This window comes from Panicum hallii, chromosome 2 (genome assembly GCF_002211085.1).
Source record: "Panicum hallii strain FIL2 chromosome 2, PHallii_v3.1, whole genome shotgun sequence".
In the NCBI taxonomy this organism is placed as follows: domain Eukaryota; kingdom Viridiplantae; phylum Streptophyta; class Magnoliopsida; order Poales; family Poaceae; genus Panicum; species Panicum hallii.
The window spans coordinates 7,599,324-7,701,582 of NC_038043.1; the positions used below are offsets into that span (position 1 = coordinate 7,599,324).

The 102,259-nt window shown below is 44.5% G+C and overlaps 8 protein-coding genes and 2 pseudogenes across 16 annotated transcripts; 6 read left to right on the top strand and 4 right to left on the bottom strand.

The window, feature by feature from the left end:
- The first annotated feature begins 1,973 nt into the window (after window positions 1-1,973).
- On the top strand, window positions 1,974-4,025 carry LOC112879372 (putative F-box/LRR-repeat protein At3g28410). 2 transcript variants are annotated; one of them, XM_025943609.1, is made up of 3 exons: window positions 1,974-3,078; window positions 3,198-3,332; window positions 3,469-3,619. In XM_025943609.1, the coding sequence occupies exons 1-3, from the start codon at window positions 2,089-2,091 to the stop codon at window positions 3,478-3,480; spliced, it is 1,137 nt and encodes a 378-aa protein (XP_025799394.1). In that variant the 5' UTR covers window positions 1,974-2,088; the 3' UTR covers window positions 3,481-3,619. The 2 variants fall into 2 exon arrangements, with proteins under 2 accessions (XP_025799394.1, XP_025799393.1); XM_025943608.1 differs by having other exon boundaries at window positions 1,975-3,078; window positions 3,456-4,025.
- A 300-nt stretch (window positions 4,026-4,325) lies between these two features.
- LOC112880837 lies at window positions 4,326-6,248 on the bottom strand (annotated as a pseudogene).
- Window positions 6,249-16,180: 9,932 nt separating this feature from the next.
- LOC112881939 (putative F-box/FBD/LRR-repeat protein At5g44950) lies at window positions 16,181-18,145 on the bottom strand. The gene is made up of 3 exons (XM_025946872.1): window positions 17,071-18,145; window positions 16,799-16,923; window positions 16,181-16,683 (listed from the first exon to the last, which is right to left on the bottom strand). The coding sequence occupies exons 1-3, from the start codon at window positions 18,044-18,046 to the stop codon at window positions 16,321-16,323; spliced, it is 1,464 nt and encodes a 487-aa protein (XP_025802657.1). The 5' UTR covers window positions 18,047-18,145; the 3' UTR covers window positions 16,181-16,320.
- A 3,773-nt stretch (window positions 18,146-21,918) lies between these two features.
- On the top strand, window positions 21,919-22,281 carry LOC112880838. Its single transcript, XM_025945582.1, has one exon. The coding sequence runs from the start codon at window positions 21,919-21,921 to the stop codon at window positions 22,279-22,281; it is 363 nt and encodes a 120-aa protein (XP_025801367.1).
- Window positions 22,282-34,721: 12,440 nt separating this feature from the next.
- LOC112880610 (putative aldehyde oxidase-like protein) lies at window positions 34,722-47,281 on the top strand. Of its 5 annotated transcripts, none has more exons than XR_003226369.1 (11): window positions 34,722-35,102; window positions 39,910-41,697; window positions 41,834-42,093; window positions 42,218-42,427; window positions 43,696-43,914; window positions 44,587-45,552; window positions 45,670-45,765; window positions 45,881-45,979; window positions 46,345-46,534; window positions 46,617-46,908; window positions 46,989-47,281. XR_003226369.1 is itself a non-coding variant. In XM_025945326.1 (10 exons), the coding sequence occupies exons 1-10, from the start codon at window positions 34,940-34,942 to the stop codon at window positions 46,844-46,846; spliced, it is 4,221 nt and encodes a 1,406-aa protein (XP_025801111.1). In that variant the 5' UTR covers window positions 34,722-34,939; the 3' UTR covers window positions 46,847-47,278. The 5 variants fall into 5 exon arrangements, 1 of the variants encoding a protein (XP_025801111.1); XR_003226370.1 differs by having other exon boundaries at window positions 46,994-47,281; XR_003226371.1 differs by having other exon boundaries at window positions 42,260-42,427.
- An 848-nt stretch (window positions 47,282-48,129) lies between these two features.
- Window positions 48,130-50,643, top strand: LOC112880839 (annotated as a pseudogene).
- A 1,642-nt stretch (window positions 50,644-52,285) lies between these two features.
- LOC112880840 lies at window positions 52,286-56,881 on the bottom strand. Its single transcript, XM_025945583.1, has 2 exons — window positions 56,299-56,881; window positions 52,286-53,120 (listed from the first exon to the last, which is right to left on the bottom strand). The coding sequence occupies exons 1-2, from the start codon at window positions 56,879-56,881 to the stop codon at window positions 52,426-52,428; spliced, it is 1,278 nt and encodes a 425-aa protein (XP_025801368.1). The 3' UTR covers window positions 52,286-52,425.
- An 11,295-nt stretch (window positions 56,882-68,176) lies between these two features.
- Window positions 68,177-80,723, top strand: LOC112883562 (putative aldehyde oxidase-like protein). The gene is made up of 10 exons (XM_025948875.1): window positions 68,177-68,496; window positions 73,874-75,535; window positions 75,634-75,893; window positions 75,994-76,203; window positions 77,145-77,363; window positions 78,001-78,966; window positions 79,043-79,138; window positions 79,245-79,343; window positions 79,932-80,121; window positions 80,202-80,723. Exons 1-10 carry the CDS (start codon window positions 68,349-68,351, stop codon window positions 80,432-80,434), a joined length of 4,083 nt encoding a protein of 1,360 aa, XP_025804660.1. The 5' UTR covers window positions 68,177-68,348; the 3' UTR covers window positions 80,435-80,723.
- Window positions 80,724-83,406: 2,683 nt separating this feature from the next.
- Window positions 83,407-98,009, top strand: LOC112883561 (putative aldehyde oxidase-like protein). 3 transcript variants are annotated; one of them, XM_025948872.1, is made up of 11 exons: window positions 83,407-83,608; window positions 91,557-93,218; window positions 93,317-93,576; window positions 93,683-93,892; window positions 94,980-95,198; window positions 95,958-96,714; window positions 96,820-96,923; window positions 97,008-97,103; window positions 97,207-97,305; window positions 97,402-97,591; window positions 97,684-98,009. In XM_025948872.1, exons 1-11 carry the CDS (start codon window positions 83,449-83,451, stop codon window positions 97,914-97,916), a joined length of 3,990 nt encoding a protein of 1,329 aa, XP_025804657.1. In that variant the 5' UTR covers window positions 83,407-83,448; the 3' UTR covers window positions 97,917-98,009. The 3 variants fall into 3 exon arrangements, with proteins under 3 accessions (XP_025804657.1, XP_025804656.1, XP_025804659.1); XM_025948871.1 differs by having other exon boundaries at window positions 83,408-83,608; window positions 95,958-96,923; XM_025948874.1 differs by lacking the exon at window positions 83,407-83,608 and adding an exon at window positions 90,633-90,906 and having other exon boundaries at window positions 95,958-96,923.
- Window positions 98,010-98,558: 549 nt separating this feature from the next.
- On the bottom strand, window positions 98,559-100,801 carry LOC112882014 (L-type lectin-domain containing receptor kinase IV.1-like). 2 transcript variants are annotated; one of them, XM_025946963.1, is made up of 2 exons: window positions 100,275-100,801; window positions 98,559-100,160 (listed from the first exon to the last, which is right to left on the bottom strand). In XM_025946963.1, the coding sequence occupies exons 1-2, from the start codon at window positions 100,746-100,748 to the stop codon at window positions 98,739-98,741; spliced, it is 1,896 nt and encodes a 631-aa protein (XP_025802748.1). In that variant the 5' UTR covers window positions 100,749-100,801; the 3' UTR covers window positions 98,559-98,738. The 2 variants fall into 2 exon arrangements, with proteins under 2 accessions (XP_025802748.1, XP_025802749.1); XM_025946964.1 differs by having other exon boundaries at window positions 98,559-100,409; window positions 100,511-100,641.
- Between the last annotated feature and the right edge of the window lie 1,458 nt (window positions 100,802-102,259).

A 102,259-nucleotide genomic window follows, 5' to 3' on the forward strand; every position in this document is an offset into this window, starting at 1 on the left:
AACAGTGAGGTGCTGCTTCCCTTCTTGGCCATCGCGCGCACCTTGCGCTTGCAAGCGTGGTACTCGCGGCAACGCTTGCACAGCCAACCCGCCTCGTAGATGAACTGCGAAAAGAGGATGAGAATAGGTTGTGGGGAGGTCACTTCCACAGACCTGGAGGGAGCGGGGGGCTACGCCGTGCTATGCTTCACGGCACCGCTCTTGGAGCAAGAGCCGCCACTAGCCATGGCACGCCGCTGGCCTAGGCGATGGGGAGGGGAGGAGAGCTTGAGGCGGGGGAATAGAAGAGGCGACAAGAGGTGAGTGGTGAGAATGAACAATAGGGTTTGAGGGAGAGGAGGAGCGCCACCTGTAATATAGGCAAAGGGGTAAGCATACCCAAAACAAAGCCACGGTGCTCACAACAACCCCCGTACAAGCAACCAATCAGGTCCAACTGCATTACACAGTGCAAGCAAGCCTATTGTGCACCCAACCAAACACAAACTAGCCAGGGCAAAAAGTGACAATGCAACCAACTAAACACGGGCCTAAAGACTTCCAATAGCCTGGCTTGGGCTGGCCATGCATAACTCCTAACCCGGCTAGGAATAGCCCATGTAACCAATCGCACCTTAATTAGCCCCTTTGAATGTGTTGAAACAAGGGTTGGTGTGTACGCATCCATAGAGTAGTTATTACTTATCTTGTACACTCGTTTTGTACTAAAAAGTTGATGTGATCTCTTCTGTTCTTGCAGTGTTTCTGGGTATGTGTTTTCTTGGAAATTTGTCACATCCAAATGAGCTACGTGTATTGTTGGATTGCGCTAATTGTGACAGACTGAGGTAGCCACTGCTTGGCATTGTCTAATGGGTTAATTCTTTATGTGGAAGTTGTCGAAAGTGTTAGTGAGGTGGCTGGTGATATCGTTACCAAATCTTGGTCCGTACTGTGAGCTATTGTTGAAATCTCACTTATGTTGAGTGTTGTTTCATTTGAACTTGTTCATGTCTTTGATTTCAAACAGTGTATGTGTCAGCCTCTAAAATTTAGGTCCCACTAGATATTTTTGTTTTCATGTTTGAACTGTAGCAGCTAGTTTTTTGCAATTTCATTGCGTAATGTGTTTTGCTCTTAATTTAATTGTCGACGCAATGGATTGGCCATTTTGTTTATTTTTATGTTCTAGTGTCGATAATTTGTTTAAATATCACTGTTATTCAACTGCACCTAACTCTATCCATTTATTTGCAAAATGTTACATTCTGTTGCAAATTCTAGACCAAGCCATCTCTTGATTGCAGATGCAGAAGGTCATAGCCCTTCCGTTTTCTGCCGGTGAAGCCTCGGAACAGTCTGCTGAAGATGTGTACGTCTCCTTGGAAATTGCAGTTACGATTGCACCAGAATCATTTCAAGGCAACTGTAAATTATTTTGTCAGGTGTAACAGCTTAAAGGAAATCTGAACCCTGCTGTACTGTTAGTGAATAATGCATTCTGCAATTGGTGGTGGTGGTTGGGGTTGGGGGGGGGGGGGGGGGGCGGGTGGGCGGCGCTCAGTCTCATTGACACTGTATTACTGGATCAGAAATTCAGAATGTGTATGCCAGTAAAATGCTGCAGGAGCGTTTTTAGCAAACGTAACCCATCCAATCCGCTAGGACCGCTACAACTCTGGTTCCTTTCATCTTGGGTCAAACTTAAGTATGAAATTTGAAACCATCTCTGGAAGTTCAAGTGATCGAAAATCTAAACTTTTTTATTACACGGAACCCGAAATAAACTTATTTTTTATTTATGGAGTAGTAGTACTAAAGTAGTACTTTTTATACTAATAAATAAATATATGGGGCTAAAAAATTACGAAAGGGTCTTAAAAACGGATGCTCGAACAGTTCAACTCACGGTTGCTGCTAATTGGACTTGAGCTGATCTGGGCCGGCATTCCGTTGGGTCGTAAAACAGGGCATAAAACAAAGGCAGCCCGACCCACTCTGACGCAGAACCTCCTACCCAGGCCAGGGTTCGGCGGCGCAGCCACCACCCGCCGCCGCCCACTCCAACCCTACCACAAGGCCACAAGCCGCCGGGCGCCGGCAGCGGAGATGGAGCCGCCGGGTCGCAGTTCTAAGCGGAGGAGGTCGGATTCGGGGGAGCTAGAGGCCGGCGAGTCCTCGCCAGTGGCGGCGGAAGCCACGGAGGTGCCGAATCCCCATCCTGCGACGCCGCCATCTCCCTCCTCTCCACCAAGCGATGAAGGCGGCGGCGGCGGCGGAGGCGTCGACTACATCAGCGGCCTCCCCGACGCCATCCTCGGCGAAATCATCGCGCTCGTCTCCACCAGGGACGCCGCCCGCGTCCAGACCCTCGCCTCCCGGTGGCGCCACATCTGGCGCGCCGCCCCTCTCAACCTCGACAGCAGAGAGCTCCTCGACGCCGACGAGGCCCTCTCCGGGGCCGTCTCCCGCATCCTCGCCGACCACCCCGGCCCCGGCCTCCGCTTCTGCATCCCGTCGCACATCGTCCGCGACCGCCCCGCCGCTGTGGACGCCTGGCTGCGCTCCCCGGCGCTCGACAGCCTCCAGGAGCTTGACTTCTGGTTAGGCCAATCTTGCTGGTCGCGCCGAGAGCTGCCGGCATCTACTTTCCGCTTCGCGGCCACCCTCCGTGTGGCTACCTTCAGCGAGCTCGACCTCCTGGATGCCAAGGTTGAAGCGCTTCACTTCCCCCAGCTCACGCACCTCGCACTTCAGGATGTCAGCATGGCCAAGGGCTCCCTGCACACCATGATTTCCAGTTCCAGCTGCCCTGTCCTGGAATGCTTGCTGCTGGACAACTGCTATGGGTGCCGCCGTCTCCGGATAAGCTCAAATAGCCTCAGAAGCATCGCCGTTGGTGTTGATATGCATATTGGCAAGCCCCGTTTAAAGGAAGTCACCATTGTCAATGCCCCTTGCCTTGAAAGGTTCCTCCATATTAAAATAGACGAGCCGGTCAATGTGTCTGTAATTGTGGCGCCGAAACTGGAGACCTTAGGCTGTCTTAATGATGAGATCGATTCCTCCAGACTCGTGTTTGGCACCACGGTCCTTCAGGTAGCCACTGCACTCTTGTTTCTTCGCATCTAAGGGCTGCTATGTATGTTTTGGTTACAGAGAAATTTCATATCATCTGCATATGGCCTGATGGTATGTTCTTTTTATGCTTGATTTAGGGGTTCCTTGTTGTAAGCTTGACTACGGTGGTGCGCAGTGTCAAGATTCTGGCTCTCAAATCGCTTTATATTAAACTTGATACGGTTATTGGCTTGATGAAATGCTTTCCATGTTTAGAGAAGTTGTACATAAAGGTAAAGTTCTCTTCATTGACAGTTCTCGAGTTGTTGACCTGTTCTTTTCATTGGCTTGTCGCTATGCCAATCCTTGTACCAATGTGGTTTGAGTTTCCCCATTTTAATCTGTTTGCTCTGTAGTCTTGTATTTCAGGCAGAGCAATGAATCGGTGGCGTCGTAAACATAGGGATTTCATTAAATGCTCTGATATCCATCTCAAGACAATAGTGTTGGAGCAGTATCGAGGCATCAGATCACAAGTCAACTTTGCCTCATTCTTTCTACTGAATGCGAGGGAGTTAGAGTTAATGACACTTGAGCTTGAAAGCCAAGATTACAGTGAGGAGTTTGTTGCAGAACAACATGGGATGCTTCAGATGGAGAAAAGGGCTTCAAGAGGTGCTCGGTTACATTTTACAGGAAAAGGATGTCAGCGTTTTCTTATGCACGTCAAGCATATCCGTGATTTGTCTATAACCGATCCCTTTGAATGTAGATGTTATAATTAGCCTTGGCAGTGACACTTTATGAGTTTTCCTTTGCACTCTCATTTGGTACTTCGTCTAAACAATTGTCTCATGACTGTAGTGTTTTAAATATTCCTTCACGCTTAAAACTTGCTATAATAGCAGGCTAGCAATTAGATCCTATCTTTTGAATGTATTGTAGCAACTAAGGTTACCAAGTGCACAATTGTTCTCAATTTCTCATTTTGAGCTTGTCTAGCACTGTAGTTTTGTGGAGTCGTTGTACGCTTCAACCAGGCCCATGGGCTCCGCGGGCTCCGGCGCGTTTGCGCCGCGACTGCCTAGCACGCCGTCGTGGGCTTAGCCCCACGCCCAGCGTCACACTCCGCTGCGGCTAACAGAAGTTACTTGATACTACTACTGAATGAGGTGTACAAACTGAATGCATTATTAGTTACTTGATACTAGGCTGTGCATTCGTACATGCATAAAAGCAGCAATTTGAACTCATTCTAGAACCACCATAACTCAATGCAACACGACATGCAGTACCAGCTGCTAGATCCTCGAAAGAAGATCGACCATGGAATCACAAGGTTGGCAGAAGGCCTCCAGAGGAACCTTCTTTGGCAAGGTTAGGCCAGAGCCCTCAGCAATGTCCACAAGCTCGGTGCCCACCCGTTCTCAGTCGAAGCACTGGACCATAGTTCCCAGAGCAAGGCCTACCATCTGCATGCCCAGCTTCTCTGCCGGGCACCGTCGTCTCCCCAGGCCAAATGATATCGCCATCTTACCTTCACTCCTGCCATCCTCAAACCTATCCCCAAAAATGTAAACAGTAAGCTCACAATAAAGTGTCTGTGCTTGTACCACAATAGTATAGCCAAGTTCTCTGGATGATCATTCTACTACCTTTCCGGGAGGAAGGTTTCTGGCTCATCCCATGTCCCAGGATCCCTGTTGATCACAAATGTGTTCACAAGGAGCATGGTTCCTCTGGGAACATGGAACCCGCTGACCGTGCAGTCGGCAGAGGATTCACGAGGAACCAGAAGTGGCACCACCGGGTACAGGCGGAGCGTCTCCAGGATGATGCATCGAAGGTAAGGCAAGTTTGGGAGATCGGCCGCCTCGATCAGGCGTTCCGGTTTCCCCGCGCATGCATCGAGTTCGTCGCGAGCTTTCTTCATGACCTCAGGGTGGTTCAGCAAGAGCGACATCGCCCACTCGATCGTGTACGCCGAACTAAGCGTCCCAGCTTCGAGAGCGCTCTTGAAAATGATGAGATGCATGTAGAACATCAAAAAGTATACCCATCAAAGGTATGGAGACAGAAAAGGTCATCAGATCAGGCCCAAGATCGACATGGAAATGATGGATTGTACTAACTCACAATACACAACGAGTGGATGAGCTGATCCGTGCAGGCCTCGGAGTCCTCCTTCTGCAGCTCCAGCAGCACCCCGACCACCCTCCTCCGTGTTACTTCCTCGCCCTTCTCCGTCTCCCTGTGCCCCTCTACCAACCTCTGCAAAAACCTTTTCCTGTTTGCTTGCAGGTGCTGCAACTGCCGGCCCACCCTGCCAACATCCAGCCACCGTGCTGGTGCTGGCAGGAAGTCCCACACCGTCGACGTGAGCTCGATCGTCTCTTCCGCCGTCGCCATGAACCATCGGGCCTCCTCGCTCACCTCCATCCTGGTCCCATCCTGTTCGTCGCTGCACAATAATTGTATACTCTATTCATATGTATATCTACATGCATAGTAAAAGTTATATATATATAAAAGCCAAAACGACTATAATATAGGACGGAGGGAATACTTAACAGCGTCACAACCAATTGTCCTTACCTAGGAGGGCACGTCCTGGTACAAATCATGTTCAGCATGATGTTCATGATCATCTCAAATAGCCGCGGCTTGAGGTCTACCAGAGCGCGGCCACCGGGGCCGAGCGGGACACGAGAAATGCGGCGGGCCATGGCCCTCGCCTCCTGCATCTGGACGTCGGCGAAGTGCCGCACTCGATCTGCGGAGGAGATCTCGGTGGTGGTGATGCGGCGGAGGTGGCGCCAGTACGGCCCGTAGTTGGCGTGGCCCATGGTCGACCAGTCGTAGGAGAGGACCCTCCCGGACGGCAGCCGCGGCCGGTTGGCGAACGTGACGTCCAGTGCGCCGAGGCACACATGGGCGACTGGGGCGGAGGACACGACCGCGACTCGGCTGGAGCCGAAGCGCAGGCTGAAGACGTCGCCATGGCGGGCGGCGAGGTCGGCGAGGGTGCGGTGGAGTGGTTTCTTTAGTAGGAGGTGGAGGTGGCCGACGAGGGGGATAGGTGTGGGCTCTGGCGGGGTTGGCTTATTATGGACGATCTGCTGTCGTAACATTTGCACTACTAGTGCCAGCAATGGCGAGAGGAGAAGGGTGGTGATGACGACGACGGCACTGAAGGCATCCATGGCCATGTTACGCTCTGCAAGGGAATACGGTACCCGGGTATGGGCATTTATAACAGCTCGTCGTCCAGCTTATTCTTGTCCTTTTACGCCATGATGTCTCAATAAACATATCTTTGCAGGATTTAAATTTTATCACACAAATTTGCAGGCTCTGTCCTAGTACTAAGACCACACAGACTCACTATCAGCCAGACTGGCAAGTCTCTGGAGTCTGGAGCCAGACCACACAAATTTTATCACAGTTTTGGGGCAGTGCTTCCTCTCAACTTAGAACACTTCTTTTGAATGCAATGCAAGTTTTAGAATAGTAGCAACTATAGAATCACTTTTAGGAAATAATAAATGATCAAGAGTCCCTTTTAGTGACACATGCACCATTATAACTAAGGATGGGCAAAACATCCAAAAACCGAACAATGAAGTCAAAATCGAACCAATTTAACAGAATTTCTATGCCTGTTCAGTTAATAGATATTATTTCGATGAGGAAACTTTGTCTATGAGGTCCACTGGTATTGTTTCCAACCTTTGAAAACTGAATTAGATGGGTGTGGTAAAAGTGCTTGATAATCTCAAAACCCTGCCTATTAATGTTTCACTACCAAACTACTATCCAGTGTTTTTTTCCGTCATACTCCTTATATACTAAAGTAAGTGCACTTCTTGTTTTATACCAAGTTGAATCAACGTAAGTTTGATCAAATTTATACAAAAATGTACTAGTATACCAAATAAGTATTACTAGATTTATCATGAAATATAATATATTTTATTGTGTACCTATTCGGTGTCATAAATGTTGCTCTTCTCTATAGACCTCATCAAACTTAAGGTAGTTTAGCTTAGGACAAAATTAGAAGTATCTTATTTTGGGATGAATAGAGTAACTAGTTGTAAGATTTAGGTGTTTACTGTTCAGTTAGCTAGCTAGTAGTCCAAATTAAATTAACACATATTCATGTTATATTATATGTTTCATAAATACTGTTGTAGTCAGTACCCGCAAAAAAAACAACAACTGTTGTAGTCACGCCTAAATATTTCCAATTAATTAACGCCTTATATACTAAAGATGTGTGTAGGCCACTCATCAAGAGTTCATTGCTCCCTATCTGCATACCGTTCCAATGTGCCAACATCTGTTCAAATGCTTGACACGACCGGATTCAGGCCCTTTGCCGAGTGTCACACTCGGCAAAAGATTTGCCGAGCGTAACACTCGGCAAAGGGCACTCGCCAGCGATTCTATCGGCAAACAGGTCTTTGCCGAGTGCCTTTTTTCGGGCACTCGGCAAAGCCTTTACCGAGCGTCAGGGGCGGCACTCAGCAAACGAAATTAACCGTGACGGCGTTTGGGGCCGTGACGGCGTCTTTGCCGAGTGTCTGCGACGCCGCGCTCGGCAAAGGCTAGGCTCTTTGCCGAGGGCCGGATCCGTGGCGCTCGGCAAAGAAGCAATCTTTGCCGAGAGTCGGAGCGCCGCGCTCGGCAAAGACTAGGCTCTTTGCCGAGAGCCGGATCCGTGGCGCTCGGCAAAGAAGTAATCTTTGCCGAGAGCCGGAACCGAGGCACTTGGCAAAGGTTCTTCATACCAGATTTTGCCGAGTGCCAACACTAGGCAAAGTAACCAATATTACCCATTTTAATCTGTTTTTTCTATTTCATCCACACATATATATCACAAAAACATATATCATCACAAAGACCACTACAAGTTTTACAAGACTTTAATGATGAAATTAATAAGCACTGAAAAGCAGTTTTACAAGAGTTCAACGAATAAATTCACAAAGTTCACGAACAGTTATCAAATCCAATGATTACAAGTTCTCAACAAGTTCACAATAATAGATAATTTGACTAATTTCAAAAACCATCACCAAGTTGGCTAATTACTTTGATTTTGAGATACATGAGGATCATTTGAGGCCGCCGATTGATTCTGCATAAAATAGAAGAGATTACATGTGAGACAAGAAAAATAACGTTCATACATAACTAAAACTTATCCATACTCACAGGACTAGAAAACAGATCAGAAGGTGGAGGTGGTGGTCAAGGTGGAGAAAACAACGAAGCTGGCAGAGTAACACCCGTTGCGGCGCCAAGGCTCTGCATGTAAGCAAGAATCTCGCTCATCCTCAGGCGCTCGGCCTCACGCTCGGCGCTCATCCTCGCCTGCTCGGCGCTCATCCTCGCCTCCAAGGCCTCACGTAGGTCCTGCAAAATTTTCTCCCCAATGTTACAGTAATGCAAAGAAAAGATATATAATAATCAATAAACGACATATAGAGAAATTTTAACCTGGAGTTCCTGTATCCGGTACTGTGAAGTGTCCTGCCGAGGTCGTATGGCTGGGCTTGCGCTAGTGCTCCTTGCTCTAATCTGAGATAGAGTAGGAGTAGAGGACGCGTCGATTGCGGCGTCGGCAATCCAGTACCGCCCATGCTTCTTACCTCCTCCGACCTTCATGATGACTTCACCGTCAAGGTCCTCGGTGGTCGGATCAAAATCTGGACCATGGACCTCCCTTGCCATCGATGTGTACTCACTGAGGCGGCTGTGGGCGGTCGTGTTGCTGTATGCCTCTGGCCCATCCTCCGGGTTGTAGTTGACATCGGACGTCACCTTTCTCTTGTGGTTCATAGCAAATGCCTTGAAGAGGGTGCAAGGCTGGCCACCATGTGACGACGACTACGAGAAAACCAGCAAGTCAGTTAGAAATCATGCATAATTGAGTGTTGGATTAAATAAATGAATTCGCGTACCCATACTTCTGCGTATCCACTGAGGCTGCAGCTGCCTTGATGGTGTGGTTTACCAGGCATCATCATACGCCGCTCCCGGCACGCGTTGTGCGACACCTCCCACTCGTTGGAGCACCACTTTTGCACCATCTGTTGCTAGCACTCGGGATGTGCAGCGCACCAATAAGTTGTGCGACACCTCCCACTCGTTGGAGCACCACTTTTGCACCATCTGTTGCCAGCACTCGGGATGCGCAGCGCACCAATAAGGAATCATCTACAAGACAATAAGTAGATGACATATTAGAAGATTACATTAATTGTACGTAATGTAATGTCAAAAGGAATGAATACTTAATGTAAAAAGAATAAACATTAATATTCTATATTTACCTGCAAGTACCGCTCCTCAGTCAACGACATGGTTCTTGCATCCGTTTTGGTGACCTTCTCTCCAAGGATGGTGGCGTGGAAACTTATAATGGCCTGGAGACGCGCCTCATAGTGCATGTCCACGACTAGTTTCTTACAGCATCTGGTAGCCACCACATCAGCCTTGGCCTCAAACCCATCCTGGCATTTGAAGAAATCCTGCATGCAAACACGATTACCATTCATTATTTCAAGAATTTGCAATGATTGCGATGTATGTAGCACTTACCCATAGCTCCTGCTTCACCCGCTCTGCCTTATTGTTGAATACTCTGCCATCCCGATCTTCAGTATCGGGTGCGGCGGCGTATTGCTCGAACGTATAGGCTGGCCCCACACAACTCCAGCGTACTCAACCAGGCTAGGAAAGTGATTCCTGCACAGAAGACCGAGGATGCCATTAACGGAGCGTCTGTGAGCAGCACCTGCACTCTTCACAATCTTCCAGGACCTGCACAAATAATTAGCCATCACTTTTAGTTTATAATTTGAATTTGAACATAGGCAATGAAAACATAAAATTTTACTTACTTTTGCCCGTCGGGTCGAATTAACGGTCTTCTCTCACTAGGTATCGGTCGATTAGGCAGACTCGCGGGACCTGCACAAGTGATTAAGAAAAATTATTAGTTTATACTTCGAATTTGAACATATAACATCAAGAGGCTATAAAAATATAAAGTTACTTACCTCGCGAGTAGACGCGAGACGAACCAGAGGCCGTCTGCTCCACCTCGTGCTCCTCCTGCGCCTCCTCGTCCTCTCAGTTTCCCAGATAACGTATCCTTTAGTAAGGAATATGATTACCTACTCTTACCTGCTTACTTAAGAGCTGATACCACCATGTTTTTTTTGTTGAGACTCTAATGGAAAGTAAGGGTCAGCTCTCTGCTCTATTTACTTGCAACTAGTATAATGTTGTGCTAACGCTACGGCAATATTTGATAATATAAATAAAACAACCAGAAAAACATGTGTATTTCTTGAAGTTTACAAAATGCGAAATATCATATTTCATGCCAAGCTAAAATTCAAACAATTTACATTTAACATTCTTTAAGTTTACACGCCTTGACACCTCCCACATGAGGAAAATACATTTAGGTGGTGTTTGGTTCGACATTATTGCCCCCGTAATCGTTCACGCTGCTACTAGATCACGTTTCATCTTGTTTGGTTGGGTTAGGGCGGAATGGGTAAAGGAGGGATCTGATACAGGCGTGTGCAATGTTGATACCGCCCACCTCCTAGCGAAACCCGATCTCGACGTGCGCTGCTCTCTCCGCCTCGTAACCAAACAAATGACGACATTGATTACACTGCATCAGGTAGCGCTGGCAATCGATTCCATTACCGTTGCCACTCCTTTGACAGAACCAAACACCACCTTAAGTTATTGGCTGGTCCATCTAAGCAGAGAGCAGGCTCTCGCCGTCACAGGCTCCTCCCTGTGCTCTTCTCTTAGGCATTTCGACAAACATGTGCGCAGTGGCCATATCACAGCAAAGATTCTTGGCATGGAACTCTAATGCTTGCGGAGGAATCCTTCATTCTTCTACTTCTTACTTACTTAGCCTCTCGCAACAGCCACTGCTGCACATACTCGATCACAAATGTCCAAGATCTCAACACACACACATCCAAAGTGGTAATAGATACCGAAAGAGGCAGAATATTTGAGATAGAGAATTGGGAGGAAGAGCTCACCACGGACGTCAAGGATGTGGAAGCCATACCTTCACTGTTCCATGAGCTACATCTCCAATCGTTACTTGAACAGATGGCAGATGCAGCCATGTACGACACAAAGCAACGGCACCCTTGCAAAGCCACCTCAGGAAAAGGCCATTACATCGGCAGGAGAAAACGTCTGCACAACTCTATGACAGCATTTGGTGTCTCATAGCTAGCCCTGGAAGGGGTTTCAGTAGTTCCTGAACTTGTTGTAGAGAGTCATGAGTCTATGTCAACTGATCAATCAAGTTGATCATTTAAAAAAAGGGCTAAAGTTTGGGAACACATAGTGTCAGAAGTAGTAGATGGAATAGAAAAGGCAATCTGCAAATACTGTAGGGTCCAATTATCTTCTGTCGCCGGGAAAGGGACATCTCACCTAAATAGGCATATTGGATACCATTGCCCTCAAATTACACAAGAAGACAGGGACAGATTCTTAGCAACCTTGAAAAGATATGTGTGATGTTTGGGTAAGAACATGAGCGGCGCACCTCACGTGCATGTGTTCACACCTCTAAAGAACATTTGATCACCCAAACATCACACAAGCTGGCCTTAAGGTGATTCCTTATGCAATCGGGAGTGTCCGTGACATCATCAAAGTCGTGACTTCGTCACCATCCCGTATGCAGATTTTTAACTCCATTGTTCAATCACTGGGTCTTAGAAGCAAATCAGGACTGGTTCTTGATGTTCCACATCGTTGGAATGCAACATACGAAATGCTGCATGAAGCGATAAAGTATAAGGTAGCTTTGAACAGATTCGCTAACATGTTAGTTGTTAACTGTGTCTCATGTTAGTTTTGCTGGTTTCAGACTTGAAAACTTGATGAGCCTCTAGAACTGTAGGTTAGTTAGCTAAACTAGGACTGTAGGCTAGCTAAACCATGGAATCAGATGAGCCAGTTGTTCCTTCCTGGCTTCCTGCCCATTTCTTGACGTATACATGGATCAGCAACTGTCTTGCCTAAAGCATCTGATAATTGTTATCTTATCAACTAATGTCGTACTAACTTTTTTTAATTACATATATATGCCTCTATATGATTATGTTGGCTTTCAGTAACTTTCCACTAACTTTTTTCTTGCAACTTCCTGTAGTTTCTTTGTACACTGCCGTTTGTTAAGATCTCTACAGGCCATGCAGCTAATCAAGATGATGTCGCATTTGTACATTTGTGGACATTTGATTGCCACGTTATCTTGTGGATTCTGTATCCGATACTTTCATCAGCTTTGTTAATGTTCCATACTTGAAATTTGCAAACAGATGGCAGATATGAAGTTGCTTGTTTTGTTGCACCACTGTCCACAGGTGGTTAATGGTTGCTAGCTTGTACTGTTGGCGCTCACGGATCGTCCTCTGCTTGCTAGCTTGTAATAATGACAGCCCGCGGGCTGTGCTCTTTTAGTGAAAGTGAAAACGGATTGGCCCGTGGGCATATATAGGATCAAGGCTGGGTTAGGATACTTTAGCTAAAATATAGGATCGGATAAAATACAACTAAGGCCTCGTTCGTTTGTTACGGATTGAAATATGTCCAGAAATTATTCCGGGACAGGAATGAGTGAACCCAAGGTGTTCACTTGATCCGGTTGTTTCCGTTCCTGACCTTAAGAGGTGGGGAACAAATTCGGGTCTCGGAGCATAAGAAATGAGCCGGATTCAAACCAGACCAGATCAATCCGTCCGGAACCAAGCCTCAACCGAACGGCCATTTTGCTATGGGCCGGATTCAAAACCGGGTGAGATCAATCCGTCCGGAACGGACCTCGTTCCGGGCCATTCCGGAGGAAACGAACGGGGCCTAATTATTTGAAGAGTTGGATAAAGATCGGACTAACTGTTTAATTAGTCAGGGCTGGATCAGGGTTGGGCCAGGATCACAACCCATTCCCAGGCATACTCATAGCTGCAGGAAGCAAATTGAAGAAACAGAACACTCCATAGCTAGAAAAAGGAACAAGACACTAACATTTAAGACCACACTGCTAGCCGGACCCAAAGTAGCAATGACATTCTCCTTCACAACCAATTTGTAAGAACAATTTTAAACTGAAGGGAGACAGAAAACTTGTCTATGCAGCATGTCATAAACGCAAGAAATTCAGAGTAACCAGTTAAGCTCTAAAAGAACGACTAATATTTGAAGATTAGTTAAACTGCCCAATCTATAACATGCCAATAATGTCCAACACAATCACAAGCAGTGTAAGAGCTGTCAGCTGAGTGCCCATACCATCAAGGGCAGAGAGAAACACAAGTCTATGGGGAGGCAAAAAGAGAAAACAACAAATGCTGTTAGCAGAGAAATATTTAGGAAAAATGATTTTGCTTCAATTGACTCCTCTGTTAGAAGCACATGAAGAAACTGCTACAAGAAAGTAATCACAGAACTATAACATGTACCTACTAACTTATTGGAAAATTTCTTATCCCCATGCTCTTCCTCTTCATTATATTCACCATGACTGACCGATCAAGCAGAGAATCTCACTCCCTCATCCACGTTCACATTCTCAGCTTTCTCATGAACCTATCCTGTTGGTTGTCCAAATACTGGTTAGGCTGCACAGATAAGGCAGATAGGTCAGATGCCAATAATAGCTAAAAGTTCAAAGGCAAACACTGATGGTAAGCTGTACTGCTCTCCAAATATAAGAATTTTTTTATTCATCAAATAAAGTCATACTGACCGTACACAAAAGGTTCAGAATTCAGAGAATATTTACGTACAGCATAACACCAAGGAATCAAGATTGGTGAGAAGGATTACATATGAGACCCAGTGCGTAATCAGGCACTGTAATGAAATCAAGCAACCAAATAATTTGATCCGCATACATCTGAATCAAAAGAACGGTGAAACAGATCGTGTAATGGGGATCCAAACAAGGATACATTCTGAATAAAAAAGACATTCAGTTTGTAATTGAGAACCGAGTAAGGGTTGATTCTGAGTAAAAAAGACATTCGGTTTGTAATGGGGAGCCTGACAAGGATAGATTCCGAATAAAAAAGACATTCAGTTAGATCTGCATGCATGTGAATCAAAAGAACAGTGTTAAAAAAGAACTGCTTCTCAAAAACCAATGAACAACCAAATCATTTGGTGCTGAGCAGCGCTAACAATTGCATCTCTCCATGGGGGTTTAACTATGATTTTCATTAGTAAATCACGCATTATAGATTCAGAAATTTCAATACCAAAGCCAGGTAAATAAGTTGCGAGCGTTTCGCTTAGAACAAGCCATGCGTCACCCAGGTCTGAATACAACAAAAATTTTGTTGGATAAATTGTTAGGCAAAATTTAAACTGTTCCTCATAAATCGGTTGCATAGCTAGTTCATGCTGGGAAGTTAAATCCCCACTAAGCTTAGGTTCCTATAGCAGGATGAATCATATTCTCAGGAAAATGTTGATACGCTAAGAAACTGTGCAATAACAAACTGAATCCTCCTAGCAATCTTATCTGAGCCACCCCAAGAATCATCCTAGCAATCCCCCGAGCTGCTCAAAGGATATGTGGAAAAGAACAGTGAGGGAAGTGAAAAATACAATTAAACAGATTCACAAAAGGATGACCCTGCCGCCGCCTGAGCACACCCTGCCGCCGCTGAGCACGGCGCCTGTCCTTGGACCTGACAGCGCCGTCCACCAGAGCCACCCCGCCGCCCGCCCAGAGCCCCAGATGTAGGGTTCAGTAAGAGAGGGACATCGGACGGGGACGAGAGCGAGATGGGGAACATGGGAGCCGGGGAAAGGAGATGAAACCTGAGCGAGCCGAGGACGTGAGAAAGATCGCGGGCAGAGACGGCGGCTTCTTCCTGGTCGACGAAGGCGGCTCCACACGCACGCCTGGTCCACAATGTCGGCTGCACGATCGTCCTCATCCACGACAATGGATGCGCCGTCGGTGACGGCGGTTAGGACGCGGCGGCGATCGGGATGCGAGAGGAAGAGGAGCTGATCAGGAGTCGCGGAGCCGGTTTCGTTTGAGGACCGAGGACTAGCAGGCGAGGCGGAGGCGTGCGGAGGACCGCGCGGGTGGCAGCAGAGCCTATAGTTGGGCAAAAGGCCGGTGGCCCGTGGGCTGGCACGAGGCCCGGGAATTTGGCCTGACCCAAGCACGTCACGGCCCGGTCGGCGTCGTGCCTGGGCCGGCACGGCCGGCCCATGCCCCGTGCCGTGGTAGGCCGCTCCATTAGCCCGTGGGCTGGTACGACAGGACAGGCCGGATATGTCCGCTAGGCCATGTAAACTCTAGCATAATGTAGCACTCAGTTTGATTGTGACATGGACCTAATTGAGATTTGTGTTCGTCAGACTAAAACACCTCAAAACAGTAATCGCAAAACACCTCAAAACGCACAGTATGAGGCTTTCCACCTGGAAGTGATTGCTGACATGTTAACAGAAACAGACAATGTTTACCCTCCAGTGACAACAAATGATGCAGACCACTACAATTTTACGTCATTTACGTGCAGCTTCCAAAAACCAAATGAAGGCTCCAACTCCACAGATCAATCCCCTTAGTATCATCACATTCAGTCAAAAAATTTCATGCTGAAACTGCTATTCAAGAAGAGGCGCTAGCTACATTTTTGGATTTGGATAATGCTTACTTTTTGCAGGTCCAAGGATACATCTTCAGATCTGAGATGAAGCAAAGTGACTGGAGGGTAAGACCTATGATTCACCGATCAAGCAACAAAATAGTCCTGCAAGGCTCTTTTCAGCAGTACACCAGAGAACTGAACATTGCCTTTATTTTTCTCAAATAGCTTAAGAATATTAAGAGTAATGAGACTGACACTGCCTCCTCAGATCAGAATAGCTATATGATGATTACAAAAAAAAAATGTACAATACCATCCAGGGCAAAACTTTATATAGTTTCTTGCATTATAATATCTTAATCCCTAAGAGAAATGTAAGTTTAGGAATCTTAGCTGGTAAAAACTTTCAACGAATTTCAGCATAAAAAACATTACATGATTTCGAACACGAACAAATGTGACCATTAACTTAAACACCATTTACTGTGTAATATATAATTACTGCTGAAAATTTCACAATCTGCTGTGGCTTCTGCATTTTAGACATTCAAATAAAAAGCCCACTGCAGACTATATTTTTATTGGCCAAACGCCAAATTCAATGCCAACATCTGCATTCGAAGGGATTGGCTACAGCTAAATCACGAACATGGATGACATGTACAGCACGGTTACATCTTTCTGTTCTAAAATGCAACCGAGCACTCCTCGAAGCCCTTTTCTCCATCTGAAGCACCCTATACTGTTCTGCAAAAAATGCGTCATTGTCAGCTCTGTTCTCAACCGCGAATGTCATCAACTCCAACTTGCTCGCATTCAGTAGAAAGAACGACGCGAAGTTGACTTGTGATCTGATGCCTCGATACAACTCTAGCACTATTGTCTTGAGGCGGATGTCAAAGCACTTGATGAATTGCCTGTGTTTGCGATGCCACCGATTCATTTCACCTGAAATAAAACTCTAAAGAGCAAAACAGACAGAACACAATCAATCACACTGGTACAAAGATTGGAATAACGGCATGTCAATCAAAAGAAAAGCTGAAAATTATGAGCTACCGTGAAAAAAATGTCACCTTTATGTACAACTTCTCCAGACATGGAAAGCATTTCAACAAGTCAATAGCCATATCAAGATTTATAGGCCATGGTGCCACAGCTAGAATCTTCACATTACGCACCGCCGTCGTCAAGTTAATGACTGGTGATCATGAAACAAAGCATATATCAGGCCACCCGCAAATGCAGATAGCACATTTTTGGTGGCAAAGAAACAGGAATTCCGCAGCTACATGAATAGTGGTGGTGCCAAACATGAGTCTGAAAGGATCAATCCCAACAAGCTTACCAGTAAGACAGCCCAAGGTCTCGAGTTTTGGTGCCCTGATTACAGACACATTGACTGCTACGGATTGTCGAAGAAAGAGCAATCTTTCAAGACATGGGGCATCGATGATGATGAATTCACGTAACTGGATCTGGTTGCCGCAACGACTGGCACCCAGGCCGATGCTTCTAAGGCTGCTGGAGCTTATCCGGACGCAGCTGAACCCAAAGCTGTGGTTAAGCAGCAAACATTCCAGGGCAGGGCAGCTTGAAATCATAGCGTGCAGTGAGCCCTCCGAGATGCTGACATCTTCAAGGGCGAGCTGCTTGAGGTGGGGAAACTGAAGCCCCTCAACCGACCTATCCATGAGCTTGCACTTGCTGAAGGTAGCCACTCGGAGGGTGTCAGAGAACCGGAAAGCAGACGCGGGTGGCGGCGCCGGGGGGAAAGACCGAAGCTGCCAGTAGTCGCAGAAATCGAGCTCCTCGAGGTTGTCGAGCGCCTGGGAGCGAAGCCACGCGTCGACGGCGGCGGGCCGGTCGTGGAGGTGGCGCGGCGGGATGCAGAAGCGGCGGGCGGGGCCCGGGTGCGCGGCGAGGATGAGGGAGACCACGCCGGCGAGGGCCTCGTCGGCGGCCCTGAGGATCTCCACGCCCGCGGGGAGGTCCTTGGCGGCGAGGTCGATGCCGTCGAGGACGAGCGGGGCGGCGCGCCAGACGTGGCGCCACCGGGTGGCGAGCGTCTGCGTGCGCGCGGCCTCCTTGGTGGAGAGGAGTGAGACTATCTCGCCGAGGATGGCATCGGGGAGGCCGCTGATGCGGTCGACGCCGCCGTCTGCTCCAGCTTCTTGGCCGCGGGATTCGCCGCCAAGAACCGCCGGTGTCGATTCGAAACGGGGCGCCTCCACGGCAGCCGAAGCTGGAACCGGCGCCGGGTGCCCGGGATCTCGCGTCCGCTGCGCTCCCCGCCTGCTCTTCTTGGCACGGGGAGGCTCCATGGCTGGTGGATTGGGGGCAGTGGAACTGTGCAAGGTGGACGCCTCCCCCGGAGCGAGAGAGCAGCAGCTCCAAGTGGAGGGGCCATTTTGGAGAAAAAAAATCAAATCATTGCTTTTCCTACATACTGTTGTGACCGTGTCCACAGTACACTCCACAGTTTAAAAATGTGAATCTATTTCAGAAAAAAAAAACAAGAGATCAATCAAAAGCTATAGATTCATCTATTCAGAAGCAGGGCTCCATCACAAAATAATGACACTATGTTAATGTCCAAATTTGATGAGGCATCTTATCCAAATTTAAACTAGCTATGCACTACATTGTTAGAAATGAGGGACCGTTCTTAGCTGCACTGAAAAACTGAGGGCTTTGGGCTGTCCCGTATTGACCATAATTTGTACCCGCTTATTATGTCTAACCTCTATCTATTGTTGTGTGGACAATACTAGCTACCAGGTGATGTTGGCAAGTACGAATGTACCATGTCAAAATCTCACATCCTTCCATTATTGTTCCGTAGCTTCAGCTTATTCGAAATAAAATGCAGGCAATTTGAGCATGTATATTTTTCTTGAATCCAGTGCAATGTATGATGTAGCACTCTTAACTTTATTGAAATTGAAAAATGTATGATGTAGCTGATTATGTCAAGGATGAAATAACAGCTGTAAATCAATCCTAGACATATGATCATGATGATTGAATAATATGAGAAAAATATTCAAACAATAATAAGGTGGTGAATCAAAATGAACATGCCAAGAAGTTGTATTCTACAGTTAATCTGGCAATTCAAAGGCAAGTAATATAGCTCAAAAACGTTGTCGTTTCATCGACTCCAGCACCCTCGCATTCAATATAAAGAACGAGGCAATGTCAACATGTGATTTCTTGCCTATATAAAAGCCCATCACTATCCTCAGGTCAAGGCATTCTATACGATCTAGGGGTTTATCGGCCTGCATGTTTTCCATGCCCCACGCATTTGTCTGAAAAAAAGAAAGGTTATAAAAAGTTGATCTATTAACATTTCTTCGTATGAAGGACGATGCAACAGTAATGCAGTTAAGAAATTGCTGTTACCTTGATGTATAGCTTCTCCAAGCATGGAAAGCATCTCATGAAGTCAATAATCAAATCCAGACTAAGATTACCATTTAAGATGACTAAGTCCTTCACGGACCTCATCACAGTTGCCATTCTAATGAGGTGCAATCCCTGAATTACGTACGGGTCAATAAGGATGACGACTCCGAACCTTTTTCAGGTTGTCACTTAGAATTGACCATAACTTCAACGCCACAGGACCGGTTCGTGTACTGGAAGAGCACATGGAGCCCTCTGAGCTACTCGAATACGACTCCCACCTTGTGGCCTTCACACAAGAGCTGCCTTTTCAAGAAGGAAAACCCCTCTCTCCCATTGCGGAGGAGGGAGACGGCAGAATAGTACTCGTTGATTACAGCTCTAGCGGTGAGTTTTCGCCGCAATGTCACGTCTACATGGCCTCCCTCCACGAGCATGGCGACGATGACGAACCAGGGAGAGAGTACGACGACGAGCTACTCGCGGACGTGTCCGCCAATGAGCGCACGGCGGACGCTCCTCAAGGTGAAGACGAGGAGCACAAAAGAATCCGAAGGCTCAGGAACGCTAAGCAAGCCAAGCGCAGACGGAACGCGGAAGCCCGCGCACGGAACCCACCTCACCGCAGAAACCTTAATGGTGCTTTTCGCTGCAGCTGATGATCGCCAGTGCAACACTCCGATCAGGAACATCGCTAAAGCGGCTTTGTTAATTCAGCGGCTACCCCAAAACCCGGAGACCAAAAGGTTGCTGCATTTGACGCAGTGCACTATTGTCCAACTGGACCAGCAAGACCCTATGCTGTCGCTGCAGCACAACCGTTCCAAGATCAGAGCGTCACAGGAGCTCCATTCCCCAGGCTAGTTGCACCCCAGGAGGAAGAACCAACCCTTGAGGGAATGACAACCGCCAGCACAACCAAGACAATCGGGCTGGCCACGGTCACCAGCACGCCCAGCACTCCGCACGCGGCCACTCATATCAAGAAGTCCAATAGCCTCCACGTCAGCCGGGCAACCACCAGGTCACAAGGCCCCAGGCTGAAGATCAACGAAGGCCATGACGCTCGAGACATTATTGACTTGAGGCGCCACGAGTGCGGCAGCGACCCTCGCGACATTGACGATAGTGATCGCTTCCCAGCTTTTACCCGCAACATCACCTCCCACGACTGCCCAAGGAAGTTAAAGCCAGTCGGCATCACCAAATATGATGGAAAACAAGACCCACGACAGTGGATTCGCTGCTACTCCACTGCCATTGAAGTATCGGGCGGCTCCAAAACGACCAAGGTTATCTACTTCCCGATGGTGCTGGAATCCGCACCGCTCACCTGGCTCGAAAGGCTCAAGCCAGACTCCATCGACTACTGGGAGGACCTGAAGAAAACCTTCATCGACAACTTCCAGGGTTCCATGCTCCATACAGGTACTCGTCATTAATTATCACATGTCAAGCAGGAGGAGAACGAGAGAACGAGACTCTCAGGTCCTACACCAGGCGCTTCTTCAAGATGCGCGCACCATTGCCAACATAACCGATGAGGACGTTATCCACTGCTTCCAGAACGACCTCACCGTGAAGCACGTCTACCATGACTTCGAACGCAACCGCCTTAGGACTGTCGTAGAGCTTCGCGACATGATGCAGCGATGGGCCGACCAGGAGGACAAGGAGAACGAACGCTTCCCCAAGCACAACAACAACAACAACCACTCCGATAAAGGCCAGCGGAACTACTCGGGATCCTCCCGAAAGCGCAAGCCAGATGACCTAGTCGCGGCTATCGAGCGCAACTTGCGTGGCAAGAAGTCTGGGAATCAGCAGGACCAGTTTGAGAAAATCCTGCACAAGCAATGCCTAATGCACCCGAAGTCCAGGCACACCCTTTTCCAATGCATTAGCCTCCGTAACTCCCTCAACGCTCCACTTCCTGACCAAGATGAAAAGGGCCTCAACGCTCCACTTCCTGACCAAGATGAAAAGGGGAAGGACAAAGAAGACATCGAGGGAGACAAGTCGGGGGTGCAAGGTTACCAACACTCGGTCAATGTCATCGACATCATCTTCGGCGGCGACGGCGGCTTCTCCACCAAACGTGGCTCCACCACCATAGTGAAAGCCATTTTGGGCTTCACTGACAGCTTCATACATGAAGCCGCTTCAAAAACAACCCTTTGGCAGGGCTTGGGCCGGAGCCAGCTTTGGAGCCCTTTCTGCTAGTTACATTCTGTTCACAAGAAGTCACCAGCGCACTGATGACCCCAGTTTGGAACCCATTTGCATCCAACAGTTTTAATTGTTTCTATAGTGGTGATGACTCCATGTAAAGCTACATCCAATCCTACATCATTATTGTAGCAAGTGAGGACTTGACTCTTGCCAGCCAAGAACTCGCATTGTTTGCGTGTGCCTTACCGATTTATAGACAGAGGAGGCTTATTACTGCAGCAGCCAAAGACACATCCAGTGACAGTTCACAGCAATGTACGCTTGCTAGCCGCTCGCGAAGAAGCCGCGCCACCGCGGTCTCCCATCGCCGGTCAGCCGGCCTTCCTCCTCTCCACCACCCATCCTCATCTTTCTCTAGCCCACCAGTTTCTCCTCACGCACGAATTCTGCAAACGCCCATGCATGCATTCATGCAGCCTAGAAATACACACACCTTGATGCCTCTCTTCGTCGACCTGTAAATTCTTCGTTCGTCTCTGACGAAACAAGAGAAGATCATCATCAACCTCTATCTGATCGACGATCGGCACAAGTTCGATTGCGCCGCCCACAAATGGCAGGGTTGTCGTCGTCGTCCCGCTCCGTCCTGCTCCTCGTCGTCCTCGCGGCGGCCGCGGTGGCCGCCTTGTCCGCCGCCCCCGCCCCGGATGAGTCCGGCTCCGACCCGAGCGTGATGGCGCCCGTCGAGCACACCCCGATTGGCTCCTTCGAGGGCGCCGACGGGCCCGTCGCCGACGACGCCACGGAGGACAAGGACGCCGCGCCCGTGGGGTCCCCCATCGGCACCACCATGACGGAGCCCAAGCCGGAGCTCGCGCCCCCTGGGCCTCCCGACAGCGGAGCCACCGCTGCTTCAGCGCTCGTGGCCGCAATTGCCGCCGGCGTGGCGGCCGCCGGCGCCGTCTTTGTTTTCTGAGAGGAGGGCGTGGGTGCATGCACACACGCACGTACCTTGTTTCCTTCCTCTTTTCATTGTCTTTTTCATCTCTCTTTCGTTCAATCACTTGAAGCCTCTGTGAGGGACAGCGTGAAAGCCTATTGTTACTGACTAATTGACAGGAAATTCCTAGTATCTGCAAGGTTAGTTTCTTTCGTGTAGAAGTAGTGCTCCCAAATTAATGTAACTAGTCCATTTTGTTGTGTCTGATTTGCTCTCTCAATCCATCAATGAAACCGTATGTAGCCTAATTTATGTCCATTTTCATTTTGTATTATTACATCCATTGTTGTCCAGTTGGCATTGGTGCTTATTAGTCGTTTTAGAATTTCTAAATTTATTACTTTTGCTATGCATATATAGACTATGGCTAGCTAGATGCATAGTAAAAATTATGTACCTAGATTTATCAAAACGATCTATAATTTGGAACCGAGAAACTAGTTGTTTGTGCATCATCCATTGGAATGTTGGGCTTCCATATAGCTTTCCAACAATTACTCATTTTCCTCTCTCGGACTTGTATATTCTGGTCTGATATCATCATTCTCCACTACTAGTCCATCAAACACCGTGAGAAATTCTACTACTCTTCATAGGAGTAATCTTGAGAGATAAAACTGTGAGAAATTCTTTGATAAATATGGAGCCCAATACAACCACAATACGCATATAGATTATTTTTATCTTTATCCAGTTGTGATAGACTTTAGTTACCAATTACTCTAAATGTTTTTCCGTCCTCATTCATAGTTTTCTTCCCTTTTCATCAAACACCTTTATTGTGCTTCACACATTATGTTTAGTTGAAAACTTAGCTTGAGCTATATATAGTTCGGCATGGAAGTCGATATGCTCATTCCTTCTAGCATATATGTATACATGGTCTGAATGGTGACATACACCATACATGTACAACTTGAGTTGGTCTGTTCTATATTGGCAATGGCAGAAATAAATAATTTATAAGCACATATAGGAGTACTTTGGAATAATTTGTTATAAGATAGAGATAACTAATTTAGTCAAGATTATTTTTTATAATAAAGGAGTTAAACAATTTATATGAAAATTTAGAGGGTTAATTAGGTTAATTTTCATAACGCCACATGTGGGTAACTTTAGATGAAGATCGGGCATATTAGTTTAGGTTACTGTTTATAATATGTATGTATGTATGTATGTTTACATCAGACTTTTTCATAATGGTAGAGGTGGGTGATTTTTAGAAAACACAAACGATCTAATAGCTATTATTTTCAATGATTATTTGAGTTCACCAAATTGATGACTAGATGTTTCTAATTTATCTAAACTAGAACCTATGATTTTCAATGATAATTTGAGTTCACCGAATTGGAGAACTATAGAAGTCCACCTATGATTTATACCAATAGAAAAATGATGAGTGTATGCAAAACAAAAGAATCAAACAATTTAAATGAAGTATTTATGTACCGCAATTTGTGGCTCTATTATCACCCTGTAACCAATGCTCTCTGATCTATGAAGTTCTACTCGTGCACGAGTACTTTACAATGGATTCTTAAGTATGCTACAGGAAATGTCCTATCTATATCCCGAAGTAATCCGTGTCAAGTAAGTGGGCCTGTGGATGCTAGTCCGACACTTACCAAGAGTGGGATGATTGGATGGAAGTATGCTAGATGTAGGATGAATGTTTAGATGAATAGATGCTAGATACCTTAGTTGATTTAGGTTTGAAGTAATGTTGTATGATGGGAGCATGCATCCGCCATGGTGAACATCCACAATTTCAATGATCTTGTTGAGACACTCCTACGAGTTGAGAGCACCTTTAAAGAAACACTAACAAGGAGAGATAGAAAGGAACATGGCAGAATTTGCAAGAAGTGTGCCTCTCAGCTTATGTCATTTTCAAGAAATACAATTGGAACTCGTTTGGTAAATGATGAATCAGGAGACCAAATTATATTTTCATGGTATGTTATGTTTATTTTGTTGAAATTTTCTCTTGAATATGATGATTTAGAAAAAGGAACATTATCGATCTCCAACTACACCTTTTGAAGTAGATGGTGTGGCCTTGAGCATCAAGGCATGTTTGGCGGCACACGCAGCAGTCCAAGGAGTTTGGCTTGTAAAGGAAACCAACTCGAAGCTCCACTGTTGTAGGAGCGCATGCATATATAGTTGGTTCTTGTCTTGAGGAAACTGGCCTTTGTATGCGCAATACGACTCCAGAAGCAAATGTGAAAGTACACAACCTGGGGGTAGGCCGAGCCTGGATCACCTACACTGTAGTGAGACATCAGGAGTCTTGACTAAATAGTGGAGCATGTGGTGGCAGCGGTTCGCTACCAGGCTGTGGTTCGCGTGGCCACGGTCATGAGGCTCCCAACTACTCATATAGATTTCTACGTGGCTAAGGCCATTGCCAATGGAAAGTTTTATGAGATGGTTTCCACGGCTAGCACATCATCCAAACTAATTTTTATTGATGAATGAAACCATAGCTCTAATACACAGTTTCATATCACAGTTCCATAGGAGATATAGACTTTAATTGCAATGGTTAGGATTGGAAGAAATCAGATGAAATGAAACTCTACATACCTCAACAGAAGTTTCAATACGTTTTATAGTCTTGGAAACACTATACACCCAATTTCATCATGATGAAACCTATCTCCTCTCCCTCCTTATAAATATCATACCATGTCATCATATTTGCTGATGTGGCACATCATTTATTAGGAATTAAACTCTTGTTGATAATTGTCTAATAATTTCAGCGAGGGGACCATTGTAGATATACCCTTGTGTTTAGTTTTCCATTTTCATCTCCAACTTTGATGAATTGACTTGTGTTTCATTTTTTTGTCCATCATACCCTAAGCCCCTAGATAGCGGTAGTCTTGCTACTTCGTCACGCCGTAGAAAATTCGCCACTAGAGCTTAGTTAATATCTCGTTGTCATCATAGACTTGCATGACCATCTATATACAGCTTCTGCTATGTGCATAATGTCGGTGTTTTACCACCACGCCCACCGAGGAATACCCCCGAGGTGGTGAGTTTGTAGTTAGGGTGTCACCGAGATCAGAAACTCGAAGGTGTAAGGAACACAAAGTTTAGACAGTTTCAGGCCGCCAAGAGCGTAATACCCTACATCCTATGTGGTTTGTATTGGCTTAGGTGGTGATCAGGTGATCTCCTAGGTGACGTGTTGCACGAGGCACGAGTTGTCCCTTTGCTCCCTTCTTGAGAAGGGTCCTTGTCCGCTCTTATATAGTCTCGGGGGACAGATTTATATGGAAGTCCTAATCGGGTACAAACTCAGGAGTCCTACCCGAGTACTTTTCGGATAGTTTCCTACTGTTTGTCCGACTAGTTTTACTACTGTATGAGTAGTCCTACTACGCTACGAGTAGTTACAACAGATGTAGAGCGTGGGCCATATCCCATCCCTTATCCTAGGAAAAGTACGCTACGTGCACAGTCCCGTAGGTCCGGGTCTGACAAGCCCTCAAGCTCTTTGTAGTTGAGTACTATAGGCGTCCGAGTATTTCTGAAGGCATCTTCAAGTCCTCCCGAACTCCATCTTGAAGGTGTCTTCCGAATACTTCCTTAGCTACATCGAGGCTGTGAGGTGCTCATGCCACGAGTAGTTGTCAAGTCTTATTTTATATGGGGTGCGATTAAACTCACACTTCATATGGAGTAGCCCCCGAGACTTAGGCTGACTCGTAGAACCAGGCTGAGGGTCAATTTAATCTTGAGTCTTCTATCCTTATCTTTCAAAAGCTTTAAATAATAAGTCACTGATGACACATGTCCCGCAGCCCCCGAGCCTTGAATCCAAATACCCAAAGTTTGGAATAAGGATCCAAAGAATTGTGGCATGCAATATATGACAGTAAAGATCTGATGGTGAAGATGGGAAAATCAGTTCAGTAAATTTGAGAACCTCTTTTTCCGGGAAGCATTCCCTAAAAAAATGGTTAAACAAATAACTTCACCAAAAAAAGCCCTAAATTACTACTCAAATCAAACATTCGTTGCTGAGAGCCGTGTTGTATCCAGCCTTCGAGTCCGAGAGCTAAATGAATCGCATAGGAAATGCCTAGTAGTCGGTGGTGCCAGCCCCCGAGCCTAGGTATTGGCCAAGTTGCCGCTAAATCTTGAACTGTCGATGAAGCCGACTAGTTGGAGTCGATTCCGACTAGTTTTGTAGGCGAGATGAGTAGTCGAAGTAGCCGCCAGCGTGTCCCCATTCATTCTTCACGAAGTCCAGTAGTCACCGATGTTTGTTGATGAACCCAACTAGTCGAAGTCGAATCTGACGAGTAGTCGTTGTAGTTAGCGACGTGTAGTCAAGCGTTCTCGCGAAGTCAGAGTAGTCGTTGGCAATTGTTGATGAAGCCAACTAATCGAAGTGGAATCCGACTCGCCCAGCAGCACGATCCAGATCAGATCCCCTGCAATGTAAACTTAAAAATATGTTGTAACTATGCCCTTGCAGTAAACTCCATGTATAACTAGTCGAAAACTAATAAACGGAGTAATACTGAAAGTATGGGAGCGAGACCCCTTCAGTAACATAGAGTACTAGTCTTCGTCTGAATGTTACTGGTAGTATAAGAACAAAACCTCTACATTAACATAAAATACTAGTCGAAAACTAGTAATCAGAGCGTTACTGGAAGTATGAGAGCGAGGCTCCTTCAGCAAACTTGCACATAATACCGGTCGTAAACCAGTAGAACGGAGTTATACTGGAAGTATGGGAGCGAGGCCCCCTTAGTAAATTTGCACGGATACCAGTCGTAAACCAGTAAACGGAGTTGTACTGGAAGTATGGGAGCGAGGCCTCTTCGGCAACATAGCATACTAGTCGGAAACTAATAATCTGTTATTAGAAGTATGGGAGCGAGGCCCTTCAGCAAACTTGCACATAATACCGGTCATAAACCAGTAGAACGGAGTTATACTGGAAGTATGGGATCGAGGCCCCTTCAGTAACATAGCATACTAGTCAGAAACCAGTAATCTATTACTGAAAGTATAGGAGCAAAACCCCTTCAGTAACGTAGAATACTAAGCAGAAACTAGTAATCTAAGCGTTACTGGAATTATGGGAGCGAGGCCCCTTCAATAAACTTGCATATAATACCGGTCGTAAACCAGTAAAACGGAGTTATAATGGAAGTATGGGAGCGAGGCTCCTTCTACAACGTAGAATACTAGTCGAAAACTAGTAATCTGAGTGTTACTGGAACTATGGGAGTGAGGCTCCTTCCGTAAACTTGCACGGATACCGGTCGTAAACCAGTAAATAGAGTTGTACTAGGAATATGGGAGGGAGTTCCCTTCAGTAACATAGAATACTAGTCAAAAACTAGTAATCTGAGCGTTACTAGAACCATAGGAGCAAGGCTTCAGCGAACTTGCACGTAATACCGGTAGTAAACCAGTAAACAGAGTCATACTGGGAGTATGTGAAGGTGATTGGAATTCAATTAACTAGGGAGAAATAAATTTTGCTGGTAGCTTCAGTCGATTCCTTGGGCGGACCATGAGAATTCACGTATTGGCCCGAAGGAATTGATGACGGGGTCCTTCACGTGGGGTGATTAGTTCCTTGGGCGGGCTAAGACAAGTCGTATTGTGCCATGCAAAGAAATCTCGGTTGGCCCAAAGGAGGTGACGACAAGGTCCTGCACTTGATCTTGATTAGTTCCTTGGGTGGGCAAAGACAAGCCTTATGTGCCATGCAAAGATGTCTCGGCTGGCCCAAAGTAAGTGACAACGCAATGTGGCACATGTGTTGTTACGAAAGTAGTCGTTGTGCAAAGATGACTCGGCTAGCCTGAAGGAACTCCTTGGGCGGGCCAAAACAAGTCGTATGTTGCCATGCAAGGATGTCTCAGCATTGATTACAACTAGTCACCGGTGTAATGAGTCTCGCTTCCGACTAGTTGTGTAGTCGAAGTAGTCATCGGCGAGTCGCTGAGTGCCCTCGCGAGGGCAAAGTAGACGTCGAGGAATCGAGGTTCCTGCCTGGTTGGAATGGTTCTAGGCCCGATAGGTTGTCGGGGTTGGTGGCGCGGAAAAGTGGGCTGGGGTCGGGTAGCTTAGAGGACTCCATGCCCATCCGATGCCCGAGCCCGCCCAACCTAGTTGAAAACGCAGAGAGATGGGCTGAGCCGGGTAGCGTGGAGGACTCGTGCCTTTCCAATGCTCGGGCCCGCCCGACCTAGTTAAAAACACAGAGAGGTTGGCTACGCCGGGTAGCTTGGAGGACTCGTGCCCTTCCAATGCCTGGGCCCGCCCGACCAAGTTGGAGGTGCAGAAAGGTGGGCTAAGCTGGTTAGCTTGGAGGATTCGTGCCCTTCCAATGCCCGGGCCCATCCGATCAAGTTGAAGGCGCAGAAAGGTGGGCTGAGCTGGGTAGCTTGGAGGACTTGTGCGCTTCCAATGCCCGGGCCCACCTGACCAAGATGGAGACGCCATCAAGCCCCGGTGGCCGTTTGATAAGGATAGTGTGTTGTTGGTGAAGTTCGAGTAGTCGGGGGAGGGGGGGGGACGAGAGCCCTTCGATGGATGCTGGCTAGTCCCCCTCCAACTTGTAGTAGATAATTCAAATCCTCTTCCGACTTGTGGTAGACGATCCAAATCCTCCTCTAACTTGTGGTAGACGATCCAAATCCTCCTCCAACTAAGAGAAGAACTTGTGGTACGGGACCGCGGGATGAGGCGGATTCGGTTTGAGGGGTTCCAGGTTATCAATCAAGTCGTCGATTGCACAGTTGACATCCATGCGGGTGGTATGGGTGCTTCACGTCGGGAAAAATTGAATTCCGTCGAGACCGTTGGCGAGGTTGTATGGGAGAAAGGCCCCTTCAGTAAACTACATGTAGTACTAGTTGGAAACTAATAAACAGAGCGTTACTGGAAGTTTGGGAGCAAGGCCCATTTAGTAACATAGAAAACTAGTTGGGAACTAGTAATCTGGGGGTTACTGGTAGTTTGGGGGCAAGGCCCTTTCAGTAATATAGAAAACTAGTCGGGGACTAGTAATCTGAGCGTTACTCGAACTATTTGATAGACAATCACATAGGTGCTTTATTTGACTATTTAACGGGTTCCACTAGTCATTGCCAAATGAGGCAACCACTTTTGGCAGTCGCATGGTTCGGCTGTGACAGGGTTCCCTAAGTTTAGCGAGGGAGTCATGATTAATCCGAATAATAAACATAAATGGTGACCCTGATTAAGTGGTAAAAAGGGGTGCTTTTAGGTGTAAAAAACCCCTTGTTTCAAGATACAATCCCAAAACAATGGTTTAAAAAATGAAACACCTAAAAGAACCTCAAAAAACCTCCTTCAATCGGGTATTTAATTTATATATAAATCATTATTCGGATAGTCCCGTCGCTGTTCTTCGGAGTTTTGATGGAGCTCCTAGTGCCCTCCGAAGGGTTTGACATTCAAACGTGGAATGCTTGCTCTTCGGGTGCCACAGGCATTGCCCGTGGAGGGCTTCCTTGAATCGTTTCTTTGAACTGAGAGTCTTCCTTCTATGGGTGGATTGTTCCCCAGCTTCTGGCTAGCGCTTTCGAGTAGTCTCCAGGTAGTCGGGAGGGAGTTGATAGCGGGTGGGGCTGTAGGCTTCCACTTCTTCACGCTCCTGCTGCCTGGCAATGATGACATTGCGGGCATCCCTGCCAGCGTTGATGATGGCGTGAAGGTCGCCCGTGGAGGAGTCGTGAAGGTCCCCTGCTGGTTCGTCTGGACCGCGCGGTGCCTGCGATGGGCGCGCTTTGCATTTATGAGCCTACGGCGTTCCTTCTAGATGTCATCTGCGTCTTCTGCCTTGATACTGGCTGGGGATACACTATCCATTGTTGCATCCACATCTTTTTCGAGTGGATCAAGGAGGTAGTTGTCATAGTCATCTAGCTGGACCCATTCTAGGCCTTCACAGTCCTCGTCGGCGTGAATCATGAGTACTTCTTGATTAGGGGCGAAGCGTTTGGCACTCCGCACCACCTGGCCCTCATCTTCATCATCGGAAGGAGGGAGGGTCTGCCTTCTTGAAAAGGTAGTTCGCCAGGTGTGGCAATGAATAGTGGTGCACTTGATTTTAGATACCTGGAGGGTGTCATGCCCTTCCGATGCCCAAACCTGCCCAACCAATATGATCCCCTTACCAGAACCCGGGTCACATGAGTAGCTGAATCCGAGTAGTTGTCGGAAACAACAGCCCCCCGATGCGGAGTGGCTTCTCCTTCTCCGAGTGGTGGTAGATGATCAAAATCCTCTTCCAATGCAGAGAGGATCCTCGGTTGAACCGCCTCGAACTGATTTTGATCCGTGAGCGATTTGTCGATGGAGTCAACTAGTCAGAGCTGATTCCCACTAGTTGTTGACCATGCGGAGCTAATAACCGAGTAGTTTAAAGCTCGTTCCTGACTAGTTTCTAGTCGAGATAAATTTTTGAAGTTGTCATTGGTGCTGCAGATTGGTCGAAGCAGTCGTAACTGCAGCGCGAGTCGAGTAGTCGAGGTCGTCGCTGCAGTGCATCGATGTTGTGCTGTGAGGTGAAGTTGAGCGGGGTAGTCGAAATCTTCCAGCTCCCTGGGGTCGATACGCCGAAGGGTGGATTCTGCCACAAGATGGGAATCGTATTCGAGTAACTCAGAGGGCTCTAGACCCTTCCAGTACACAAAACGGCCTTGTGACGTAGATGCTATGGTTAAACGTAGATGATTACTCAAAAATGAATTGGGGTAGTCATCGGGTTGCGAGTGGTTGTTGAGAACCGGGGCCTTCCGACGAGCGGTGGCTCCCTCATCCTCGAGTCCTCCTCGGCTCGAACTTGTAGTTAATGGGTACTCTTCGTTTGAGTCTGAGTCGTAGTCGAGAACGGGGGGCCCCTGACGCGCAGTGGCTCCCTCATCTCGAATCTTGAGAAGACGATCTAAGTTGGAGAGTGACTTGGATTTCGTAGTGAAAGGATCTTGGTGATGCCTAGAAGGGGGGCGAATAGACGTACCAGAAAAACCTAAAAAATTCTTCGCAGGAATTAATTGTGTCGGAACTTCCGACACTGGAATGGAACTTTTGACAAAACTAAAGTTCTTATACGAAATTCAAAATTAAACTTAAAACTGCAGAACCTGGCTGAATCAAAAGTTGCACAATGATACTAGGTGACTTCTGTAGGTGATCTTTGCAAGCACAACAACTCAAGTATGTAGATCGGCACAAAACAAACTCTATGTCAATAAGAACTAAATAAATTCAATAACCACAGGACACAAAAGATTTGTTCCTGAAGTTCACTCCCACTAAGGAAGTTATGTCTCCGTTGAGGAGCTCACAAAGAGCCGGGTCTTCCACTAACCCTTTACCTCACTCAATCAACCATAAAGGAGAATTGAGTCACTTACTATGAAATCCACAAAGGATAGGGTGATACAAAATTTCCGGAGCGCACACACATGAGAGGATGCTCCACGGGCGACACCAAACCGTTTAGAAGCAAGCTTCAAAAGTAACAAACGTGAATCGAAGGATGAAGATGACTCAAGTGCTCTTGAGATGAACTTGGCTGCCCTTTCACTTAAAAGGTTGAGTCTCACACCTCAATCTTACTCTCACTCAAGCCCTAGCTCAAATCAACTAAAGGATTAGCTCAATAAGGGATTGGGGAGGAGTAGTGAATGCTCTTGGAGGTGTTTGTCTCGGATTAGGTCAGCAGCAAGTGAAGGGGGGCTGAGGGGGTATAAATATCCAAGCCTCAAAAACTAGCCGTTAGTGCACTGGTTAAGTGATTGTCGGAACTTCCGACACAGGGTCGGAACTTCCGATAATTTTAAAACAGCTGGCCGAGGACCCTTTGTCGGAAGAATCCAGCTTCTTGCGACAAGTATCGGAACTTCCGACCTAGGGTCGGAACTTCCGACACACACTGAAACAGACAGAAAACTAGATGCATAAGTGTGTGAATTTGTCTCTCCCTGATGGTTAGCATCTCAAATGAGCACTTTGACACCTTCATGCTGTCTATTCACATCCCTCTTAATAGTACGGTATTTTCTAAACTTAAATTCAAAATATAAAATAAGTAAGGATTTTTTAAGTCCAACACATCCTTTAAGCAAATTTGCCGTCTTTTATTGCTCCTTTTCATTTCATTGAATTTTAACCTGTCCAAAACTCAATAAACTCATTAGCTCCTTAATTTTGTATGTCATCAACACCAAAACTCACTTAGGGGGCCTAATGCACTTTCACGTAGCCTCTTCAGATCGGTTTGAATAGTCCTGGTGCAACACGAATTGAAGTCGCGTCGAAAACGGACATCCTCTCGATCTGCCTGGCTAGATCGGGGAGCAACAACTCGTCGAGATCATCGATGGACTCGTCGAGGTCGCTGCTTCGAGTTGGTGCAGAGGCCTCCGGCTTCCTAGAGTTGACTAGGTGGCTGTTGAAGCCACCCAGGCCGTTGGCGAGCCAGATCCAGGAGCCAAAGATAAAAGTTGTGCCCTCTCGAGCACGGTGTTGGTGAAGCTAAGAGATGCCATCGAGTTCTCCGGTAATGCTCGATGAACACCCCTGCCTAGCGCGCCAGCTATCGGTGTTTAACCGCCACGCCCACCGAGGGATATCTCCAGGTGGTGAGTTTGTAGGTAGGGTGTCGCCGAGATCGGGAACTCGAAGGTGCAAGGAACAAAAAGTTTAGACAGGTTCGGGCCGCCGAGAGCGTAATACCCTACGTCCTTTGTGGTTTGTATTGCATTAAGTGGTGATCGGGTGATCTTCTATGTGATCTGTTGCATGAGGCATGAGTTGTCCCTCATGCTCCCTCCTTGAGGAGGGTCTCTATCCGCCCTTATATAGTCTGGAGGGACAATTTTACATGGAAGTTCTAGTCGGGTACAGATCCAGGAGTCCTACCTAAGTACTTTTTGGGTAGTTTCCTACTGTGTCCGACTAGTTTTACTACTGTACGAGTAGTCCTACTGCACTACGAGTAGTTACAATAGATATAGGGTGTGGGCCATGTCCCATCTCTTATCTTAGGAACAGTACGCTACGTGCACAGTCCCGTGGACCCGGATCTGACACATAGTACGCCAGAGTATCAGAATGCATCAATCACTTGTCCACAAGATCAAATAGCAAATCATGTATCATCTTGAGGTCTCAAGTCACAATCTAGAGAGTGTCAGGATCTATTCAGATTTCCTTGTTTATTTTTTCCTCTACTCCTTTTCATTCCCATGTAGGCCTTTTTCCTTGCGGCAAACCAATGGATTTTTTGGGGGCTTATTTGGTTTGCACTATAGCCATTTTATTCTAAATGCTTAAGAAGTTCCAAACTCAGACGGATCAAATCTAAACCCTACACTTGAACCTCCAAAATGGTAGTTTGATTATAATTAAAAAAACAAACATGTTAAAGGCAAACTGAATTTTGTTTTGAATTCAACCTTGAGGATCTTTTATGACACAAGGAATAGATATAAATGATTGCTATAATGAAGTCTAAGGTGCTTAAAAAGTGTATCTGGATTTTACTATGCTTGAGAACCCTGAAAAAGCATGAAATATCTTCATCCAAACAAAGCCTGAAAAAGTTGCGAGGAATGGTCTTTGATCATTGTTTCCTATTATATCTTATTTATGAAAATATTGCAATATTGCTGAAGTACTTTTGGAGAGTAATTTACGAATGAATTTAACATGTCAAATCCTAATCTTCTAAAAAAAATCCTAATCTTCTTTAACAAGTTTATCATTAAAGTTTAAAACAGTTCAGACAAAAGGCTTGATGAGAAGGCCCAGTTTCAGTGCATCGGCAGGCCTAGGCAGTAACGATCGGGCCGGAGATTAGCTGGGCATAGCTTTAGCTCGGCCCAAAATATTAACTTTGTTTGCAATTTTTTTATTCAAAAAACGATTGCATTATTGCATATGACTCGCCATGATATTTTTAATTATTGCACTGCCCGATCTTGCTTCCGTCTGCTACACACACATCAAAACTTACCTGTTTCGTACTTAACAAATACTGTTATTTGTTTTTGGTACTTTGTAGGTATTACTTACCGTCAAGTAGGAGTAACTTATCATTATCTGAATGTTTACGTTTTCGAAAAATGTATGTTAATCCTCTGTTCAAGAATGCAAGTCACATTATTTCGACTCAACTTAATTACCTTCAAGGTTTAACTTGATGTTTATCTTCACAGAAATACCAGTCGAAACAAATTTGACTTTTCCACTAACATGTATATATAAGTTTGACCTCTTCAAAGCAAAAAATAAAAACTTTATATTTTGCTCTCTTGCTCGTGCTGTACCAACGAATGAAAGATATTTTTGGAGAGATAAGACAGAACGAAAGGAGGTGCAGGCCTTTCCCGTACCCCTTTGCATTTTCCACCAGCTACTCACGTACGTTATCACTAGTAAAAGTGTAGCTGGTGGCGAGAGGAGAGCACAGAGCTTAGCAGCCATGCACGGACGAGCCCTTTTCTTCTCAGCCAGCGAGCAGGGGTAGCACAGCCAGCAGCCATAGCTGCTTAGAGCTCACAATCACAGAACCATCGAGCCAGCAGCTAGCAGTGAGAGCGGAGCCATGGCGGCGGCGAGCGACGCGTTGCGGGTGGAGAGGCTGGTGCTCGCGCTGAACGGCCGGCGGTACGAGGCCGCCGCCGACGAGCTGGACCCGTCGACGACGCTGCTGGAGTTCATCCGCACCCGGACGCCGTTCAGGGGGCCCAAGCTCGGCTGCGGCGAAGGTACCTACATAGTCTACATACGTTCCTCTGAGCTTATAGCTAGCTTTGCTTATTTTGTTTCTCGAGCTCTTCTGCTTGTATGTGCCCTGCCTGCATGCTAATAGGTTATTAGCTAGCTCTCTAAAAGTTGTTACTGTGTATTTCGTTCTTCATTTACATTTTTTTTCACTGATGAGGGCATTTTGCAAACACCATCAAAATGAAATATCTTGAATTTAGATACTTGTTCTTGGCCTTTCGATATGAACGAACACAGTTGGCTTGTCTTTTCTCTCCTTTATACTGTACCTTTCAACGTCGCACTCGCACAGCCAAACTACTCTTTCAGTCCCGGCCTGTACAAAAATCTAAGTGTGCTTGTACTGTTTTGAGGGTCCTAGATTCCTTTTGCCTGTCACAACTTCTATGTTTTCGGCCATGGTGAAGGAGAACAAGATGAAAATAGGGAGGGATTGGATCGGAGGAGAAGTAAATAAGACAGAACAGCTGGTGGATGACGTCTGCGTCCGCGCAAAGAATAACTATCTTCGTATGGTTATTTGTGTTGCAGAGGCCGGAAACGATTTCCCTTTTCCAAAAAATATGGTTATTTGCGTTAGAGCAACTCCAGCAAAAGTTCTAAATCAGACCTCCAAATGCTAAACGGGGTTTGCTTCTATTTTTTGAGGCTTTCAAATTTGATTCAACTTCAGCAATAGCCTTCAATTCTGACTTATAATAGAGAGCTCCCTAGAGACCCCCCATGAATAGAGGGTGGAGGAGAGAATTTGAAGGCCTCCCCAAAATAGAGGGTCTAATACATGGTCTGTTGGAGTGCATCTTTTTTGTTTAACCCTCTAAATTTAGAATAAAAATCTGTTTAGACGGTCTACTGGAGTTGCTCTTAGTCTGCACAGGCTGAGATAGCGCGCGAAAACGTATTAACATCCTGAATTTGATTGGCGTAATCAAATGGAAAAAATTGTGCAACTCACACCGTTGCAATTGGTGCCTCCAATTTCATTGTCACCCCTGGGCACACATCAACTTACCATCAATATCTAAAAGAGAAACCAAACAATGATGGTTTGGAAGACAAAGGCTAGCTTTGCGATGTCATCCAATCCAATCAGAGATTGGCAGTTAGGTCAAGAAATTGAAGAGGAGGCCGGCGAGAAAACAAGCGAAAGTTGAGGGGGATGTTTTGTTCTTATCTTTTGATTAGACTCAATTTTCTTTGTAGGCGATGAGGAAAGATTTATTAATTAAATTCTAGCTTCTTTGAAAGCCGGTATAGTACACATCAGCCAACAGCCATGCAACACAGGCAATTCTTTCTAGACGATGAAGAAAGCACTGCTAACGTAACAGACTAACAGCCAGTACGGCAAAATCGCTATTGAAGGGTTAATATATTGCTCAAGCTCCAATAGCAAAGGACGCAACTTGAACACATGCAACAATTAAAATGTAAATTAGACCGGATTAGTTGAATACCTATGCGTTGCAACGGGTGACAAAAGCTACTAAAAATTATTTGTTATAGGTGATTGCCTCCTACGGGTGGCAAACAACTTTTCATATAAGAATCCAGAGTAATTCTAGTCAATTAAAACATAAAACAAATAATATTATTCCAAAGGATTATAATCCACTGATTATTGAATAGGTTTATCATATAGAAATCTCTGCTTGAAACCCGTAATTTTAAAAAATATACAAAGAAACATCATGATATTGATCAAAATCCACCATAAGAATCACTTTATGTTGTGCCTAGAATGATTAAACACACCAAGGCACAATATACCCTACAAATTAAAAGCCCTTTCATGCACGTGAAAGATGGATTAACTGATCAGAACCTGAACCTTGTTTGTTTGTATCACTCACTGAGTCAAAAATGAATTATCTGACCAGAACCTTGTCTGTTTCACAACAAAATGAAATACATCATTTGCATCGTCCATCTTTCAGCTCAACAAAATGAATTGTGGCCTCGCGTCGGGCGCCTCGGCCGTCACGGCTCGAGAGACGGGGAATCGGCAACAGCTGCCGTCAGCATCAGGACTCGGTTTCATTAACTGGAAAGTACGTAGTTAATGGAAGTGGATGGCGATGGCCGGCGGCCATGTGGCGAGACGGACCGCCGGAGCACGGCAGAGCTAGGCGAGCGCGGGGTCAGAGTGCGGGGGTGGAGCGCAGCGGCGGACCTCGAGCGCGTGAGCGAAGCGAGGGGGCGACGGCATGGAGATCAGGATCGTAGTGGCCGCGGCAGCGGTGCAGTGCGGCGGCACGGCCGGACTGTATTGCAGGGCTGCAGCGGCAAAGGTAGGCGTGACGCCACGAGGTGGATGCAGCGGCGGCGGCGTGGCTGCTCGCGAGCGAGAGGTGGAGCGAGGTGGAGAGGTGGGGTGAGGGTGTCCGTAGATTCGGATCGGACGACTGAGGTGTGTAGGTTGTAGGCGCATGAGAATCCGATCAAGCACGCACCAAATATTTGTTCCGCTTTATTACTTTTTATAGTAAAGTAATATGTTCATACGTTACTACAGTCGAAAGTTGTGCATAGGTGGTGGCTGATTTCTTTTTATTTGGGATGGATTTTCGCTGACACGGATTTTATTATAATTTCACCTTTTCATGGTATTCAAATCATTATATTCGAACCCGTTTAGATTATAATATAGTGTTATTGTCTAATTCTTATCGTACAAGTTTTGGGTCCATTTGTCGGTGATGATATTGGACTAAACTAAAATTTTAGAAAAAATTCGATTTATACTCTCAAACTATTGCAAAAGTTCGAACTACAGAACTAGGTAACATAAACCATCAACTATCGAAACCGTATAAATTTGACCCTTTGGGTGATTTTTAAGGTGGTATATTTTTTTAAAAAAATTAAAAATTCTAATTAGTCTAAAAAATCAAAACTAATCCATTTTAAACCAGAAAAATTATGAAACTAGTACTAAAATTTTTCTAAAAATGTAACCTACAATTAGTGCTCTATTTGAATCTTATATATTTAAAAATAATAGGCATAACTACAAGCAACCAAATAGAATGGATATAAAGAAATGGATCTGAATAACTGATAAGTAGAGTGTCAATAGATAGGTTACATTTTTAGAAAATTTTTTATACCTATTTCGTATTTTTTAATTTGAAATAAATTACTTATGAATTTTTTAGTTTAAATTTGAATATTTTAAATTTTTATAAAATAAAAAACTACTTTTAAAACCACCCAAAGGGTCAAATTTATTCAGTTTCGATAGTTGGATTGCCTATGTTATTCTATTTTATAGTTGAAGGTTGAAAATCGGACTTTTATGATAGTTCGAGGGTATAAATTAAATTTTTTTCTAAAATTTTTAGTGAAAATATTACTGCTTTAGAAATAGGTAAAGGTAGAAATAGTTATAGAAAATTTTTAGTGAAAATATTATGTATTTTAGAAATAGTTATAGAAATAGAGAAGAGATGGAGATTTTACTATGAGGGGGTAAATTGACACGTTTTGAGAAACTTGAAGGAACAAGTTGAGTACTCGTATTTGCAAAAGGAGAAAAAGGATAAAAAAAAACCGCTGGGCTCCACTCTCCCATCTCCGCCGCCCCCTTTGTGCGGCGTGTCGGCGCCGTCCGCTCCAGCAGCGCAATGCGCCCGTCGGGACTGGCCGCAGCCACGCGGCCGCCGCGCGCACTGGGCTCCTTGGGTGCCGTCCTCTTCTGGCGGCTCCCTCAGTTCCTGCTTCCGGGACTTCCTCCCCTGCCAAATTCTTCAATCCTCGAGGTAAGTACCGAGACCAAGTTTCTGCAATCTGTGTCCTCATTGCGAGACCTAGATTGTAGATAAGTAGCCCTCGCCTTTCTTTAATCTGGATTAAACATATTGCCCCCTCCGTTTGTTGGGGATCCGTCGTCGTAATATTCATCGATATTTTAGCCTGCACACTGACATGCAACTGCTTGCATTTGCATGATCCCGAGTTTGGATTTTGGGGTCATATAAACTCTAACCTATTGCGGCATTGCGGGAGTAGGATATCTTGAGTGTGCGCCCCCAACCCCCACCACCAACTAGCATCTCACTGTGATGTTACTCTAAAGCTGTTGACACAGATTCACCTCAGGTCCCACCTTGCCACCAGACCGGCGGATCTATGACCCAGGGGCAGGATGGCATTGCTATACTAGGCTAGCTACTCGAAATAAGGATAATTCATTAATTTGCCAAGGACATTGCGAGTGTGACTGCTGCTACTATGTGCTGATTGAATGGCCTTCTGTTGAGGATCTGTCATTCCAATTGCAATGTTCAGTACTATTGTATTCTACGCACTGGCATGCGACTGCCTGCATTCGCAACATCCTATAGTTTATGTTTAAACTTTAAATAATTACACTATTTGGTTCTTTTTGCCATATCAGATTTCAGTACGAAATTCCTAACCAAAATGGAACAAGAAAATAGCAATAAATGCTGTAATTTTGGACCAGTTGAGGTTTGGTTTCCCAGTTAAGCTTATTGATGAGAAGCAAATATACAACCTTCAGTAATAAAAAAAATATTGACATTTAGAATGCATGCAGCCGGACCATTTTAATTCTGATCTGCCATGTCTTTTTATGCATTTCAATTGGCCATATGGAATTTGTACGTTCAATTTTTTATATTGTTGTGGGTATATATTTCATTGGTTCTAGGCATATATTTCTATGGAAATCATTGTGGACCATGCCTATGCACATAATGTAGCACCAATCAGACTTAGAGAGTTACGTTGTGTTACTTAGTCAATTACTGTGTTTCCTTGCAGGTGGATGTGGGGCTTGTGTAGTCCTTATAGCAAAGTATAACCCCAAGACAGACGAGGTGACTGAATTTTCAGCCAGTTCATGCCTCACGCTCATTTACAGTCTAAACTTTTGTTCTGTTATCACCACTGAAGGTCTTGGGAACACCCGAGATGGATTCCATGCTATTCAGAAAAGAATGTCGGGGTTCCATGCATCTCAGTGTGGTTTCTGCACTCCAGGCATGTGCATGTCCATTTTCTCTTCCCTTGTCGGTGCTGACAATTCGAAGAGGCCTCAACCGCCAAATGGGTTTTCAAAACTAAAAGTATCAGAAGCAGAGAAGGCTTTCTCAGGCAACTTGTGTCGATGCACAGGTTACCGACCGATTGTTGATGCCTGCAAAAGTTTTGCATCAGATGTTGACTTGGAGGATTTGGGCCTTAATATATTTTGGAAAAAAGGTGATAAGAAACCAGATGTTGGCAAGTTACCAAGCTACACTTTCGGTGGTGGAATCTGCACTTTCCCAGGCTTCCTAAGGTCTGAGATCAAAACTCTACAGCAACATCTGGATGATGTTAACATTACAACCTCCAAGGGGAGTCTGTATCATCCTACATTGCAAAATTACACTCTTTGCGGTGGAATCTTCACTTTCCTGGATTTTCTAAAGTCTAGCCTTAAATACCAGCGATATCATCTGAATGATGCTAATAATACAGCCTCCAAGGATGGCTGGTATCACCCTACAAGTATTAAACAGTACTATGAATTAATAAATTCTACTCTATTCAGTGAATGTTCTGTCAAAGTGATTGTTGGGAACACTAGTGCTGGTGTTTACAAGGATTATGACCTTTATAATAAGTATATTGACATAGGAGGAATTCCAGAACTTTCGTCTATTGTGAGGAAAGCTGAGGGCATTGAAATTGGAGCAGCAATAACAATTTCTAGGTGCATTGAAATACTTGAGAAAGAAAGTAAGCACATGTCATCTCCAAATGGAAGTGTGGTTTTCAGAAAACTTGCTGACCACATGAGCAAGGTGGCCTCACCATTTGTCCGTAACACAGCAAGCCTTGGAGGAAACATAATTTTAGCACAAAAAAAACCATTTCCTTCTGATATTGCAACCATACTTCTTGGTGCTGGTTCAACTGTTTGCATTCAGGTTGTTGAAGAACAGAGACATATTACTTTGGAGGAGTTCTTGGAGCAGCCTCCTCTTGATTGTACCAGTTTACTCCTGAGCATATTTATTCCACACTGGATTTTAGATTCTCAGACAGAAACAAGTTTGGTCTTTCAAACTTACCGAGCAGCATCTCGTCCTCTTGGAAATGCAATTTCATATGTTAACTCTGCCTTCCTAGGACATGTTAGTTTTGATGAATCATCAGGTGATCATGTTTTAAGTAATCTGCACTTGGCTTTTGGTGCATATGGAACAGAACATGCTATTAGAGCAAGGAAAGTGGAGAAATTCCTAACTGGCAAATTACTCACTGCATCCAATATACATGGAGCAATTCAGTTACTTAAAGAAACAATTGTACCAATGAAGGGAACATCACATCCTGAATATAGAATCAGTGTGGCTGTTGGATTTCTCTTCAGTTTTCTTTGTGTACATGTTAAAGGCATTGCTGATCCTGGAAAAGCTTTTAGCACTAGCCCTGATGATTCTGTGGATATAATTGAACATGACAGCCCATTGACTTCACGTCAGGAAACAATTTCTGGTGATGAATATAAACCCATTGGCGAGCCAATGAAGAAGTATGGAGTTGAGCTTCAAGCTTCCGGTTGGTGGTTTCAATAAATCACCACAATTACAAATACAACCATGATTTTCGAAAAACAAACTAATACAATCATCAATATTTTGCCCATGCATCCTTCTTAAAGGACATCACACAAACTTTCTTTTGTATGATATAGGTGAGGCTGTATATGTGGATGACATTCCAGCTCCAAAGAATTGCCTCCATGGAGAATTTATTTACAGCACACAACCTCTTGCTTTTGTCAAGAATATTACATTCAAGTCTTCTTTATCATCACAGAAGATCATTGCAGTTGTTTCTGCCAAGGATATTCCAAAGGAAGGACAAAATATTGGATCAATGTCCATGTTTGGTGATGAACCACTATTTGGTGATCCAATTACTGAATTTGCCGGACAGGCTCTTGGTGTTGTGGTAGTTATCTATTTCATCTTTTTATTACTCTCTTAAGGGATTTCTATTCCTGAACATCTAGCATTTTTAGAAATAGAGTTTAGGAGACATTAGCTAAAAGCCTAAAACATGATGTTTACATCAGATTGCAGAAACACAGAGATATGCTGACATGGCAGCAAAACAGGTTGTTGTTGAGTATGATATTGTGGATTTGAAGCCACCAATCTTAACCGTGGAACAAGCAGTGCAAAACAATAGCTACTTCAATGTTCCTGCTGTTTTTTATCCCAAGCAAGTTGGTGATTTTTCTATGGGCATGGCTGAAGCTGATCACAAGATACTATCAACTGAAGTATGTTTACTCAATACACTCCTAGACCTATTCTAATGCCATCACAATTACGTTACTAAAAAATAGAATGAATGAAATTATGGACTCTTACTTTAACAATTGATACCTAGCTATCCTCACTTTTGAATGTTAGTTCTCGTTTTGGATTCGGTATTGCACTGAACTATACTTGTATTTGAATTTTGTCAATATAAACAGCAAATACCATGTTGTCTATAAAATGGAAAAAGAACATAACATCAACACAAGCTCATTACCTGCTTGAGATAATGCTACTGATAAACACTCAGGTAGCAGGTGTCCTAATATATTTACATAGATCCTCCTTGAGAAAATGAAACTGACAAAGGTCCAAGCAGCGTGGATATGTTTTGACTGGAACTCCAGCAGTCAATGCCGGTTAGAGGGGCAGAAGAAGGCTTGCAAGTAGTACAATCATTCTGAAGGGATAATTTATGCTGGCTGGGAAATATGTCCAGATAGTTAAGAAAACTTGAGTCCATGTTGTTATGGAATAGAATTCAAGTCATGACAGGTGTCTGAGAAGTTTAGTAATATACTAAAAAGAGATCCTATGCAGTGGATCATGAAAGAATTATATTTCCCTTGTCTCCTTTTTCTATATCTAGCTCCCTCTAGCTCTCTTATCGAAGAGTATGCCTATCTAAATTTCAAATCCCTTTCAAGTCATGCTGTGCAGCCATCTTCTGCACATTATTTATACAAATGTAAACCAAGGATCATATTGAATGGTTTTCTCCCACACCATACTCCACTTGCCTTCTCTCACAATATAGTTCATAAACCTAAAAACTAATGTTATGATATAGCCGTGTATGTAGTATGAACTGCTTTGTTGTTAAACAGACTGTCAAAAAGTTAAAAGTATTTTGTTTGTGTGCTAATACATTTAGGAACTATGTGTGGAACTTTTAAAAGGAATCATGCAACTTTCTATAAAATATAGATAATTTTTTCTCATTATACAAATGCTAGCACCTCCATGCCAAACAGATGTTTTTGGCAATCAATGTGACTTCCAAATCAAATCTTTAACCTTTACTTCTTATCACCATGAGTTAGAAAAATTTAAAAATATATCAGTGTGAACAAATATTTGATGAGAATATGCTAATATCATTTCCATATTATAAGAATACACACTTTTTTGCATCTATTTTAACACAAAGGTAGTAATTTCCTTTTTCATGAATGCCAGCAGAGAATACCTTGTCCCATATTAATTTGTGTAGCTTTGATCTTTGCAGGTAAAACTTGCTTCTCAGTACTACTTTTACATGGAAACACAAACAGCATTGGCAATTCCAGATGAAGATAACACCATTGTTGTCTACAGTTCCTCACAATACCCTGAGCTTGCTCAGACTGTCATTGCTAAGTGCCTTGGTATTCCGCTTGGTAATGTGCGTGTCATTACAAGAAGGGTTGGAGGAGGCTTCGGTGGAAAGGCATATCGATCGTTCCCTGTGAGAATCTGATGAATCAAACCAGTGTCTTAGTGATTATGTTATATTTGTGACTGCAATTTTTATCTTCTCTTGTCTACTAAATATTATTCTGCATTTCACAACTCTTATTGTTTCGTATTTGAAGGCCTGCTTCTTAAGATATTCAAAATGACAAAAAACAACCAGATATCATGTGCTGACTGAACATATTATTATACCTTTATGTTTAGTATTACCAATCTTATTTATATTTACACTTGACCACGTCACAAATTGCATACTTATTTTTAGCTTATGTCTTAATAATGAACATGAGTAGAAAACATGCTATGCTTATAAAATTACATACACCAGTGTTTTTTTTCTTTTTTAAGAAGAGCGGCAGGATAATTTCCTAGTGGCATAAAATATATCAGTACATAAATAGTACAAGGTCCTAACCAAAGAGCAAACTTTAGGAAGGCAAGAAGATAGTAGATTGCTCGAGAAGTAAAATCATGAGCACCCATTCCAAGAACATGTTCTTTTATTTCTCAATGCATTTATTCTGCAGTGGGCAGGGTACAAATAATATGATTGTTGAAAGAATTTCAAAATGTGATTATTCATCTGGTAAGAAAGAATTCCAGGATAGTGAAACACATAGAGCACATTTCTTGCCGCTGACTAATGCAAAATATCCTTTTGTAGGTTGCAACAGCAGCGGCACTTTGTGCATACAAGTTACGATGTCCTGTACGGATGTATCTCAATCGTAATACTGATATGATCATGGTTGGCAGCAGGCACCCCATGAAGGCTCATTACTCTGTTGGTTTCAAGTCTGATGGAAAAATTACAGCCTTACACCTAGATCTACTAATTGATGCTGGGATATCTGAGGATTTAAGCCCTATAATACCTAGTGGTGTTATATCAGCTCTGAAGAAGTACAACTGGGGTGCTCTCTCGTTTGACATCAAGCTTTGCAAAACAAACAACACATCCAAATCATCAATGCGAGCTCCAGGAGATACACAAGGTTCTTTAATTGCTGAAGCTATCATTGAGCATGTTGCTTCAGTGTTATCACTTGATGCTAACTGTGTCAGGGAAATGAATTTTCACACCTATGATAGTCTCTTATTGTTCTACCCAGCTAGTGCAGGCGAAGAATCAACATACACATTACATTCTATTTTCAATAGACTAGCACTGACTTCAAGCTACCGGCATCGAGCTGATACTGTCAAGCAGTTTAACATTTGCAATAAGTGGCGGAAGAGGGGTATCTCTTGTGTGCCCCTAATTTTCAACGTATCACCAAGGTCAGCACCTGGCCGAGTGTCGGTACTCAAGGATGGTTCTATTGTGGTTCAGGTTGGAGGAATTGAAATTGGACAAGGACTTTGGACGAAAGTACAGCAGATGACAGCTTTCGCTTTGGGGCAGCTGTGGCCTGAAGGTTGTGAAGGCCTCCTGGAGAGAGTGCGCATACTTCAGGCTGATACATTGAATTTAATACAGAGTGGAGTTACCGGCGGTAGCAGTACTTCTGAATCTAGTTGTGCAGCAACCCTTCAGGCCTGCAAGCTGCTGATTAGCAGATTAAATCCTATCATGAATAAGCTGCGACTGCAATCAGCCACTGTCTCGTGGGATAATTTGATTTCTCAAGTAATATTATTTATCTGATGTTTCTGGTTAGGCTGAATAATAGAATGTCTTTTTGGTCTATGGAAAAGTTTATGTTTCTAGTACTTCACATTGATCTAACCTCTCGTTCACATGCAGGCCTCTCAGGAAAATGTGAATTTGTCAGCAAGTGTGTACTGGGTACCTGAACAAGGGTCCAATAGCTATTTGAATTATGGAGCTGGAATTAGTGAGGTGCGTCAAATTTCCAGCCAAATGTTGATCACATATTCAAATTGAGTTTGGTTCATCGTGTATGAATACTCTCTTTATTTAACTTGTTTTATTCAAATTCTTCTGAAAAAAGCAGGTTGAGATTGATCTTATTACAGGAGCGATTACAATACTAAGGAGTGATCTTGTATATGATTGTGGCATGAGTTTGAACCCTGCAGTCGACTTGGGCCAGGTTTTCTTGTGTTTTCTCTTTGTTTTTTTTCTCGAACATGCAGGAGAGCTGCAGATCATTATATTATGAAGAAAGTTTCCTCTTTGTTGTTCCTTCTATACTACAAAAGTTTTATATTTCGTTCATTTAACATATGTTTTTTTAAAAAAATTCATTAGTGCAAAGATACACAGCTCTCCTTGATGTTCGAGAAAAATATATTTATCTTGGAAGTAGATCACACTAAGAAAGGCCAATGAAATCCATCTTTTCCTTCCTTTTTTGATAAAATTATGATGTGAAATTTGGCCTTTTGGTTTTACAAATCCACTCAAGAGTTGCCCTAATTTTGATGGCTAATATCTGATCTGTGTAATCTGTTACAGATTGAGGGTTCCTTTATACAAGGAGTTGGTTTCTTCATATATGAAGAACACCAGACTAACAGTGACGGCCTAGTGGTCAGCAACAGCACATGGGACTACAAAATCCCAAGTGTCGACACTATCCCAAAGCAGTTCAATGTTGAGGTCCTCAACACTGGATATCACAAGAACCGTGTGCTTTCCTCAAAAGGTATTATGTGATCACAGTGCAATATGAATTTTACAAATTTTAAAGAACAATGTTTAAAAGCAACTAACTATTACTTCTGCAGCTTCTGGTGAGCCTGCCGTGGTTCTTGCATCATCCGTTCACTGTGCACTCAGGGAAGCGATCCGAGCAGCGAGGAAGGATTTCTCATACAGCACTGAATCTGCTGGAACCTCCCCGCTGATATTCCAGCTCAATGTCCCAGCACCAATGACAGTAGTGAAGGAATTATGTGGTTTCGATATTGTGGAGAAGTACCTAGAGAATCTATCAGCCCATGAATTAGCAAGTTGAGCAAAATGTTAGGCTATCAGCACCAATATTGAGAGAAGTAGCACCTTGATATTGCCTAACAGGTAAATGTGATCAGAAACATTTGAAATCATTATACTGCTTACTGATGTGCCTTTTACGGTGCCCTGTATTGATTATCTAGTGCAGAGGAGAAAGACCTGCTGCTGCTGCTGCTGCAACTGAACAAACAAGCTCTTCCACATTTGGAAATGATGAAGAGCTGATTGATTGAAAATTTATATATAGATGCACTTGTATTGGAGTTTGCTACGAATTATGTGGAAACATGAGAAGTCTTTTTATATATATGCACGCAATATGGGCATCTTCTTGGCAAACAAAACTGTAATCGACAATCGAGATTCATAGCAACTACTATTTGTGATGAATGATGTGACCCACCAGTGTGTAACTTCTATCATTCACCCTTTCTAAGCTGGTCTGATTAAAAGAATACTTTAATACTGCCAAAATTCAATAATGTCAATGCAATTGCTCCCTGCAATATTTAATGATAATTTTGCACAAAGCTCATTATTCACTCTTTAGCTCATGATCCTCTTGTACTTCATCGTGCAACCATGCTTTCTTTTTTTTCTTGAACATGCAGGAGAGCTGCGCATCATTACATTAAGAAGATGATAAGAAGGGCCATCAAGCCCATTAGGGCAAGGTTTAATGTAAAATCACCATGAATAAAGAATTCAACCAGCGACCTAAGCATCTCATCCATGGTCAAATGTTCCCAAGACCTTTAGCTCCTGCCATACACCATATAATGAATTGGATAAAATTGGGCATCATCATCAGCTCTGTTTTTCAGCTGCGATTTCACACGCTTTCGAGTCATCAATTCTGCATCACAGCTGTGACAACAGGTTGCAAATTTCATTGTTTTTAGCACACCTGTATTCAAAAGAACCCAAACCAATTGTAACAGCAGATCCGAGGAGCAGTTGGAAGTACCGGAAGTGGGAAGTCTTTATGTGCGCTTTGTTGGTAATACAGCATGCTTGCTTTGTGAAATCATGGCATCTTTATTATACGAGATAAACTAAAATTCATTCTACGACCTCTAGCATAGAAATAGGTATATGTTCAACCCGTGTGAATATATGGATTGACGGTTGCTACACGTAAAAGATGCGGATTTTTCTGAAGCTATTAATAGGGCCTAGGAAAAAGGTTTTCCCAGCTCAGACGTTCAAGCAACAGAGACCTGTTGAAATGGAGGTCTCATTAGTCACAAAGAGACCTGTTCCTCTGGTTGCTGCCCACAACAGATGTTGGACGGCGGATCGGATAAGTGCCCTCTCTGCTCTGCGACCAGGAGGAGGAGACCATTCAGCCACCTCCTCACCTCTTGCGTCTTCTCGCGACAAGTCTGGACGGAGTCGCTGGCCAGGGCGGGCCTCCAGCACCTTGCCCATTCGCTACAAGATGAGGACCTCCAGCGCCTTGCCGCACGGTCTTTCTTCCTCGAGAAGCTCTCTAAGGAAGCAGCAACACTGCCTGTCGATGAGAACCTGCGCCGCAAGCTGCTGCGGGTCCGCATCATCGTCGAGGAAGCAGAGGGCCGGCAAATCAGAAATCAGGCCATGCTAGAGCAGCTCAAGGTTATTAGAGAGAGCATGTACAGAGGCTACTTCATGCTGGACACCTTCAAGTGTCGAGCTTACCAAGAGAATAGCAGCAAGGCTGATCATAGTGTGAGTTACTCTTTTGCTCTGTCTAAGTTTAACCCTGCGAAACGGGTCCAATTGTGTAGAGGAAGTGTTCAAGGTGAAAAGGAGCTGCATCAAGTGCTTGGCTCTCTGGAAATACTCATAACTGATGCGAGTGAGTTTGTCTTGTTTTTAACTGCCTGTCCTCCATTGCACCGCCAGCCATGTAGCACATACTTGGTTTTCCAGAAGTGTATGTTTGGCCGTCATGCTGAAGTGGAACATATCATTAACTTTTTGATGCCAACAAAGGGGTCACCAGTTGCTTCAAAGTTGGATGTCCTACCAATTGTTGATCCAGCAAAAGGCTGGTAAGAGCACCCTTATCGAGCATGTGTGCGACGATGAAAGGGTGTGCAATGCCTTTTCTCGAATTATATTATTTACAGAGACAACATCGATGAAATGCTTACTTCTGTTAGAGATGGTGGCACAATAAAGCATCAAAATCATGCCCCTGACAGAGAAAGGTTTTTGGTTATTATTGAGATAGATGGGGATATGGAAGAGGGTACATGGAGTAGATTATACTCAGCATCCAAAAGGTGTGCAGAAGATGGTACCAAGATAATAATTTCTAGCCAGTCAGATAGGATTGCAAGATTTGGAACAACTCGAGCTGTCAAGGTAGAGTATCTAAGACAAGAACAATACTGGTACTTCTTTAAATCTCTTGCATTTGGCAGCACAGATCCCGAGGAGGAACCGACGCTTGCTGCAGTGGCTATGCAGATGGCCCAGCGCTTGAATGGTTCTTTCATAGCTGGGAGTATTGTTGCGAGCATGCTCAGAGCTAATTTCAGTATGAAGTTCTGGCGCATGGCTTTGTCATGCGTCAAAGAAGTCAGTCAGAGATATAGCTTGATATTTGGTGCACACCCTGTAAGTCCTTGGCAAAACACAAAACAAGCATATATTCCAAGAATAAATGGTTCTAATAGCTACTGCTCGGTTTACAATGACTATCAAATAGTTTCTGCTCAGGGTGAAGCTCAGATGGTAACGTTTCAGGAAATTTCGTCCGGGGGTGTTCTACCCTATGGGAAACTTGATGTCCTGGCATGGAGATCTTCCATACCACCTTACTACAGCTACATTTTTAGCTGTGAGATACATAAAGCACCAGAATTGGATGTTCAGAAAAGGCGCACTCGAAAGAGCAGCCATTGATTCTGTTCCTTTTTCTGTTGGAGGGAGGCAATGATAGTGCTACATATATCCCTATATGTAAATACGAGTAACAATTTACCTGTATGTTTAGCAAACTTTTTAGTGAAATCTGCTACAATCTCCTCTACCACCACCTCATCAGGTTACATCAGCTGGCAGCACTCCCCCATACTGCGTCACTGCAGATGTTAGAAATTCTTTTAGGATCCGAATCCAAGCAAGATCTCTGTTCACATCAAAGAAGGGAGACAATTTAGTGTTGACAGGTCATGAAGTGTTGAATAAATTGTACTGTGCACTATAAAAAGTTGAAGCTTGCTCCGTGCGTATATGCAGATGTCATGTATGTCAGCCTTGTGATGGGTTGTCTGCATAGTTTATTTGGTTGCTGGGAACTTGAGATGGGGTGTAATGCTTAGTTATCGCATGTTCTTGTGTCTTTTATGTAAATTGTTTGTCCAGGGCGTCCAAAATGTAAGGAGACTTTGTGGAAATTTTCAAGAAACCAGGCATTGCATTCAGTTTGAGCCGCTGAACACCAGAGGCTGAGGGCCTCAGCAGCAGCAATGCAGTGGCAGGCAGCAGCTCAGCAAAGTCAGCAACAACCTGCCACGGTGTGTGAAGCCAGGTGAGTACTCCGCCCAGCGCCCCCGACGGAGACACCACCTGTGTTTGCTTCTGCAGGAGATCAGTTTTCTGATATTTAGATCAGTTTATGCCCATAAGTATGAGCATCTTTGTACGAGTCATTGTATTGACTCTTTAATCGTAGCTTCGGAGCTACATCCTTATACGTCCTGGTACCATGTTTCCATAGACTTAATATATTTGGGTTTTTTGTATCAAAAAAACAAATTGATGCATCCTTGTTCATATATGGACCCCATGTAAAGTGCTAGCTGAGTGATCTGAGTTCCAAGCTTATGAAGATTTTGAGGCAGGGGAGTGAAGTGCAAGTTGAAAGAGTTTTTTGGGACATGACTTGGATTGCCATACATCGTTCAGATCATCATGTGTATCTTGAAACTGTGTGCTGTGAAAGGAATTAGTATCTCATTGTCAACTTGAAATCCTCTACTAAGAAATTTTGTAGTGTTAAAGTTTGGCTCATCCGAACAGAAGAATAAATAATTACTAGTTCTTTGATTTCCAAAGTTATCAACATTTCATGAATTAGCTGTACAATTATGATGAAAACAAATTAGACTTTATGATTTTTGTTACCCGGAAGCAACACACAGGCATTTAACTATATATATATTTCAGAAACATTGGTAACGGAGTAACTTACATGCAAGGAAAGGAGTCCCAAACTGGCAAACATGATCTCAGAGATTGCTACAACCATAAAACTGCAGTTCCAACTTCCAAAAGTTGAATTTGGTACAGAAACAGAACACAAAATCCTCCAGTTTGGAGGGTAAATAATCCATCTAGATACTACCTTATGGATAGCATATAGAGTACGGACAGCAGTGCACGGCAACAATACGGTAGTCCTCTTGATCAAATGAAAATGGAAAAGGCACGTATTGCTTGATGAAAATTGAGTAAGCATGACCAGCAACAAATATAACGTCTATGCAGTAGCTGAACAGATGGACAGCAAATTATAGCTCCTTAGTGAAAGCTAAGGTTTTCTGAAAGTAAGTGTAAACCATTACAAATGCCATCTATAGTTTGCAGAAAGCATGACACAACAAAACAGGCCCCAGACACCAACTCAGAGGTACTCAATAGTTTTGCATCCACATGATGAATTGTCAAAGGGATCATCGAAGGTCAGATCATGGATATGCCTAATATGTATATGATCACTGACGTAAGAAGCATGTGCCATGACAAATCGAACATCTTGAGAAGCTCTTCTCTCCAGCTGCACTTTACTACGCTGTTGAGAAATCCATTCTGCATCACACTTCCTACAGCGGGTCGTGCATTCCAAAACTTCTAGCACCCTCGCATTCAAAAGAAAGAACTTTGCAAATTCCACATCTCTCGTGAACCCTCGGTAATTTATCAACACTAATTTCTTCAGATGGAGATCAAGGCATTCGATATAATCATGAAAATGACGATGCAGCACTCGTCTCGATTTATTATTCAGAAATATCTGAATAGGAAAAAGGAAAGTCATAAAAATAGTTTATATACTGGTTCAGCATGGTGACTGATAGAACAAGAAAACAATAAGTGGCATGAAAAACATATAGTCTTGATAGAAAGGTGTCCTCACCAAGATGTATAACTTCTCCACGCAAGGAAAGCATTTCATGAGGCCGATAGCATCGTCGACACTAGGAGGGGACATGCGAAGAACCAGAATTTTCACAGTACGCACAACAGTCGTCACATTGACAGCTACCATTTCCTGAATTAGCCATTGAACATATAAAAAGTATAAGTGCACGAACTAGCAATTGTATAAGCATAAGGTACCCCATTACATGTATGAGAAATCCAAATGGCACCTTGAAAACAGTAGTTCCCAGCTCAAGTTTGGTAATGCCAGATGTCAGAGCGCCCAAGAACTCCAGCTTGGGCGCCCCAGATACCCGGACTGATAGGCCATCTTCTGCATGCCGGAGGAATAGCCTCTGTAGGAGAGGGGCATCCTCGATGATCACCTGTTCCAGCCTTTGACCAACAATCGGCTCATTGCCCACGACAGATACACCAAAGCTTTTAAGGGTTCGGGACCTGATTCGGACGCATCGGGAGCCCCCATTTTGGACAGCAGAGTGTGTGGAGCGAGCTCTCGTCGATCTCGACGCACCGGATCGTGAGATGCTTGAGGTGGGGGAAATGGAACCTATCGACATCTTCGGCGGGGAAATTGACGACTACCTCGCGGCCGGCGCTGACGCTGAGGGCGCGGAGGGAGGACGAGAACCGGAACGCGGCCGGCGGCAGCGCGGTCGGCGCGAAGCCGTCCCATAGCTCGAGCTCCTCGAGGTTGTCGACCGCGGGGGACCGGAGCCAGCCGTCCAGATCGGGGTACCTGTGGGAGACGAGGGAGAGGCGGCGGACGGGGCCCCGGTGAGCGAAGAGGACGCGGGAGACGAGATCGGCGATCCAGCCGTGCTCCTCGAGGCCACAGAGGTCGTCATAGCCGACGAGGTCGTCGTCGCAGAGGTTGAGGGGGGCGGAGCGCCAGAGGTGGCGCCACCGGGTGGCGAGGGCTTGCGTGCGGGCGCCGTCGTCGGTGGGGAGGAGGGAGATGATGGTGGCGAGGATGGCGTCCGGGAGGTTACTGATGAGGTCGGGACCGCGGTTCCGGTGCTTCGCTGGTGGATGTTGGCTGCCGCGCGCCGCCGGCCGGCTGCACCCTCGCTTTCTTGGCTCCAGGAACCGCCGCCATGGCGGCGAGCCGGCGAATGCTGACGAGAGGGAAATGGGGGAACGTTTGGTCGGGTCCCGGTCAGAGGCCTCAGTATTTCTGGTCTGAGCCGGGCCGGACGTTGTTCTGGACTGAGCTTGGGCCAGGCCGGTGCAAGTAGCCTGATTTTTCTGGGCCTTCAATGGCTGCTAGGCTCAGCCGCTTGGGCCAGACCGGCAAGTAGCCTGATTACTGTTTGGGCCTTAAATGGCCGCCAGGCTCAGGCAAAATTTAACATGCTGCCTCAAACTTCTTGCGTGGAGATTTTTTTTTTAGAAAAACCGGGTTTGTATTTCGTATAGAGTTGTAATAGTTTACATCCCACATCTTACAAAGACGTTTTTGAAAGAAATAAAAATTACACATAAATTCTTGCAAGACAATCTTGTCATGGTCGCCAACGATCGGAGCAAACTCGTTGACGTCTACCACCCCACCATCCCGACGAACCAACATTCGAAATTTTCATGGGCACACATCAGGAACTTCAATATGCTTTGTAGCCGCCGAACGCTTAGGTTAGAGAAGATGGTCGGAGCCTATCGCTTCGTCAGACAGCAAGCTATCTGACGCTGCAACCATCAGCATCCACCGCACGATTCACCTCGAAGGGGAGGCAAAGCACCAGAACAGAAAACAGGTCGTAGCTAAGATCCTGACTGACCCAACAACGCACCAATAAGCGGGCCCCGCCGTACACCATATTTTTGTCGCTAATCCTATATATCTTCAGGGAGGTAGGATGCTATATAACTTCCACTTTGAGATTCGTGCGCGTGAGCGGGGATTGCTGGTTGGTCATCCGAGCGGACAGCAAGCAGTAGGAGGAGGACACGTGCATGCTCCTGACGCATCCAGGGACCAGGGTGCCATGAGAAGTCGGATGGATTCCTTTTGAATTTAAAACTTTGGTTTCAATTTTCTTTCAAACTGTAAGTGTGTTTTAGATTCCGTATGAGTCACGGTGTTATTTGGAATCTATGCAAAAGAACAAGATCCAATATGAATATATTTTGACTTCTTGATCTTTTTTAAGTCAACATTCAAATTATAACGCTTCAACATTTTAAATATGTATGTTCAACATTATAGGTATACTACATCAATATTTTCATGTGAAATGTTGAAATAGTTTATTAGAATTGTTGAAGCAGATTTTGATTGATGTTGGCTCTAGTGGCTTAAAATGTTGACTATATCAGTTAAATATTTTAAACATGCTAGGTTATTCATATTTATAGCAAAAATAATGAATCATGGTCGCATACTAGCTAGGGTGGAAAAGGCAAGAAAGCTTACCCCGCCGGCCTGTCCACCTGCCACCCCGCGCGTTGCTTTGCTGCATGCATGTGTGCGCTGGTCAACTGCGCGCTGCACGGCTGTGCGTGCGTGGCTGCCTTCTTGTAATGGGCCGTGGTGGGCTGTGCGATTCAAACGTTTTCCATCAAATGGAACTATGGAAGATACATAGGAGCCACCCATTTTTATTACTTTCTTCAGATTATGTTTATACTACCTGCGTTCTTAAACAGGTAATACTATTGACCTTCTCCTTTCGTTTGACTATTCATCTTTTTTTATTAAAGATTTATGCAAACAAATAAATCTACAAGTTAAATCTAAAAGACTTTTGACCGATAGACATAATGATACTCATTTTACTCCATTTAATAAATATTGTTGGTCAAAATTTGAGGAAAAGTTTCACAATATCATATATTTAAGAACAGAGGTAGTATAATGTAAACGGATCTTCGTTCATAGTACTCATTGATCTAAGATCCAATCACAATCAATAAGCCCATATGACAAATTCACTAGAGAATATATAGATACAATTACTATATTTTCTAGGTGAGAAAGTCAACATCCTCACTATAAATTATTTGAACATAAGACATGATCTTTGTTTCAAAGTAAGTATGTGCAACAGAAGCACAATGGGCCAGTGAAAATAAGCATCAAACAGTCTTCTTATTGTAATTAGGGCCTTACGTCATAGTAAGAGAACGGGTGATCACCTAGGATGAAAAGTACCGAAAGGTACTAACAAATATGTAAATATGCTCCATTTTTATAAAGCTCATAACCCCGATATTTGCGCCAAGCTCGAGTTTTAGTTTAAGCTTTCAAGCTCGAGTTGATATGCAATTACTTAGTAAACTGCGATTTGATTCTCAATTCATCTATATCTGTATAGCTTGATAAAGATGTAGCAAAACAAAGTAAGGTTGACACCAGATAGTATATCTGTGCAGTGGCTGGATAGATGAACAGAACACATCTTGCCAGAGGTAGTGAAGGTTTCCTGGATGTAAGCAGAAACCATTAATATTCCATCTATGGTTTGCAGGATACCAGCTCAAAGAAACTGGAAACTTTTACAGCTACACAACGACTGATCAAAGGGATCACCAATGCTCAGATCGTGCATATGCCTGATGTGCATGGAATCATTTGAATAGTTATGGCATGAAAAGAGAACTTGAGCATCTTTACAGGCTCTGATCTTCAGCTGCAGTTTGCTACCCTGTTTAGTCAAATATTTCGAATCACAGCTCTGACGGCGGGTTGCCAATTCCATCATTTCTAGCGACTCTTGCTTTCAAAAGAAAGAACTTGGCAAATTCCACCTCCCTCTTTATCCCTCGATAGTTTATCAGTACTAATTTCTTCAGATGGAGATCAAGGCATTCCAGATAATCACGTGGATCATGAAGTCGCACTCTTTTTGACTCCTTGTCCAGAAATACCTTACCACAAATCAGAAAATTAAAGTCTACCATGGTTTAAAATGGCAACAGATTTAACAGGATGATTAGGAACAAAGCAGTTGGAAATAAGAATATGAAAGATTGGTGGGAGGCATTGTTCTTTACCAAGACATATAGCTTCTGCAAGAAGGGAAAGCATTTGCACAACCAAAACCTTCACAGTCCGTACGTACCACAGTCGTTGAGTTGACAGGCAAAGTTTCCTAAGTTAAAACATTAAGTACAAAAAATGTATGAGCAAGAACTAGCAGTTCTGTAAACATAAGAGGGATAACACATTATTAAGTGATGGGAAACTAAAGACAACCTTCAGAACAGTACTTCCTAGCTCAGGTGTTGTAATGCCACACGTGAGAGACCCCAAGAACTCAAGATTGGGCGCCCCGGATATGCGAATCGACAGACCATCTCCATCTCCCTCTTCCGAATGCCTGATGAAGAACCTTTCCAGGAGAGGGGCATCCTCGATGACGACTTCTTTCAGCCTCTCAAGATCCCAGAGCTCTTCGCGGTCATCCGAAACCCCAAGGCTACTAAGGGTAGGGGAGCTGATCCGGAGGCGATGGAAACCCTCATTTTGGCTGAGCACCAAGCTCTCAAGCACGGGGCATTTGGACAGCAGGGCGTGGAGCACGGTCTCGGCAATGTCGACGCACTTCATCGTGAGCTGCTCGAGGTGGGGGAAGTGGAGCCTGTCCACGTCCTCCGCTGGGAATAAGACGAACTCGCCGCCGCAAAAGTTGCTGACGCCGCCGCTGAGGCCGAGGCCGCGGAGGGAGGCCGACAGCCGGAACGCGGCCGGCGGCATTGGCGCCGGGTGCGTGAACCCGTGCCAGAGCTCGAGCTCCTGCAGGCCGTCGAGCGCGGGGAACCGGAGCCAGGCGTCGAGGTCGGGGTAGTTGCCGCTCCAGCTGCGCCAGCCGAGGGAGAGGCGGCGGACGGGGCCACGGTGCACCGAGAGGACGCGGGAGACGTCGCCGCCGGACATCCGCCTGAGGATGTCGTCGTCGCAGAGGCTGAGCGGGGCGGCGCGCCAGAGGTGGCGCCACCGCGTGGCCAAGGCCTGCGTGCGCGCGCCGTCGTTGGTGGGGAGGAGGGAGATGATGGTGGTGAGTGCAGCGTCCGGGAGGCTGCTGATGAGGTCGGTCCCGGACTCCGGCGGCTGTTCTTGGTTCCCGCACCCGGAGCCGCCGCCGCCGCTACCCTATGTTTCTTGGGTGGACAAGCCGTCGCCATTGCCGGCGAATGGTGAGGAATGAGAGGGGTTTGCGGGGAGTTGCAATACATTGACGACAAGGCTGCCTCGGAATTGTAAACGCACACTCACGGCCCAGGCAGCCCACCAATGACTGGACGCAGCCCAAGGAGGCACGGAAGGTTTTTTTTGTTTTCTTTTTTCTCATACTTATAATTAAATTACATTTGTAGATTTATGGTGATTTTTGCTTTTTTGAATTGAAAAATCTGAAAAATCGATTCTTAAGTTTATAAAATGTAATTAACAATTTGGAACTAGACAGCCAACACTCTACAGGAAGTTTCCTAAGTAGTTTTCTTCAAAAGTTGATTTTTAAAACCAAACTCAAAAAATAAAGTATACATTCATAGTTTTACCTGGCCATCCCCCTCTCCCCCTCCCCCCCCCCCCCACACACACACACATATATATATATATATATACACACACACACACACACACATACACACACACACGCTCTAAAGTCAAAACTCACAGTCTTCAATCAATAATGTCATTTTATTGATTCCAAGAAAGGCACATTGTCTAGAGTGCTTCAATTTGACCAATGAAACAACCCTCCCCAATACATAATGTTATTTTATTGTTTCACTGTTTCATAGGGTGGTGATAGAATTTAGGGCCCTATTTAGCACAGCTTCTACCGGCTCCAACTTCAACTCAAACAATATTGTACCCGCACCATCCATGAACGAGAAGCCATTTCGCAAATTGAGTAGTATAAAAAATAAACTAGAAATATTTGGGAGTCGTGGGAGGGAAGGAGTCCTCGAAGAACCTGAGATCATATTGGGGTAGTGTTAAAGTAGGATGAGTGTGACGAACTCAGTGTAACTCAAATGGTAAGGTGGAACTTATCCATCCAAATTTGAGTTTTCGACTTGGCACAGTTTCTCATATTTTTTAAATTTTATTTAAGAATTTAATTGCGCTATTCTTTTAGTGGCTATCGCCCGTCGACAGCGAGACGCTTGTGATGACTTCATCAATATGGAGATCCCTGGACTCAGTCTCTCGAAGGTGCTTATAGAGGTAGGTGTGAGAACCGCCTAATTTAATATCATTTTAAGTGAAACCGTCGGTCCTTATCATGAAGATGAGAGTTAACTCGCGCTCGCACCAATGGCGCGCCACGGGTTAACCCACATCTAAATTCCCAAGAACCAGCTTAACTTTTCGCCGAAAATAATATTAAACCCGGTAGTCCCGGTATGTGCTCCAACATATGCCCAAAATCACGCATATGCACATACCGTCGCAAGCTCATACATCACCATTGATCCACAAAGAGCAAATTTTAATACAAAGTTAAGCCATTAACCATTACAACAATGATATAAGGGAAGGTTCCAAATCTGAAATTTAAGGTTCAATAGAGGATACAAGCCTCGGGCTCACAATAACATAGATAAGATAAGAACCATAAGGTTTAATGTTTATCATGATAACCCCAAGTACGATACGCAGCGGAAAATATAACGATAGATAATATTAATGGCGTCTTGCTCAAGGACACCATTGACCATATTGGCCTATTCCTCGCCCGCGCCGGGTTCGGCGGGGTAGAAATGGCCAAACACCACTTCCGGCTCACCTGCAACTTAGTATAATAAAGCAACATGAGTACAAAGGTACTCGCAAGACTTATGCGAATAAATAGATCAAGGAAAAATGCATATGAAGGCTCACAAGAAAGGCTTTAGGGTTAAGTAAATTAATTAAGCATGAGCTCCCTGATTCCACCATCTAGCCTCCTAGCATTTTAATTTGCTTGCCCAACCCACCTCAAATTTTAGTTAATTAGATAACTCAATTTCTAAGTATCAACAAGAGGTAACAAGAAACCAACCACTTGACCACAACTTCTACGAAGATTTCATAGGATAAAGAGCTTGCTCGTAACCGAGAGCGCGGCAATTCGAATTGATTCATTAACCTTGCAAGGGTGTACATCTTTACCCACACGACGCAAGGACCATGCGACTCACCCAACCGATCACATTGGGCAAGGGGGTACTCGCATCAACCTTTCCCGACAAGTTGTAACCGTTGAACATCACGCCTAGCTTGCGTGGAGAGTTACCTAGGTCCACCGGGGACACCCCTAAGCCTCTCTACAAAGCCCTACGACCACGCATCTAGGACCGTGCATCAACGATTAGAACTAGAGGGTAATCGGTTTATCCACCCCATGAATGGACATGTGGTAGTACGATAAGTGCTCAATTTCCGAGGTCATCCACGGACGGTCCTTAACCAATTTGAGCGGACTATGCCTCCGAGACTCCTTTCCCTAGGCCCTACCTTCCGCTCGAATTAAGACATAACCATCTCACTAACCCCTTTTTCCGAACTTCCGACAACGAAGGATAAGCACACATATACTAAGAGTGGTGTAGTGAGTAAAGTGATCCTTATTTCGATGTTTCTTGCAACTAAAGACCAAATCTAAGCATGACTAAGCGTTCATTAGATCATTTAATTGTTAACAACACGTGACAAGGACATGGAAGTGAAATCAAGAAAGGGCATAACTCAAAAGTAGGATCAACAATGCAATAGATAAATATTAACATAAGCATAGATACCCCAAGTGAAATAACTAAATTTAAGTAAGTTAAGTAGGTCAAGGGATCATGCTTAGCTGCTTGCCTTGGTTCTCTTCTTGCTCAACAACACACTCGGCTCCCGGCTCGGTCTCAACGAACTCGGTGGGCTCAACGGGCGCGTCCTCCGGCGTCTCGGTCACTATAATGCATGAATGAGATGTATGCATTAGGATGATGCCAATGATGTGAAAATGAGATGATATGCAATGACATGGTAATAGAAGAAAAATGTCACATCAACGCGAAAGCAAAATCACCATGGCACCACAAGCTCGATTACTAATTTTAATACTAGGACCGAGGCGAACTTCGCCTAGCAAGACATCTACAAGCATAAATCATGATTTAATTTAGGCACACAGGGGATCTCACAACAAACTCATGAGAGTTGAAATTGCATCAAGAGTATATTTGTGGAATTACTTATGTTATTTATAATTTTCAGCCGTTAAACTCAAGTTAAATCTTAAAAGATACACAAAGAATCTCTACAAATTCTCAAATAATTACTGGAGGCAAAGTACATGATAAGAAAAGTAACAGAAGTGGTTTTATCATTTTATCAATTTTCTATCAAAAGTTATGCATTTTACAAGCTTGCAGGCAGCAAAACCAAAAATGCATTAAAAACCTATCAAACAGTACAGGAACAATTACATAAGCTGGACCATGAGATAGATCATTTCACAAGGAACACAACAATATTTAGTTTGACATTTTTAAAGCATCACACAACAAGATTAACAATTAACTTGGTTTAGCAAGAAAAGAACTATAACTCAAGGTACAGGGCTCTAACATGCATAACATTAATTTATCTAAGTAGATCTATTACAGAGGATTCAAACAAAACAAATTTCATAATTTTTGGAGATCTACAACAATTTCTACGCAATTTACAAGATCACACATGAAATAACAAAAACAAAACGAGGCGGCAAGCGCTAGATCCACCCGGATCTAGCGCCCCTGGGCGCCGACAGGCGGGCCCAGGCGGCCAGCGCGCGGCCCAGGCAAAGTCAAGGCCAGCCGTGGCCTTGACTCGCCACGGGCGCGGCCAGCGCACGCCCACGGCGCGACCCGCGCGCGAACGCACGCGCGCGCGGCGCGACGCGGCTGCGGCCAGCAAGCGGAGGAGTGGCAGGGGGGCGCAGGCGGGCGGGGCGACGCGCGCGCGAGCAGCTCGGCGCCACGGCGGTGCTCGCCCGCGGCACGGGCGAGCGGGGCGAGGCGGGGAGCGGCGGCGCGACGGGGCATGGCGGCGGCGGAGGAAGGAGCGCGCCGGGGAGGTGCAGCAGGCGGAGGGGGAGGCGGGGAGTGGTCGGAATCGAGCGAGGAGGAGGAGGGGATGGTGTATGCGCGGCCAATCGGGCGGGGCTTACCGGCGGTGGTGGATTGCGGCGGCGGAAGGGGAGGCGGCAGCAGGGGGGAAGAGGGAGGGTTGGGGCGCTAGGGTTCGGGCCGGGGGAGAGGAGAGGACGCGCTTTGAAGTCGGGAGGGGAGAAGACGGGCGGGCGGCGCGGGAAACGAAGGGGCGGCGGCCACGCTGGACGGGCCAGCGGCCGCCGGCGTGCGCCACCGCGCGGGCGCCCAACGGGCGGGCGCAGACGCGGGAGGCGCGGAGGGGGAGGCTGACACGCGGGCCCACGTGCGCGGAGGAGAGAGGGAGGCCGACAGGTGGGGCCGAGAGAGAAGAAAATACCCGAAAAGGAAAAGCCCAATTTCTAAAATCTAAAAATGGTACTTCTCGAGCTCCAAAAATCACCAAAATTTTACTGAAGCAAGATTAAACCATCAAGAACACAATGCAACCACTAGGGCCATAAAATCTATTATGGATTGTTCACAAAAATTCAAACAACATTTCAGTTTTCAAACTTTCCAAGAATTTTATGGCTCGACAGAGACATCCAAAAATTGAGGAAAAATATCTACAAATCACCATTTGAAATCTAGTATTTTAATAAAATATTTGGGGGCACAGCCACATAGCAATTTGTAAACTTCCTTCACAAGCTTCACTCAACAATAACAAAGAAAATGGATAACTCATGTCAAAACATGCACATGATGCTTGATTATGCTTGGATGGTGCTCATGATGAGGTTTTAAATTTTTATCCTGTGCTTTTACATTTTGGATCATGACAGTAGGGTTGTGTTGCATGTGTGTATTCGTATGGGTAAGTGTGTGCGCGTGTATATGAGTGCTTGCATCTATACCGTGTTTTGAAAAAAATATATATATAAGCGTCTGCATCTGTACTGTGTTTCGGGAAAAGAAAAACCTTCTCTTTTTTCAAATACAGAACATGCATGCGTGTCAAGCTATTTACTTTATATTATTTTAAATAAATTAATTAGCTTGTCCTGGATGCTATATTTTTAAAAGGTGAGAGTAGCAATTAGCCATGCTCGGCAAGCCAGCCAAACTATTTAGCCATGGTAAGCCTGACATATATAGCTGGAATGGGGAAACAACAATTGATCTCTTAATTGTCATTCTTTGATGGAAGCCACGGGCAGCGTCAGCATGAATTGTCAATGTCACGTTCTAGCGAACAGGGGTAGCAAGCGGTTTGTGTGTTGTGAGACTTGAACCTACCTAGTGTACGTCAAGCGATGAAGACTATTCGCCATGGTGCCATCACGATCTTGAGTAGTTGCCGTTGCGTGGACACTTGAGAAATCGATCGAGTTGTGGTGGACTCCACAAAAAAAATCGAAGGTCTCCTTCGGATATGGAAAAGTGTTTATTTGACCTTGTGCGATCGCAGAGGGTTGAAACATAATTTCATTTTTTAAAAAAATAAAAAAGTGTTAGACTAAACAAATCAGATCTCGAACGATTTGCGAAAGCGGTATAAAATTAAAAATATTCCACCCCCAACAAGCACTTGGATGGAAGGGATGATGGGGAGCTCTCCTGTGCTCGATCGCATCGCCGCAAAGCTCCGATGAAATGCTATGTACTATGCAACTACTAGCTTGGAAAAAAAATAGAAGGTTAAACAACTTCTTCGTTCAATAGTTGTTGGAAGAAAATATATACGAGTACCGTTAGAAAAATGAGCTTTCGTTCCTGTCAGTACCAATTAACTTTTGATCCGGTGCTAAAGTTGTCCTGGAGTCAATTTAGTACCGGATCCAAATTTGAAAGCCTTCAGAGCCATTTCAGTACCGGACCAAGACACCGGTTGATACTAAATGTCGCATTTTAGTATCACCCGGTGTTTTGGCCCAGTACTAAAATAGCGCGGCCATTTAGTACCAGCCAATGACACCACCCGAAGTGACATTTAGTACCGTCCGGTGTCCGGACCCGGTACTAAATGGTCCTCCGTGGGTTACTTCAAAAGGAATGCATCTCCCACCTAGTAATACGTGATGCAAAGTTGGAATGGCAAGGAAGCTACGTGCGAGGCCGGTACAAAATACGCCCTATACCCGCTACTTAGGGTGTGTTTGGTTCAGCTGTGGATTCTTGAAAATCTGATTTCTGGAATCAGCTGTGGGAAAGCTGCTGTGAGCTGACAGCTGTAGGAAAGCTGAAAGCTGTTTGGCTGAAATAGCTGTCAACTGTGGGATTCTGTGAGAAATGTCAGTTTTGCCCCTGAGACTGTATAAGACTGTTTATATGCTGATTAATTATAAGGATATATAGATGACCATTTTGGAAAGAAAATTATCATAATTAGAACTGTTTGACATATATAATTAATATAAAAGATATATAGATCCACCTCGATCTAACTAAAATATTACCTTCAACTAACCAAAATATTAGCTATGTTATCACGAACAGTATTCATGGTAACCTCATTCTCCTCCTCAAGAATTTCATCCACTACTGGTTGCGCCACTTCTTGTTCCTCGGTGTCGTCCTCATCTCGCGGCATATAGTTCTCATCTTCATCACATTTATCAAACGCATCATCTTGTAACGCGCTATCACGAATGAAATTGTGCAATGTCATGCAAGCCGTAATGATATGCGCCTACGTACGAGTTGAGAAACTTGGCATCGACTTCAATATATGCCACTTTTGCTTAAGGACTCCAAATGCACGCTCAATTACATTGCGAAGGGATGAATGCAAATAATTGAACATCTCATATCTCCCTTGAGGTGCTCGCTGTCTGCGAAGACGAAATTCGGGTAGATGATATGTACTTCCTTTGTAAGGAGCAAGATATCGGTTCAGTTCGGATAACCGAAATCCACAAGGTAGTATTTGCCTAAAAAAGAACACAAGTCAATGACATATACTTCATGACTTATACTTCAAATAATACCAAAGTATACACAAAGTTAGCATTTGTACCTGCAGGTGGTTTCGGAAATTTGTCACCAAAATTTGTTAAGGCATGATTGAGGATTCGTGTGTCATGTGCAGAGCCCGGCCAACCAGTAACCACAAAAGTAAACCTCATATTAAAATCACAAACTGCTATAATATTTTGCGATGTGTACCCATGCCGACATGTGTGGTTGACAACATCCTCTGTAGGTACCGAAACTTGTACATGTGACCCATCTATAGCTCCAACAGCATCTTCGAAATAAGGCCAGAAACGGTTTTCTCTAACCTTTGCATGCTCGGTACTAAAAGTAGGATCCCTCGGTGTGATATTATCTTTTTCTAATTTTCGCAAACATTTCAAGACTTCCTTAAATTTAGTGTGAACTGTCCATAGGGATCGAACGAAGCGGTTTTTAGCTTGAGAAAAAGATTGAGGTCCTCCAACAATCCATAAAAATATAGGTACTGACTCCACAGATGAAACATTGCTTGTTGATTTCAAACCATAGTTAGCGACAAGCAAATTATGAAGTACCATGAAAACCTCAAGAGTCATCCTAAACATCTTGTAGAAATATCTAGGTGCAGCTAGGCACTCTTCGACCCACTCAATTCCAGATTGTTGAGCATTTCTGTAATCATTTTTATTCAAGTACCTTTCCTCGATGCAGTGAATGGATGACGCAAAACTAGCTAACTACTAGGACGTGCCTGCAGGAGAACAGATAAGATGCGCTCATAATATGCTTCGAACAAGGGGAACAGAGAACAGACACGCACGAATGGGACTAAACTATCAGATGTTCACCTATTAATCATGGGCAATGATGCCAACTGACTCCAAATTAGCCACCAAAACTAGTGGGAACAGAGAACAGAGACGCAAGAATTAGATGTTCAGCTGTGCGGGGGGCACGGCGGGGCGCGTCAGGGGGCGGGCGGTGGGGGGCGGCGCGGCGGGCGGCGGCGCGCGGCGCGTTGGGGGCGCGTTTGGGGCGGCGGGGGGCGCGTCGGGGGGGGGGGTGTGGCGGGAGGCCGGGCGGCGGGGGGTGGGCGGCGGGGGCGGTGGGCGTCGGTAGGGAGGGGGCCGGGGGCCGTGGGGGGCGCGTCGGGGGCGGGCGGCGCGGCCGGCGGGGGGGGGCGGCGGGGGCCGCGTCGGGGGCAGCGGGCGGTGCGTTGGGGGGTGGCGGGGGGCGCGGCGGGGCCGGCGGGGGGCGCCGGGGAGGGCGTCGGGGGGGGGGGGGGGCGGCGGGAGCACCTGCGGCGGGGGGGGGGGGGGGGCTCGTGGATAAGGAGGAAAGAGAAGGTCACGGGGAAACAAAAGAAAACGATTCGATCGTTCGTAACGGATGGCAGTGCGGGTAAATACCGCTGTGAAGCGGGGAAATCTGCCCTGCGTCCCGATTTCAGTTCAGACTGGCCGGAATCGGTAGATTCACCGGAATCGATTCGTTTGGCGGAAGCGTTTGGTTGGCAATCTGATTTTTGAAACGTGAATCTGAGACTGGAAGCTGAACCAAAGGGAGCCTTAATGCTAGTTTGTCTAGCAGTGCTCACCTCTCACACAGGCGGCTCGCAGTCGTTTTGGGAATGCCAAAGGGATCGGAGATGGTGACGGTGCTCACTGCTGGCTCGCTCGCTCTCTCCTCTCTCTCTCACACACAACTCGCTGAGAAAGATGTTGAAAGAAGTGACTCTCAGTAGAGTAGTAGGAGAAAAATAGGGGTCCAGAGAGTTTGGTTGTTGGAGTAGTGTTGGCTTGTCGTACCTGACGGGGGGATCACCGAGCAATGACAGATGGGCGATAGATGTCGCAATGATTCGAGACGGTGATTGCTGAATTGCTTTGCCGATGCGCTGCTGGTCCTCCCTGATCACTGGGGTGCTCTGGCCGCTATGAAATGCCGCGCGGTGCCGCGGTGCGAGCTGACGCGCGATGTGATCAGGCGAGAGCATCAGAGCTCTCACGGCCACGGTTCTGATCTTCAGATTTTTCTTTTGCATGTTCTTGGGAAAAGAAACGGAAAACAAACAAAATAAAGCGCGCAATGCTGGAACGGGTTACGGGTAGCCATTCCTACTCTCATGGGGAGATGAGGTGTCTTTTTGATGTATAGCGAACGTACAGAGGTAGCAGTTGGGTGGTGCGATGCATGCATGTGGTCAATCTAGAGTCGAGAGGGACGACGACTTGCGATGCTCAGCTCCCATCACGATCATCCGATCGCCAGCTACTGGCCTGTACGTCGTCTTTCGATCGGTTGGATGATGACACACACCACGGACTAGTTAAGAAGACTGCTAAGTTTTGAGAAGTGATTGACAGGCCGTCGTCCGGCCGATCTGGAGTCGTATCAGGAGAAATATGCAGCCAAGCAGTGCCGAAACTAGAGCAAATCGAAAGGGATGCACTTGCCTTGTGAGTGCATCGAGTTTTGCTGTAAGAATATATATATAGTGAAAAAATAGACTGTATCACTGTTTTTTTTCATTTTCCTGTTGGTGTATCGGCACCCGCAACCTCTGTAACATAGCTTCGGCCATGTAGCCAAGGGCACGCGCACACAATGTGCAGCACTTGCACGCAATAACTTATTACAGTACGGGAGCAGCTGTGTACCAATCGTTCAACACACCAATTGCACTTTCCCTGATCGTCAAACAAGTGAACGTTGAAAAGATCTTCGCAAGCCTAGCCTTTGCACCGGCCACCAACAACCATGCATCACAGCCGTACGTCACGGTCGGCGCGCGGTGCGCCGCCGGCGCCGCCTCACTTTCATATCCCCCCAGGACCGGCCGGTAGATCCAAGCTGGGAGCGGCGGCGACGGTATCCATGGCCGCGGCGGTCGTTGATCGGCCGGTGCTCGCCTTCAACGGCCGCCGGCAAGAGTCCACGCGCGGGCTGGCTATACTGGAGTTCATGTTCATCCGTGCACCCGGACGCACCTCATGGGCATGCACCAACAAGCAAGCTAGATCGGGCGGTGAAGATTAACAATCAGGTTAATTTTGATTTCTTTTTAATCTTATTTTCTGAGAGAACAAAGATTTATGTACTGCTTGTTGAGAACGGAAAAGTGGAAGAGAATGCAAGTGAAAGGGATGTTCCGTTGATTGCATTGTTTATACCAGCCCAGGGGGCACGAGGATGTCTGTTCGGAGGGACGCGCCCCTTCGAACATGCCCTTCCGATTAGCAGCCGCTAATCCACGTAATTAGTTATTGATCACTAATTCTGGTGTACCGCAACACTACTAACTCATAATTATCTGATAAAAAATTTTGACATATATTTCAAGCACAAATGGTGCAGGTAAATGTCTATTTATGTCACTGTAGTATTAACTAGAATATATATGATTAATTAATGTTCATAGCAAAATTCAACGAGAGAGTCTGGAATAAAGGTACACAACACGTGGTGAGAAAAGTATTTATTTCCTAATCGCGATCGCACTGTACATCAACATATGCACATACCATAAACCGCCACATTTTTTATGAACGTGTACCACACGCTTACCCCAAAACAGTGAAGGAATCAGTGGCCAGGCCAGCTCCTTTCGGTTGGCCATTTCATCGCCGTCTCGGAGATACCAACCGGTGAAGGAAAAAGAAAAAAAAATCGAGCGAGCTGGTGAGTAGGGTCGTGTACGATTCACGGCCTTTAATTTCCTCATCGATCGGTTGTCAAAGAGAGGCGCTGACATGCTACACACGTACGGTACGGCTAGCTTGCAGTCTTGCACCCTTGCATTGCACGATCATATCTCACGTGCGCTAGCTCTTGCACCTACCGTTCCGATCGGCATCGATCATCGCGCTGCTCTACCCATCATCCACTCGCTCAATAGGAATTACACAAAGCCATCGCCGTCGCTAGTGCACTGCTCGCAGTCGCCGTCGCTATTGCACCGTTCGCCGTCGCCGTCGCCGTCGTCGTCGACGTCGACGTCGCGCGCGGCCGGCGCGCGCCAGGCGGGCGGTGCGACGACGTCGGCCGATCCGATCCGATCCCAGCCAGGCAGGCACCCGGCGGCGTCACGCAACCGAACACGTCCGTCCGTCCGCCTCGCCTCGCATATATAGCCTCGCCCATTCTCCTGCAGAAGCTAGCACAGGGTAGTACCGTACCACAGCTTAATCAGGCCGCAGCATGTGCTTGCTGTTGGACGAGAAAGAGCTAGCTAGCTACTCGAGCAGCGCCGGCCGGCCGGTGGTGCAGAGGGCGACGTGCAGCAGGGTGCGGTGGGTCAAGCTAAGCTAGCTCTCGATCGATCCATGGCGGCGGCGGTGGAGAGGCTGGTGTTCGCCCTGAACGGGCGGCGGTACGAGGTGGCCGCCGGCGACGTGGACCCGTCGACGAGGCTGGTGGAGTTCATCCGCACGCGGACGCCGTTCAAGGGCACCAAGATCGGCTGCGGCGAAGGTACGTACGTGTCTGTGCAGATGTTTCTGGCATGGCCCTGGCTGCATCGTACTGTGCCTCCGGTCGCCGCGTGCACGCACAGTGGTCGGTCCACGTGCATGTAACATCTGCAGAGCCGCTGATTAACAGGCTAGCTAGTTTAGCTTATTGGCGCGCCATCACGGGTGCAAATTTAAATCACAGGTTTGAAATCGATCGGGTTGTGGGTCTCCAACTCAAATCATACAATCAGTATTACGGCAGTGATAATAAGAGATCGTTCATCAGTACTGGTTGCAAATTAAGTCTATCTATAATAATAATTGGGATTGCATGCGACGGCAGAAAAAAAAAGTACCTATTGAATTTAGCTGGAGCTAGCAGCATTATATTTTTTTCCCCCAAAATGGGAACTTTTTCTTTTCTGGACTTCGTTGTCACATGCTGTACGTACTCGGAAGAAGAAATAAAGGTACATACGGTCGTACCGTGTGCGGTGGTGTGCCGCGCTGTGTTGCAGCTGCAACGGTGTACGTACTGCTACTCTGCTACTTGCAGCTGGAAGCTATAGCAATATAGCTAGCCGTACGTGATGGCAACCAACTAGATATACGCGATCGAGAGAGATCGGAGAGACGGGGATCGGAGATGGCGCTAGCTTGCTAGCTCACGGCTCTGCCGGTACGGCGGCCTTTAATGTGTTGCGTGCTTGCACGCTCCAGCGTCCTCCTTCATCCCTGATTCAACGCCCGTGATCGTCTTCGCTGGATCGGATGTGTACCCCAGCCAGCCACTACACGCACGCTATAGATCGATGGATGACGTGTGCGTGGGCGCATATATTCCATTGTACTTGATAATTGCACGGAGCGAGCATTATCAACCGGGGCTAGAAAATCCTTCGCGGATTAGTTTAAAGGAAAAACATCCCATGAAGAGGCATATATCTTATGTACGTGGGATGGTAAAAAAGCTATGCATAACGCAAGAGATTTTAGATTCAAATCTTGCAGATAGCTAGGTCAGTGATGGTTGCTAATTATTTTTTTTTGTGCTTGCACACCCTTTAGTCCCGGTTATGGCCGGAACTTGTCCCATATTCACGGTGCCAATCGGGACAAATAACGTTTCGCAACCGGGACTATTAGAAGGTTGTGTAGTAAAATAAAAAAACTGAAGTCCTCACACATACTATATTATTATAAAATATATATATATATATTGTATAATATATATATATATTTATATGCTAATCAATATATTTACATGGCTTCCTATAGCAATGCACGGATATATTTGCTAGCATATAATGCATTGACTAAAGAGAGGATCTTTTTCATGATCCATTAACTTTATTTGGTTCATTATATTTCTCATCTGATACGGAATTGGAAGCGGACATAGCTCATCTTGGATAGAAGTATCGTGCGATACTGAATTAAGGTTGTCTTATGTTTCTCTTGTAAATAGCAAGCAAGCTAGATGGAATCTTAGCAACATGAGAAGGGGAAAGACGCAGGCAGACGTGATCTTTTTTTTTCTGAAAGTATCCGTAGTAACGTACGGATATATTTGTTAGTATAGTGCATCCATACAAATTTGCACAAATTCTCATGGTAATTAAGAAGAAAGGAAAACCGCCTTTATTGTATTAAATAGCTAGGGCCTGCTTATTTTTCACTATTAGGAACACAGTACATCAACTTGACACGGGTTTGATTTCTGTAGTAGGGTCTAGTACGTCCAACCAACTCTCAAGTGAAATTTATTATGGGCTCCAAAAAAAATGATGGTAAGTAGCAAACCTAGCATTGCGGTTTCATAGTCTAGAGCCAATTCAACCCGGCCCGTATTTTTCACATGTATGTAAATGCATCTGGTCTATCGTGGCTACTTAGCTTATTTTTCAAACCAATGGTTGTGGACCGTACCATGCATGATTAGTTCTTAGTTGAGAAGATTATGGATAGGTGGCAAATAGAGCCTCCCCAATATTCAACCCAACATACATACATACATACATACATACATACATACATACATACATACATACATACATACATACATACATACATACATACATACATACATGCAGAAAAAGAAAATTATTCTAGACCTGCTGTACGCTTCAATAATATATATAGCCAATGATAAAAGTAGAGAAATTAAAGTTTGCATTATATTAGATGCCCTCTCCTTTTCGGCTATTCACACCTTTTCTCCAATTCTGATCTCTTTCCAAACCATATTAAACCATATTTTATTATTTCCCTATAGCGACGTTTGGCATACATGCTCTCGCATGATGCATCCCGATGAAAAAACACATGAGCCAATCCAACCCAGTTGGTCCCAGAACCAAATACATGCTTATTAATAACTATACATCTCCGTTGACACTAACATGATTGTAGATACAACAAATATGCACGATCGACATGATAATAACGCAAGTTGATCTGTATACGCGTGATTCTGCTTGTGGACTCAGATTATATATAATCAGTCGCTTGATACGACGACTGGATGGGTACGCCCACCTTGCGATTAGCCTATTTGTATTACAAGTGATTTGATTATGAGAGGGTATCTTACATATGTCCAGATTAAAGTGGGAAGGGGCGCACTTTTTTTTAATTTAAAACCAACGTTATTAGGAGGCCGGAAAGGGTAGTCAAGAAGAAGAAGAAAAACCTACTGTCGTCATTAGTTAATATATAGCCATTGATAGGTGGAACTTGCGGCTTGCGACGTCCATGTGTACAGCCTTGTATTTTTTTAAAAAATATTTTTCTAGCCTCAAAAGATCGTAATAATTTGGGACTAATAACATGCTAGGAAAGATATTCTTCCAGTGACGATTCAGTGTGTACTATTTATTTGAAGAAACCCCAATATGTTATGCTAGTTATTATAAATGAGGTCGTCAAGGAATTTTCTGTACGATAGATGATTTTAATTGTCTGAATTCAGTTTACCTATAATTTTCACTACCTCTCTAACGGTGACAAGGGCTAAGTCGTAGCCGATATACTATTGCATTCTTCTTGCTTCCTTCTGAAAAAGATGGATGGCACTGTATAAAACAATCCACTCGTCATACATATATGTTGCTTCTATTTTTCATATGGCTGGCAAATCTTAGCGTTTCTCAAAGTAGTGATCAAAATTTATAAAATTTAACATATATTTGAAAGAAAACAAATGCGAGCGGTACGAAATTTGCCGCTACGTGAGAGGGGCTAATTGCACCTCTCAAATAGTAAATGCCCCCCCTATCCTGATGGCTTGTGCACAGCTTAAGACTAGCTGAAAGTGTCATAGGCCCTGTTTGGCTCCGCTTCTGGCCCAGCTTGTGAACAATTTTAAATCACGAGGTTGCTAAACGGTCCGCTTCTGGTCCAGCTTGCCCCAGCAGCGCTTGCGGACGGCCCGTCAAATCGCGCTTCCTCCAGCAGCCGCTCCGGACCAGCTTATCCTCCCGACCTCCCGTCTCTTCCCCCGATCCAATCCTCTCGACCTCCCGTGCCCGTGACCCCCTGCGCCACCCCCCGCACCGGCCGGCGCTGCCCCCCCGCCGGCGCCCCCCGCGCCGCCCCCGCCCGCGCCGCCCCCTCCCCCCGCGCCGTGCCCCCCGCGCCAGGCCCCCCGCTCCTCCGCCTTGGAGAGCAGCGCGTCCATGGAATCCGTGGCCGACGACTTCCACGCCTCGATGCCGGTGACCTTGTCGAGGATCTGCTGCATGATGAGGTCGAATCCCTCGAATGGAGTTGGCCATTTGGAGTTGAACTTTCGTAGGCTTGCGCGCGGGAGCCAGAGCGCCCAAAATCTAGCGAATGGGGAAAAAATTAGGGGACATATGATGGTGGTAGAGGCTCTGGATACCGATTGCTATGAACTTGCTTGGGAATTTGAGAGGAAGGGTAAATTAGAGAGGAAATTGGAAGGTTTGGGGAAGAAGAACAGGGGAGTTCGAGAGAGACAGGGGTACGGCCTAAGATTGACAGTCCACGATTTAATTGTTTGATATATTTGTATTGTTAATAATTTTATTGTTATTCTGTTATAAAAATAAATAAATATATATAGGTACATAAGAAATACATGTATTCAGTAAACAATAAGGGTATTTCAGTCATTTTTCACTTCATACAGGATTTCAGCCCATTCAATAAGCAGTCTGCCAAACATTTAACTTCTGTGACCAGCTGCTTCTTTAACAAGCTGCTTCTCTGACCAGCTAGCCATCAATTAGCTTCAGAACAAGTTTCAGCTGTGCCAAACACGCCCCTTAACGACGGGGTAGCCTCCATTTCCACCCCGACAGTGGTTTGACTTGACCGGAGCCAAATGACTAATTTGATCCTCGGCCGAAAATGCTACCTGCTGAGGCGTTTCGTCGAACAGCTTCCGAGCACCCTCTTCCTCCTGCCGCGGTGCCCGCCACGCCATCCCTCCGCCTCGCTTCGCGGAAGTCCGGCGGCAAGGGACTGTCCATTATTCATGGCGCGAGGGTGGGGGTGGCCGCGGAATGCGCTTCCAGCAATGCGGGCAGCGGCCACGAGATTAGCTCGCGCCGGCCGGCCGGGTCTAGCTCGACCAGGGGCGGGTGGGCGGGCGGGTGGCGGTAGCCGGAAGGAGTGGGTCGCGGCGCCACCGCAATGAGGGGGGCCTTCGTAGCCGGTGAGACGGGGCCGTGCGCGCTGCGACCTCCTCCCCATGCCGCTCAGGGACACCACCTCCGCTGCCCCTCCCCTGCTTGCAGTGGGGCACAGGGGACCTCCTCCGGTGCGTTCGTCTTCAGGTGCCGCCTTTTGTTTGCGCTTGCCTTCGAATCCACCGGTGACACCTATAACGACACAATGCAGTATTGTAGTACGATTTCCGATTCCGTTCAGCTCTACATTTCGAGACATGGATCAGAAATGTTAGTGGGCCTATATAAAAATAAATTAGTGGAGTAAACTTCAGGATGCCCTCAATATAGGTGTTGCATCTAGAAAGCGAGTCATCTTCCAGGTTATCGATGGGCAAGTCTCATCCTGGGTTATCCCTCTAAAATGCAATGTTCGAAGTATGTTAAAGAGTATCTCTTTTGCAACAGAATCATGCAGGTCCTTGTATTTGCATAACTGCAACGCTCCTTACTTTTCAAGTCATGTAACAAGTATCTGTGAGAGTTCCTAAAATGGGATAATAGAATAGGCATTGAATTCTCAAAATGATTGTTTTGTAAACTGAATTAATTTGGTCCATCTCAACCATTTTTGTGTGACGATCTTATTGCCTTTTTGTTTAATTGAGGCTTGGGATAGAAATATTTGCCAATTGGGATAAATCATTGCGCATGTGTGATGGTAGATTTAATTTAACATGTTATCAATAATTTATATTGCAGGCGGGTGTGGGGCTTGTGTCGTCCTCATAGCAAAGTATAACCCAGAGACAGATGAAGTGACCGAATTTACTGCAAGTTCGTGCCTAACACTTCTTTACAGTATACATTTCTGTTCAATTATCACTACTGAGGGTCTGGGGAATACCAAAGATGGCTTTCATGCTGTTCAGGAAAGGATGTCTGGGTTTCATGCCTCTCAGTGTGGCTTCTGCACCCCTGGCATGTGCATGTCTATTTTCACCTCCCTTATCAATGCTGACAAATCGAAGAGGTCTGAACCACCAAAAGGGTTCTCAAAACTAAAAGTATCTGAAGCAGAAAAGGCCTTCTCAGGCAACATGTGTAGATGCACTGGTTACCGTCCAATTGTTGATGCCTGCAAAAGTTTTGCATCGGATGTTGACTTGGAGGATTTGGGCCTTAATATATTCTGGAAGAGAAGCGATAAGAATCCAGATGTTAGTGAATTGCCAAGTTACACTCTTGGTGGTGGAGTCTGCACTTTCCCGGATTTCCTAAAATGTGAGATAAAATCTTCTCTTGAGCATCGGAATGATGTTTATATTGCAGCCTCTGGGGAGGGCTGGTATCATCCGAGAAGTATCAAAGAGTATTATGAGTTAATAAACTCTTGTTTATTTAGGGACTCCGTCAAAGTGGTTGTTGCAAATACTAGTACTGGTATACCAGGATACAAGGATCAAGACCTCTACAATAAGTATATTGACATAAGTGGCATTCCTGAACTTTCAAATATTGTAAAAAAGGAGTCAGGCTTTGAAATTGGAGCAGCTACAACAATTTCTAGGACCATTGAGATACTTAAGCAAGAATGTGAATCTATATCCTCTCCAAATGGTAGTGTGGTTTTCAGAAAACTTGCTGACCACATGGGCAAAGTTGCCAACCCGTTTGTCCGCAACACAGCTAGCATTGGAGGAAACATAATTTTGGCACAAAAATACCCATTTCCCTCAGATATTGCAACCATACTTCTCGGTGCTGGCGCAACCGTTTGTCTTCAGGTTGTTACAGAACGAAGGCAAATTACTTTGGAAGAGTTCCTAGAGCAGCCTCCTTTGGATCCTACTACTTTACTCCTGAGCATATTTATTCCACATTGGATTTCAGATTATCAAGGAGAAACAAGTTTGTTATTTGAAACTTACCGAGCAGCACCTCGTCCTCTTGGCAATGCTGTTTCATATGTAAATTGTGCTTTCTTGGGGCTTTCTTCTGTGGATGAACAATCAGATACTCTTGTATTGAGTAATCTGCGCTTGGCTTTTGGTGCGTATGGGACAGAACATGCTATACGAGCCAAGAAGGTGGAGAAATTCCTAACAGGTAAATCACTCAGTGCATTGGTTGTACTTGGAGCAGTTCGCTTACTCAGAGAAACGATTGTACCAATGGAGGGAACATCACATCCTGAATATAGAGTCAGTGCAGCTGTTGGGTTTCTCTTTAGTTTCCTATCTCCGCTTGCCAAAGGCATCCCAGAGCCCGGAAAAGCTCTGACCAGTGGCTGGTCTAATTCAGCAGATACAGATGATGTACGTAACCTGCCGTTGTCATCACGTCGAGAAACAATTTCCAACGACGATTATAAACCAGTTGGTGAGCCGATTAAGAAGTATGCCGTTGAACTTCAAGCTTCCGGTATGTGTTTACATCATTATGGTTTTAGTAATTTTGTCAGGATATTTTCCAAAATCACCTTGCAGGGATAGATTTGAACTTTGTACTATGTAACACAGGGGAGGCAGTTTATGTGGATGATATTCCTGCTCCAAAGAATTGCCTCTATGGGGAATTTATTTACAGCACACAACCTCTTGCTTGTGTCAAGAGTATTAAGTTCAAATCTTCTTTAGCATCAGCGAAGATCATCGATGTTATTACTGCGAAGGATATTCCATGTGGAGGAGAAAATATTGGATCGGCCTTCATATTTGGGGATGAGCCATTGTTTGGTGATCCAATTGCTGAGTATGCTGGACAAGCTCTTGGCATTGTGGTAGGTCCCACTGCCAGATATTACTGGTGTCCACTCTATAATATTAGTTGTGTATATTACTGACCATACACAAAAGTCGCTAAAATATTACCTTTACCAGATTGCAGAAACGCAGAGGTATGCTGACATGGCAGCCAAGCAGGTTATTATTGAATATGACACAAAAGATTTGAGTCCACCGATCTTAACTGTGGACCAAGCTGTGGAAAACAGTAGCTACTTCAGTGTTCCCCCCAAATATTTTCCTAAAGAAGTTGGTGATTTCTCGAGGGGCATGGCAGAAGCTGATCACAAGATTCCAGCAGCAGAAGTATTTTAATTCAACAACCTTCCAGACTTTTTAATAATTTAATTTCACTTGCATAGTTAAAAAATGAATGGAAATCATGGCATGCAGTTCACTCCAAAATTTTAAAATTTCATCCTTTGTGGAGTCTGCTTTGAACCATACCATATACATAATGTAGCATTAATGTATCAAAAGAGCAAGAAACCTTATTACATTTGAGAAGGAAAAAGTTGAGTTAGTCCCTTGAGGTGATGAGAATACATCCTACACCATTACCTAACCGAAAGTTCAGGATTACTGAATCACTGTGGTAATGGTGCTCTGTGATTATTATCAGTAACCATTACTAACAACATTCAGTAAATCTCAGTCTTCTATTTGATGATCTGGATGGGTGTAGCTACACCTTTAGGTGTAGAATTGTACTTGTTGCTAAATTAGTAACTAAAACTATTGTGGTATATGTACTGCTTTGCAACTATTTTTTCCTTGAATCTGCAAACTGTAGTTGCAACACTAATAGACACCCTCCCCCTTACGGTACTCTCCAAAGTTCTTTCTTACCTGATGGTTTGTCTTGAGATGTGCCCTCGGTTGTTACTGTAGATAACTTCGCATCACAATAGTAATGTTCGAAAACTACTTTAATGACACATTTTTTATATCGAACTTTGATGATTTGAAACATACACATTAAAAAATTGGGATATTTCACCGCATGGATTCTTAAGTGTCAATGATGGAGGGATTTATGAATTTTTTTTTCTCGAACACGCAGGAGAGCTGCGTATCTTTGTATTAAGAGAGAAGGGATTTATGAATATGGAGCTTCAAAATTGAAGCAATGCAATTTTCTCTAAATTATATACCATCACTGTACCTTTCTCTTGTACCAATCATACCTTGCTTTTCATGGAAGCTAGGAGAGCATACCGCATCTCATACGATTTTGATGACTGCAGGTAAAATTTGCCTCTGAGTACTACTTCTACATGGAAACACAGACAGCACTAGCAATTCCAGATGAGGATAATACCTTGGTAGTCTACAGTTCATCGCAGTACCCTGAGTTTGCGCAACGTGTCATAGCAAGGTGCCTGGGCATTCCATTCAGTAATGTGCGTGTCATTACAAGAAGGGTTGGAGGAGGTTTTGGAGGAAAGGCATTCAGATCATTCCAAGTGAGAATCAGAAAAACTTGATCATTACTCTAATAATTTCAAATCTTTTTTTCCAAAAGCTAAATAACATAAAATTTTACTCTGAAAGAGAAATTATTGTTCTTCTGTGTCTTTTTGAACTTTTGAGGCCTGTGATTGTTTAGACCAGGACTAGTGCTTTCAAAGTGTTTATATATGTTGTACAGTTGACAATGCTATTATTTTCTATATTTATTATACTGTTTTATACTTTGGCGCATCGTTAACTGCATTATTAGTTGTATCATATGTCTAGACATGAACATAAGATCAAATGATTATTGGACAATGAATGTTGTATTGATAGTTATAAGTTGTAACTATGAGATTTGGCTATGTAGGCTTCACGCTTTCATGGAAAGCCATTTAGAGTTCTCTTTGTGCTTTTGTACCAACAAGCAAACACATCTAACTTTGACTATTTATTTTGGGCTCCGCAGTTGTGAAGTCCCAGTCCATATCCAAACTCCCAAAACGTGCCTTCTGGAGATGCGGCCCAATTGACATAAATCACATCTTTGATGATTACATCTGATAATCTAATAATGATCTCCTGAATAATAAAGACCTAGAATATATTACCAGCTGTTTCTTACTATTATGTTACATGCTTGTGTAGGTCGCAACGGCAGCTGCACTTTGTGCATACAAGCTACGACGTCCTGTACGAATGTACCTTAATCGCAACACTGATATGGTTATGATTGGTGGTCGGCACCCAGTGAAAGCTCATTATTCTGTTGGATTCAAATCTGATGGGAAAATTACAGCCTTGCATCTAGATTTATTAATTAACGCTGGGATATCTGAAGATGCAAGCCCCATTATGCCACTCAATATTATATCTAGTGTCAAGAAGTACAACTGGGGTGCTCTGTCATTTGACATCAAGCTCTGCAAAACAAATAATACGTCTAAATCTGTTATGCGTGCTCCAGGAGATACACAAGGCTCTCTAATTGCTGATGCAATAATTGGACATGTCGCATCCGTGCTTTCAGTTGATGCTATCAGCGTGAGGGAAAAGAATTTTCACACCTATGATACTCTTCAGCTGTTCTACCCAGAAAGTGCAGGCGAAGCTTCTACATACACATTACATTCTATTTTTGATAGATTGGTCTCAACTTCAAGCTACCTTGATCGAGCTGAATCCATAAAGCAGTTTAACAGTAGCAACAAGTGGCGGAAACGTGGCATCTCTTGTGTGCCCCTCATTTTCAGAGCTGAACAAAAGCCAGCTCCAGGACGGGTTTCTGTGCTTGATGATGGCTCCATAGTGGTGGAGGTTGGAGGAATTGAAATCGGGCAAGGACTGTGGACTAAAGTACAGCAGATGACGGCCTTTGCTCTAGGACAATTGTGGCCAAATGGGGGTGAAGATCTTCTTGAGAGAGTGCGTGTTCTACAGGCTGACACTTTGAACTTAATACAAGGCGGACTTACTGCTGGTAGCACTGGATCTGAATCTAGTTGCGCCGCAACCCTGCAGGCGTGCGATATGCTGATTGGCAGATTAAAGCCAGTCTTGGATAGGCTGCAGCAGCAATCCGAAAATGTCTCATGGGATACTTTGATTTCTCAGGTAAGTTTTTCCCCTCAAGTTTTCCTCATGCTGTGTACTATACTATTTCTCCCTATAACACAGTGTTCCCAAGCAGGCTTCTAAAGAAAATGTTAATTTATCTGCGAGTGCATACTGGGTACCTGGCCAAGATTCTTACCAGTACCTGAACTATGGAGCTGGTATAAGTGAGGTGCGACAAAATTTTCTTTTAAAGGCCATTTACAACAATGCAGCTTAATCATGTTTTGATGTCTTATAGGTGAGATACTCTTTCTGTTCATTCTGAAAAAGTGCAGGTGGAGATTGATCTTCTTACAGGAGCAATTACTATATTAAGGGGTGATCTTGTGTATGACTGTGGAAAGAGCATGAACCCTGCGGTGGACTTAGGCCAGGTATGCAGTTGATCCTTTTCTGTTTCTTGTTTTATCCAATTCTAAATTTTTGACGTAGTTCATTGATTTATGGAACATGCCCTGTCTTAAGCTAAAGACAGGATGAGGCAACATAATGTAAGTTAACGAGAATTATGCATCACATTTTCTGTTCATCATTTGACGTATATTAAAGAATTAACTTGTCCGGTGATATTTCTAGTGAAAACGGGTTAAGTTCTGGAAATTTATTTATTTTTATTTGTGAGCATTGTTTCGATTTGTTGCAGGTGTAGTTTGGAATTGTTGCAGTTCGTGAATGTTGCATGTTTCAAATGTTGTGGCATTCAGTTTTTGCAACATTTGCAAATACCATATGTTTCTAACTATGATGGACATGCTAACAGCAATGTTCAACTAACTGACATAATCATTGTTTTGCTATCTGGGCATTTCCCTAGTCAAGAGGTTGTTCTGTTGCGCGCCATGCTAATCCTTTGGACACATCACTATAACTAAATACTTGCTTAGGTTTTGCAACATACTTATTGGGCTCTAGTACATTGATATGATGGCACGATATCTTATTCTGTGGCATTTATCTTGCAGATTGAAGGTTCCTTTATACAGGGAATTGGCTTCTTCATATACGAAGAATATGTTACGAACAGTGATGGCTTGATGATTAGCAACAGCACATGGGACTACAAGATCCCAAGCGTCGACATAATCCCAAAGCAGTTTAATGCTGAGGTTCTGAACACTGGATACCACAAGGACCGCGTGCTTTCTTCAAAAGGTAGGCACTTCGGTGATTTCCTCAATGCAACATAGGTTGACATAAACTTGGTAGATATTAATTTCTACTGTTTCTGCCAGCTTCTGGTGAACCTGCTTTGATTGCTGCCTCATCCGTTCATTGTGCACTGAGAGAAGCTATTAGAGCAGCAAGAAAGGAGTTTGCAAACAGCACTGGATCTGGAAGCTCACCTCTGGAATTCCAGATGGATGTCCCTGCGCCAATGACACTGGTGAAAGAACTATGTGGTTTTGATATCGTGGAGAAGTACCTAGAAAGTCTATCTGCCTATGAACGTGCAGCTGGGGCGTAATCTACGCTCCTGTTTTATCGCGCATATAAAGGAGTGGTCTCTTCCTATCTTATGTTACAATAAAGAGAGAGAGAGGGGGGTCAAATAGGCATGAATATTTGAATGCTTTGAACAATGTACAAGGTTCCGCGCCTGCTGTGCCTCCATACTATCTGGAATTCAAACATCTATATTCGTATATCCTTATCAAAGCTGCAGGAAGTGGTTGTATTTGTGTAATTTAATTGTTATGAAGTTCGAGTGCTGATGAATTTTATTAAGCACTCTCCTGCTAACTTGGTTAAACAAAGTGAAAGCTGGAGTCATACACATTTTATTTGAACGAGCATTTCATAACTCATGAGAGCAATATAATGACACGGGCTGGCAGGGTTGTGCAGGTACAATATGTGTTAACAGCCATGCCAAGCTTCAAACCACCACTTATGTGTTGCATGGCGTTCCATGTCATAGTTCTGTTTCGCATCACGCGATTCCGGCAGCCGGCAGGGACGGCGGCGATTCAAGCAGGCGGCTTGCGGCCGGTGGATTCGGGCGCGTGGCGGCCTCCAGGCGCCGCCGCCGGCGCACCAAGGCCTCGAAGTCCTCCTGGGCGCGGCTGCTGCGGCGCCTCGACGGCTCTGGGGCGCGCCAACTCGGCGGCCGCGGTGCAGCCGGCGTACTGGGGGACGACGAGGGCGCCGGGCGCCGGGCGCCGGCGGGAGCGACGCGGCCGGCGCACCCGTCGCGGAGCGCGCGCGACGACGCCGGTGTCGCAGAGCGGGGCGCGCGGGTGGTGCCCCGCGGCGGCGGCGGCGGACCCGTGCATGGCGGCGTCGCAGAGCAGGCGCAGCCTGTTGGCGTGCAGGGCAGGCAGGCAGGCGAGACGACGGCGTCGCGCGCGGCGCAGGAGTTACTGGCAGGCGAACATCGGCATTGCCGCGCACGCACGTTTGGGTCTGGAAGAATCGGATCACCCGGCGGCAAGGAGGATGAACGAAATGGGGGGCAAAAAGTATTCTCGACACCGCCCAGATGCCGACGCGTGTCCCGCTGTTCGATCGAGTCGCCCGCCCGCTGGAGCCATCCGCCGAGTCAAAGGCTCGGGCGGGCTCAGGTACTCGGGAGAGGTGGGTAATTGACAAGCGGGACGGGACGAGGTGAGCATGTGGAGAAGCTACGACAACGTCAGGAAAGGGCGCCGCCGGCAAGGCAACTACTAAAAGGCGAGCGATTCACGTAGTGGCCAGCGCGGGCGATCTCACGCAATTGCGCGCAGCGCCACCCTGTCCCTCACTTCGCCACCCGGTCGAGGAGCAGACTGCTGCAGCCAGCCGCCCCCATCGTCCACCACCGATGACGCCGTCGATACTCGCGACAGCGGCAGCATCCAGCAACGACCTACAATCGGAAGGAGCTCGGTCAGGCTCCATCTGAGGTGCCGAGCAGGCGAGCAGCCGTTGCCCCCGCGCCGCGGCCCCTCCGCGGCTCCCATGCGCCGGTGCGCCCCTGCCGCCTGCGCCTGGTCGCCAGCCCTCGCCGCCGACCGCCGCGCCGCGCGCCCGTCGAGGCGCCGAGGAGGCGAGCAGCCGTTGCCCGCGCCACGTGGCCCCTCCGCGGCTCCCCTGCGCCGGTGCGCCTGGTCGCCGGTCGCCGTGCCGCGCGCCGCATCCTAGGGTTGCGGGGATTGGGGAATCGGGAGCAGGAGCCGGGAGGGGCGGAGGGCAGGGGCGACGGCAACTCGCGGTCTCGCGCAGTCGCGCCTGGGAGGGGAGGGCGAGTAGGGTGGGTCGGAGGGGAGAGGGGACTGGCGAGGTGGGCTGCTTTGTCTTTTAGCCCGTTACGTTGTTATATTATTTATTATTTATTTTTCTTCGTATACTTGATAAATATTATATATATAATTTTTTTTAAAAAAATAATAGATATTCAACTGAATATCTTTGATATAACGTGGGCCCGCTTCTGGCTCGGAGCATCGAGCTGTCAGCCTGTCAGCTCCTTTCGAACCGTTTTCAGCGGTCGAAACCATGCTAGGACTTAGCAGTTGGCCAGTGAAACTGTCCTTTTCGCTGAGTCATTTGCTTGCTGCTGATTCTAGGAACTTAGAAAAGTAGGGGTAAATTCGGTAAATTTGTTATTGTAGTTTCACATTATTGATGTCCCTCTGCTACACACTCGCTATTTTAAATTAAAAGAACCCTGATGATAATATCTACCAATCAATTGATTTAAGGAAAGCGACACTCACGAACCGCGTGAGGGTGACCCTGCGGCGACACATGAAAACATAAACCTCTGGAAGAAAAAAAACAACTAGCAGTTGCTTGTAGAAATGATAAATGTGGGCACATGGCGACGTCTTACCCTAATGCTTGCCTCCACCACCGTACTTAAAAGGTAGATCCTCGTCATCAACTACAAATGATAGATGATGTAACTTAACAAGCAGAGGGGGAGGCGAAACTGTACACCTATCGGCCCCTGCTTCCTACGCACGTACTGTGCTATTGGAAGACTATGTCTGTGCTTGTTCGGCTGATAACCACGAGCAGAAATCCAATGGTTTGGCTCCACGCTCCGCCATTATGTATCACATTTTCTTAGATAATAAAGGTAAAGATTCCAGCCTTTTTGAAATTTGTATCACATAGTACCACAGTTTGTAAGCTTCTACACGAATGCACCGAAACATGAACAAACAAGTACACAGCCATGTGCCTCTCATCAGCTGGGCACCATCATAGCGTCATCTCAGCCCAGATGGTACGCTGCATCAACAGCGAACCTGTAGCCAACAAACGATCAGTCCTTTCCTAGGCAGACGGCATCACGCAACCAAACACGACCTGCTAGCATTGAACTCCCTCCTCCTTTCTCCTCCTCAACGCCCAACGCCCAACGCCTAACACGCGCCTCTCTATTTGTATATATATGCCTCGACTGCTTGCTTGATTTGCATCTGCAATGCTTGCGTATAGTGGAGGTGTCGATCAGTGTAGCAAGAGATCGAAGAAGGATCGAGCTGGTGATCCATGGCGGCGGCGGCGGGGGTGGCGGTGGACAGGCTGGTGTTCGCGTTGAACGGGCGGCGGTACGAGGTGGGCGCCGGCGAGATGGACCCGTCGATGAGGCTGGTGGAGTTCATCCGCACCCGGACGCCGTTCAAGGGCACCAAGCTCGGCTGCGGCGAAGGTACCGAAACAGTTTGGTTTTGAGTGAGAATAATGAATATCATGAGCAAGTTCATATCATAATAATTCATAATATACGAAGTCCAGTGCTCAGCAGCATGTAACAACGGACACTGATTAACTAGCTAACCTTGCTGTCATGGTCCTTCGTTCTATAGAGGCAGAGAGTAGCAGGCACTGCACAGGAGACTCTTTTAGATAAAGGAAAAAAGGGTTCCAGCCTCTACACCCAACATTTATGGATATGTAATAGCATCACACAGTACAGATCAAAGTAGTACTTAGACTACAAGCACCATAAAAGGAGAAGTTTTAAACAAAGCAACAAGATCAAAAGCTAAGCATCAATAATCCTATAGCTGAAATTCCAACCGAAGTTGTTGAAAAGCTCCATGACACTAGTCTCCAGAATCCTGCATTCTTTTTCTTAAGCTCATTTCTCTCTTCCTCTTTAAACAGCAACATCCACTCTCTGACCCAGTAAATCCCCCTGAAAACCACCTGCAAGATAGATTTAGTAGAAATTCTATTGAAAACCACATCATTCATACTCAACCATATTGCCCAATATAGAGCTGTTGCACCCACTAAAATTTGGATCCTAAGCTTAGAAGAAAACCCTTTTAGCCATGATCCAAATAAATCAGATACATTAGAAGGTGGTCGAATATTGAAGATAATGTAAATGGCATTCCAAAAGAACCGAGCCACATGGCAATCAAAAAATAAGTGTTTTATTGTTTCAGTTGCATTACAAAAACAATACTTAGTGCTTCCTTGCCAACATCTTTTAGCCAAATTATCTTTGGTGAGAATCACTCCTGTTTTCAAATACCATAAGAAGACTTTAATCTTGAGAGGAACCTTTAATTTCCACAACACACACTTCCTCGGTAAACTACCAGTTTGTATGAAAGCATTATACATTGAACTCAATGTGAAGCTGCCCTTCCCATGCAAATCCCACCAAAAAATATCTTTCTCTTCACTCAAAATTACAGTAGCGACTTTTGACACTAGATCAAACCATGCTATTAATTTATCCCCTGTCAAAGCTCTTCGAAAGGAGACATTAACAGGGACTGTATTTAATACTTTAGCTACTGTGACATGTTTCTTTCTAACAATTCTGTATAACATGGGATAAGCCAAGCTTAAAGGTTTGTCTCCAATCCACAGGTCCTCCAAATCTTATTTGCTTTCCATTTTGGATTTTAAATGAACCAAAGGACAAGAATTCCTCTTTTATTTACATGAGCCCTGACCAAAAGTGAGAGCCTCCATGTTGTTTGGTAGCCTGAGTGATGGCCTTTGTTCTGTAAATATTTCTTCTTAAGTATATCTTGCCGAAGACCATCCTCATTCAGCAATTTAAACAGCCACTTGCTCAACAAACACTTATTTTGAAGGTCCAAATTTAAAATTCCCAAACCACCTAAGCTCTTTGGTAATCTAAACTTTTTCTTGTGTTCGTCACATTGCCAAAAGAATCTGGACCTATAGTAGTCCAGCTTTCTAAGTACCCCTTTGGGAGCTTTAAAAAAACATAAATATGGCCAGGCTGGATAAGGCTGAGTTAATTAGTACCAATCCGCCCCCTACTGAGAGGAGTTTTCCTTTCCAGCTACCAAGTTTCTTCTAAAATCTTTCTTCCACTGGCTGCCAATCTTTGTTAGAACATTTTTTTTGTGGTGCATAGGAATTCCCAAATATCTAAAAGGTAAAGATCCCTCTTTGCACCCAAAAAGTTCTGTATATTCTTTTGTGAAGGATTGTGCCTCACCATATAGAAATAATGGAAACAATGCACAGGAGACTCTAATTTGGCATTGCAAGGCAGACGAAGCACTGTTCATTTTTGATGTTACCTGGAGTTACAGTTAGTTGTTAGCATAGTTTTTTCTCGTGATGATGTAACAATATAGTTACGTTAATTAGTATGGAATCTGAAAAGGTAACTAAAATCTACAACGCACTACAACATATACAGCAACCATAAATAAACCAACCTACTGTTGTTAGTTCGCATGCATGTATATATGAATGAGAATATTGTAATAATAAGCCTCATCGAGTCAGTCAGAAAACCAAAACTATCGTATACTATTGAGTATTGACTGAAAAAATACTAATATATACGACATCGAGAATATGTTCGTACAAAGAAGGCAAGAATTTCCTTATACGCACCTACTGTGTATTATCTCTTCGACGTCACGTTTAGCGAACTGCTAATGGAAGTAGCAGTTGTGACTTGCTCAGTCCAGTGTACGTCAAGCGACGAAAGACTTTGATGATGACGAGATGCACACGTTTGCGGTAAAGACACTCTCATGGTTGTGGACTTGCTTGTGCTGCATCGCCCCAGCTCTTGATCTTTTTCTTTCGGTTTGGATGACAGTCACACATCACATAGTAAGAAAAGAGACGTCAGTTCTCTGCAGGAGTAGGTAGGGCAAGACGGAGATGGTTGCGACGACGACGTCTGTTACGGCCGGCTGATGACGAACGAAAGAAAGAATAATCATCCTCCTTGGAAAAATCCACCAAGAGTAGTTTTGGATTAGCATCCATCACAGATCGGAGTCCGTGTCTAGCCTTTTTCCGATTGTCAAGGAAGGTGATGATGGCTTTGCACTCGTGTGTGCATGTCCTTTCGGAGAGATCAAGATGCGTCGTACGGCCGGACTTACATGGCTTGCGTCGCTATTGCGAGCCCTAAATGAGGCCGACGCAACACAAAAGGTACTAGTGTATATAGTAGCCTTTCATCACAAATAATTGTCAAAGAGGGTGACGGTGCACTCGTGTGTCTAGCTCGATCACCGATAGCCCGTGCGACGGCACACCAACCAGCAGGGGCGGAGCCTCAAAGGCTGCCTAGCAGAGGCGGTTTTCAGGCTGCCCAGCTCGGGCTTAACAAATCGATAAATGCTAGACTGATAAAAATTATGCTAAATAATATTATTTTAGATCTAATTAATATAGAGATTTATATGAGATAAATTGAGTTGGGCTCGTGCTGCACGCTCAGCATGGGTCCTGGCTCCGCCCTTGGCAACCAGATTGAGATTACGCCGCGGGGATTCTGGTACAGATGATGCATCAATATAATCACACAGCAAGAAATTATAAACAAATCTAGACTTTTTGGAAACGGATCCTGTGCAGTACTGCAGAGGTACTCACTTCCACTGATATGCGAACCTTACTGCACTGTGGAGACCACATATCCGTGGGCCTTTTAGTTTTAGGCCCTTTCTTTTATAATATTTACCACCACGGTCTTGTATTAAGTTTTGGAAGAGGTAGATGCATGCATGAAACTGAAGATTTAGTTATGTACTGTTTGCTATGACATGATATATGTTGTCATGATGCTCTTCTATTTTGCTATGGCCTGCGATAGTCGGATCCATCGCTCCCACTACCCTTTTGCCAACCATCCTTATAGTAGCTCCTGGCTTGAATATTTTGCCACCTTAGCTTCCTCCATCGTAGTAGAAACCATCACTTTGACCTCGTCACCATGGCGCTGCCTACTCCTTTTGCCATCCCGCCTACCACTGTTGGTTTTGCCCACATCTCCAACATGCATTTACTATCATTTATGAACATCCATCACCTTAAAATATAGGATATTTTGATTTATTCTAAATTAAAATAGTTTCAGTTTGATCAAACTTTTAGAAAAAAATATTAACATCTAACATATTAAATAAGTAAATTATAAATATATATTTCATAATGGATCTAGTTATTCTCATTTGATGTTCAAAATATTATTACTTTATTCTATAAATTTAGTTAAATTTAGAATAGTCGGCTTAGTACAAACTAAGTACCTTATATTTAAAGATGGATGGAGTACCTATTTACATGTCTCTCTACGGTTCTATGACGGTGCCTCAAAATTTAAATAGGACCCACGAAAGAAAATAGGCACCGACCTCCTGTGACCTATGCTGTGAGTGGCATTCATGGCGTGGCATCACTGGTTTAGGGCCCACTAAATAAAAAATATCCATGATGGTATAATTTTAACAATAAAGAAGCAGTTCATTTTTGGTTTGTTTACTTCATGTTCGTTGGTGCTAGCACCCACTAGTAGAGAAATCTACATTCATCTCTTTCATTTACCTCGGTTGAGTTTAGATCCGGACTAATGCTTTATTAGTTCCGGGTCTAGATTTTACGGATATGAAAGGACGTTTAGTTCCGGTTGGTACGTTCTTCGCGGATTAGTTTAAATGAAAGCATCACATCTAAAGTCACATATGCTATGTAACTAGGATATAAGGAAGTTACACGCGAGGCACGAGGTCTCGAGCTCAAGTTCCAATTATTCTTTGAAAAAAGTGTATTTTTTATTCCTCAAGTATTGTAAAAGTGTGATATTCATCCTTGATTTTTTTTTGTTGCAAATCAACCTCTTAACCAACTAAACCGGTGCATTTATCATCCCCACCTTAGTTTAAAAATGATTTAGTGTCATATAATATTAGTTTAGGTTATATAATTATCTTACTAATCATTACTTAGCCATGTCTAATATTGAATCAATCGCTATAATAGTTCGGTGTGAATCGATTCTGTTATTTTTTCCGATAAAATTTTTACCCAATTTAGAGGATTTACATAATTTTCTTGGTTTTATATCTTCTACTCAGCATATTCCATCGCTAAGAAGGGATTGGTAAGATGATTGCATGACGTAAATCGTTATTAGATGGTACTAAACCATTGTTAAACTTATATGGAATGATAAATACACCATTTTAGTTAGTTAAGGGTTTGATTTGCACCAAATGAAACATAAGGGATGAATGTCACACTTTTATAATACTTGAGGATGAAAAATACACTTTTTCCTTTTTAGTTTTGTATGTTGCTCCATTTTTGCTACCAAATTTGTGCTATTGTTTTTCTTTCTTCTTGAATATGTTAACTCTTATGCCCCAAGAACTCCATGGCCAAAGGGAGCCTCCAGTTACTGTGTGGCACTGTTCACGGTAGAAAACAATTCCACCGAGGTGGCGTGTTGGAAACGGAAACCGCTTCAGTCCGCTCAGCGCGTGGCCAGGGGGTGGTCCTCCTTGTGCAGCGAAGAAATCGGCGGGATCAGATCATACCTGCTCCTTCACCACTCACCAGTCCTCTGCTCTTCTCCGTTGTTTTAAAAAAACTGATCCTCTCCGCTTCCTCCCATGTCGTAACCGGCCTACGTGCTCCCGCTCAAACTCATCGCCAACTAGCCGTCGCCCTGGAGCACGCCGTCCGCCCAACCCACCGCTGTCGTCCTCAGATAGCCAGCCCCGACCACGGCGGGCTGCGAACAAGGCGAAGCAGCGGTGACGACTGTGCAAGGAGGCCGTCACGCCGACGTCTTTTCCGTCCACGTCCCGCTTGATACGATCTTGCACATGAGGCCTTCATACCCGGTAGCACTAGTAGATTCCCAACAGATAAGACAAACTGTTTGATACTACCAGTGGCAGATTCACTGCAGGCAACTCTCCTCATAAAGTGCTGCCTATTATACTGTGCTAGAACTATCTTGTGCTAAACTTGGCACCCTTTATAAGTTAATTTAAAGGTCGTTACAGTGCCCAGCATTCCAGAATTTGGCAATATTGATTGCTCAAGCCATAGTCAAAAAATCTGAACTTTGTCCATATTTCACCTTTTGGTTTTCTTTCTTGAAGAAAATCACCAACGGTTTCCATACATCAAAACATCTTTTTTGTTGCTCCTTTTTCTGTGGTATAAAGAACCGACGGAGAGAAGTTAACATCATTCCTATAAGGGCGCAGCGAAGCACGCTGTTCATCCTAGTACCCAATATCATTCAAGAAAACTCCGTTTTGCTCCATCTACGTTTAAGACATTTCGTCGAATAGCTTCCGAGTGATCTTCCTGCTGTGGTGGTGGTGCCGTCGCAGTCCAGCCACCCGCCAACCTCCATGGTTCTCTTGTGATCTTCGTCGCAGTTCCGTACCTAAGTTTTTGGGACCTGGTACGAAATACAAAATAGAGGTCCTATATTTAAAAAAAATATAAATAACCAAAATGTATTTATATTTCATCATGTAACGCGGTACCATAAGATTTTATACTAAATGAATAAAAAGCTAAAATATATTTAGACTTCACCATGCTAAATACAAATAACATAAATGAAGTACTATAGTTCATTCATAGTAACTAGAAAAGGGGGATAATTTGCTTTTATTGTGATGTCGAACCTTGATGCACATGATAGAATGAGGGCAATCCCAACCCATAGTCTATGGGTAGTTTCTATATTGCCATATCATCAAAACACCACTTTTAGAAACTACACTCTAAAAAATTTCATTTAAACTCACTCTATTTTCTCTACCTATCATATTTATTCTCCATTTATTATGAAGACACCACTTCACTCCCGATGCACAACTTGTAGTGTCTAGCGTATTGGTTTACGTGTTGACACAGGGTCTTGCACGAGATCTAGCTCTCCACTCTCTCTCATTTATTATGGTGCCACGTAAGCTTAAAATTCTATGTGACGATATAATTAATGCTATAAAAATCATCCTACGTGGAGGGTCGAGGATACCTTAGCTCCACGTATCCATAAGATGATTAGACTCACACATCAACCTAATTTAGAATAAGAAATTACTTAGTTAGAATATTAGATGAGAAGACGTGAAGCCATCCATGCGCCGGGGCCTGCCCCTCGCTCTAAAACACTAATCACCAATTGGTCGATCATGTCGCTGTCGTGCTGCGTCAGTCTCTTGCGTCGATGGAATACGAAGCATATATAGCTGCGTCGGGACTCGAGGCCAGGCCACCAAGCTGCTGTAATCTGCACTTAGATAGACTAACCACTGATTAGGAGGCCCCTCAAATTTGGGGGCCCGGTGCCGTCACGCCGTTTGCACCGTACGATGTACGGGCCTGCTTCGCCGTTCCTGTCCCTTGCTTCGCCAAAGCACGTCTGCGAGGGGACTCTTCAGTCATGGGGCAAGGTTGGTGTGGCCGCAGAATGTGCGGCCACGAGATGAGCTCGCGTGGTCGATCTTGTGGCCGCCGGCGATCGGGCCTTGCTCGAGCAGGGGCGGCGGCCTCGGAGATGCGCCACGAGGGAGCCACGTACGGTGGCACGGTGCCACCGGAGGCGGGGAGACTAGGGCCGTGCGCGCTGCGACCTCACCCACAGGCAGTCTGCGTCCGGCGACGCCGCTGCTCTTCTGCTCGAGCCATGGCCGCCACCGCCGCCTCCTCCCTGCATGCGCCGTGGCCGCACCGGTACGTCGCCTTTTGCCGTACCTCTGTTCGTGCTGCCGTTGCCACCCTCCGTCACCGCACCCATGGGCGGCCGCCCTCCCCTGACCGCAGCGGCGGCCATGGACTTCGAAACAGGTTGCAGGGTTCAGAACGATGTTGGGAAAGTCTAAAAACTGCAATTTAAGAAAAAATGTCTTGATTGATTGTACTGGGTTAGTCCTGAAAAAAGTCTAATGTTCAAAGAATTTTAGAGGGTATATATGTAGACATCTTTTCGAAACATAAGCGTGATCTTGTACACTGCAGATTTAGATTCCGCACTAATTAATGCTCTAAGCAAGGGCCATTTTTTGTTATAGAGACACTGCTGTTGTAATGTGCAGCTACGTGCATTCACATAATTGTTATGCTCCTGGTTTTTCTTCGAGGCATGTGACTGTAAACATGGGTGTGTTCTTCAAAGGGGGCAATGAATAGCTAGATATAGCATTCGTCAAATGGTTGTGTTCTAAATTCAATTGATTTTGGGTACATATGTCGATCAATTATGCGACTATCTTGTTCTTCTGTTAAATTAGACTTTCAAATAGACATTCGCACGAATTGGACTAAATAAAATTGCAGTGAGTTTGGTTACTTTCGTCAGTTAAGGTTTGCAATTCATATTGCAGGCGGGTGTGGGGCTTGTGTCGTCCTCATAGCAAAGTATAACCCAGAGACAGATGAAGTGACCGAATTTACTGCAAGTTCGTGCCTAACACTTCTTTACAGTATACATTTCTGTTCAATTATCACTACTGAGGGTCTGGGGAATACCAAAGATGGCTTTCATGCTGTTCAGGAAAGGATGTCTGGGTTTCATGCCTCTCAGTGTGGCTTCTGCACCCCTGGCATGTGCATGTCTATTTTCACCTCCCTTATCAATGCTGACAAATCGAAGAGGTCTGAACCACCAAAAGGGTTCTCAAAACTAAAAGTATCTGAAGCAGAAAAGGCCTTCTCAGGCAACATGTGTAGATGCACTGGTTACCGTCCAATTGTTGATGCCTGCAAAAGTTTTGCATCGGATGTTGACTTGGAGGATTTGGGCCTTAATATATTCTGGAAGAGAAGCGATAAGAATCCAGATGTTAGTGAATTGCCAAGTTACACTCTTGGTGGTGGAGTCTGCACTTTCCCGGATTTCCTAAAATGTGAGATAAAATCTTCTCTTGAGCATCGGAATGATGTTTATATTGCAGCCTCTGGGGAGGGCTGGTATCATCCGAGAAGTATCAAAGAGTATTATGAGTTAATAAACTCTTGTTTATTTAGGGACTCCGTCAAAGTGGTTGTTGCAAATACTAGTACTGGTATACCAGGATACAAGGATCAAGACCTCTACAATAAGTATATTGACATAAGTGGCATTCCTGAACTTTCAAATATTGTAAAAAAGGAGTCAGGCTTTGAAATTGGAGCAGCTACAACAATTTCTAGGACCATTGAGATACTTAAGCAAGAATGTGAATCTATATCCTCTCCAAATGGTAGTGTGGTTTTCAGAAAACTTGCTGACCACATGGGCAAAGTTGCCAACCCGTTTGTCCGCAACACAGCTAGCATTGGAGGAAACATAATTTTGGCACAAAAATACCCATTTCCCTCAGATATTGCAACCATACTTCTCGGTGCTGGCGCAACCGTTTGTCTTCAGGTTGTTACAGAACGAAGGCAAATTACTTTGGAAGAGTTCCTAGAGCAGCCTCCTTTGGATCCTACTACTTTACTCCTGAGCATATTTATTCCACATTGGATTTCAGATTATCAAGGAGAAACAAGTTTGTTATTTGAAACTTACCGAGCAGCACCTCGTCCTCTTGGCAATGCTGTTTCATATGTAAATTGTGCTTTCTTGGGGCTTTCTTCTGTGGATGAACAATCAGATACTCTTGTATTGAGTAATCTGCGCTTGGCTTTTGGTGCGTATGGGACAGAACATGCTATACGAGCCAAGAAGGTGGAGAAATTCCTAACTGGTAAATCACTCAGTGCATTGGTTGTACTTGGAGCAGTTCGCTTACTCAGAGAAACGATTGTACCAATGGAGGGAACATCACATCCTGAATATAGAGTCAGTGCAGCTGTTGGGTTTCTCTTTAGTTTCCTATCTCCGCTTGCCAAAGGCATCCCAGAGCCCGGAAAAGCTCTGACCAGTGGCTGGTCTAATTCAGCAGATACAGATGATGTACGTAACCTGCCGTTGTCATCACGTCGAGAAACAATTTCCAACGACGATTATAAACCAGTTGGTGAGCCGATTAAGAAGTATGCCGTTGAACTTCAAGCTTCCGGTATGTGTTTACATCATTATGGTTTTAGTAATTTTGTCAGGATATTTTCCAAAATCACCTTGCAGGGATAGATTTGAACTTTGTACTATGTAACACAGGGGAGGCAGTTTATGTGGATGATATTCCTGCTCCAAAGAATTGCCTCTATGGGGAATTTATTTACAGCACACAACCTCTTGCTTGTGTCAAGAGTATTAAGTTCAAATCTTCTTTAGCATCAGCGAAGATCATCGATGTTATTACTGCGAAGGATATTCCATGTGGAGGAGAAAATATTGGATCGGCCTTCATGTTTGGGGATGAGCCATTGTTTGGTGATCCAATTGCTGAGTATGCTGGACAAGCTCTTGGCATTGTGGTAGGTCCCACTACCAGGGATTACTGTTGTCTTAAAACACTCTATAGTATAAGATAGTTATGCATATTGCTGACCATATATTGCTACAACATTACCTTTACCTTAGATTGCAGAAACTCAGAGGTATGCTGACATGGCAGCAAAGCAGGTTATTATTGAATATGACACAAAAGGTTTGAGGCCACCGATCTTAACTGTGGATCAAGCAGTGGCAAACAGTAGCTACTTCAAAGTTCCCCCAGAGTTGTATCCTACAGAAGTTGGTGATGTTTCCAAGGGCATGGCAGAAGCTGATTACAAGATCCCGTCAGCTGAAGTATTTTAGTTCAACTATCTTCAATATCTTTTGATAATTTAACTTCACTTGCATCCTTATAAGCGAGATGATGTTTTAGCATGCAGTTCTATTTTCTCCAAAATTTGAAATTTTCATCATGGGTAGATTTGGAGTCTTCTTCGGACTTACCATATATACTACTCCTTAATACTACTTCCTTTCTTAAATATATGATCCATTGACATTTTTCTTTCATTTGACTATTCATCTTTTCTACAAATATTTATGCAAATAGATAAATCTACAAGTTAGATCTAAAGTACTTTTGATGACTGGCGTAGTGGTACTCATTTTACTTTATTTAACTAAAAAATTAAATAAATATTGTTGGTCAAATTTTATTAAAAAGTTAATGGTATCATATATTTAAGGACAGACGTAGTATATCAATAGAGAAAAAAAATACCTTATCACATTCGAGAAGCCAAAGGTTGACTTAATCTGGTGTTGTTGTATGATACTGTCTATTCCATTGCTTACTAAAAATTTAGGATAGTCACGATGGTAATAGTCCTTAGTAATGATTGTCTGTAATGGTTACTAATGACATTCTGTAGACCTCAGTTTTCTATTCGCTGTTCTGGGTGGGTGTAGCTACTAGCTAGATCCTAGGTGTAGAATAGTTGTGCTAAATTGATAATTAAATGTTGTGGTGCAGCTATTTATTTTCCATGGAATTCATATGCAGATGGAAGGTACAACTATATCAATACACTCCCACCCCCTCACCATACCCACCAAAGTTCTCTCTGAACTCATGGTTTTGATCTTTTGACGGTCTTGACATATGACTTTGGCCATTATTTTATATAATTTTACATCACTGGAATTTAAAATAGTGCAATGTTCAAATTTCAAAAGTACTTTTTGCTGATACATTTAGTCACACAATTTTGGTATGTTTCACCACATGGATTCTAAAACGTCAATTAAATTGAAGTGATGCAATTTTCTATGAATTATATAATAAGATCCACCACTGCATATTTTTCTATTACTAACCCTACTTTCGTTTTTGTGGAAATTAAGGGAAGATACCAATCTTTTATGATTTTTATGACTGCAGGTAAAACTTGCTTCTGAGTACCACTTCTACATGGAAACACAGACCGCACTAGCAATTCCAGATGAGGATAACACCTTGGTGGTCTACAGTTCGTCACAGTACCCTGAGCTTGCACAAAGTGTAATAGCAAGGTGTGTGGGAATTCCATTCAGCAATGTGCGTGTCATTACAAGAAGGGCTGGAGGTGGCTTTGGTGGGAAGGCATACAGATCATTCCCGGTGAGGATCTGCAAACCAAGATCATCAGTCTAATAATTCAAGTTATCCTTTTTAATTTCAATAATTCAGAAGTTTTACTTTCAAAGAGAATTTATAGTACTTCTGTATCTTTTGAACTTTGTGGTGTCTTTTTTTTTAGAAGAATTTTCTGGTGTCTATGCATTTTATATCAGGACTAGTGGTTCCAAAAATGTTCTAATGTTGATTTGTAAATCTTTTTTATTGCTCATTCCATGCCTTTTTCTTTAAACATTCAAGCTGAAAAGGCACAACCAAAATTAAGTCATCCAGTACAACTGAAAATGGCATTTCCTTCTTATATATAGATCTATACTGCAATGCATAGTTAACTGTATTATTAGTTGTAATATATGTCGGGCCATTAAGATATGAACATAAGACCAATGGACTTTTGGACAAGAAATGCTTGATTCATAGTTTCTAGAATGAAATTTTTTATGTGGGGATTTTTGGTTATTAGGAAAGCCATTTACATTCAATAAATCTCTCTGTGCTTTTATATAAACACACAAATATCTAACATTGATGTTTTATAGGGCTCACCAGTGGGGAAGCCCCTAGCCCAAAATCAAGTTAATTCTCAGAAGTGCCTTAATAACATCTGGTCCACATTTTAGTTGAAATGATTCCAGACCACCAATAGTCATATCTGTCAATCTAATAAAAATATCCATGAAAGCACAAGCACCTGGAGTGAATATCTATTTTCTCTCATTTATATTATACATGTTTGTGTAGGTTGCAACAGCAGCTGCACTTTGTGCATACAAGTTAAAATGTCCTGTACGGATGTACCTTAATCGCAATACCGATATGGTTATGGTTGGGGGTAGACACCCAGTGGAAGCTCACTACTCTGTTGGATTCAAGTCTGACGGGAGAATTACAGCCTTGCACCTAAATCTACTAATTAATGCTGGGATATCTCCAGATGCAAGCCCCATCATACCAGGCACTATTTTCTCAAGTTTGAAGAAGTACAATTGGGGTGCTCTGTCATTTGACATCAAGCTCTGCAAAACGAATAATACATCCAAATCTGTAATGCGTGCTCCTGGAGATACGCAAGGCTCTCTAATTGCTGATGCTATCATTGAGCATGTTGCATCAGTGCTTTCATTGGATGCTAATAGCGTGAGGGAAAAGAATTTTCACACCTACGAAAGTCTTCAGTTGTTCTACCCAGATAGTGCAGGTGAAGCTTCTGCATATACATTACCTTCTATTTTCTGTAGGTTGGTCTCAACTTCTAGCTATCTGGATCGAGCTGAATCCATCAAGCAGTTTAACAGTAGCAATAAGTGGCGGAAACGGGGTATCTCTTGTGTGCCCCTCATTTTCAGAGTTGAACCAAGGCCAGCTCCAGGAAGAGTTTCTGTGCTCAATGATGGTTCCATAGTGGTCGAGGTTGGAGGAACTGAAATTGGCCAAGGACTGTGGACTAAAGTACAGCAGATAGCGGCTTTCGCTCTCGGACAGTTGTGGCCATATGGGGGTAAAGGCCTTCTTGACAGAGTTCGTATTCTGCAGGCTGATACCTTGAACTTAATACAAGGCGGACTTACTGCTGGTAGCACTACATCTGAATCTAGTTGTGCAGCAACTCTTCAGGCGTGCAATATGCTGATTGACAGATTAAAGCCAATCTTCTATAGGCTGCAGCAGCAATCCAAAAATGTCTCATGGGATACATTGATTTCTCAGGTAAGTCTAGCCCCTCCAGTAGTCTAGTTTTTCCTCTTGCTGTGCGCATACTATTTTTTCCTGTAATACAATGTTTCCGAGCAGGCCTCTAGAGATAATGTTGATTTATCTGCGAGTGCATACTGGGTACCTAGCCAATATTCTAATAAGTACCTGAACTATGGAGCTGGTATAAGTGAGGTGAGACAATTTTCTTTTAAATGCCAATTTACAACAATGCAGATCGTGTTTGGATGTCTTATAGGTGATACATTTTCTGTTCAAAATATTCTGAAAAGTGCAGGTGGAGATTGATCTTCTAACAGGAGCCATTACTTTACTAAGGGGCGATCTTGTGTATGACTGTGGGAAGAGCTTGAACCCTGCAGTGGACTTAGGCCAGGTTTGCAGTTGATCCTTTTCCTTTTTTAATCAGTTATTGGGCTTTGGTACATTATTATGAGGGCACCATATTTGATATATGGTATCTATCTTTCAGATTGAAGGCTCCTTTATACAGGGAATTGGTTTCTTCATATATGAAGAATATATTACGAACAATGATGGTTTTATGATTAGCAACAGCACATGGGACTACAAGATACCAAGTGTTGACATAATCCCAAAGCAGTTTAATGCCGAGGTGCTGAACACAGGATACCATAAGAACCGTGTGCTTTCATCAAAAGGTAGGCATTTTAGTGGTTTCCTCGGTGCAATAAGGTTTCTCTTCAGATCGAAATAAACTTGGTCAATACCAATTAACTTCTGCTTCTTCCAGCTTCTGGTGAACCTGCCTTGGTTCTTGCCTCATCAGTTCATTGTGCACTGAAAGAAGCTATCCGAGCAGCGAGAAAGGAGTTTGCAAACGCCACTGGATCTGGAAGCTCACCGCTAGAATTCCAGATGGATGTCCCTGCACCAATGACACTGGTGAAAGAACTGTGCGGTTTCAATATTGTGGAGAAGTACCTAGAAAGTCTATCTACCCAAGAATGTACATCTCGGGCCTAATCTGAAGTCCCGTTATCTCATCCAAAGTAGTGGTATGATCCTATAGCGTGTTATTTGCAATAAAGATGGATGACCACTGCTTTAAAGACTATATAGGTTTGTGCCTCCATGGTATCCGAAATTCAAAGCCATCTGTTTTCATAAATCCTTATTAAAGATGAAGGAATTGGTTATATTTATGTAATTTATTTTGTTATGACGTTTGTGTTTGGTAAATTTTATAAAACACTCCTAAGTTAAGCAAAGTGCAAGAATGAAAAATGAGAACCTTTTTATTTGAATGAACCTACTGTTATATATAACAGGAAAATATATACTAGAATATATAAACCTTTGGAGCATGGGCAGAACCAGCTGGTAGTCCTGGTAGGTCAGCCCAAACCGAAAACAAAAGCGCACACACAAGCCGTTCTCCATTCTTCCCTGATCTTACTGATCCAATCGATGTTGTATGGTTCTCTAGTCATGATAACATATTATTATTCAATGTCTACTAAACACAGAAGTGTACAATCACATTAATGCAGCATCTAATAGCAGAAATACCTTTTAAAAAAAAATACTTCCACTAAGTATACAAGCAAACTCATCATATCCACTATTTTTCAAGTAACATATCCACTAAATGTTTTTGACCACATGATTATAACTTCATAAATAATAAGATTGAGCACTATACTTTTGACATGGAACAGATTTTTGCAGTACTTCCTTGTGGCGCAATACATTCTTACATCCAGAACCAGTCACAAATCACTTCCCTGGAAAAGCATTTGTAACCAGTTTCTTTGAAGGGACACCATAATTCTAGACACCCATACATCACCTTCCTCCTGAGAGACTTGAAAATGTGCCAATACTTGAAGTTAATTGTGGATATGTCACATTAGGTGATCCAAAACCTTCGTCCTGCGTGAAGGCCTGCATGGTGAAGATGAAATGTGTTGATGTCAGCTCTGGGATTGCTGTGTCACCTTCAAGGTACTGCATCACTTGTCGCATGGTGGGTCTTGCGCTGACAAATGGATGTGAGCATAAAAGTCCCAGCTTTAGTACTAGGCATGCCTCATCAATGTTATAATCATCTTTGAGTCTTGGATCCACTGTCTCCATTAGCGATCCATTATGCCAATGCTCTAAAACCCAATCCATCATTGTATGCTGGTCACCTTGTGCATTTTTCTTAACCGGCCTTTGTGCACAAGTGACCTCGAGAAGAAGTACGCCAAATGCAAATACGTCTGTCGACGTGGATGCTTTACCTGAGCGTACCAACTCTGGAGCTAGGTAACCCATGGTTCCAACCATATGCGTGGTCTGTGGATCAGTGCCATGATCATATAACCTCGAAAGACCAAAGTCACCTATTCGTCCATTCATTTCATTATCAAGGAGGATATTGCTTGGCTTAATGTCTCGGTGGATGACAACCTTTTCCCACTTCTCATGGAGGTAGAACAACCCAGATGCAACACCCTTGATGATGTGGAACCTCCTGGCCCAACTCAATGATGGTTGGGCATCTTCACAGTACAAATACTTATTGAGGCTGCCGTTCGACATATAGTCATACACCAAAAGAAGTTCACCTTGTCGCCGACAATATCCAAGTAGCGGTACAATGCTGCGGTGTCGAAGCCGGCCAATGCTAACAACCTCAGCAATGAACTCCTTCATCCCTTGCCTTGACTCGTGGGATACCCTCTTTACAGCTACCTCAACTTTGGACTTTGGAAGAACCCCTTGGTAGACCTTTCCAAACCCACCCACACCAAGTAGGTTCTTTTTCCTGAACCCTCTTGTAGCATGGAATAAGTCCTTGAACGAGAACCGATGTGGACCGAAATCAACCTCCCAATCTTCTTTTACCTCCTTATACCTTAATCTTCTATAAACAAGTAGGACAATGACAAGCCCAACAGTAAGGACAAATGTTGCAGTGGCTATAGGCAGGGTGATCTCTAGGACCTTGGAACGGGGTTTTGGGCCAACTCGTGGTAGCTTTGGCAGCTTGGATATGTCAATGGCTGGGGCTGGTCTATTCATTGCAAAGCTCCAGCCAAGAACACAGTGTCGTGTGCTTATTGCACCAGTTGTTGCCGAGAAACCGATGTAGGATTTATCTTTGAGAATCACTGAGAGATTATAGGTAGATGAAAGAAGAGGCCTTACAGGTTTGGCTGCTCCTGCTTGAGCTAAGGTCACATCAATTTTTGATGTCTCTCCATCATAGTCTGCCCACACCTGCATTTCCTTCCCACTAATTAGAGTCAAGTTATTGAAGAAACCACTCTTGTCCTCGTAGTATCCAGTGTGATGGGCTTGCAAAGAGGTGAGACTATTGATGTTGATGCCCACATGGTTGTTGTCGATGTCCTTGAACTCATCATTTTGGGTCGTATCAAGCTCGACAGCGAACATGTGGTTGCTCGCGTTGCCGTCATTCCCGCTGTTGAGGAGGCCTATGTACTGTGCCCATGTGTTTGAGAGGTTCTTAGTTGGGGCAACAAAGAAGGCCATGCCATCGGCACTAATGTCAGCATGGACAGAGAGGATTGCAAACACAAAGGAGATGGAGAAGGATTGCACGGTACCGTTGAGCTGTTGGTGGAAGTTTAATGGAGTAGGGTAAAATGCATGGCCTAGATTGACTGTGTCATTGGTGAGCTCAAGGAGGCCGTCTGGTGTGATCAAGGCGTTTCCATCTAAGGTGAGGTTAACTCCGCCAAAGCCATGGTAGACAAACTGGTCATCACTAGCTGCAAAATCTGAAAAGGTTAAGACAAGGGAGATGGTGAAGCACAAGAAGGACCTATGCTTCATCTGATTCATATCTGATGATCTGAAGTTTGGGCTAGGCCTCTAGTAGGCTAAGATCGAAGAGTTATAATGAAGCTTGAAACTCTCTCTCTCTCTCTCTCTCTCTCTCTCTCTCTCTCTCTCTCTCGTGTGTGTGTGTTTCTCCCTCTTTAGTTTCCTCTCCCTCTCCCACTCAATCTCTGGAAGGAGCAGGGAAGAGCAGCCTTAATAAATGGTGGCTTACAATGGTTAACGCTGCCTATATTTTTAGTTTTTGTACTGCTTCTTTAGAAACTAGCTATTAGGTACATGATATTCATCAATTTCCTAAAAAGAGTCAACATATAGTGATTAGGTACAAGAACACTAGATTCAGCATATAGTTATTCTGAATATGACCTGCTTGACTACTTTTACATCGTGTGGTCTTACATGTCATTTCTGATTCTCCGCTTTGAAAAGAAAGAATATATTAACACTTTGCCCCAAATAAGACTTGCCATTTTAACTAATGAAACCATTTTTAATTAAAACTAAAGCAATATTAATCCATAAAATTCTCAACCCATTCAAACAGCAACCCCTTTTATGTACACAATGATGGGATTAGAACAGACTAATCCTTGAACTTAAGAGGTAAACATTTCTTGAAACCGATATGATGAATGGCCTTAAGCAGCTGTCACAACGAAGTCCTCAACCGTAACGAAAAAGGTTACACATAATTCACAAATAGCCAACACTAACTGGTCCACTGCACGTATGTTCATTTGATCAGTTGCAGGAATACAAAATTAATTTACTGGACTGTACTCAGCCACGATAGACAGCAGAAAGTGTCATCATCACCTTAAAGACTAACGCCTTTTCTTTTGTGCACCGCACTTTTCAGCAGTTGAATCATTCTCATCACGGAAGTAACAATTTGTCTGTATTAGAGAGAAAATAAAGAATTACGATGTCCCCTGGAAATAAAGCGACTAGCTAGCATATGCCTTACGGCGTCGAACAGCAGTTCAAAGTAGTCAAGGTTCAAAAGCAGAGATACCAAACACGTCTTCAGAGTTGACTGATAATCTAAGAAGAGAAGGAACTTGTCTTCCTATACCTAATCAGCTCGGAAATAACATAGGGATGTAAGCCTAAATGATTGGAAAAAACTTATCTAGACAATTATATCCATAGGTATGCTGACTGCATCCTGTTCACCACAACAATTCAACCTGCAATTATGCCACTGAAACTGTTGTTGTTGGAATATTTGGGCCTAGCCCATGTAAATCCAAATAATTCATGTAAAATCTCAAAGGCCCATTAGTGCATAGGTGCATGGCAACAAGTTAGTCCCACCTTGCTAGTGAAGGTGGAGGGAACCTAACTTAAATAGTTGGATGCTCTCCATGCTCTTGCAAGTGTGGGTGAAAGAAAGAAGTAAGAACACACGCGCGCGCTTGCTCGCCGGGCCGGGCTCGGGCTTCGGGCGAAGGGCGCCCGCACGCGACGTGCGCGTGAATGGTCCGCCAAAATCCGTGTCCAACCCTTGC

What these genes read in the sequence shown, in the direction of transcription:
- LOC112879372 (XM_025943608.1), top strand. Translation starts at nt 2,089, where the DNA reads ATGGAGCCGCCGGGTCGCAGTTCTAAGCGGAGGAGGTCGGATTCGGGG. An exon ending in TTGGCACCACGGTCCTTCAG is followed by an intron (nt 3,079 to 3,197) that starts GTAGCCACTGCA and finishes TGCTTGATTTAG; the next exon opens with GGGTTCCTTGTTGTAAGCTT. An exon ending in TAGAGAAGTTGTACATAAAG is followed by an intron (nt 3,333 to 3,455) that starts GTAAAGTTCTCT and finishes TTTGCTCTGTAG; the next exon opens with TCTTGTATTTCAGGCAGAGC.
- LOC112881939 (XM_025946872.1), bottom strand. Translation starts at nt 18,046, where the DNA reads ATGGAGCCTCCCCGTGCCAAGAAGAGCAGGCGGGGAGCGCAGCGGACG. An exon ending in GACCTTGGGCTGTCTTACTG is followed by an intron (nt 16,924 to 17,070) that starts GTAAGCTTGTTG and finishes CATGATCACCAG; the next exon opens with TCATTAACTTGACGACGGCG. An exon ending in TGGAGAAGTTGTACATAAAG is followed by an intron (nt 16,684 to 16,798) that starts GTGACATTTTTT and finishes TTTGCTCTTTAG; the next exon opens with AGTTTTATTTCAGGTGAAAT.
- LOC112880838 (XM_025945582.1), top strand. Translation starts at nt 21,919, where the DNA reads ATGGCAGGGTTGTCGTCGTCGTCCCGCTCCGTCCTGCTCCTCGTCGTC.
- LOC112880610 (XM_025945326.1), top strand. Translation starts at nt 34,940, where the DNA reads ATGGCGGCGGCGAGCGACGCGTTGCGGGTGGAGAGGCTGGTGCTCGCG. An exon ending in ACAAGATACTATCAACTGAA is followed by an intron (nt 42,428 to 43,695) that starts GTATGTTTACTC and finishes TGATCTTTGCAG; the next exon opens with GTAAAACTTGCTTCTCAGTA. An exon ending in GGGATAATTTGATTTCTCAA is followed by an intron (nt 45,553 to 45,669) that starts GTAATATTATTT and finishes GTTCACATGCAG; the next exon opens with GCCTCTCAGGAAAATGTGAA.
- LOC112880840 (XM_025945583.1), bottom strand. Translation starts at nt 56,881, where the DNA reads ATGTCCGGCGGCGACGTCTCCCGCGTCCTCTCGGTGCACCGTGGCCCC. An exon ending in GGAAGAGGGAGATGGAGATG is followed by an intron (nt 53,121 to 56,298) that starts GTCTGTCGATTC and finishes CCCTCTCGTCAG; the next exon opens with CATTCGCCGGCTCGCCGCCA.
- LOC112883562 (XM_025948875.1), top strand. Translation starts at nt 68,349, where the DNA reads ATGGCGGCGGCGGTGGAGAGGCTGGTGTTCGCCCTGAACGGGCGGCGG. An exon ending in ACAAGATTCCAGCAGCAGAA is followed by an intron (nt 76,204 to 77,144) that starts GTATTTTAATTC and finishes TGATGACTGCAG; the next exon opens with GTAAAATTTGCCTCTGAGTA. An exon ending in GGGATACTTTGATTTCTCAG is followed by an intron (nt 78,967 to 79,042) that starts GTAAGTTTTTCC and finishes GTTCCCAAGCAG; the next exon opens with GCTTCTAAAGAAAATGTTAA.
- LOC112883561 (XM_025948871.1), top strand. Translation starts at nt 83,449, where the DNA reads ATGGCGGCGGCGGCGGGGGTGGCGGTGGACAGGCTGGTGTTCGCGTTG. An exon ending in CAAGCTCGGCTGCGGCGAAG is followed by an intron (nt 83,609 to 91,556) that starts GTACCGAAACAG and finishes TTCATATTGCAG; the next exon opens with GCGGGTGTGGGGCTTGTGTC. An exon ending in CCGTGTGCTTTCATCAAAAG is followed by an intron (nt 97,592 to 97,683) that starts GTAGGCATTTTA and finishes TGCTTCTTCCAG; the next exon opens with CTTCTGGTGAACCTGCCTTG.
- LOC112882014 (XM_025946963.1), bottom strand. Translation starts at nt 100,748, where the DNA reads ATGAATCAGATGAAGCATAGGTCCTTCTTGTGCTTCACCATCTCCCTT. An exon ending in AGGACATCGACAACAACCAT is followed by an intron (nt 100,161 to 100,274) that starts GTGGGCATCAAC and finishes AAGGAAATGCAG; the next exon opens with GTGTGGGCAGACTATGATGG.